General features: G+C 43.8%; 1 protein-coding gene and 1 non-coding gene across 2 annotated transcripts; both read left to right on the top strand.

Moving 5' to 3' along the window:
* The first annotated feature begins 83,728 nt into the window (after positions 1–83,728).
* AKR1D1 (aldo-keto reductase family 1 member D1) lies at positions 83,729–138,099 on the top strand. The gene is made up of 9 exons (XM_077807533.1): positions 83,729–83,821; positions 105,575–105,742; positions 112,200–112,316; positions 117,889–117,966; positions 121,615–121,737; positions 124,102–124,211; positions 125,671–125,836; positions 126,189–126,271; positions 138,017–138,099. The coding sequence occupies exons 1-9, from the start codon at positions 83,729–83,731 to the stop codon at positions 138,057–138,059; spliced, it is 981 nt and encodes a 326-aa protein (XP_077663659.1). The 3' UTR covers positions 138,060–138,099.
* Positions 134,463–134,626, top strand: LOC144259745 (U1 spliceosomal RNA). The gene has a single exon (XR_013344891.1). It is a non-coding gene; the product is annotated as a U1 spliceosomal RNA (small nuclear RNA).
* Positions 138,100–144,179: the final 6,080 nt, after the last annotated feature.

The following is a 144,179-nucleotide window of genomic DNA, read 5'->3' as shown; positions in this document are numbered from 1 at the left end:
AAAATTAAACTGAGATCTTCAGATGAAAGGTGCTTAGAAGTGGTAAATAATACCTTGATTCAGCTGAAAGAAAAGGAGTACTTGCGAATACAGACTAACACGGCTGCTACTCTGAACCCTTGATTCAGACGATTCGTGTCATTGTATTTCAGACCCAGCTATTAACATTAGAAAGGTTGGCGGGTGCAGTTGTCCTCTGAAAAGGGACATGCTGTGTTGTTATCTCCCATTGTTCCTGTGCTTTGCTCTGTGGCTTTCCAAACAAACCTGGTTTCCCTCCCCGCAGATTGTGAAATGCTACTTTATTGATTCACATAAGTTCAGGCGAAATTGTGCTCCCTTTAGCACTGCAGAACTAATTCAAACTGAGGAGGAGGAGGAGGAAGCAGGTTTTTATTCTGGCTCACTCACCATCAGCAAGCTTGCTATCAGAGTATCCATGCAGCAGCATAATTTTCCAGGGCTATTCACTGCCAGCCACCACTGTGGAGCCTGCTTTGTGTTCTACTGTCTTTCTACCTTCCTCTGAGCATCTGTGTGAGAGGAGTGAGAAGCTCAGCTGGAGCTTACCCCTTGCTCCCTGGGCCCAGAGAGTGTTCCTGTGCTTTTTCCCAACCCTGCTTTCTGTCTCCAGCAACAGCTTCTTTCTTTTTTTCTCTCCCTCTTTCCTGATTCTATCTTCCCTTTTCTTGGGAGACAACTGAAATTCATCATTTGCCTACAGCAGAAGTTGGTTTCGGTCCCATCATACATAACAAAGCAGAGAGAGAGAGAGAGAGAGATGTTTAAAACAAACCACCTTCTTTTCCTTTCCATCAAGTATCATGAACATGCCCGGAACCATATACACACATTCCTGGCAGAGCATTGTCACAGCTCCCCCAACTCAATGGCCCATGGCCCATCTGCGCGTACCCCCCACCCCCATGTTACCAGGCTTCTGTGGTTACAAAGTATTACAGTGGAATCATCCCTGCATAAGCCTAAACTCACTGGGAATTTACTGCTCACATTCATTTTCCTGTTCCTGAACATATGGTATCACAGCAAGGGGATGGGTCAGCTCTATTGTGTACCAGAGATCATAAGGCTGCTAGATATTGTACGGGGATTACTGGATTAGTTGGGCACTGTTTCCATCTCCTGGTGCTTTGTGAAAGCTGAGTGAAATTTATAGGGTGAGATGGATCTGTCGTAGCTTTATTTGACTGCACACAGTAGTAGCGCTCTAACAACTAAGTCTACCAGAGGGGCTCTGACAGAGAAGTAGTTACGACAGAATTTACTAAGAAATCTGGATGCCAAACCTTCCCCATGAAACTGCACTGCAAGACTCTGAATTCACAGCAGCTGCACTGGTATTCTGTTTAGGCAGTAGAATTTGGGGCAAAAGTCAGTTAATTTCAGCGAGAAATAGCTTTAGCGCAAAGTCCCATGAAGGTGCTTATATAGCCACCATCAGCATAGGATCTGAACACTTCCCAAGTATTCAAAAATAGAAACAACTGCCTCTCTCTTCCATCCCTCCTTCCCAGTCTGTTGGAGAAGTTTATGCGGTGGGGTTGGGTGGGTGTGTTATATATATCACTGTGTATGTCTAAGAAGATTTTACACATAAGGAATTGGAAGGTATGATCAGAGTTACAATATTGTCAACTTTCAGAGTAACAGCCGTGTTAGTCTGTATTCGCAAAAAGAAAAGGAGTACTTGTGGCACCTTAGAGACTAACCAATTTATTTGAGCATGAGCTTTCGTGAGCTACAGCTCACTTCATCAGATGCATACCGTGGAAACTGCAGCAGACTTTATATATACACAGAGAATATGAAACAATACCTCCTCCCACCCCACTGTCCTGCTGGTAATAGCTTATCTAAAGTAATCTTCAGGTTAGGCCATTTCCAGCACAAATCCAGGTTTTCTCACCCTCCACCCCCCCACACAAATTCACTCTCCTGCTGGTGATAGCCCATCCAAAGTGACAACTCTTTACACAATGTGCATGATAATCAAGTTAGGCCATTTCCTGCACAAATCCAGGTTCTCTCACTCCCTCACCCCCCTCCAAAAACCCACCCCCATACACACACAAACTCACTCTCCTGCTGGTAACAGCTCATCCAAACTGACCACTCTCCAAGTTTAAATCCAAGTTAAACCAGAACATCTGGGGGGGGGGGGTAGGAAAAAACAAGAGGAAATAGGCTACCTTGCATAATGACTTAGCCACTCCCAGTCTCTATTTAAGCCTAAATTAATAGTATCCAATTTGCAAATGAATTCCAATTCAGCAGTTTCTCGCTGGAGTCTGGATTTGAAGTTTTTTTGTTTTAAGATAGCGACCTTCATGTCTGTGATTGCGTGACCAGAGAGATTGAAGTGTTCTCCGACTGGTTTATGAATGTTATAATTCTTGACATCTGATTTGCTATTACCAGCAGGAGAGTGAGTTTGTGTGTGTATGGGGGTGGGTTTTTGGAGGGGGGTGAGGGAGTGAGAGAACCTGGATTTGTGCAGGAAATGGCCTAACTTCATTATCATGCACATTGTGTAAAGAGTTGTCACTTTGGATGGGCTATCACCAGCAGGAGAGTGAATTTGTGTGGGGGGGTGGAGGGTGAGAAAACCTGGATTTGTGCTGGAAATGGCCTAACCTGAAGATTACTTTAGATAAGCTATTACCAGCAGGACAGTGGGGTGGGAGGAGGTATTGTTTCATATTCTCTGTGTATATATAAAGTCTGCTGCAGTTTCCACGGTATGCATCTGATGAAGTGAGCTGTAGCTCACGAAAGCTCATGCTCAAATAAATTGGTTAGTCTCTAAGGTGCCACAAGTACTCCTTTTCTTTTTGCGAATATTGTCAACCTGGGGCATTCAAACATCATGAGGTTTACTTTAAAAAAATTAAAAGATTTATAAACAAAAAAGTAGGCTCTCTTAATTTGCCTTCTGATTTCTGAGCTTTTTGGGTGCATTTGGGTCACATTTTCAAGTTTTTCTCTGAAACCGTGAGCCACCATGCCTCAGTGAGTCACAGCTGGGGATGCCAAATTCAGGGCAGACTGCTGAGAAATGGGGCAGACTTGCCCCAAACTGGTGGATATTCTATCATTAGACTCTACCAAGCCAGTATCAAAGTGAACGTCTGTAGCACCACACTGGTTACCAACAAGCCAAAAACAGGATCTCCTTAGGCATTCCAGCCCTTGGCTCACCACCCACACACTGAATTTTATGATGAATGGTTACTGAAAACCCATTTCGTCATATATAGAGTCCTTTCATTCCCAAGAGATCAGCCACATTGCCAGGTCAATATATAACTCAGATCTTGTGCAATAATCATACTTATGCTAATCCTTTAGTAACTAAACACTAAAGGTTTAATCAGAAAAGAACAGAAGAGTGTTATAAATGATTAATAGATCCTATACATACTAGTGATTGCAAAGTCCTTATACCAGGTTTGAAGCAGTGATGGAAGAAACTGAAAGCTTGCAAAAGTCTCTCTGGAATTACTCAAACAGATTGGAGGGGGGTGGGGGGGCTCATCAGTCCTGGTTCAAAGTTTCCTTGTTAGAAATCCAGTCCAGAGAAAAGAAGCAGCAAATGAAGAAAAAATGGAGGTATCTCAGGTGCCTTTTTATATCCTCTCCCCATGTGCATGGAATTTTACTGGCCCAAACAAAGCCCACAGCCCAGGTTCATGGAAAATTACTGGCCCAAGATGGAGTCCAGGGTCACATGAGCATATCACATGAGCATATCACATGCCCTTATATGCTTTGATGACTCACAGAGGCAGCTATTGCGCATATTTTTTCTGAAGCATCCACAAGAAGGGCTTACTAGGCGGGATGGATAATTTCAATGGCCCAATGTGAGTTGAGAGGCCTTAATGGGCCATCAACACATAGCTGTCTGGCCCTAATGTAAATTCTATCCAGTGGGTGTTACCCAGGAATACAACATATGTGTAAGATACCAGTACACAGCCAATATTCATAACTTCAGATACAAAGATGATACATGTGCCGACGTGCACGGGCTGAAATTGTGGAAAAGCAGCATCACTTGCCCCATAACCTCAGCCGTGCGGAACGCAATGCCATCCACAGCCTCAGAAACAACTCTGACATCATAATCAAAAAGGCTGACAAAGGAGGTGCTGTTGTCATCATGAATAGGTCGGAATATGAACAAGAGGCTGCTCGGCAGCTCTCCAACACGAGTTTCTACAAGCCATTACCCTATGATCCCACTGAGAGTTACCAAAAGCAACTACAGCATTTGCTCAAGAAACTTCCTGAAAAAGCACAAGATCAAATCCGCACAGACACACCCCTGGAACCCCGACCTGGGATATTCTATCTACTAGCCAAGATCCATAAACCTGGAACTCCTGGGCGCCCCATCATTTCAGGCATTGGCACCCTGACAGCAGGATTGTCTGGCTATGTAGACTCCCTCCTCAGGCCCTACGCTACCAGCACTCCCAGCTACCTTCGAGACACCACTGACTTCCTGAGGAAACTTCAATCCATCGGTGATCTTCCTGATAACACCATCCTGGCCACTATGGATGTAGAAGCCCTCTACACCAACATTCCACACAAAGATGGACTACAAGCCGTCAGGAACACTATCCCCGATAATGTCACGGCTAACCTGGTGGCTGAACTTTGTGACTTTGTCCTTACCCATAACTATTTCACATTTGGGGACAATGTATACCTTCAGATCAGCGGCACTGCTATGGGTACCCGCATGGCCCCACAATATGCCAACATTTTTATGGCTGATTTAGAACAACGCTTCCTCAGCTCTCGTCCCCTAAAGCCCCTACTCTACTTGCGCTATATTGATGACATCTTCATCATCTGGACCCATGGAAAAGAAGCCCTTGAGGAATTCCACCATGATTTCAACAATTTCCATCCCACCACCAACCTCAGCCTGGTCCAGTCCACACAAGAGATCCACTTCCTGGACACTACAGTGCTAATAAACAATGGTCACATAAACACCACCCTATACCGGAAACCTACTGACCGCTATTCCTACCTGCATGCCTCCAGCTTTCACCCTGACCACACCACACGATCCATCGTCTACAGCCAAGCTCTACGATACAACCGCATTTGCTCCAACCCCTCAGACAGAGACAAACACCTACAAGATCTCTGTCAAGCTTTCTTACAACTACAATACCCACCTGCGGAAGTAAAGAAACAGATTGATAGAGCCAGAAGAGTTCCCAGAAGTTACCTACTACAGGACAGGCCTAACAAAGAAAATAACAGAACGCCACTAGCCGTCACCTTCAGCCCCCAACTAAAACCCCTCCAACGCATTATTAAGGATCTACAACCTATCCTGAAGGATGACCCAACACTCTCACAAATCTTGGGAGACAGGCCAGTCCTTGCCTACAGACAGCCCCGCAACCTGAAGCAAATACTCACCAACAACCACATACCACACAACAGAACCACTAACCCAGGAACTTATCCTTGCAACAAAGCCCGTTGCCAATTGTGCCCACATATCTATTCAGGGGACACCATCACAGGGCCTAATAACATCAGCCACACTATCAGAGGCTCGTTCACCTGCACATCCACCAATGTGATTTATGCCATCATGTGCCAGCAATGCCCCTCTGCCATGTACATTGGTCAAACTGGACAGTCTCTACGTAAAAGAATAAATGGACACAAATCAGATGTCAAGAATTATAACATTCATAAACCAGTCGGAGAACACTTCAATCTCTCTGGTCACGCAATCACAGACATGAAGGTCGCTATCTTAAAACAAAAAAACTTCAAATCCAGACTCCAGCGAGAAACTGCTGAATTGGAATTCATTTGCAAATTGGATACTATTAATTTAGGCTTAAATAGAGACTGGGAGTGGCTAAGTCATTATGCAAGGTAGCCTATTTCCTCTTGTTTTTTCCTACCCCCCCCCCCCCAGATGTTCTGGTTTAACTTGGATTTAAACTTGGAGAGTGGTCAGTTTGGATGAGCTATTACCAGCAGGAGAGTGAGTCTGTGTGTGTATGGGGGTGGTTTTTGGAGGGGGGTGAGGGAGTGAGAGAACCTGGATTTGTGCAGGAAATGGCCTAACTTCATTATCATGCACATTGTGTAAAGAGTTGTCACTTTGGATGGGCTATCACCAGCAGGAGAGTGAATTTGTGGGGGGGGGGGTGGAGGGTGAGAAAACCTGGATTTGTGCTGGAAATGGCCTAACCTGACGATTACTTTAGATAAGCTATTACCAGCAGGACAGTGGGGTGGGAAGAGGTATTGTTTCATATTCTCTGTGTATATATAAAGTCTGCTGCAGTTTCCACGGTATGCATCTGATGAAGTGAGCTGTGGCTCACGAAAGCTCATGCTCAAATAAATTGGTTAGTCTCTAAGGTGCCACAAGTACTCCTTTTCTTTATGTGTATAAACAGGATAATCACACTTAGCAATTCAGAACTTTTCCATTGAGACCTTCCATGACATACTTAGTACAAGATTTGTTGCAATTGTGTAACAGTGGCAATGTCAATTACATAAATGGTCATATTCAATCATACAGCATCACACCATGTGGGCTAGAACTTACAAGAAAGAAAGAAAGAAAGAAAGAAACTCACAAAACCACTTGACTTTAGGGGCTAGGAGTTAAAAAAAACACCACCACCAACTTATCTCAAGACTCACGATAAAATTGTGAGAATTTGCAACACTGCATTTACAACATTGCTTGAGATCTTTCCAGATAATAATCAGTGTGCTGCCTGTCCTGAATCTGTCTATACAAATGCCATCTTGTAGCTGCCAGATAAAGTTGCAGTGCTGATCTATGAAAAGACTGTATGGGGTATTTTTTCCATCATGGGGGTTTCACTTGTCAAAACAGTCCCTGAAGTTTGACGTTTCAGTTTCATGGAATGAGTTTGATGCTCCTGAGCCTAATAAAATACAAGTTGTGCAGCAACTTCAAGCTGCCTGCTTTAGATTTCACTCTGAAAGCCTTGGGGAAAGAAACCTCACGAGTAAGAGAGTAACACCTGGTCAGACTCCTTTGATAAACTCCAACTTTCTAGCTGGCCAAAGTTTCCTGATTTTGATTTACAGTACAGACTGCACATGACTAGAATCTACCTGTGATATGGTGTGGAATGGTTAAATGTTGTTAGTGCAGGCTCCTCCTGTTATGGGGGCCTCTGAACCTTGATGGGATGTTTTGATTAGGCCTCTATGTACTGTGTATTGGCTTCAAAGGATTACAACTATGTCCAATTGAATTGGATGGGCTAACCTAGTGGTGGGCAACCTGCGGCCCGCACGCTACCCATAAAGGTAATCCACTGACGGACCACGAGACAGTTTATTTACATTGATTGTCCTCAAGCATGGCTGCCCGCAGCTCCCAGTGGCTGCGGTTTGCCGTTCTCGGCCAATGGGAGCTGTGGGAAGTGGCAGCCAGCATGTCCCTGTGGCCCACACCGCTTCCCGCAGCTCCCATTGGTTGGGAACGGTGAACCACAGCCACTAGGAGCTGCGGGCGGCCATCCCTGCAGATGATCAATGTAAACAAACTGTCTCGAGGGCTGCCAACAGATTACCCTGATAGGCCGCATGCAGCCCACAGGACCACAGGTTGCCCAGCACTGGGCTAGACTCTGCAAGGACTACAACCCCGTGATGTTTGGCACCTTTTGGAGGAGGGACATTTTGAACTTTGCTCCAAGATCCTGTATCTGGGTTAAGTGGAAAATCAGGAGGTCCTACAGGGATTGCATTGATAGGCTGGGAGACAGAAGGGCAGGGCTGGCTAAGGGAAGCTGGAGAAGAGAAAGGAAGCTGGGCCTAGAGCTCTGTGGTGCTGCCTTGACAGAATTGAGTGTCTGATGGGACTGGACCTAGAGGCAGTTGCCCTTGTTGGGAGCTGGAGATTTGAAAGGCTCTGCTGTCAAGCTGCCGCTGCTGAGACCACATGATTGGTGCAGGCCAGGCTGTACGTACAGGCCTGCTAGCTCCAAGCTTCAGCACCTTGACTCCTTCTCAGCAGCCAGCCACTGAAAGCTGCAGCCAGAATGTGCTGGTTGCACTTGCACTGGTGGATTCTGAGCTGTGCCCACAGACAATTGTGGAAAGTGTGAGTACCCAGCGATGATCCTCCTTGTTTGGGGTGACCCTATCAAGTCCCCCGGTGGGCTGGCGTGCAAGCCATGGCACTAGGGACAACATCTCATCACAGGCTAGCCAAGGTGAAGACCAGCGAGCTTGTAAGAAAACCTTAGTGCTGGTGGTTTTGTTTGATGACGAGGATTGTTACCAGCTACTGCTGTGTCAGTCTGAACCTGCTCTATATGAAAGTGTCTCGCTCCTATTATCTGGACTGCCTCTGCTAATTCAGAGATACCTAGCGCTGCCCTTGAACTCCCATTCGTCAAGCGTGCCATTGCAAGGAAGTGTCTGGGATTTTAAAACTGCAGGAGAGTGAGCACAACTGGAGGGGTTCAGATGGTATAATGTTAACCAAATTAACGTGTACATTTAAGTTTTGGGTTTTGTTTTGTTTTTAACATAAGCCTCAGTTGTAGTGAGTAGTGGTTACATTTACTTTAATGTTTATAAGTTGTTACCATTAGCTGAACTGTTGTGATGCCACCTATTGACTTGTCACAATCAGTACAGCATTGTGCTACTCTATTTTATTCTGTTGCATCATCATTGCATTTTGCTCTATTACTTCTAAGGCCTGGTCTACACTACAGAGTTAGGTTGACGTAAGGCCGCTTACATCGACCTAACTGTAAGCGTCTACACTAAAACATAGCTCCCATTGATGTAACTTGCCCATTACACCGACTTAATAACTCCACCCCCATGAGAGGCATGACACTTAAGTTGATGTTGTAAGGTTGATGCAGAGTCAGTGTAGACACTGCACTGCTTACATCGACTGTAGCTGCCTTTCAGAAATGGTCCCACAATGCCCCACACTGACAGTTAAATTGATGCAAGCGTGCCTGGTGAGGACGCGTACCACCAACACAAGGAGCGTAGTATGGACGTGTAAAACTAATTCCATTCCTGCAGTGGCTGTACTAGATATAACTTAGGTCCACTTAATTTTGTAGCGTACAAGTGCCCTAAGTAAAGCTGTTCTTGGCTCCCACTTGGATGTTTAATGCTTTTCTTGAGTTGCTTGTTGTTTACATCATAGTCTGCCCATTGTAGCCTCCAGGCATCTTCTGGGTTGAAGGTGGATGACAGAAGAGCTTCTTAAGCCATCCAGAATGTTCAGCAGGACTTAAGGTGAGCGTGAGGTGAGCGAATGAGGTTGTCGTGGAACAGGAGCTTTTGGTTAGTGAGAGCTTTCCTGTACTTGCGCAATGTAGCCCTCTCTTGCCGGATAGTTGGAGGACTGAAGGCCAAGGCTGCAGCACGGACTTCAGGGTGCCAGTTACAAGTGTCGCAGGCATATTTAGCTAGATATTGAGAAGGTTTGTGTGCGAGTTTCTTCCCCAAACAGGTGTGCAGTACTCAGCCATGGAGTAAACTAAAGTCAGCATTGCCATGCATAGCGTTTGAGCATCACAACCCCAGCTAGAACTTGCTAGCTTTTGGATATTGACATGTGTGACACTAAGGAACCCTGTATTCACACCTTACACAGTATTGTGATAATCTTTGTGCAAAATATGCCTTGTGAGGTATCATTTGAAAACTAATAACTCACTGATCATTAATAATTTTGCATCAAGTATGTACATGGTAGGTATTAAGAGTTATGGACATATGCTGGAATGATAACTAAAATGTTTCAAACCAGGTACATTGGTAGAGTTGTTAAACAGGTCTATCCTCGTCAGAGGCACGTGTATTTACCTATAAGTAGTAAACAGACCCATCAAGCCAACATACCACACAGCACAAGGAGCACTCATGTGGCTGATGCTCTCCTATCTCTGTCAAGCCTGTGCAAATCAGAGCCACCTCTGCAGCCCTGAAAAATAGCTCTGGAGCCTTAGATTGTCCGTGTATTAGATTGTCTGTCACCGAGCTAATGTTAAATAATCCACAAGGAGGCAAATAGTATGTGAAGTGCCCCTCTGCTAAGGCGCTCAGGGCACAGTATAATCTAATAAAAAAGCCCCCCTCGGAAAATTCCTGCAAATAAACCCCATCAGGTCTTGATACATAAATATGGAAATAGTTGTGAAAACCCAGAATTATTATCTAACTTCCCAACCCCAAGTATTCAAAAATCGTTAAGTCAAGCCTGTGATGTTTTGGGGACCTCCAGACCAGTAAGGGATTCTATCACCACCTGTCCTGTAACTTTGGATGCCTTAATGCTATGCTGCTATGCAGATCCAGTGCTAGCCCATTGGGGGCACTCTAAGCCAGAATATTTTGGGGGGCCCCCACAAGACTAAAACAGGCAAGTTCTTATAATAAAAAGCAAATAGGGGGGTTCCCTTGAGCTGCTCAGGGCCCTAAGCAAGTGCTTAGTCTGCTTATGCCTAGCTCCAGCTCCGCTGCTATGGCTCAGGGCCTTGACACCAGTAGCCAGCCCACACGCACAAAGGTCTCACCCTGGCTTCCCACAGCCTAGTTACTCTTTGGAAGGGGACACCAACAACCCTGCCAGCCCTGAGTGCCCCCAAATCCATCCACCCCGAGTTCCTAAGTACCAGACGTTGGGATGTTTCCCCTCTGGTTCATTGCTCCTGAGGGTGTGAAACCTGCCCCCTCCGCCCCTTATCAGTTCACCTTGAGAGACACATTCCATACTATTTGCACACCAGAGACCTGCTTGGGGTAAAAATAAATTTAAAAAATTTAATAGAAAACTCACAGATTCAAAGATGAAAGAGTAGGGAAAGGAAACATGTACAACTTACACAGAACATAAACATCAAGATGCAACTTCAGGCTTTACACTTCTATAGGAGATAAATTCCCTTTTCTAATGTAAGTTACCTAGTGCCTCTGAACAGGTTCCCAGCGTACCAGAGGGGATCCAACATTCAGACAGGCCCCTGCCTTGAGTTCTGGATGCCAAGCCTCAGACACAAGCCTGCTTTTATAAGGCTTTTCCTCCCTTTTTTCTCTCCCTTATTCCTGGCCTGATGACTCATGGTTACTCAGGGTGGAGAAAACTCCCACCTTTGTAGTTTTCTGAGCTTGGGGCTTTCTTTTCAGTGTCTTTCCAGTGTCTTTCCATTAACTTTAATAGTCCACCATTGTCTCTTTCTGGCTGGACAATGGGTCATTACTTGGAGCCAGTGTCATGTAAACAGCTGGCTTGGGAGACGCCCCTCCCTGCCTGCTTGCTTCACCCACCCTGTTTGGAGGTGCTGCTGCTGTTGCACCACAGCTGCAATTACAATGTCCTATATACCCACATACATTCGTAACCATAACCTGGATATATATCTCCTAATGACCAGCATGTTCCGGATATTACATGTTTTCACAAAAGACTTTACTTGACACATTTTCATACACAGTAACATTGTATACAAACAGTTGATACAGTTGCTTATTCCTTGGGGGTGCAGGCCCCCTGTTCTCCCTCGCGGTGTTTGGACTCTGCTTGTCAAACGACCCCACAAAATGATGAGCGGTTTTTTTTTTTTTTAAAAACATTTTGGTTTCTTTTTATTTGCTTTCTGGTTTCTGAGCCTTTAGGTTTCACTTGCTTCACATTTGTTAACTATTCTGTGTAACCAAGATGGCTAGAGACTTTCATTTTAAAAAAAGTAAGCTAAGGTTCTCTTGCAATCTCTTGATTCCAGGAGCTGGGGCTTTAAATAATGCACCAAAAATCACAAGAGTTGGAAACACTGCAGTCTTAGGTCTCAGACTGTCTATTCAGTTCTACAGAGTTCCCCAAATCTAGAAAAGTATGTACCCCCTTCACCTGCAACCTTTTAAATCCATTACCTAATCAGAAAGTAGCACCTACTGGAGATTTCAGAGTAACAGCCGTGTTAGTCTGTATTCGCAAAATGAAAAGGAGTACTTGTGGCACCTTAGAGACTAACCAATTTATTTGAGCATAAGCTTTCGTGAGCTACAGCTCACTTCAAGTGAGCTGTAGCTCACAAATGCTTATGCTCAAATGAGCTGTAGCTCACGAAAGCTTATGCTCAAATAAATTGGTTAGTCTCTAAGGTGCCACAAGTACTCCTTTTCTTTCTACTGGAGATTGGGGCCATAGTATGCTAGGCACAGTACAAACACATAAGAGATGGTCCCAGCTCCAAATAGCTCACTATCTACTATTTATACTGTATATAGCACACAAAGCCACACCCCCAGCGTGGGTCCCATTGTGTTAGGCCCTGTACAAACAAATAGCAAATGGCAGTCACTGTCCAAGAGCTGACAATCTAAAAGTCAAGATGTAACAGGTAGATGAGACAAACAAGCAGGCTAAATTGTTGTGTAGAAAAGACAGGGTAACAGATGTAATAAGGTGTGCATGATTCTGAGCCATTTAATAGTAAGCACCACAACATGCCAGCTGCCTAAACCATCCCAAATTTTAGTTTCCTGTATGCATCACAGCAGAGATGGGACTTGAGGTGGGACTTGAGAAGAAGAAAATGGTGGCTTTGCAGATTTTTACTGTGTGCTTTCCCACCTTTTTGGTAGGAAAAAAGGAAGAGAAGTGGGGAACTAAAGAAAGCCTTGGTAATGGTTTTGACTAGAAAATTTAAATGAAAAATTGTAATTTAATTTGGAAAAAGAAAATTTCACAAAAAATCGTGAATGAGAAAACAATGTTTTGCATCATTAAAACAATTCCATGGAAAATAATTCTCCTTTTTTGATCAGCTCTAATGTTTTGTCTTTTCTACTTGTTTTTTGTTTGTGATTCAAATTGTTTGGCTAATGGATTATGGGGTTTGGAGGTTGAGGTAGGAAGGGAGGAGTTAATTAGGAGCAAGGGAGTAGAAAAGGCAAAAAAAGGAGGAGAGGGACCTTGCACAGGAAGGGAAGGAAAGGGAAGGTGAGGAGAGAAAAGAGGAGTGTGAAGCTGGAGAAGAGCATGAAAAGCAAAGAGTGTGAGTAAGGTACATTGGGAGAAAGGGGAGGAACTCAGAGGAATCAGCTAATCAGCAAATTGAAAGCCAGTCTGACATCACCAGGATACAAGAAGTCAGGTAAACTATCTAGTTCCTGGAGCTTTCTGCACCCCTGGAAGTTCTTACTTTGCCCACTTCTGCATCCACGTGGCTGGATGAGGGAGTCATATGGAGTTTGGTGTCTCAGAAACTCCTCCAAATTCAGCAGCTGTGAAAAAAAACTAAAGATGGTGAATAAATCCATAGTTATTGTAACCCGCTCTTCTCTCCAGATCATCTAGGAGCAGGCAAGTGTTCACCTCTTGACTGGGTGCCTGATGTTCTTGAGGATAATGAAGATCCTGGGGAGGCCCCAGCAGTGGTGCTGGAGAGGTGGGAAACTTCTATCCACCCATCTGCAGCAGCTCTCTTCTCATAGGAAGAACAACAGTTGGCAGTGCCTCCACCTAGTTATGCCCTGTTTACCTCTGTTAGGGTACCTTGGTAGCTTCCAGGAACAATTCTGGCCTAAACCTTGCAATAGGCCTAGCTGGTAAGAGCAAATGATAATTCTTCTGCTGCTGCTTTCATATGGAAATAGCAACATTTACAAGTGAATAGAAAGGTTTGAAATCTATTTGAGGACTTCAGGAGATGCAGAATAGACCTTTGCTATGCCTCCTGGGAATGAAAAGATGGGGCACTTATTCACAATGTGTTTGATGGTTTGGAGGTCTCTGCATTCACATGGTGGAAAATCCTTGATTTTCCATTTGTGCATCAGGTACATGCATCTTCCATGCAATACCTTAATATTGTTGATGGTTGTCCACTGTCTTTAGTGGAGAAAGAAACCAGGTGGTTTGACAAAGGGGTCATGAGGGAAAGCATTAAACTACTTTTGGTACTGGCAGCTCAGACCCATGAAAAACTGTGTCAACAGCTTTCCATCTCAGCAATTTTGAAGCTAAGAGGATGCTGAACGCAAACTTCTGTGGTGATGATCCTAACCCTCCGTGAACTAGGAGTCACCATCGATTTCAAGCCTTACCTACCAACAACATCTGAAGCAAGTGAGCTATAAAAGGAAGAGTACATTGTCACATTTGGGGGGGGAGGGGAAGGAATCCAGAGCAGTGAGGGGTTATGTCATCTCCTGCCCTGTAACCTTGAGTGCCTCACAGCTTCCAACCTGGGCCGCTCAGATATAGTCTAACAGCAGGCAGGTCACACCCTGAGTGTCTAGTGTGCTAGATAGCTCCAGTTCAGCAACTCTGACCCCAGCAGCCTGTTTACAGCGCTGCAGCCGCTCTCTGGTTTCCACCAGACTCGGTTCTACTTGCAGGGTGACCCCAACGCATTCCCAGTCTGGAATTTTCCCCAAACACTGTGCTCTGCAATGTCCAGCCCTCTCCGGGCCACTTCAGAGGAATAATAAGGTTCATTGGCTCCTTTAAAGAAACAAAAATACATCACAGCTTATTAACTTAATGGGGCAAATACACCCTTCCCTTTAACCCGAGCACTGAGTTGGTTTGTGGTAAAAATGAAATAAATTTATTAACAAAAGATACATCAGATTTAGTGAGTTCAGGTACAAGAAATGAAGGTAGAAAGAGTCACAAGTAAAACAAACAAAACAAAACACACTTATAAAAGTCTAGAACTTAATCTAGCAAGATACAAGCTTTGTTCAAGATGGTTCCTCTCACCAGTCATTCTTCCCAGCCATGGCTGACTTTCTTTCAGTCAGGACCTTCCACAAAAGCACAAGGTGCTGGCTTCCCTTATCTTCTCAGATGAAAGATCCTTGCCTAAATCAGACAGAGACAAACACCTACAAGATCTCTATCAAGCATTCTTAAAACTACAATACACACCTGCTGAAGTGAAAAAACAGATTGACAGAGCCAGAAGAGTACCCAGAAGTTACCTACTACAGGACAGGCCCAATAAAGAAACTAACAGAACGCCACTAGCCATCACCTTCAGCCTCCAACTAAAACCTGTCCAGCGCATCATCAGAGATTTACAACCTATCCTGAAAAATGATCCCTCACTCTCACAGATCTTGGGAGACAGACCAGTCCTCACTTACAGACAGGCCCCCAACCTGAAGCAAATAATCACCAGCAACCACACACCACAGAACAAAACCACCAACCCAGGAACCTATCCTTGCAACAAAGCCTGATGCCAACTCTGTCCACATATTTATTCAAGTGACACCATCATAGGACCTAATCACATTAGCCACGCCATCAGGGGCTCATTCACCTCCACATCTACCAATGTGATATATGCCATTATGTGCCAGCAATGCCCCTCTGCCATGTACATTGGCCAAACCAGACAGTCTCTACGCAAAAGAATAAATGGACACAAATCTGACATCAGGAATCATAACATTCAAAAACCGGTAGGAGAACACTTCAACCTCTCTGGCCACTCAGTAAAAGATTTAAGGGTGGCAATTTTGCAACAGAAAAGCTTCAAAAACAGACTCCAATGAGAAACTGCTGAGCTTGAATTAATATGCAAACTAGATACCATTAACCTGGGTTTGAATAGAGACTGGGAGTGGCTGGGTCATTACACATATTGAATCTATTTCCTTAATTTAAGTATCCTCACACCTTCTTGTCAACTGTCTAAATGGGCCATCTTGATTATCACTACAAAAGTTTTTTTCTCCTGCTGATAATAGTTCATCTTAACTAATTAGCCTCTCGCAGTTTGTATGAGTGGTTGAGTCATTATACAAAGTAAAACTATTTCCCCTTGTTTATTTCCCCCCACCCCCACCCCACTGTTCCTCTGACGTTCTTGTTAACTCCTGGAAATGTACTGGAAATGGCCCACCTTGATTATCACTTCGAAAGACTTTCTCTCACCCCACCCCACTCTCCTGTTGGTAAAAGCTCATCTTAAGTGATCACTCTCCTTACAATGTGTATGATAAACACCCATTTTTTCATGGTCTGTGTGTATATAAATCTCCTCACTGTATTTTCCACTTTATGCACCCGATGAAGTGAGCTGTAGCTCAGGAAAGCTTATGCTCAAATAAATTGGTCAGTCTCTAAGGTGCCACAAGTCCTCCTTTTCTTTTTGCGAATACAGACTAATACAGCTGCTACTCTGAAAACAGTTTATATGGTAACTTCTAACTTACCTGTATGTATATATATATATCTTACTATATGTTCCATTCTATGCATCCGATGAAGTGAGCTGTAGCTCACGAAAGCTTATGCTCTAATAAACTTGTTAGTCTCTAAGGTGCCACAAATCCTCCTGTTCTTTTTGTGGGTACAGACTAACACCGCTGCTACTCTGAAACTTGCCTAAGCAGGTTTCTCACCTATATTCAATTTCAGAGACTTCAAACCCCCCCACTTAGTGAAGGACACCTCTTTCTCAGCTTGCAGGGGCTCTGTTCTCTTGTGTCTCTCTAGAATGGATGCCAAAGATGGTTTCTGTCCTAGCGTATATCTCCCAAAGTCCAATGAACTTGGGTGACCTCATGCTGTTTTCCCCTTCCTGTGGGCTTCCCATCTCCCTGTATGATTTCTTTGTAAATGGGGCTTCCATTGTTTCTGATTCCACCATGCTTAGTTTTACATAGGAGACAGGTATATAGCAGTGACATTCCCTCCTATCTGGGCAAACTGTACCGCCTAATACCAACGAGTATCCATAATTCTTTATACAGTGTTAATACATACATTTCACAATGATATTAATCAACAGTGTGTGGTTAGCTTTCAGAAAAGACCTCACTTTATTAACTTTTATAATACAGTAATATTGTACACAACCAGTTGATTCAATTGCTTGTCACTTGAGGTTCAGCCCCCTGTCTTTATAGATCAGTAAACCTTTGAAATGGGTTCTTCTGAAAAGTAAAACCCAGACCAAGCTTCTCTCTCCTGCTGAGTGTAGATGCCAAGCTGTCTTCTCTCCCACTTGTTAGTGTGAGATTTGCCTCCAAATTCAGAGTTTTGTGCCATTGGAGTCACCCTCATGCCATCCAACAGCCACTTTCCTTCTCAGCTGGGGGTTATACCCAGAGCCACTTTCTCCTCTCTTTGAGACAGCAGTAGGCTAGAAAAGGAAGAGACTTTCTTGCCTCCAAGCAACTGCTGAGAGAGGGAGGGCAGAGGAGTCATTACAGCAAATGGAGGCAGAGAGCCATGAAATAACCAAAGTACCAGGTGTTACATTGCTTTGTGAAATCTGCCCAGGAAAGGGGCTCAACTTTTCTTGGGGAAAGAGTGGACAATACCACCCCGAAAAGAAAAGGAGGACTTGTGGCACCTTAGAGACTAACCAATTTATTTGAGCATAAGCTTTCGTGAGCTACAGCTCACTTCATCGGATGCATGCTCACGAAAGCTTATGCTCAAATAAATTGGTTAGTCTCTAACGTGCCACAAGCCCTCCTTTTCTTTTTGCGAATACAGACTAACATGGCTGCTGCTCTGAATCTCAAAAAGAGAAGCAGCTTCTAAAAAGCAAGGTCACTGTCCAGCAAGTACCAGGGTATTTTGTTACCCCATTGCAAGTATGCCCCGGCAACGCAAGAGTCCCTGCATCTTTCATGAGTGTCATTGGGGCTGGGTTTTTACATGGCTCTCAGACTCAACTAAGCAGCCACTAGTTGGCACTGTTGCTCCACTGCAAACGCTGATGAAAAGAGCTGTGTGACAAACAGCAGCCTCAATAGCGCTCCAAAGCCTAACCATCAACAAAACAGAAGGAACAGGTTTTAAGAGAGCAGTTTGTCTCATATATATTAACACCACTGTACTCAGACAGTGGTGCTGGCTAACCGTATTGGTCCAGCTGCATTTAATCAAGGACTATCATTGGCCAGGAGCATCGCCTTTAATAGTGTTTGCAGCCTATGTGCCCTTTGTCATGGCCAGTCTAAATTTTATAATTATCACCAGGTCATTGACAGTCGTGGTCCATCAGAGCTCCAGCAATAAGATGTGCATCCTTCTCCATGGTCTGCAATGCAGCCCCGAGAGAATTAAAAGTATCATGGCACAAATATTCAAAATTACAAAGACAAATTGTGCATGCTAATAATTCTAGTACCTCTGCATACTAGTAACTGTGCATGCAAGTAACCAGGCAGATATTTTGCTTGTAGTTTGCATGCACAACTTCAAGTCGTGAACCCAGTAACTGAGTAAACAAACCATAGTATGCTTTTTTATACACAATTCTTAACTTTTTAAAAAGTTTAACTGTGTATACATTCCATCCTTGTTCAAACTGAGGTTCAGAGTAGCAGCCGTGTTAGTCTGTATTCGCAAAAAGAAAAGGAGGGCTTGTGGCACCTTAGAGACTAACCAATTTATTTGAGCATAAGCTTTCGTGAGCATGCATCTGATGAAGTGAGCTGTAGCTCACGAAAGCTTATGCTCAAATAAATTCGTTAGTCTCTAAGGTGCCATAAGTACTCCTTTTCTTTTTGTGGACACAGACTAACATGGCTGCTACTCTGAAACCAGTGATAACTGGTGTGCATGAGAGAGGTTGATGCTGCGCGGCTATAATGGATATGCAGCCCAGCCAGAATTTGTGATATGGAGACACAGACATTTGGCTTTGGAAATATTACAGTGTGGCAAGAGGAAAACGAAACCCCTGTAACTTTGCCACTGTGTAGCTTTTCAAAAGTTGAGGAAGTTTTGAAAAATTAGGGTGGAAAAAGGAAAAGCCCCCCTACCCCCTCAAAATAACCCAACAAAATACCCACACAACAACCCTGGATAATATGCAATGTATTGCACTCACTGGCAAAAAGTGAAAAAGGGGGGCAGGAGGCAGAAGAAATATACAATTTGAAATTGTGAAACTATTAAAAAAATTGTTTGCAAAACATTAGAAAAAAAATTCAAAAATGGTTCCACTTTGAACCCTGTGAAATGCAAACAACCCTGTGAAATGCTCTTCAAAACTTCACATTTTTTGAGCCAGCATCGCTTAGGGGCTTTTACAACAGCTGCATGCAAACCTGCTCCCACCCAGAGACCTCCACTAGTGACTTAGCACTGGCACGGTTGCACGGCTGCCGGCTGTGGCTGTAGGGCAGGTAGTGATTGTTGTAATGCAAATGTTCCTGAGAAGGGCTGAGGGAAGCTTGGATTGAACAGAAACAATGGTGAGAGGTGAGGGGGGTTTTCTGGGTGGTCGTTTGTTTTGTGGAGAGAACTTTATAGAAAAGAAGAACGATTGAGAAACAGCAAAGAGTCATTCATTGAAAGAGATGACTCAGTTGAGGGGGGCTCTGAAGAGAAAACTGGCAAAGCAGAAGTTACCTATTTTATTGAAAAAAACAAGAACAAGAGGGAGCTTTGTCTAAATATTGTGCCACGGAAAATATGGCAACAGATTTAGCAGGAGCAGCAGCAGCAAAATACTTTCCTGCTGTGTTTGCAGCAGCAACAACTAGAGAACACGCCAGGGGGTCATCTACACATTGCACAGGGGTTAATAGCCTGAAAAATAAGCAATTAGTTCCTTTATATTGAGGGAATATGATAAATTCCTTGGAATGGATTGGGGGAGGGGTGTGGGACTGAGTTCTCATTTCTGACTCTTCCCATGAACTCCGAAGTGGGAAGGGGAAACTGTTCCCTTCTGCAGTCTCATAAGAGTTTCTCCACGGATTGTTAGCTAATCCGACAACATTATGCTAGAGTTTTTTCCTGTGCAGATGTATTCACTCAGATCAAACCCACCACTAATACGAAGGCAGTCAATGACTGTAAAATATTTACCAAGGAAAATCCTTGCATATCTTAAAAGGAAACAAAGATACTAAATATTCATGTCCCCCTGTTTTTTATATTTATTTACTGTACTGGTTATAAAAACAACAAGGAGTCCGGTGGCACCTTAAAGACTAACAGATTTATTTGAGCAGAAGCTTTTGTGGGTAAAAACCCCACTTCTTCAGATGCATGGAGTGAAAATTACAGATGCAGACATAAATATACTGACACATGGAGAAGGGAGTTACCTCACAAGTGGAGAACCGGTGTTGACAGGGCCAATTCGATCAGGGTGGATGTAGTCCACTCCCAACAATAGACGAGGAGGTGTCAATTCCAGGAGAGGCAAAGCTGCTTTTGTAATGAGCCAGCCACGCCCAGTCCCTATTCAAGCCCAAATTAGTGGTGTTAAATTTGCAAATGAATTTTAGTTCTGCTGTTTCTCTTTGAAGGATGCATCTGAAGAAGTGGGTTTTTTACTTGCAAAAGCTTATGCTCAAATAAATCTGATAGTCTTTAAGGTGCCATCAGACTCCTTGTTGTTTTTGTGGATACAGACTAACACGGCTACCCCCTGACATTTGTACTGATTATGTTACTCTATCTAGTTACATACAAAGACCCCAATCACAGTGGTATCTAGGCATGGGGATTACAGGCTTAAAGGTCCCACCTATGCACCATGGAGAGATGGCATATTGCTGGAACATCATCAAAACCCAACAGGCCAGTCGGAGCATGGATTTAGACAGTCTAGGACAAAAAAATCTGTGAGTCCAAATTGTACACTGAAGTCTCTTTAATTCACTGTCTAAACTGAGGATGTAAAACACATTTGGTGAAGTACAAATTACTTCAATTATGGTTTATGGACAAGATCTACAAAGTTAGGGGCTACTCACTCCTCTTTAGTCCACAACAGATCTTCCACTGACATCAATGGGAAGTTCAGGGAGTGACTGAGGGTTGAATTTGGCCCTTTGTGGTAACTAAAGTTTTATTTAGTAATGTCACATTCAGATTACTTCAGTGGGAAAAAGTGACAAGGAACTTTTAGGCCCACTGTTATCTCTGTTCTTTGTTTAGTAAGCCATTTTCACATGCAGTCACAGTAACAGCAGAAATTAGGTGCACCTAATTATTTGAAAGTCAAGTTCATAAGGTGCCATCACTAGACTTAAGAGTTAATATATCACTGAAAAGAATGTGGGCAGATCACATCACAACCTGGAATAGCCTTGTCTGCAGACTCTGGAAGGCCACATCAGATTTTGCATTGATTGCTTTTCATTTAAATTTGGAAGGTTTTCTTCACTCCCCTAATGGCTAGAATCCGAAGGCCAGATCCTCAACTGGTGTTAGGGAGTGAGGCTCCATAGATTTCAATGGAGCTATGCCAATTTACACCAATTGGACAGCTGCCCCTTACCTTTTAAAAGACAAAAGCTTGCATTCTGCAGAACCTAAATTTGTCCTGGGGGTTAGATAAATACTATTAGACAGCAAGATCTGGCCCAGGGAGCAGGTGTTGGACCCCACTGGCTTAGATATTTCTTTGCAAAACCTGCTCTTTTCAGGTCTGTGAAATGCTTCTTCAGTTTTATTCAGTTCACTCTTATTGCATTCATTGCAGTTCATCTCTTATTGCATTCAAAGCAGATGACTAATGGATGCTGTGCTAAACATTTGGTGAAGAGGGTACAAGTTGATCCCAATCCACACACATCATTGACTTCACTGGTAGGTCTTCTGTAAAACAATGACCACTGTCTGCTTTAAGTGGAGTTCAGACTGCTTAGGTACTCAAAGGTGTTAGCCTGTTTTTCTGAAAGCCATGCTGTTTTGGAAAACAGTATCCTGCTTCTGAGGTCAGAGCTCAGGTCTTTTCTCAAGGCTCTCAAGAGAAGTGATGGAAACCTAGTCACTTGCATCATTTAAATCTCGAGTGGATAAATTAGTGGAGAAATTTACAGTAGAGAACAATTCTGCTGTAGTAAAATGTCCAGGGGATGGATGAAATGACCTAATACAAGATTTTTTCATGCTCTCTAATTTCTATGATTAAAGTAGTTGACATCAACCTCTTTACTATTTGGCCTTCTAATTAACATTACCATGCTATTCTCTCTACTAGTAGGGAATCTCATGAATAACCTGCTAATTACTTTGAAATAATTGTAAATGTTTTAATGACCACCACTGTAGGACAATCTGATATGCTGCTATTATCAGATACTCCATTCTTCATTCTCATGCACGCTCATGTCTGTTCACGCTAAACTAAGAGGTGGCAGACTCACCAGTGTTCCTTGCTTCTACAGGATGTCAGACTGTTCCAAAGTCCAATCAAATGCTGTGACAACAAGCTCCTCCTACCACCATATCTGGACTAACTCCTTTCTTCCACAGCTAGCTTCCAAACACTATTATGCATTAAGTTCTGGCTTGTTGATAGAACAAGGGACACTAGTATGTTCCCATTAGGTGCCTGAAAACTATAATGGGATCACCTCAGTCTTCTGTCTTCCAGTTTGTCCCCTGCTTAACCTATCCTAAGCCAGAGCCTTCCAAACCATGAATTAACTTTGTTTTTCACCTCTTTGCTCTCTCCACAATCTGAATGTTGTATTTTAAAGCCAGGCAAAGTGTACAAAATATAATAGGTGGGGTACGCTTAGGCATCTGATTTGAAAGGTTTTCCTTTGTTTTTCTTATTTCCATACTTTACAGCAGTGATACTCAGACATCAGAGGTTCAGGACCCAAATTAGCAATCAACATTATCCAAAAGAGCCACAATGCATTGTTTCATTTACTATAGTACTGTATATTCACATTTCAGCAGTATGACAGGGGAAGTATTTAGTTTGTCTATCTATTATTCTCACAGCAAAATGAGTGACCAAGTATTATTTTATCAACAATAATTGGTTAATATACTAAAATCATCCTGATTTAATTATTAGCTAGTCTAAGTTATTAACCAGTCACACAGTGTTTAAATATCATATGCTGCAAAGAGCCGCAGGGAGACGCATTCAAGAGCCATTTGCAGCTTGAGATCCACAGTCTGAGTATTACGGCTTTACAGGAACAAACAATGAGACATACTCCCCATGGTGTCCATTATACTGCGGTAACGGATGCATAATGTACAGGAAACACTTCTCCTGCTTCCCTCAGCTTGGGTTACGTTAAGAGGAGAATGTTCAGGATTGATGAGAGCACTGATAAAACCACTGCTCTGCCAATTCCACCATGCATGTGACTTGCAATGAGTAGAAGCCAGGCTTCCCCTACTGGACTTGGGACTTTGTGCTCCAGTTAGAAGGGGATCCAAAAGGTATCAGATAAGAAGATGGACAAAGCAAAATAATCAAACAAAACCTGAAGGACTTTGAAAATGAACATATGGAGGGGTGATACTTTAATAAGGGTTTATTTGTTTCAGCATTTAGTAATGAGGTTCGCTTAGAAGAAAGAATTACATTCTCTCTTAGAAGGAAGCTAGTCACCAACAGTTAAATGCTGAGGTTTTTAAAACAGTGCAGGAAATTTAGTCACACATTTTTCATTATAATGAATGTGAGATTGTGCCTAAATCTCCTGCGCTAATTTGATATTCAAAGATTGGGGGTGGGGCAGGCAGAACAGATGTGGGCTTTGGAAGGGGCAGGCAGATTTGATGTCACTTTCATTTCTGTAGAAAATGATAGACCTCCCACTTTTTTCCAGCCCACTGGAAGCACTGACCATTACACCATCTAATCTGACGTCTTGATAATCACAGGCCATTAAATTTCACCTCTGTATTGAGCCTAGGTAAAAGTGGTAGAAAAACTAAACCATTGTATTGACAGGTAAACGTAATAGAGGGGTGAACAAGGGTCTGGAAGTAGAGAAGAAAAACTGACTAAGTTATATTCCATGTAAATGTCTATTGCAGAAAGACCAGAGAAGATTCCCTCTTTAAATCTCTCCTTTGCTGTGTTGCCTACAAACCCTGTTAGGCTACTGGTGTGCTAAGACTACTGTCTATCATGCTGACCAATATTATCTCACTGTTTCTGTGTATTCCCACATTGGTCTCTCTCTCTTTTCATCTGTTGTCTTTTGTCCTGTACTTAGATTGTAAGCGGTTTGGGGCAGACATTGTCTTTTTACTGTGTACACACAGCACCTAGCACAATGGGGTTCTGCTGCAGGACAGTGACTCACAGGTGCAACACAATACAAATACTGTCATAAGAGAAGCAGAACAACAGAGAACTTCATCAGACAACGCTCACTAGGAAAAACCTGGCCATCTCTCCAGAAAGATACTGGTGAGCACCTAATATGAACAGAATTTAACTGATCTCTATGGCCAGAGGGCAACGTAACTTTAGCTAAAGTACAAGACTATTAATGGTATAAAATATGAACTTCAACTACATGACAGAGGGAAAGATCTTTAGGAAGATTGGGCTTGTTTACATGCAGAGTTGCACTGGCTTAACTAAAGGAAGTGATTTTAAACCAATATAGTCAAGGCAGAGTTCAGTTTAAACATACTGAACTTAGAGCAGTTTAAAGAAGCTTATTTCAGTTTAGCTTAAGGCAGTCAGGAACCGGTTAAGGTAACCAAAAATAAACTACTCCAACTAACGTAAGTGTCCACACTAAATCGCTTGAAAAAAAAAATCATACCAGAGTTAAACTGGTGCAACTTTCTTACGCACACAAGCCCTTAAATTGAATGTGATCATTAGTACGTAACACACACACTCTCAGTTGCTTCCACGCTCTCTGAAACAAACAGTTATGATGCATGCAATTCAATGTTTGCTTTATCTTTTGCTGACCTAGTTTTTCCATCAGCTATCAGGGTAAACTCCCCGCACTGCTCTACAATTATCCCTGTTCCTTAAGATTTAGATACTTGATAAGAGCTCCCCCCTCCTACCTGGATGGGAGCAAAGATTAGAAGTTTCACTTTTACTCCAGAAAGGTATAGTTCATTGAACTTGCACTTTGGAAACCTCCAATTGCATTTTGATTGTAGCACTAACACGTAGGCCAGGATATGGTGGTTTAAACCAAAGGTCCTTTAGTGTTCAGTGTCAAAGAGTAACTCTGCTTACTATGTGGCCAGGATTCATAAAAGGAATTTGTACCATTCGCCCCCTCCAGCTTGCACCACTTTGAAGCCTGAATCAATGTTCAGTATTTGAGCAGCAGCTCATGAAATTTGAAGAGTTCCTCAGGACAGAAAGAAGTAGGTTTTATAAAGCCCTACCTCCACCTTGGAGGGTTTTATAAAGCCCTACCTACCTCCAGAATGTTCTGTCTTTGTTAAGGAGGGGGGGAGAGGAAATATGAAGGCTTAACCTTAAACACTGACCTGAGTGTTTTCCTGAATAGGGATGGACTTGAAGTTAACCACACACTTAAGTGCTTTGCTGAACTGGGGCCAAAGAGGGGTAGAAGTAAACAGAAAGAAACACAGCTTGCAAAGAGCTTCTTAAAATAAGTGACATTAGCTGGTAAATATAATAAGAGATACTTTCAGTTGATCCAGATTAGTGAGATCTCAATGATGGTTTGAAATTCCATTTTAATACCATAAAATAATTAGCAAACGAGCCTAAATTCTGAGGGAGTGAAATCGCTACCCAGATCTGATTCTGAAAAGAACCCCTACATTTATAAATAACTGGCCAAGGCAAAACCTCAGTCTCAGAACTTCTCCTTCTTGTCCCCCCACCAATCTTGTGGTATTAGACGAATGAATCCAAAGCTAGATTGTGTAGCTTGAGCCCATTTCTAATATTAGTTAATAATAAATATCAAGCAATCTAGGTTTTACAGAGGCCTCAATTTAAATGCACTACAAAAATCTTAATAAAAAACATTTTTAAGCCAATGTAGACCTCTATCATAGTTCAACACACAGGAGCTTTCTGGAGGGAAAACGAGGGCACCGTAATATGCCTCAGGGCTTTTACCACACTTCCTATGGCTTGTCTGAGAGCTCTGTCCTGGGATAACGAAGAGCTGGGCCTGACAGTTGGGACATGTACTATGCTGAAATAACTCATAAGGGAACTACTAGCACGCAAAGCTCTGCTGTTTGACTGCTTCAGCTGAATGATGCTGGCTAATCAATAGTGGTGATCAGCAAATATAGGGAGTCGCAGTGTTTTGATTTATTGAGTTCAGTGACACAGTAGATGCTGTTGTGCGCTTCTCAGAAAGTAGACTCTGCCTCCCAAAGTTCTCTAGCACCAAGGAGGAAGCCATTGTAATCTCTATAGTGCAGGAGAGTTTATCCGCAGGGAAATTTCTAGAAGGTTCTTTAGAGTGTCACTTGCCCTTAGCACACACTGCAATGTCTGTGGAGAAAGCGTGGGGTATGTTTATATTAGAAACACTACAGCGACACAGCTGCAGCGCTGCGGATACACTGCTGTAATGTAGACATGTACTACAGCAAAGGGAAAGGTTCTTCCATCGCTGTAGTAATTCCACCCAGTGCTGGATTAAGATACAAGATAACTAAGCTACAGCTTAGGGCCTCACAATATGAGAGGCCTCTGAAAAAGAAAAAAAAAAACCTGACTATTTAAAATTTTATCAAAATTGGTTGATAAAGAAGATATGGAAAAAAGAAGATTCTCTCTAAATATAGACATTTTTGTTCAAATATGACAAAAATATACACATCTGACTACACAAATACCCTTACCCTACCCTTACCCTTCACTGATTGTTCATTATCGACAGGCATGAGGCCAGACCTGAGGAAAAAAACAATAGTTTCACTTGTAAAATTAGTATTTCTACAAGTAAGTCTGCTATCAGTCTCCTAAGGCAGCATTTTGTTGGCCAGCTGCTACTGGGAAAATTCTGACTGTACCTTCATAACTTAATAAATAAACAAATAAATAATCAATCTTACCACTGATAAAAATCTGGAAAAAAGTGAGGTTGGAGACGGCAGTGACGTGAAGCAATTTTGCCAAGCTCATACTTGTATGTTAGTGTGTTCTGTCTTCTTTTGATCTGTACATGTTTAATTGTATATTTTAGTGAACACGCTGCTTTCTGCTTCATACACTATCCACTCTTCACATGATTGAGTTTGCAGATGATCATCTTATGGACTTGGGTCGAGTGGATCTTGAGAAGGATAAATTTGTGTTGGCTTCCCTCCGTTAGGTTCGGGAACCTTCACAGTAAATATCAGAGAGTGCTGAGGAAAGAATGAACAGAGGGTTTTGAGAGAAGTGAAGGAAGATACACATCTCAAAATATTTTGAGTACTTGGTGACCAAGTTATTTCCGACTATGTGCATATATGATTTATAGGCTATTAAAGCCTATAATATTCATTATATTTGTTTGAATATAGTGAGAAAAACTAGCCTCTCTCAATGCCTGTCCGGAGATTACCAGTCTTTTTTCTGGTAAATTCTCTCTCTTTCACACATATAGCTTGTTGTCACTCTGCATCCAAGGTGTTTACTCAAGATTAATTAATGGTCCCGGGGGAGTGTCGTGGATCAGGCCCACGGTCGGGGCTGCGCGGTAGAGTGGTGGGAGTCAATAACTGGGTGGGGCTTCTACACCTGTTGTTTCTGGCAGGTGCCTCCCCAGCGGTCGGGCGGGGTTGGGGGCTTACCCCCCTTGGCTCTTGCAGGTGGGTAACTCGCTCCGAAGGTTGGCCTGAGTCTCTGGGGGTCTCGGACCTTTTACCTCACACCTCCAACCCTTCAGCAGCCAGGTAGTCTTCCATGAGGCTGGCGGCCTCAGAGAGTGAGGTCAAGTAATGATTTTTCACCCACTCCCTCCCTCTGGAGGGGAGGCTTTGCATGAATTGCTCCAGCACCACCACTTCAGCCACCTGAGCCCCTGTACTCTTCTCTGGCTCCCGCCAATGCCAACAGCTGTGCCGTAGCTTCTGGAACACGGCCCGGGGCGAGCTCCCGGTGGGTATCGCTCCCGGCAGAAACGTTGTCTGTAAGTTCTGTCTGGTCAAGGATCGCCGCTTTGACCTTCTGGTGATTCTAAAGCATCCTGCAGATCTAGATTGCAATCAACAGCCTGCGCGGAGCCAGTCAGATATGGCGCCAGGAGGGTGGCCCAGTGTTCCCCAAGCCACTACGCCGTGTTGGCGACCCTTTCAAAGGTGACCAGAAATGCCTCTGGATCATCACCAGGCCCCATCTTGGTCAGGCGTAGGGGTAGTCCCATCAGGCCCCCTGCGGCTCCCAACCCGCCAGTATGGGCGTCCGGTGCGGGGGTGGGCCTCCATAACGTCGCCACCTGTGGCATCAGGCATTCCTGTTGGGCCTGGTGCAGGGCGGACACCTTCCGCAATAGCTGTTGCTGCTTTTCCTGCTGCTGGGCCAATTGCTGCTGCTGCTGAACCACCATCTGTTGCAAAAGCTGCATTTGATGCTGCTGCTGCTGCTGGGCCACCTGCTGTTGCTGGCTCTCCAGCAGCCATTTTAGGACCTTCTTGGCCTCCATTCACGTTGGTCACTAGGGGATCCTCATGGCCAAAAGAAAAAATGGCCACAGGAAAAAAAAATAGGGGAAAGAAAAGGGGTGACTGTAGCAGGGCTCTCTTTCAATAGGCCTCCCCCCAGGCCCAAATTGTTACCTGCATTCTGCACCATGTTGTCACAGGTCGGGCCCACAGTCGGGGCTGCGCGGCAGAGCGGCCAGAGTCAATAGCTGCCCCCAGGACTCGGGGTTGTGCGGCCCAGCGGCTGGAGTCAGTCACTGTCAGGATGGGCCGCCACCTTGGGGCAGGGGGGGTGGGGGGGGGCAGCGGCCAGGATAGGGGGACCCGGGTCCTCTCTCTCCCCACCGGGTCCCAACCCAGGGCCCTGTTGGTGGTGGGGTTGCCTGCCACCAGCTCGGCGGGGATCTGGCCGAAACAGACTGAGCTAGCTTCCAGTTGTCCAACCAACTCCCGGTAAAGACTCCCTGGGTTATTTCCTACCCGCTTCTCCGCATCTCGTGGCTTCCTAGTTCCCTCAGTTCCTTCGCCCTCAGTCACATCCAGCGCCTGGGGATTGAGGTTTGCTGTCAGCTGGCTGGCCTCCGTGTCGTGAAGTGCCCGCGGCCCTTCAGCAGGGGACAGCAGCACACCTCCTTTCCCTATGGCGATCCACCCAGACTGAGCCAGGCTGCTCCCTCTTATAGTGGTGTTGCACTTTGAGCATACCATGGGGGGCATGGCTTCCTCAGCCCACAGTGAGGGGTTGCATGGCCCGTCACAAGGAGACAAAAGGATAGAGAAGCAAATGCGAAGAGAGATGTCTGCCTAGAAAAAAGACTGGGATTTTCTGTTTGACGGGTTTGGAGTGCATAAGATATTTTATTATAGGTAGTATGCTATGTAAAAATTCTTCTATAGACTTATAAATCACACACCATATGCATAATACATTGTATTTTTACAGTATGGCAAAAGAAATATCCCAGCAATTCATTGTTTTGTAGCAAAAATTAAATTGGAATAAACATTTGTAAATATATTTTATGTATAGTCTGGATAAATTTTGTATTTCCCTAACAAAATTAATCAAACTTTTTTCATTTATTCATATGAACAGAGGGATAATTTTCCTTATTCATGGTGTAAAAAAATTATATATCCTCTTGTTTTCCTGTGAGAACACAGACAAAACAGCACTAACTTTCACAGAAATATCCTGGTAAAATAACACAGGTTTTAGGCATTGTGACAAAGTTCCTCCTCTGCCTTGGTGGGTCCTGTGCTTATTGGCAGATTTGCTCACCTCAGAGACTCATGGCGGCCCTCAGTTTGGCCACTTTTGCTAGTGGCTCAAACCTGCCGTTCACTCAGCTAACCTCATCACTGGCCAGCATAATCCCCGCAGTCTGCTGGTCCACCTAGAGGGTCAGGGGACATTCCAGGGACTTTCCCCTTTGATAGGACCCACAGTCCAGGTCAACACCTCCTGTATCCAATAGGGAGTTGGGGGGATGGGGGGAACCCGGGCCCGCCCTCTACTCTGGGTTCCAGCCCAGGGCCCTGTGGATTACAGCTGTCTACAGTGTTTCATGTAACACCTGTGTGACAGCTACAACTCCCTGGGCTACTTCCCCATGGCCTCCTCCCAACACCTTCTGTATCTTCACCACAGGACCTTCCTCCTGATGCCAGATAGCGTTTGTACTCCTCAGTCCTCCAGCACCACGCCCTCTCAGTCTCAGCTCCTTTGCACCCCTCACTGACTGAAGTGAGGTCCTTTTTAAACCTGGTGCCCTGATTAGCCTGCCTGTCTTAATGGATTCTAGCAGCTTCTTAATTGGCTCCAGGTGTCCTAATTAGCCTGTCTGCCTTAATTGGTTCCAGCAAGTTCCTGATTGTTCTGGACCTGCCCCTGTTACCTTACCCAGGGAAAAGGGACCTGCTTAACCTGGGGCTAATATATCTGTCTTCTATCACTCTCCTGTAGCCATCTGGCCTGACCCTGTCACAGCATATATAATTTTAATAAAATATTTGTTGTTGGTGTATAGATATATAAATCTCAACATTTATAATATAAAATTAAATTGTTGTTGATTTCAATAAAAGCTTTCTGCTACTAATTTTACTACCCATATTAGGTAATTCAGCATAACCTTCTATAAAAACAAAACAAATCAATTTATTAGAAAAATACAACTCGCATACAATTTTCTGATGGCTGGCTTATTAGCTGGGTGTAATTCATATCTATACATGTAATAGCTGAGCTTTAAGCTTGTGGGTTATCTGCATCCTATATCCTCTCTTGCCATCTGATATCCTCTAAGAGTCTCATTGTGTATTTAGACAAGGAATTCCACAGTTTAGATGCCCCAATAGAGAAGAAAAATTTCCTCAGAACTCTTAAAGTAAATAATACAATTTACTAGATTTTTTAAAATATTGTATTGTTTACTTCTACTTTACTTAGGTATGCAATTAGTTCAAAGAATGTGTCTACAATTTATTTCTGTCATGATGTCATCATTACAGAGAGGGCTGCTGAAAATGAAGATTATTATTCCAGTTTTACAACTTCGCCTTTGTATATAGGTGAATATAAAACCTTTGTTTTTATATAGCCAATGTCCTTTCTGTGAAAATGATAAATTCTTTTTTTTTTTATGGTATGGGGCCTCTTACACTTGACATAGTTTAGGGCCTCAGAGTGTCATAACCCGGCCCTGACTCCACCTCTCTGAGAGGCGGAAGCTAGGTTGACAAAATAATTCTTCCATCAACCTAGCGCCATCTATGTTGGGGTTTAGTCCTCTTAACTACCTCTCTCAGAGGTTTCAGAGTAACAGCCGTGTTAGTCTGTATTCGCAAAAAGAAAAGGAGTACTTGTGGCACCTTAGAGACTAACCAATTTATTTGAGTAAAATAAATTTTATTTTAAGCTCATGCTCAAATAAATTGGTTAGTCTCTAAGGTGCCACAAGTACTCCTTTTCTCTCAGAGGTGTGACTTACTAGGAGATCATCACTGGTCCCCAGCACTGCACTCAGAGTGATGGAAAATGTGTCTAGTTCGGTTCACATGAACTTTTGACCTTAGTTCAGATGATGTGCTGACTTCCACCTACCTGTGAGACAGAAGAGATTAACAGACCTGGGTACAGTTTTTCAGGGGAATAGTTTATTTGCTGAAAAATGCAGTTTCTGATCCAATGAAACTGTAAATTTGACATAAATCTGCCAAATAGCTTTAGAGAAGAATTTGGGGGGTAGGGGGCATAGATTCACAAGGGGACTTAGGGTATGTCTGCACTGCAAAGAAAAGCCTGTACCACCAAGTCTCAGAGCCTGGGTAAATTGACTCAGGCTTGCAGAGGCCAGGCTGCAGAGCTAAAATTAGCAGTGTAGACCTTCCCACACAGGCTGGAGCTCAGAGAGGGTCTCAGAGCCCGAGTGGGGAACATCTACGCTGCTATTTTTAGCTTCACAGCCTGGGCCCCGAGACCTGAGTTAACTGACTTGGATTCTTCTTTGCATTATAGACGTGCCCATAGGTGCTATTCACAAAACCACTGGAGGTGGTGGGTGGATGGCTCATTGGGCCAGAGAGAGTTAGAATAACTCTAGAGCCTGGTAGTTAAGGGCACTCATGTGGGAGAGCAGACACTTGAGTTTCAGTTCCTGCTCCAGTTACTATTTACGTATGTTATATACAAAGTGGAACAAGTTCCACAGGAGACACTGAGAAAGACCTACGCCAGATTACTGTATAACCCACGGGTTAGGTACTCACCTGCAATATGGGAGATGCACGTTAAAAACCCTACTCCAAATCAGGGAGAGCGGGGACTTGAACCTTGGTCTCAAACATCCTAGGGAGTGTGCCAAATGCAGGTCTAAAGGCAGAGATACACCCACCTCATCTTCCTCTTCTTTTGGCAATGTTATTTCCAAATTTCCTTTCCTTTGTTTAAAAATGCCTAAAATCAAAACAAAAAATTTCATTTGATCCAACATGAACTTCTTCGGTTTTCTGTTTTGCCAAGAAAAAGAAAACAATTTTTGTTTTGGGTCAATCTGAAATGAAGGGGTTTTTGTATTTTGTTTTCTTCCAATTTTTCACTTCAGCCAGCAAACTGAAAAAAAAAAAATCTATTTGCACAACTCTAGTGATAAATCTGCTCATGACCAATAACTCTCCAGAAGGTTCATAAACCTTTCAGAAAGGTTTCAGAGTAGCAGCCGTGTTAGTCTGTATTCGCAAAAAGAAAAGGAGGACTTGTGACACCTTAGAGACTTACCAATTTATTTGAGCATAAGCTTTTGTGAGCTACAGCTCACTTCATCGGATGCATTCCTCACAAAAACTTATGCTCAAATAAATTTGTTAGTCTCTAAGGTGCCACAGGTACTCCTTTTCTTTCAGAAAGGTATCCTGAATTTTGATTTGTAACAAAGTATCAGAACTCAACTTGTCTGGTTTCAGATTTCATGGGGAGAGTTTTGCTGTAACACTGACATAAAAAGGAACTTTTGAAACAGCTTTTTGGCAAGTGTTTGTTTTCTAATAAAAACTGGAATGAAATTCAACAGGGTTTTTAAAGACCTACTGTACCAGCACTCAGTCACAGGGAAACATTTTAAAAAGTCATGGGAGCTTTCTTTTAACATTAGGTTCAGATAAATGGAACCGACCTTTTTAAAAAAAGTAACTTTAAAAAAAATGAAATCCAGGAAAGCTCACTTATTCAGTTAAGGCAGACACAGTCTATGGGGGAAGACAGTCAACTCTGAGCACTTTTAGGTAAGTTCCAACCTATATTTAAGTGTGTATGATGAGAAGACGTTCTTTCATTCTAAAGAAGTGGCTGATTGAGTGTTAATACGCTAGACCCTGTTCCCCCTGAAGTTAGCAGTTAAATCCTCACTGACTTCAGTGAGAGCAGAAGCAAGCCAGTAAATAGCAATCAAAATCTTCTGTTTTTCCTGTTTTTGTTTTTTTTTTAAATCAGCCTTTTCACACAAACATGGCCACCTTCATGGCGTAACTGCAACCTTCCATCTCCCTAGAAATACTGCAATTTTTGCAGATTCCTCTTCAATTCTTTCCAAAAGCTCTGAAAAAAACAAAACCAAACATTTCAGTTTCACTCATTGCACTCACTGTGGCATGCCAGGAAATGCCCCAGCAGTACGGTGCTCTTTCCTGGCTGCTTTCAGCCCATAACGGTGAACACTCACTGACCATGCTGGCATAGCAGTTTTATTTAGCAGTGTATTGTGTGCTGTGGCTGTGCAGATGGGTGCTGTCCTCAGCTGGCTGGCTTTCCACTATGCCTAGCCTTCAGCTTGTGCTCAATTGCACAGTGCAAGATGCTGAAGCGAACTTGCGAAGTCCGTATCGCACTGCCAGAGCTCCTCTCATTCCAGAAGATATGTGCATACAAGGCTGGTTCAGAACAGCTGCAAAACCTGCAGCCCCAAGGAGTCCCAAGATCAAAGGCCCATGTCCAGGATTGCTTTTACCTGTAGATGGCCACCAAAGCTGAGTGAGTGTTATGGCAAGTCTCCCTCAGTTTTCTTTTCGTTCAGCCAATCACCAACTAGCGCTTTGTCTGGTAATTGCTCACTAAGACTCCAACTTGCTGGATGGATTGTTAAGAGTCTCTCCCCTTTCAGGGCAGTAAAGAGTCTAGTGAGCCTCTTTATACCAAAAGCAGCTGTGCAAGTTAATGGGGTTATAGCTCCCCCTGTTCGAGTTACACAGAGGGACTAGGCAGCAATATTCATTGTCTCCTTTACTTTTCACATTGTGCAAAAGGCTCCATGGCCAGAGGATAAGGAACAATGAAACTATGAAAGAATAAACCTTGCAGGAACACATCAGAAAACAACTTTATAGGATGACCATCTAATATTTTTATCTAACCCAAACATTTTCCTAAAATAAATAATGAAAGAAATCCATGACTTTGGGAAAACATCTGGATTCACAGTAAATTATGCCAAATTTGAAATGTGAGCTATTAATTTGCCAAACTCTGAGAAGTCATTCTTCCAGAAAACTTTTGGATGCAAATCAGCAACAAGTTCTATACGATCTCTGAGAGTTCAAATCTCAAAACAACCTAGAAGAGCTCTGTGATTAAAATGTCAAACTACTGCTTCAGCAAATGAAAAAAGATCTGGAGTATTTGGGGAAGTATGCAGTTTTTTGGTTGTGAAGAGCAGCACCGTCAAAAATGAACCTTTTGCCAAGGATATCTTTCTTGTTTCAAAATAGGTCTGTAATCATCCCAGGTAAAATCCTAGCAGGAATACAGAGGGTGGTGTTAGACTTTATACAGAATAATGAAAGGCCAAGAGTAAGTTCAGGGTGCCTGCTAGATTACTGGTAGCCTCTCATAGGAAAACAAATAGTCCAACTCTAGAGGAATGTTTAAAATATGGGAGATTGTTATGGAAAAATTAATGCAACAGTTACATACCCAGCAAAATAGACAGAGGACAAATAGATACTTCACTATTTGGTTACCATTTATTCAATACTCAAAGTACACTCACTTTCAGAGAAGCCCAGCAGCACCTGTCCAACTTCTCTGAATACACTAAGATTTGATAGATATGCCTGCTTTGTTAAATATGTATAATCAGAGGTTTCACCCAATTTAATAAAGTCCCTAGAAACAGCATGTCATGTCATTACATTGCTTCTTTGTACATTTCACCCTACCTTTGCTTCAGAGGTGCACTGTCTTAACTTTTTGTTCCTCTCCTGCAGTTCTTAGCTGCTATTTATTGCCAAAGTATGGATCCAGAATTTCTCCCCATACTCCCAGTTCTGGCTGCCCCAGCCAGGGTCACATTCTTTGGTCTTTATTTAAAAAAGATATTAAACTTTATAAAAAGATGGAAGTACCCAAAGGGTTACATGCTAAATACCAAAGCCACATCACACTTGCTGCCTCTCTCTGGCACAGGAGTCTGTCAGTGTTGCAACTGAAGGAGAGATTCAAATGGAGTTTTAGTGGCATTGGGTTTTGTTTTTTTTTTAATTTAAAAAATAAAACAAAACCAACCCAATTTATCTTAAACCAACAAACAGGATTTTACAAACCATGATTGCTGGTATAGGTCCTTAAAACGTTACATAATTACACAAAAATATTTACACACACACACACACAAATTCTCTTTTGCCTAATACCCTCGCACTGCTTTCATTAATTTTTATTTACACAACTGTATTCAGATTACATTCCCATCTTGTACAATCAGAGACAGTCAAGTTTCAGTGGAAACCCCTTATATTTCTTTAGTGATTTTGATTAAATCATATTTAAAAACCATTTCTGTGGGAAAAGGGCCCATTTTCCTTCAGAATAACTGTAAAGAAAAACTGGGGATAAAAACAGTGGTGATAGTAGCCACCTGACCCCCTTGTATAATTTGTTTAACTACCAGGGTTCCACCTAATATGACTGTACCGAGTTGAACATATATTTACATAGCTGGATTTTATTATCAAACCAAAAACTTCTTTCTTATGACACCACAACTGTTCCTCTTTAACATCTTCACAACTCTTACTTTTTAACATTTCCACAACTCCCAACTGTTTACTTCCCTTCAAATTCCCTCCAAACTCTAGCATTAATTTCTGCCAAAGCTACTTGTAACTCTTCACTCACTTTAAATCACTTACTTCTGAATTCAATTCTTTAAGGTGGTACATTTTGCCTGTAACCCCTGCGACACAGCTGCCTTACTCTGTGCTTCCTTTACTTTGGGATTATTTAAAAAGACAGTAAAACATTTGTCTCCATGGTCACCCATGGATCTTTTGCTCCAAAAATTTAAATGGAATCCAGCAGACTTCTGTCATGCTTTGTCCAAAAAATCTTTTCACTAAGTATCCAAAGTACCCTCCATTAAACTTCAGAAAACCGAAAGTGTGAGAGAGGTGGGTGGGGTAGAAAGCAACCGATTAACCCTGTGAGGTTAGTTTGAAGTACAGGCTCTCAGTTAAAACAGTTGAGAACCCTTACCCCTAGATTTTTATACCTGCTCTGGGAGAAGAGTGAGGGTTGTTACCTGTTCCTGCAAACCCTGAATTTGTTCCCCCAGTGTCTGTTTCTTTTGTTTGCACCTCAAGTGAGTTGCAGGAGTGCCTTTCTCTGTTGCAGTTAACTGCTTCCAAGCACCTCCATGAGCTAACTGGCTCACTATCTGCTTTTCACTTTGAAATATTTTGTTTCTTCATTCCCATACCACCAAGTCGCAGCTCCCCTCTCTTAAGATGGTCTGTTAACTCTGCTTCTGACTCCAAACCCTGTTTTGCAAAATTATCTTTAGCCACTCCTAACTCTAATTTACAATCCTCCAGTTGCCTTTGCTGGAGTAGCACTGAACTTGAAAGATTACTGGCAGCCTCCCATAATGCTGTCTTTACTTCAAACCTCTTACAAGTGGACTTAACTGCCTCCTTTCCCTGGAAGGCATCCTGTCCCCATGGGCACAGACCTCATTCTGCTACCCATTTACCAAGGAGGGTGGGCTCCTCAGCCAGCCCCATCCCTCTGGGTCCCCAACACCATCCCCATCTCCTTTTTAATCTCATCCCAGATTGATTCCATCTTGCAAGGCCCCACAACTACCATAATGAGAGTCTGCCATACCCCTCCAAACAGTTGCACAGACAGTTGGGGACTTACATGGCTGCTACTTACTGTCCAGCATGATGCATCCAAGTCACAGCACCAAGATGTTAGAGGGCTTTCCCTTCACCCTCTCCCCTGGTTCTTGTCATGCAGACAGAAAGCAGAAGACCAGAAGTCTGAAGAGCAGGCAATTCAATGTTTATTGGGGTTAGTTCCAAGCAAGCATATTCATAGCTGTACACACCAGCAGAGTCTGTTTCCTAGTGTTTTGTTCCCAGCTCTGACACCGCAGACCCTTTACCTCATATCCATCTTCCCAGCTCTGAGCCTTGCCTGTGTCCCCATTCCCATCTCCTCCTACCTGCAGTGCACGCCCCTAGTCACACCCCTTACAACTTACAGTCCTGTTCCATTTTTGAGAGTCATGAGTTGGGGTCTTCGTCCCATCGCTTTTGTACCCCATGGAGGGTAAGGAGTGAGGTTGTGTTCTGGCCAAGGCCAAGTCTTTCTTCGGCTTTTAGTGTTTCTTATGCCTTCCGCCCAGCCCTCCTTGCTCCTCCTAACTGGTTGCTTGACTTTGCCTTGAGATAAGGAGTTGAGGCAGTCTAAGTGTGCGGTCATATATTACATTCCCACCATGCCCAGAAACACTTTAGCTGTATCCCTTATCTTTTCCCATTGTACTAAAATCCCCATCTAGTTGTGGGAAATGCAACAGTCTCTTTGTTCATTGTTCTTCACACATATTAGTATAAGATAGGAGTATCAGAGCATCAAACCCAAAATTCTATCTCAGGCTGGCAAACAAGCCTATATACTAACAAAGAGGCTCTGGGTGGTGAAGATCCCAGTAAAGACACCCCCCACCCCCATCTCCCCTTTCAGCCAAGCCTGGTTCATGTTCAGCAATGATCCGGATACAAAATAGCAGGAACTTCCAATTTAAAAGACAAGTTAAAGTCAAATCTGAACGTTGTTCAGCTGTGCTCATCAAAATAGATCACAGTGCCATCTGCTCCTTGCCATTATAGTAACACAAAGGTAGTAATAGTAGTAGAAGAGTAGTAGTAATGGTTGCTTCAACCTGTTTCTCTTTGAGGCACTGTCTAAAAATCGGAGATGTTTAAAAAGAACGTGCACAGAAAGGAGACATCAGTTTTTCACGCTGGTGGTATGTGGACAAATAACGCTTGAGAACCACTGCACTAGTTCCTATAGTGTGTGTTAAGCAGAAAGTCAGACTAGGATCTCAGAGGTCCCTTCTGGCCTTAGAATCTATTAATCTATTGTACATGATTATTTACATACACACACATTTGTGCCACTTGTTTCTTCTATACAAGTGTTCTTGACACTCTAGCTTCTGTTAAACCAGAGCAGACAGAAACATAAATCCATTACTACATCAGAGTGCATTTTTGCACCTGTGATATTAATTACAATACACAGACTTATTATTAGTGTTTTTTGATTTACCCAAGTATGATTGCTTACTCAGTGCACACCTTCGGTTTCATAAAACTGTATTTTTGTATGTTATTTATGGAACTAATTATTTTCAAAACCACACAAAGCATATTCACTACATCATCCCTCATTTTGGAGAATTACCCAATTCTTTGCTTACCAACTTTTCAACTGCTAGATATATTAGCCCACCATATTATCTAAAGGCTAGAAATGAGATGAAAAATAGGGAATATTGACACACTGATGGTCGTTATTTTACAGATACAGAGAAAATGGCTGCATGTGGCTTTTTGAGAAACCATTCAAAATTGAGAGCATAAATTATGCTAAGGAATTTTTAAAATCACTTATTGCTTTCAGTGTATTCATCCATCTGTTTTTCATTATATTTGCTATTGATGTTTCTATGAGAAAATAGTAGTGGGAAAGAAAGAAGAATTATGCGGTCAGTGAAAAGTAGAGCATACCAGAATGACACAATGAGGGAAGCAAAGCTATTAATACAGAATGAATTTAGAAGATCCTAGCCCTCTATTCAAGGATTAAAGTAGTGCAGGGTGGATCCAGCTTTAAACATTTTCTACTACAATGTAGAGCTCCACAGTTGTTGGCATTAGTTTCCTTGGGAGTTCCATGCCATCATAAGGGGAATCTCTCTCGGTCTCCAATGATATTTCAGTAATGTTACTACAGTATTATGCAATAAGATGCACTTGTATATAAAAAAAACTAGTTCACATTTTTGTAATTCAACTGAGGAAAAAAGTCACTGATCTTAATTCAATTATTTATGTGCATGGATCATAAGCTATATAAAGTATGTGGATTATTACATGTACCTCTAATGCATTTAAAACATACATATATATTGAAAATATTGAATAGTACTAGACCCAAGACTGACCCCTGCAGGACCCACTAGATATGCTCTCCCAGTTCGACAGCAAACCATTGATAACTACTCTGAGTACAGTCTTTCAGACATCTGTTCACTCACCATATAATAATTTCACGTACACCACATTTTCCTAGTTTTCGTATTAGAATGTCATGTGGGACTGTGTCAAAAGCCTTACTAAAAATTACATACTGACTCCCTCCTATCCTCTAGGCCAGCAACCCTGTCAAAGAAGGAAATTAGGTTGGGTTGGCATGATTTGTTCTTGGCAAATCCATTTCTTGTAACCCTGTTATCCCCCAGATGCTTACAAATTGATTAATAATTTGTTCCAATATCTTTCCGGGTATCAAAGTTAGGCTGACTATAAATCCCCAGGTTCTCTTTTTCATTAAGCATTAAACTCCTCCATTTTCTTGGTGTCATTAGTCATTAGCCCTCTATTTAACCCTGGGGATTCCCCTGGGAAGTTGTCTGGGCAACCACACAAACTTTGGCTTGCTGTGAGTCCAGACTTCACCTTGTCTCCTTATCCTGGTCTCTGATCCCAGCCTGATTCCGACCCTGACTCTTGCCTCCTGATTCCAGCCTCGTACTACCTCTGACCTCCGGTCTCTGACCATGGCCTGACTGACTCTTGCTTACTGAACCTGGCTCTTGGGATTCCTCCAACTCCTACTCAGTGACATGCAGACCCCAGCCCATCTGTAACTGCTAGGTCAGACTGCCTATGCCCAGTCCCTTATACCAGCTATGCATGGGGCCCAGGCTTTAAAAAGCACGCAGGATCTGAGTGGCTGGTGAGACGTATGCAGCTGGGAGACAAGGGTGTTAGCCAGTAGAGAAAGGCAGGGAGGTAGGGTTGGGTTATTGTTTCCCCTTTCCTTAACTTGCAGGTACCCGACAAAGAAGAGACCACAGTGGGAGGAAAACAACAACAACAAGCTCCACTTCCTCTGCCTGCACCATGGGACTCCCACCAAACAGGCATCCTGACCCTGGAGGCTTCCACCCAGGCCCTGGTCTTGACTTGCTGGGAATATGGACTGCATGTTCCCACTGACGAAAGCCAGGCAGGGGGAACCACGTGGAGTGAGAAGCGTCTGTTGTTGGAGTTCCTCAGGAAACAGGTAAGAGAGCTGCAGGAGGAGAGGGCTCATCTGCATAACATCCAGCAGCACAAGACTTCGATAGGATGCACATGGAAACATCTGGGTTGAAGGACGCTAGCCGACTACAGATGAATACACTGGCATTAGAAGACAAAGGAAAACCAGCTGCTCTATGGGCAGAAGACTAGTTGCTGGCCACCTTGGCCAGTAGAGAGTGGTCCACCAGTCACCCAGGTCCCCCATCCATCTCTGTCAAGGACCAGTAGGCTGTACTGGCAACAGGAGGTGAAGAGCAAACCCCAGTTGCAGAGAAGGAGGGGTCATCTGTTCCTAAGACTTGGAGCCTCATGATCACTGCACGCAAGAGGAGGAGGCATAGGGTGCTGGTGCTTGGGGACTCCCTTTTGAAGGGCAATCGAGGCATCCATCTGCCAATTTGATGTGATGTCCCAGGAGATGTGCTGCCTGCCTTGAGCCTGCATCCAAGAGGTTACAGAAAGGTTGTTGAGGTTCATCAGTCTGCCTGACCACTACTCCATGGGGCTTATCCACATGGGCACTAATGATACTGCCATATAGGATGTCGAGCAGATCAGTAGTGACTACAGGGCTCTGGGAGTGAGGGAGAAGGAGTCAGGGGCTCAGGTGATGTTCTAGTCTGTCCTCCAGGTTGAAGGTAAGGGTCCAGGCAGGGACATGCACATCCTGGAGATTAATGCATGGCTGTGCAGATGGTATTGATGGAAGGGCTTCAGCTACCTCAACCATGGGATGCTGGTCCAGGAAGGATGTGTTTTGAAAAGACCTGGGGTCCACCTGACTAAGAAGGGGAAGAGCATCTTCTCATTGATTTACCAACCTAGTGAGGAGGGCTTTAAACTAGGTTCAAAGGGGACAGGTGACAAAGAGCCCACAGCTAAGCATAAAGAGAGACAACCTTAACAGAAGGCTAGATTTTGGGACGTAGGGGTAAGAGAAGGCAGCATGGAAAATTACAATAGGTTCAAAAGAGCAACAAGAGGGAAATCAGCGGGGGAGTCTGCTCAGCATCTTAGATGTCTATACACAAATGCAAGGAGTATGAGGAATAAACAGGAAGAAATTGAACTTAACTGTCATCACAGAGACTTGGTGGGACAAATCTCATGACTGGAATATTGGTATAGAGGAGCATAGCCTGTTTAGAAGGGCAGGCAGGAAAAAAAGGGAAGAAGGGGGTCACATTATACATCAACAATATATACACTTGTTCTGAGATCCAGAAGAAGGTGAAAGGCAGACCAGTTCAGAATCTCTGGGTAAAGATAAAAGGAGAAAAAATAAGGGTGACATTTAGTAGGGAACTACTGTAGACCACCAAATCAGAAAGACGCGCTGGATGAGGCATTTCTAGAACAAACAACAGAAATATCCAAAACACAAGATGTGGTTGTAATGGGAGACTTTAATTACCCAGGCAGACATCTGTTGGAAAAGTTATATGACAACACAACACCAAGTTTCCAATAAGTTCTTGGAATGCATTGGGGATAACTTTTTGTTCCAGAAAGGGAATGAAGCAACAAGGGAAACAGCCATTTTAGACTTGATTCTGACCAACAGCAAGAATTTGGTTGTGAATTTGAAGGTGGAAGGCAATTTGGGTAAAAGTGATCATAAAATGTTAGATTTCATTATTTTAAGGAAAGGAAGGAAAGAGAGCAGCAGAATAAGGACAATGGATTTTTTTAAAAAGAAGCAGACTTTGACAAACTCAAAACTGGCAGGTAAGGTCTGTTGGAAAAAAATCTAAGGGATAAAGGAGTTCAGGAGAGCTGGCTGTATCTCAAAGAGACAATATTAAAGGCACAACTGGCAAACTATCCTGATGCAAAGGAAAGATAGGAAGAACAGTAAGAGGCCAATATAGCTTTATCAGAAAGCCTTTAATGACCTGAAAATCAAAAAGGAATCCTATAAAAAGTGGAGATGGACAAATTGCTAAGGAGGAGTACAAAAGGATATAGCACATGTACATGGGGACAAAATCAGAAAGATGAAGGCACAAAAAAGGTACATCTAACATGGGACATAAAGAGCAATAAAAACACGTTCTTTAAACGCATTAGGAACAAGGGAAAGATGAAGGAAAGTGTAGGTCCTTTACTTAGCATAGAAGGCAAGCTAATAACCTATGATATCAAGAAAGCTGAGGTGTTTTAATGCCTAGTTTGCTTCAGTCTTCAATAAAAGGGATCATGGTGACTAGATACTCAATACAATTAATATTAACAACAAGGGGGAAGGAACGCAAACCAAAATAGGGAAAGAACAGGTTAAAGATAAGTTAGATGTATTCAAGTTGGCATGGCCTGATGAAATTCATTCTAGGGTACTTAATGAACTAGCTGAAGCAATCTCAGAATCATTATCTTTGAGAACTCCTGGAGGATGGGTGAGGTCCCAGAAGACTGGAGAAGGGAAAACATAGTAACTATGTTTAAAAAGGGGGGAAAAAGAGGACTCATGGAATTATAGACCAGACTAGTCAGCCTAACTTTGATACCTGGAAAGATACTGGAAGAAATTATTAAATCAATTTGTAAGCACCTAGAGGATAATACAGACGCTCCCTGACTTGCGCAATCGTTCTGTTCCGGAAAGCCTTGCGTAACTCGAATTTTGTGCAAGTCGGAAACATATACCCAAACGTTACGCAAAAAACACAAACGAAAAAACAAAAAAACATCCCCTCCTATTTCTAGCTTATGGAACTTTTTTTGTAAGTCTGAATTTCCATAAGTCAGGTCTTGCATAACCCAGGGAGCATCTGTAGGGTTATAAGGAGTAGCTAGCGTGGATTTGTCAAGAACAAACCATGCCAAACCAACCTAATTTCCTTCTTTGACAGGATTACTGGTGTAGTGGATGGGAGGAAGCAGTAGGTGTATCTTGATTTTAGTAAGGCTTTTTGACACAGTACTACATGACATTCTAATATGCAAACTAGGGAAATGTGGTCTAGATGAAATTACTATAAGATGAATGCACAACTCGTTGAAAGACTATATTCAAAGAGTAGTTAATGGTTTGCTGTCAGACTGGGAGGATGTATCTAGTGAGGTCTAACATTGGTCAGTACTGGGTCCAGTACTATTCAGTGTGTTTACTAATGACTTGAATAATGGAGTGGGGAGTACGCTTACAAAATGTATGGATGACACCAAACTGGGAGGGGTTGTAAGCACTTTTGGAGGACAGGATTAGAACTCAAAACAACCTTGAGAAATTGGAGAATTGGTCTGAAATCAACAAAATGAAATTAAAGATAGTTAAGTGCAAAGTACTACACATAAGAAGGAAAAATCAAATATACAACTCCAAAATGGGAATAGCTGGCTAGGTGCTGGTACCTCTGAAAAAGATGTGGGGATTTTAGTGGTCACAAGTTGAATATGAGTCAATAATGTGACACAGTTGGTAAAAGGCTAATATCATTCTGGGGTGTATTAACAGGAATGTCGTATGTAAGACATAGGAGATAACTGTCCTGATCTACTTAGCACTAGTGAGGCTGGCCTCAGCTAGAGTATTGTTTCCAAATCTGGGTGCCACTTTTTAGTAAAGATGTGGACAAACTGGAGAGTCCATAGGATAGCAACAAAAGTGCTAAAAGTTTAGAAAACCTGACCTAAGAAGAAAAGTTAAAAAACTGGATGTTTAATCTTAAGAAAAGACAACTGAGGGGGAACCTGATAACAGTCTTCAAAATGTTAAGGGCTGTTATAAAGAGGATAGTGATCAATTGTTCTCCATGTCCACTGAAGGTAGGACAAGAAATAATGGGCTTAATCTGCAGCAAGGAAGACGTAGGTTAGATGTAAGAAAAAACTCTTACTGTAAGGGTAGTTAAACTCTGGAATAGGCTTCCAAGGGAGCTTGTGGAATCCCCATCATTGGAAGTTTTTAAGAACAAGTTAGACAAACACCTGTTAGGGATCATCTAAGTTTACTTGGTCTTGTCAGCACAGGGGGCTGGACTTGGTGAGTTTGAGGTCCCTTCAAGGCCTACATTTCTGTGATCCATGAACAAAGGTCCATTTAACTGCTGGAGGACAAGAGGACCATGTCACAATAGGCATAGCCACCAGTTGCCCTACCCAGGCCATCTGGGTTGGGATTGGTCCCACTTCAAGATGTTGTTATAGACTGCGATGGGGTGTCCACCCCACACAGGACTGGAAGGAGTTAAGGATTTTAGGTAGGCCTATTGACTCCAAAGGCTGCACCTGAAGGGAGAGCCAGGGAACTAACAGCAAGCTGGTTCAGCTGGGCAGGAATAGGTGGGGCCTATAAAACCCGGTAACTGGCAACAGAGAAGGGCTGCTGCTGGGAAAGAGCAGTCACTCCCTGGGAAGAGGGAGGAGTGTTTAGAGGCTGCAGAGACTTGTAGGCTGCAGTCACTCCCTAGGAAGAGGATTGGAGCTGGTACACCCAGAGAAATCAGGGAAAGCAGAAGTGTAGGAAGCAGTCCAGGGAAGGAGCAGTGAGGGCTAGGAGAGGAAAGCCCAGACTGCTGGGTGTAGAGTCCCTGGACTGGAATCTAAAGTAGTGGGCTGACCTGGGTTCCCCTATCAGCCACCGAGGGCATGGCATAGACTGGCAAGGCTGTGAACAGGTAGACTGCCTAGGTCACTGTGGGAGAGAGAGAGAATTGAAGGACTGTATCCCCGAAGTGGGGAAATGCTGAGTAACCTAGCTGGAGGACTGAGTCACGAAGAGGACGCTGCAGTTCCAGGGATGAGAGGAGCTTCAGACCTGAGAGAGAGACAGTGCATCGGCGTGCAACCACAGAAAGGGACGTCGACCTTGAGAGCTAATCCCCACAGTGACAGGGAAGAGGCAGCAGACAAGTGGTGCATGGAGAACCCCGTGACACAGACTTTATTGATGCGGTGACAGAGGGGCTGAGGTAAAAGAACAGATGTTCGGGATCTCTTTCCTTTTGAAGACAAGGACCTGTTCCTGCTCTAGACAAAGAGAGAAGACATCCCAGGGACTATGAATTTACAGACAGGGCCTTCAGCCTACATGGTACAGCAGCCCTTTTCCAACACTTAATGCATAAGATCCTATGACCACATATCAATTATGTGGCTGCCTACTTAGAGAATGAAGTCATCTTCAGCCAGGACTGGGAGACACAGAGAAAGTCACAGTTGTTTTACATTCCTTAAAGGCTGCCAGACTGACAGTGAACCCAGTCAAATATGCTATCATCAAGAAAGAGACCCAATACCTAGGGTACTTCCTGGGAGATGGGGCAATCAGACCCATAATTGATAAAGTGCAGGCCTTGAGAGACTGTCCACACCCATGACCAAAAAACAGGTATGGGCTTTTTTAGGCCTAGCAAACTATTCTAGAAAATTGGTACTGATGTTTTCCACACTAGTGGCACGCCTTACAGAACTAAGGGCTCCAGCCCCTGAAAGGTACATCAGACTGCCAAATGCCCAAGTAGCTTTACAAAAAATTAAAGAGATTCTATGTAGTTAACTGGTTTTATGAACTCCAGACTTTGAGAGGCTCTTCATACTCCAGACATCATCACAGGGGTGATGCTGTCCCAAGAACATGACAAGGAGGAACATCAGGTGTGATACTTGAACTGCAAGTTACTTCCTCATGAACAAGCCTATGCGATATTCCAAAAGGAGTGTCTCACAATGAAGTAGGCCACTCAGACACTGTGCTACTATCAGCTAGGCAACTGCTGTGGATTAGTGACCAAACATGCTCTGCTGAAATGGCTGAACCATACGAAGGACACATATTGAAAGAGAGGAGGTCTGTCATGGGGTCTATACGCCCCATGTTGATTTGGCAGCCAAAGGGTTAAGGAAGCAAGGGTTAAGTTTGGCAGCCCAACTGCAGCTGAGAGGATAAAAGGGCTGCAAGGCAGGTGAGGGGGCAGCTGCTAGAGAAGCAGAGGTATTGTAGAGAGATGATCCCTCCAGCACACTGGTGAGACGCTACCAGAAAAATCAATACTCCAAAAAAGAGAGAAGCAGGACAAGAAGCTGGGGAAGTCTACAGAGAAGGAGCAGTAGCAAGTAGCTCAAGGAACTGATAAGGATGAGCTCTGGCTGTTCCAAACAAGAATCCTGAGCTGGAACCCAATGGATTGGGCAGGCCTAGGTTCCTCCTACCTACTCCATCCAAAGACTTTTGGAGAAGGAAGTCCTAAACCCAGGCCACAGAACTTCCAACTCCCCATTTTCCTGAAGTGGACAGTGACTATTAAGGATCTGGCCAGAGGGCTGGGTCACAACAAGGATTTAAATGCAGAGTTGGAACCAGATTGGTGTAGCTCCCCATGTCGCTGTGTGGGACCACGAATAGACAAATACCATTCTGTTTTTTAATCAGAATGTCATGTGGTATCAAGTCAAATAACTTACAGGTGTCTAAGCATATTACATCAACACTATTACCTTTATCAACGTAACTTGTAATCTCATAAAAAAAACATATCAAGTTAGTTTTTGACAGGATTTATTTTCCATAAACCCATGTTGACTGGCATTAGTTATGTTGCCCTGCTTTCATTCTTTATTCATTGAGTCCCATATCAGCTGCTCCATTATCTTGCCTAGGATCAATGTCAGACTGACAGGCCTATTGTTACCCAGGTCATCCTGTTCACCCTTTTTAAATACTAGCACAACATTAGCTTTCTTCCAGTCTTCTGGAACTTCCACAGTGTTCCAAGATTTACTGAAAGGCAACATTAATGGTTCAGCGAGCTCCATAGCCACCTGTTTTAAAACTCTTAGTAGCTACTCTTTAACATCCTCCTGAGATAACACACTTTCCATTCCACAGGTATCACCAAATGATGAGACTTCATCTGTTCCCCATTCCCCCAACTACAGAACAGAGATTCATTAAAAAGTTCTGCCTTTTCTACACAGTTACTGATAATTCTACCACTTTCATCTGGTAATGGACTGTCACAGGGTAGCTGGTCTCTGTGTTTCGACTGAGCCCAGCTCCCCTGAACTGGAGCTGCTTGAGCCTAATCCAGGCCTGGGCTACACCTGGGCCTATAAAGCATGAACTGCCCCACCCCACCCCCTCACTTAATTTTGCCTCCGTTTGCTCATCTAAAATGGGGATACTACTACTTGATTGACAGAGGCATTGTGCAGGTTAATTCATTAACATGTGTGGAGTGTGCTAATAGTCTTGGATGGAAGGCATTTTTAAAGCCCCAAATAGAATACTACATCACAGCATAAGATAACATGACAGCTCTTCACTAGACAGACAAGGTGGGAACGACATGGCTACAGCTACACTGCATACAACAGTTCTTCACTAGGACAGTGGCACAGCAGAAGCAGCTACACCAGCTGGAAGATAGGTTTATTCAGGAGGAAGACAGAATATGGGCACTTCAGTTCAAAACACAGCTATTTCATAAAACATGTTGATGTTTCCCAATTTTTAAATATAAATACCCCACCCCTCCCCCCAGGTCAGCGGCATTAGGGGAAAAGAAAAATGGTGGGGAGAGGAAGAAGAAAGAGATGTTTGGATTTGTGAGTGTTTCAGTGAAAAATCAGAAACACCATGTTCAATCCAAAAAAAAAAAAGTCTCCAGTGAAAACTTTTGACCAGCTTTGGATACCAGGGTGAGGAGCGTGGTGTGAGAACCTAAATGGAATAATAGATCCTGCCCCCACCTACAGCCTATGGTCATAAAGCTTGGCAGTTTGAGTAGACCTTTAAAGGCCTCTCCTTTGATGCCCCTGATGCTGAATACACTTCCCTGTGCTAAGGATTCCTTCCCTGGTCACTGAACCAGAGGTAGCACCCACCAAAGAAAGGAAGAGGCCATTAGGCGATGCAGTTCACATGGAGGTGCTACACCAAAAGTTGTGCTGCCTGGCACATTAAAGCATGTGTGGGCACACTTTAATAATCCACTGATAAGACGATTAAGTCTGCCTATGGGTTCTTTGAAGACTGCTCTTTTGCATTGCCAGTTTCTCCTTCTGAGAGCATTTCCTGTGTGTACGTCAGTGGTAGGGGGCACCAGTGAAACCTGCCTTTGAAATCTTTGAAGTAGCCACAGGAAATGCTTTCAGTAAGAGAAGCCAGCAGGTTTTTAAAGTTTTTCCTTGGGGCTTACCTGCAAGGCTGTCTTTACAAGTCAGCAGATTTCCTCCACTGAAGTTGTCATTAACCCAAATCATAGGTACTTCAAAGGCAAGACTCTGTGGTGGTGGCTGAAGCTGAAAGCAAAAGAGCTGGATCAGTAGAAATTGGAGGCTTTAGGAGCTTCATGATCTCAGAACCAACAGTGCTTTTAGAATTATAATCTGCATTAATAGTACTAAGCAAAAGAGGGAGAACATTGCAAGTGTTAAGTATCAGGGGGTAGCCATGTTAGTTTGTATCCACAAAAACAACAAGGAGTCTGGGGCACCTTAAAGACTAACAGATTTATTTGGGCATAAACTTTTGTGGGTAAAAAAACCACTTCTTCAGATGCACAAAGAAGTTCTCTCTCTAGTATTTTTGCTGGGCAGCTTGTGCCAGGCATTCTGTTGTTGAATAACAAGTTCTGATCTGTACACCTGCTGTGCTAATAACAGGACAGGTGGGAACTTGGGTTTACCCATTGAGTTAGGTTTTTGGTATGTTTAGTTTCTTACTGGAGATAAGGAAGAGAAACAAGCCGGTCATCTGCCCCCTCAACATGCTAGGAAAAAAACTGAGGTAGGGAAAAATTGAAAACATCTATTTATTCAGTGCAGGGGTTTGGGGAATAATATATTAGAAATTAACTCAGAAGGCTACAAAGCACAAGATACAACCAAGAGAATTATGTGATGGGATAGATATAGGGTGAACATAGGGTCATGACCCTTGAAAAAGGGGTAGTGTAGTAAGCCAAGCTGGATCAAAGCTTCACACTGCCATGGGAATTATCTTGCCGCCTTAACTGAGGCAAGTCCAGGTCAGGTGATGCATCTTACTCTCTCCCAGGAATTCATGTGTGTAATAGGAGACTGATACACAGGAGTGCTGCTAGGAGTAGACCAGTCTATCTGATCGGGCACAGGGTGACAGAAGTAATTACCTTAGTCACATGACACAGACAGTGTCCACAGTCAACAATCCAGAAGTTACTCATTAAAAAAATAATCAGACAATGGCAAGGAAGCATAATCAACTCAAGTTACTACCAGTTACTGTATCTAAACTGCAGTGGCTCTGAGCACCTAGCCACTTGTTCTCAAACAGTTCCATCTGCTGGGGCTTGTTTAGCCATTGAGGTGAATCTGAAACCTGGAGTTATACATGATATTCCTGCTGCTTTTCCATTGACAGTGTCTGGTGGGAAGTGTGTTACTGATGTCAGCGCAGGGGCACTAACTGCTGCATTCTGGAGGTCCCCAAGAAAGACAGTGGTTAGTTGCCTTTGTTCTACATGTAGGAAACTTATGACCTTGTGACAGCCACTTTGTTTAGAATCTTATAATTTGTCTGTGACAGAGGCCCCATTGGTGATTCATTATTGTGTTTCAGCAACTCCTATCAGGCCTGACAAACTCACTATACCTAACACATAGCTGTCATAGTATTTATATATAACAAATGTCATGTGCGGTATCAAATGAAAGCTGGTGACATGCTGGTCACTAATACCATTGTGAAATGCGTGTAATTAATGTTATCTGAGGTCTTATGGATATTTATTGATATTATGCTTTAAAGTCTGAAACCAAACACAGGGAGAAACAGGATTTCTTCCAGAGAGGAGGGGAGGTAGTTATCTCCCCCACCTCTAATGTAAATTTGGCATTGTGTGTCAAATACAATGGGAGTTACCTTTTCAAGTAAAGTAAGCAGGAAAAACAAATTAACCAGGGGGACGTGAAAGCAGCATGGCACCGGCACACTGGAGAAGTTAGCTGTATGTCTGCTTCCCTCTGAAAGGTCAATTACAGAGTTTCCTCTCTATGTCTGAGTCACAGCCCGCTTGTCTGGGCAGACAGATGCTGAATCAGCTCCTCTGTCCTGGGCATTCCCTCCCAGGTGATCAGCATGGGGACATTCATGTGTTAACAACATTACTTCCCCATTTTCCTTCTCTGGAGCCTCCTTTAGGACACATCTCTCTATGCTTTCTAGCATGGGGTCTGTGTGACCTTGCTCAACTGCAAAACTCTGGCAGTTAGCAGTTGAACAGCCTTTCCAGTGAATTCATTTGCAAATTGGATACTATTAATTTAGGCTTAAATAGAGACTGGGAGTGGCTAAGTCATTATGCAAGGTAGCCTATTTCCCCTTGTTTTTTTCTACCCCCCACCCCACGTTCTGGTTAAACTTGGATTTATGCTGGAAATGGCCCACCTTGATTATCATGCACATTGTAAGGAGAGTGGTCAGTTTGGATGAGCTATTGCCAGCAGGAGAGTGAGTTTGTGTGTTGAGGGGGGGGTGGTAAGAAAACCTGGATTTGTGCTGGAAATGGCACAACTTGATGATCACTTTAGATAAGCTATTACCAGCAGGAGAGTGGGGTGGGAGGAGGTATTGTTTCATGGTCTCTGTGTATATAATGTCTTCTGCAGTTTCCACAGTATGCATCCGATGAAGTGAGCTGTAGCTCACGAAAGCTCATGCTCAAATAAATTGGTTAGTCTCTAAGGTGCCACAAGTACTCCTTTTCTTTTTTCCAGTGACAGGCACTTACCCCCATTGGCTCTGTGGTGCTGGAGCCAGTCTCAAACTCCCGTCCCGACACACACACACACCCTACTGGAAGCGTGCTGCTTCTCCTTGCTGCAGAGGAGTCAGAGGGACCTTCATTCACTTCCTCAGCAGATACTAGGGTTTTATGATCTTTCTCTGGGATTTTAACACTATTATCCCTTTTGCTGCGAATTACTACACAGACGGCTTTAGTACAATGGAAAAAAATCATTTCCAACAAGCATGACAGCAGGGAGACCTATTACCCCCTCCACCAAGTGCTTCCAGGCCCTGCCACATTGCATGAATTTTAGCAAAAGGCACAGGAACCCTGGATCCACCTACTACAAGCTCTGCTGTGTCATCAGGTAACATGTCAGCTTGTTGAATTACACTCTGTTTAAGCAAAGAAATGTGTGCCCCTGAACATAAGAACAGCCATACTAGGTCAGACCAAAGGTCCATCAAGCCCAATATCCTGTCCTCGGACAGTGGCCAATGGCAGGTGCCTCAAAGGGAATGAACAGACAGGTTATCATCAAGTGATCAATGCCCTGTCACCCAATCCTAGCTTCTGACAGAGACTAGGGACACCATTCCTGCCCATCCTGGCTAATAGCCATTAATAGACCTATCTAGCTCCCTTTTGAACCCAGTTATAGTATTGGCCTTCACAACACCCTCTGGCAAGGAGTTCCAGAGGTTGACAGTCCGTTGCATGAAAAAATACTTTCTTGTGTTTGTTTTAAACCTGCTACCTATTAATTTCATTTGGTGGCCCCTTGTTTTTGTATTATGAGAAGGAGTAAACAACACTTCCTTCTTTACTTTCTCTATACCACCCATGATTTTATAGACCTCTATCATATCCCCCCTTAGGTGCCTCTATTTCAAGCTGAAAAGTCCCAGTCTTATTAATCTCTCCTCATATGGAAGCCATTCTATACCCCTAATAATTTTTGTTGCCCTTTTCTGAACCTTTTCCAATTCCAATATATCTTTTTTGAGATGGGGTGACCACATCTGCATGCAGTATTCAAGGTGTGGGCGTACCATGATTTATATAGAGGCAATATGATATTTTCTGTCTTATTATCTATCCCTTTCTTGAGGATTTCCAACATAGTTTGCTTTTTTGACTGCCGCTGCATATTGAGTGGATGATTTCAGAGAACCACCACAATGACTCCAAGATCTCTTTCTTTAGTGGTAACAGCTAATTTAGACCCCATCATTGTATATGTATACTTAGGATTATGTTTTCCAATGTGCATCACTTTGCATTTATCAACATTCAATTTCATCTGCCATTTTGTTGCCCTGTTACCCAGTTTTGTGAGATCCTTTTGTAGCTCTTCACAATCTGCCTGGGACTTAACTATCTTGAGTAGTTTTGTATTAACTGCAAATTTTGCCACCTCACTGTTTTCCCCTTTTTCCAGATCGTTTATGAATATGTTAAATAGGACTGGGCTGAATACAGATCCCTGGGGGACACCACTATTTACCTCTCTCCATTCTGAAAACTGACCATTTATTCCTACCCTTTGTTTCCTATCTTTTAGCCAGTTACCAATCCATGAGAGAACCTTCCCTCTTATTCCATGACTGCTTATTTTGCTTAAGAGCCTTTGGTGAGGGACCTTGTCAAAGGCTTTCTGAAAATCTAAATACACTATATCCACTAGATCTCCTTTGTCTGCATGCTTGTTGACCCCCCTCAAAGAATTCTAGTAGATTGGTGAGGCATGATGTCCCTTTACAAAAACCATGTTGACTATTTCCCAACAAATTATGTTCATCTATGTGTCTAACAATTTTGTTCTTTACCATAGTTTCAACCAATTTGCCTGGTACTGAAGTGAGGCTTGCTGGCCTGTAGTTGCCAGGGTCACCTCTGGAGCCCTTTTTAAAAATTGACATCACATTAGCTATCCTCCAGTCATTTGATACAGAAGCTGATTTAAATGATAGGTTACAGATGACAGTTAGTAGTCCTGCAATTTCACATTTGAGTTCCTTCAGAACTCTTGGGTGAATACTATCAGGTCCTGGAGACTTATTACTGTTTAGTTTACCAATTTGTTCCAAAACCTCCTCTAATGACACCTCAATTTGGGACAGTTCCTCAGATCTGTCACCCAAAAAGAATGGCTCAGTTTTGGGAATCTCCCTCACATCCTCAACAGTGAAGACCGATGCAAAGAATTATTTTAGTTTCTCCACAATGGCCTTATCGTCCTGTGAGTGCTCCTTTAGCATCTCGATCTTCCAGTAGCCCCACTTGTTGTTTAGCAGGCTTTCTGCTTCTGATGTATTTTAAAAAAAATTAGCTATTACTTTTGAAGCCTTTGGCTAGCTGTTCTTCAAATTCTTTTTTAGTCTTTCTAATTATATTTTTACACTTCATTTGCCAGAGTTTATGCTCTTTTTTATTTTCCTCGTTAGGATTTATCTTCCACTTTTTAGGGGATACCGTTTTGCCTCTCACTGCTTCTTTTACTTTGTTGTTTAACCACGGTGGCTCTTTTTTGGTTCTCTTACTATGTTTTTTAAATTGGGGTATACATTTAAGTTGAGCCTCTATTATGGTGTCTTTAAAAAGTTTCTACACAGCTTGCATTCCCTGTCATTCATTTTAACTGTCTCAACATGTCCCTTATCTGGCTCTTGAGAGCCATCCCCTACAAAACCAATATTGTTAATTTCAGGTGTAGAACCAATCTCTACAAAACTCGCCAGGTAAGATAGTCCTGCACCAGAGGTGTCTGGATTAATAGCTGAATTTACATGAGCAGGTTGGGGCTTGGTTTCCTTTAATTTAGGGCAGTGATTTCTCAGATGTTCAGTGGAGTTACACTTTAACACCTTTTAGTCTCCTCATCCCCTTCAGGAGAGAAACTACCAGGAGAAGAGGACTTTGGAAAGGTGAGTGCCTAGCCTCCCAGCCTCTTACCTTCTTCCCAGGAGAAAAACGGGGACCCTGCTTTCCATCAGGTTTAAATGCCTCTTTCTGTGATTTATTCTTGATACATAACTGGGTCTGCTCAGAGGCATCTGCTAGAGCAGCCGTTTCTTCCACAGATGCCACAGTTTTATCCCAGAGACGCAGTTTTACATCATCTTTACATATACTCAAGAAATGTTTCTGACCAATGAGATCATCACTTGGTCAACATTTTCAATACCTTTCCCCTTAACCCACTTCCTTATCAGGGCATTCATCCTCAGAGCTGTCCCTAGGGGACGGCGAATTGGGGCAACCGCTCCAGGCCCCACGCTTTGTGGGGGTCTCACAGGCTGGCGCAATTGGCCGGTGCCACATGGGCGGTAGGTGAATGGCTGGCTGGGGGAGGCTACTCCCAGCCCCGCCCCTTCCACCCAAGGGAGAGCGCGCGGGGGGTGTGGGGGAGAGAGCATGTGGCAGCACTGCTGCAGCCTCCCTAGCCCTGGGAAGGCGGGCAGCATCCCCCCCCAGGGAGGGGAGGGAGGAGTGTGGGCAGGGCCATGCCTGGCTGTTTGGAGAGTCACTGCCTCCCCTACCCGCGCCCCCACCAGTCGGTCCTGGAAGTGACATCACTTTCACCCCAGACCCCACACCTACCATTACTCAGACCCACATTTCTCTTTAGATTTCTAAATTTTACCCTGTACACATCAGGAGTAACTTGGAGCATTTTCAAAACAGTGTCTTTAAATTTAGTATATTCTAAAGCAGCCTGAATTGGCATTCCATTAAATATATTTTGAACGTTACCAGTCAGTTTTGGAACCAGGGTGGGGACCTTCTTGTTATCAGGAATTTCATGGACTTCACATAGCCTCTCAAAAGTGGTGAAATAATCCAGGATACAGTCTGACTCTTGGTATGTGGGACACAGTTGTTTCCCAGTTAGAAACTTTTGGAGTTATGGGAATTGTTGGGGTTGGAGGCTCTGCTTTTTTATCAGATCCAGTTGGCATTTACGTTTTCTCTCCTTCTCTTATCCTCTTTGGTTTTCAGCTCCATGGCCCTCCTGAGTGAGGCTTCTTCACTGGCAGCCTGCCCACCCCTTCTCCTTCATCTCCAACTCTTTCATTTTTATTCTAATTTATGCTTCTTCCATCTGGTGTTGGTGATTTTTCCTCTTTCTTCTGCTTCTAACTGGAAGATGTCTAACTTTGTAACTGTTGCTCTAACTCATATCTATGCTTTTTCTGCTCCTTTCCCCCTTTCTCAAAATAAAGAAACAGAAAGTAACTTTTTTTGACTGTTTTCAGCCACCACACTTAAAATCACTAAACCAGTGTATGAAGTGCAAGTCTTACTCAAGACAACAAACTGTGCCTTTCACCCTGCTCACTGCACCATTGTAACATCCTCTAGGGTATAGTCTGGACTCTGGGACTCTTGTGCCCCCTTTAACTCTCCAGCCCAGGCTCTCTCCTTCACTGCTACACTAGTGAACAGCAAACCTCTCCAGACTCTGTTCACTCAGCCATCAGCATGCAGAGGCACAGCCAGAAAAGTACATGAACGCTCTCCCCAGACACTCATGAACTATATACAGGGAGACACCAGCAATTCCCCATCGCCCCGCCCCAGCCTTGCACCCCAGAAGTGTGCATTTTACACTGCTCAAGACCTTCTTGAGCAATGTAAGGTCATTAATTAATTTGCCACTCCAGCAAAGGATAGTGGACATACACCCGCCTTTGTAACCTGAGTATGCTCCTCAAACTTCAATCAAAACCACATTGGCTTAGATAAAACATTAGAATAAGTTTATTAATTACAGAAACATAGGTTAAGTGATTTATAAGTGGTATAGGCACAAACCTTCAGAATTGGTTACACAAAGAAATAAAAGATAAAAATCAGTCTAATTCCTGAACTTTATCAAGCTAAGTCAAATTTGAAGTGATAAGGTTTCTCTTACCCAAAAACTTACAGCAGTCTGTGCTAATGGAAACCTTTTCCAGTTCAGGCCACTCCTCCCAGTTCAAATGTTTCTGTGTCTTCCAAGAGACCTTGTTGCCTTCAGTGTAGTTGGGGGAGGAGAGGTCAGGTGGTAATGTCACTGTCCCTTATTTTATACTCTCTTCCAGGTGCTGAAAAAATTCTTGCTGTGTCAGGCGGGTTAGGCAGCACCAGGGGGTATGGGCTTGAGCAAATGTCTTTCATGTGAATTGTAAATCTCTCATTTTCAAGTCCCCTGCTGGCAAATGGTCGGTGATGGTTGCTTAACACCTGACTGGGTGTTGGTCCCCCACCCCCTTTGTTGCCACTGAAGAGCCAGTCTGTGGGCATTTCCCAGACTCACAACGTTTCAATAACAAACATAGCAAAATCTCATAACTTCATATACAATGATACTGTCCTGTTAAAATGTGTGTAATCTGTTGACCATTATGACTTTTCCAATGATACCTCACAAGGCATACTTTGTGCAAAACATATCATATAACAGTGGTGAATATGGGAATTTTAGGGTGCTATTTTGAGGTACAGTGAATCATAAAGTAAACAATGGCAGAGGTTCTGAGGAGGTGGCTAACAGATTGGAGCAACAGGGAGCTGACACCCAGGTTAGCACCAGCAAATCTCTCTCTCTTTCTCACTGAGCGAGGCAGGGTGTGGAGGTGTAACAAGGTGACTCACAGTCATGCATACCCTGAGAAAGCTTCATAGTCTTCCACTGGAAATGGAGTTAACAACTCGTTCCAGTAGCTACTGTTAAAATTTTGACTTTAGCTGGGGTTCTGAGGAAGCGTGCATGCCTATTTCAGAGCTTCGGCAGCCTGGGCAATACTGGTGCAATAGCAGAAGATCTGGAGTAGAAGCTGAAGGCATTGGTGGCAAAAGGGAGTGCTAACAGCAGGTGGAAGACTTGGAGAAGACAGCTGTCTTCTGGTTTGACTACTAGCAAGCTCTGCTAACTCTGAACTGGATTGTGCGGGCAGGGCCCAAGAGCGACATGGTGAAGCAGGAGGTGCAGAAAGAAGTCACCTTCATTTCATTTCAGACACTTGGTAGGGCAATAAAAGGGCTACTGCCTTTCAAAAGAGCCTTTATGTTTATGGGCATTAGGAGCAACACCTCCCCTCTTCCTGTAATTAAAAGCCCTTCAAAGGCTATTTGTGCCCCTTTCCAAGCCTGATCAGTGGTGATCTCTATAGCCTACCTGAAGAAATTAGAGCACAGCAGACCAACAGTTGAAAGATGATCACATTTAGAGAGTAGCATGGCCAAATGGATATTGCACTACAGTGGGAATCCCACTGACCTACTGCATGATGTTGAGCAAGTGTTGTAGAGCAGAACACAGATGGTCAGGTCTAGTGGTCACAGCAGGAGCCAGGACCTTGAGCTCAGAAATTAAGACAGACTTGGGAGTCAAGCCTAGGGGAGAGTCAGAAACAGGCATCAAGCCAAGAGTTGGAGCCAGAAGCCAGGAATGGGGCATAGAAGCAGGGATCTGGAACAAAGCAGGAGGGCAGGAATAAGGCAGCGTTCACAAGTCAGGTGAGAAGGTGGAGTCCAATGCAGCAGCCAACCAAGAATTCACCTTGTTGCTCAGACAACTTTGTGTGCCTTGTTCTGGCTCAGACTCACTATTTATGCCAATCAGAGCGGCCAGACATCTCCTCCAATTGGGAGCTTTGTGGGCAGTGCCTGTGCTGAGCTAGGGTTCACCAGCCACACTCCCTAATGGTACCAGTGAGCTGTCAGCTGGTGGATGCAGCCTGACGATTGCCTAGGGACCCAGGCTCAAGACCCATGATCCCTCACACCAAGGGCAAGTCACTTTGTTTCTCTCCCCCCCATTCTTTATTGTTCTTATTTAGACTATAAGCTCTGCAGGGTTGGGACTGTCAGACTGTATGAAAACCTAGTATAATGCAATGCCTCTGTTACTGGAATACAAAGAAGCCAGCAAGGAGGTGAAAATGAAGCCATGTGGTAAGCACCTCCCATTTGGACAAGGCTCTCCTACTCATGCTGCAGCAGAACTAAGCTGTGACTCTGCCGGATCTGCAGTAACCCCTCTTCAGGCAGCATTGCCAAGCCTGCAGTCCCTGGGGGACCCTGGCTCCTATCATACCAGGCACAGTGATACATTTACTGCTCAGGATTTCGTACTGTGTGGCAGGAGGTGGTAACTGCTTTGCAAGGAAGCAGGATGGCCATTTCTACATGCAGGGTTTCTGTGACATTCCTCCAGTGTGGCTTTAGTGCATCTCCCTTTCACTGCTAGCAACAGTGGGAGTGCAGCACGCACCATCAGCCAGTGTTTTTCAATCCTACCTAAACCTGCTCAGAACAGGCTAGTCCATACTAGCTCTTCAGTGCTACGAACAGCAGAGAAAGAACTTCAGTGACACCTCAGTGTCTCCTTTTCCTCATAACCCTGGGTGGGGCACATTTCTGTTATGCAGGAGAAGGGGGGAGCAAACAAACTTTAATTCACAATTTCCCCAATTTACACCCCACCCCCCAAAGGCACTAGTTGTGGACACATTTCCTATTTTCCCCTTCTTTTTTGCCTGGGTACACAACAGAAACACTGCTCCATTGCTGAAAAAGTTGGGTCAGATAAGATGGGCTAGGAAGTGATCAAGGGTATGACTACACTGCAGACTATGCCCAGTCCCCGGGGACCTGGCTTGAGGACTTGGTGTTTCCAATGCTTGAGCGTCCACACTGCTATGTAAGCCTGGGCTTAATTGCTGAACCCAGGTGTCTCAGCTGTGCTAATGCATCCATATTGCACACATTGACTCAGGTCTGCAGCTTGACCTCCATCTCCATTGCAAAAAAATGACAGGGCTGGGACCAGAGTCTCAGCAGGCTTCGGGCTCTGACCCACCCTCCAGCAGGGTCCCAGGACCTGGGTCCTGAGTATCTGCTGACCGAGTGTCTGAACAGAAGGGGGGCCTGAGACTGAAACCCAAGTCAGATCTTGGGCTTACTGTGCAGTGTAATTGTGACACTCCTCAGGGCACCCAGGGTAGCGAGGCTCCTTCTTGCCACCTACCTCCAGCATGAGGAAGTCTTGCCTGTGTCAGCTGGGTGTTGGCTCCCTGACACAACCAGTTAATCAGCCATGTAAGCACTCTCCTCTGGATTATACCAGCCCTGCTGGTTGCAATAGATGTATCCCAGCCCCCAAGTCCCTTTAAAGTGTCCCCCTATAATATCCAGCCCTGGTCAATGGATACCTAGAGAAATCCTAGATTCACCATTCCCAGAGAAGGAGCGTACCCCACTTCACCAGTTTTACTTCAGCACACTGTTGCTGTATTGCATACACCACTTGAGTTCAACTGTAGTAAAACAAAAGGAAGCTTATTTAAGAAAGAACAGAGATTCAAATAGAAACAAGGGTGAGTGATGGAAACAAATGGTTACATACAAAACAAAATCATAGCACATGAACGAGGGCCTACACTTAAGTTTGCTTTAGTAGATAGGAAAGGTGATTCTCACCCCAACTTTTAGTCTTTTGCAATGTTTGCTAGCCCTGAGGAGTCAGCACCCACTCTTTCATAAAAAGAACAAGGAGTCTGGTGGCACCTAAAAGACTAACAGATTTATTTGGGCATAAACTTTTGTGGTAAAACACCACTTCTTCAGATGCATGGAGTGAAAGTTACAGATGTAGACAAAAATATACTGACACATGAAAGGAAGGGAGTTACCTCACTAGTGGAGAACCAGTGTTGACAGGGCCAATTCAATCAGGGTGGATGTAGTCCACTCCCACCAATAGATGAGGAGGTGTCAAATCCAGGAGAGGCAAAGCTGCTTCTGTAATGAGCCATAGAATCATAGAATATCAGAGTTGGAAGGGACCTCTGGAGGTCATCTACTCCAACCCTCTGCCCAGAGCAGGACCAATCCCCAACTAAATCATCCCAGCCAGGGCTTTGTCAAGCCTGACCTTAAAAACTTCAAAGGAAGGGGATTCCACCACCTCCCTAGGTAACGCATTCAAGTGTTTCACCACCCTCCTAGTGAAAAAGTTTTCCTAATATCCAACCTAAATCTCCCCCACTGCAACTTGAGACCATTACTCCTTGTCCTGTCATCTGCTATCACTGAGAATAGTCTAGATCCATCCTCTTTGGATCCACCTTTCAGGTAGTTAAAAGCAGCTATCAAATCCCCCCTCATTCTTCTCTTCCGTAGACTAAACAATCCCAATTCCCTCAGCCTCTCCTCATAAGTCATGTGTTCCAGACCCCTAATCATTTTTGACAGGTTTCAGAGTAAAAGCTGTGTTAGTCTGTATTCGCAAAAAGAAAAGGAGTACTTGTGACACCTTAGAGACTAACCAATTTATTTGAGCATAAGCTTTCATGAGCTACAGCTCACTTCATCGGATGCATACTGTGGAAATCATTTTTGTTGCCCTTCGCTGGACTCTCTCCAATTTTTCCGCATCCTTCTTGTAGTGTGGGGCCCAAAACTGGACACAGTACTCCAGATGAGGCCTCATCAATGTCGAATAGAGGGGAACAATCACATCCCCCAATCTGCTGGCAATGCCCCTACTTATAAACCCCAAAATGCCATTGGCCTTCTTGGCAACAAGGGCACACTGTTGACTCATATCCAGCTTCTCGTCCACTGTCACCTCTCGGTCCTTCTCTGCAGAACTGCTGCCTAGCCATTCGGTCCCTAATCTGTAGCGGTGCATTGGATTCTTCCGTCCTAAGTGCAGGACTCTGCACTTGTCCTTGTTGAACCTCATCAGATTTCTTTTGGCCCAATCCTCCAATTTGTCTAGGTCCCTCCGTATCCTATCCCTACCCTCCAGCGTATCTACCTCTCCTCCCAGTTTAGTGTCATCCACAAACTTGCTGAGGGTGCAAACCACACCATCCTCCAGATCATTAATGAAGATACTGAACAAAACCAGCCCCAGGACGGACCCTTGGGGCACTCCGCTAGATATCGGCTGCCAACTAGACATGGAGCCATTGATCACTCTTAGTTGAGCCTGACAATCTAGCCAACTTTCTACCCACCTTGTAGTGCATCCATCCAGCCTATACTTCTTTAACTTGCTGACAAGAATACTCTGGGAAACCGTGTCAAAAGCTTTGCTAAAGTCAAGGAATAACACGTCCACTGCTTTCCCTTCATCACAGAACCAGTTATCTCATCATAGAAGGCAATTAGATTAGTCAGGCATGACTTTCCCTTGGTGAATCCACGCTGACTGTTCCCGATCACTTTCCTCTCCTCTAAGTGCTTCAGAATTGATTCCTTGAGGACTTGCTCCATGATATTTCCGGGGACTGAGGTGAGGCTGACTGGCCTGTAGTTCCCAGGATCCTCCTTCTTCCCTTTTTTAAAGATTGGCACTACATTAGCCTTTTTCCAGTCTTCCGGGACTTCCCCGGATCGCCATGAGTTTTCAAAGATAATGGTTAATGGCTCTGCAATCACATCCGCCAATTCCTTTAGCACTCTCGGATGCAACGCATCCGGCCCCATGGACTTGTGCACGTCCAGCTTTTCTAAATAGTCCCGAACCACTTCTTTCTTCACAGAGGGCTGGCTACCTCCTCCCCATGCTGTGCTGCCCAGTGCAGTAGTCTGGGAGCTGACCTTGTTCGTGAAGACAGCGGCAAAAAAAGCATTGAGTACATTAGCATTTTCCACATCCTCTGTCACTAGGTTGCCTCCCTCATTCAGTAAGGGGCCCATACTTTCCTTGACTTTCTTCTTGTTGCTAACATACCTGAAGAAACCCTTCTTGTTACTCTTAACATCTCTCGCTAGCTGCAACTCCAGGTGTGATTTGGCCTTCCTGATTTCACTCCTACATGCCCGAGCAATATTTTTATACTCTTCCCTGGTCATTTGTTCAATCTTCCACTTCTTGTGAGCCTCTTTTTTGTGTTTAAGATTAGAAAGGATTTCACTGTTAAACCAAACTGGTCACCTGCCATATTTACTATTCTTTCTACACTTCGGGATGGTTTGTCCCTGTAACCACAATAAGGATTCTTTAAAATACAGCCAGCTCTCCTGGACTCCTTTCCCCCTCATGTTATTCTCCCAGGGGATCCTGCCCATCAGTTCCCTGAGGGAGTCAAAGACTGCTTTTCTGAAGTCCAGGGTCTGTATTCTGCTGCTTTCCTTTCTTCCTTGTGTCATGATCGACCATCTCATGGTCATTGCCTCCCAGGTTCCCATCCACTTTTGCTTCCCCTACTAATTCTTCCCGGTTTGTGAGCAGCAGGTCAAGAAGAGCTCTGCCCCTAGTTGGTTCCTCCAGCACTTGCACCAGGAAATTGTCCCCTACACGTTCCAAAAACTTCCTGGATTGTCTGTGCACTGCTGTATTGCTCTCCCAGCAGATATCAGGATGATTGAAGTCGCCCATGAGAACCAGGGCGTGCGATCTAGTAGCTTCAGCGAGTTGCCGGAAGAAAGTCTCATCCACCTCATCCCCCTGGTCCGGTGGTCTATAGCAGACTCCCACCATGACATCACCCTTGTTGCTCACCCTTCTAAACTTAACCCAGAGACTCAGGTTTTTCTGCAGTTTCATACTTGAGCTCTGAGCAGTCATACTGCTGCCTTACATACAGTGCAACTCCCCCACCTTTTCTGGCCTCCCTGTCCTTCCTGAACAGTTTATACCCATCCATGACAGTACTCCAGTCATGCGAGTTATCCCACCAAGTCTTTGTTATTCCAATCACATCATAATTCCTTGACTTTGCCAGGACCTCCAGTTCTCCCTGCTTGTTTCCCAGGCTTTGTGCATTTGTATATAGGCACTTGAGGTAACCCGCTGATCGCCCCTCATTCTCAGTATGAGGCAGGAGCCCTCCCCTCTCACACTCTCCTGCTTGTGCTTCCTCCCAGTGTCCGGCTTCCTCACTTACCTCAGGGCTTTGGTCTCCTTCCCGTGGTGAACCTAGTTTAAAGCCCTCCTCACTAGGTTAGCCAGCCTGCTCGCGATGATGCTCTTCCCTCTCTTCGTTAGGTGGAGCCCATCTCTGCCTAGCACTCCTCCTTCTTGGAACACCATCCCATGGTCAAAGAATCCAAAGTCTTCTCTCTGACACGACCTGCGTAGCCATTCATTGACTTCCACGATTCGACGATCCCTACCCCGGCCTTTTTCTTCCACGGGGAGGATGGACGAGAACACCACTTGCGCCTCATACTCCTTTATCCTCCGTCCCAGAGCCACCTAGTCTGCAGTGATCCGCTCAAGGTCATTCTTGGCAGTATCATTGGTGCCCACGTGGAAAAGCAGGAAGGGGTAGCGATCCGAGGGCTTGATGAGTCTCGGCAGTCTCTCCGTCACATCGCGAATCTTAGCCCCTGGCAAGCAGCAGACTTCTCTGTTTTCCCGGTCAGGGCGGCAGATAGATGACTCAGTCCCCTTGAGGAGAGAGTCCGCGACCACTACCACCCGCCTCCTTCTCTTGGGAGTGGTGGTCGTGGAACCCCCAACCTTAGGACAGTGCATCTCATGCCTTACAACTGGCGGAGTCTCCTTCTGCTCCCTTCCCCCAGACGTATCATCTGGGCCACTCCCCGCAATGGTATCTGTGGGGAGAACATGAAAACGGTTACTTCCCTGTATCTGCGTTGCTGGTACATGGACGTTCCCCCTTCTTCTTCTGGAGGTCACATGTTGCCAGATTTCTTCACTGGCCTCCTGTCCCCGCTGTACAGCCTGCTCTGAATCTTCAGAACCTTGTGCCCGTAGAAGCATATCCTGACGTCTGTCCAGGAAATCTTCAGATTCTCATATGCAAAGCAGGGTCGATACCTATTACTCCAGACCTTCAACCTTCTCTTCCAATATGGAAACCAATTTGCATTTTGTACACACAAAGTTGCTTCTGTCCTGTGGAAGAAAGACAAACATGGCACATCCAGTGCAGGTCACAACAGCTGAACACCCCCCATCCATATTACCTTCCTACTACGAGCTTCCTCAGGAGATGCAGTAATTACTCAGAGAAGCCGTCAGGGTGTAAGCCTCAGTGGGCTCACCCCAGGCGAACTCCCAGGCAAACTCCTGCTGTTTGCTGCTCAGCTGGTTCCCCGCTGCTCAGCTGGTTCACAGAGCACCGGCTTTTTTAAACAGTCAGGCTCACCTGAAACAAAACACTGCCAACTCCTGCCCTTTTCAGCCAACCAATCAAGCACTTGCTCAAACTTTCCAGCTGCCCTCACTACAAATACTCCAATCCTCTCAACAAACACACACTCAGATACCCAGATACTCGCCAGCCACTCCCAGTCCCTATTCAAGCCCAAATTAATGGTGTTAAATATGCCCAAATGAATTTTAGTTCTGCTGTTTCTCTTTGAAGTCTGTTTCTGAAGTTTTTTTGTTCAAGTATAGCTACTTTTAAATCTGTTGTAGAATGTCCAGGAAGATTGAAGTGTTCTCCTACTGGCTTTTGTATGTTACCATTCCTGATGTCCGATTTGTGTCCATTTATTCTTTTATGTAGGGACTGTCCAGTTTGGCCAATGTACATGGCAGAGGGGCATTGCTGGCACATGATGGCATATATAACATTAGTAGACATGCAGCTGAATAAGCCTCTGATGGTGTGGCTGATGTGGTTGGGTCCTTTGATGGTGTCACTAGAATAGATATGGGGACAGAGTAGGCAATGAGGTTTGCTATAGGGATTGGTTCCTGGGTTAGTGTTTCTGTGGTGTGGTGTGCAGTTGCTGGTGAGTATTTGCTTCAGGTTGGGGGGCTGTCTGTAAGCGAGGACTGGCCTGCTTCTTTCATGAAGCCCTCTTGCTGTTTGAAGGTACCGCCTCACTGAATGGAACCTGAAAGTCTCTCCCCAGTCTCCACCCTGTACTATACTGATGGAGTCTTTTGTCTTTATTCATATAGAGGACAAGCCCCTCACTGTCATATGGTTCCTTTTCACTCCCAGATGGTTTTGATGTTTAGAGTTTGTCCTTGATGGTTTTCCATTGATATTTTTGGGTTGTTACAAGATAGACAATTGAGCAACACCATATTTAATCCACTAGCCAGAAAGGGGTGACAACTCCCATTTGAATGGGCCATCACCCAGACACAGGATTCCTTGTACCTCGTTTTCACTCCAGGACCATACAAGCATGGTTTTCAATATAGTTACATTATTCCTTAAAGATTACTCATCATCACTGTGAGAAGTGTGTATCAGTAAGTTACATGCTTTCAGTAGAGACAGCACATATTACCCTATGGATAAATACCAGGAAAGCAGTGTTAGGTGTTGTGAGTTTGTCAGGTCTGAGTCAGGATTTGCTCATAATGAATACGGAGCCCTTTGCCAATTGGCACAAATAGGGCTCTGACTGTAATGCAGTGTGCAGAGTAGCGCAGTGTAGACAGTGTTGACTCAAGTCTTGCAGTCAGACGGCCAAATTAAAAGGCTTTGCAGGAGACCCCAGAGTTACATGAACCACCACTGATACACTCCTTGCTTCCGGCTACTGCTAACCATTGCCAAGATTTAGGAGTCTTATGATTGGTCCCTAATCTTACTTTTGTTTAAAAGGAGATTTGAGCAGAACGGTGTGAAGTTTGGCAGTTTTGTTTCATGGGGTTCAGAGCACATAGGTAGGTTGATTCTTCCACATTGGTTCACCTGGTTGTGTCTCAGTCACGCAAGACTAATTTTGCATGACTTATAAATAGAACCATAAGTCAGTCCAGGCTCACTTGAAACCGGGCCTATGTGCACTGTGGCTGGGTTTGGGAACCTTAACAGACCCTTCAACAGGCCTGGTCTGTGATTTTGATTTTGATTAGATACAAAACCAGAAGTCAGGCATGGTATGTAGGCAAGTAATTTACATGGGTCTAGAGCTAAATGTCTGGTCTATGCTTAGAAGTTTTGGCAACATAGTGTCAGTTAGGAATGTGAAGGGGGGAAAAAGTCACAATCTTAACTGACAGTTATGCGAGCAAAGCCCGAGTGTAAACACAGTTATAACCAGCAAATAAGTCCTTTTGACAGTATAGCCTTAAAAAAAACCCCACACACCACACAGGAAACTGGTTTAAGCCATACCACCTGCAAGAGGACTCTTGCTGGTATAATATCTTCACTATACTAGCAAACTGTTGGCAGCATAGACCAGGCCACAGCCTGGGCTTATTCTCCCCTTTTCTCAGGAGCCATTTGATACTGAGACTCTGGATAGTCAATAAGGATAATGCAGAACGTGGAGGAAGAGTACAATGGATCAGGGAAGGTAGCTCTTTCTCCTCTTGACCTGTTACCATTTGCATTCATATGACTGTAGCTGGAGGCTCCAGTCAGAACCAAGAGGGCTCCACTGTGCTAGCTATTGTACAGATATGGTGCCTGATTCCACCCTCACACCAGTTTTACTCCAAAGTAACTCTACTGAGGTCAGTGGCAGCGCCCCCAGTTTATACTGGTGTAAGTAAAAGCAGAATAGTCTGTCAAGGCTAAATCCCCACTCTGGCGCTTTGAGAACAGAAGGTGGGGACCCACAAGGATTCTAAAAATTAATATGGGCCACTCCAGGCTTGTATTAAACTCCCAAGCTTACAGCTTTTCTCTGACCTTGGCTTAGTAAACGCTGCTACCATCCCAGTGCAAAACCCCCCGCAATGCTTGGATCCAGGAAGGAACACTTGGGAATTCCTCCCTATGGGGTACCCTCAAACCCTTTTACCCCCCTCCAGGGAAGAGCTGAGAAAAAAACAACAAAGGAAATTAGCTGTAGCCACCAGCTAATCAAACAGTATATGCACAAACCTCTTGGACACCAAAAATCTAATCCTATTCTTTGAAAAGGTAAATTTTATTAAAAACAAAAAGGAAGAAAATACATCTGGAACTTATGCTTATGCATAGATTTTAAAAGAGTAATTCCAAAAATTAGACACCCAAACTAGCTGGGGAGGGGGGGGGGAGGAGGAGGGGAGGGTCAGCTTAAAGGTTACAAGCAAACAAAAGCATCAGGAGTTAGCACAGAGGAGATCCACAAGCCAAAATAAGAAATAAACCTGATAGCGTCTAACTAAACGTTCACTATCCAAATTATTTTTTCTGGGTATGGAAGATACTTTTTCATACCTGGTTCAAACCTTACACAGCATTCCTGCTTATACCATTGCTGCTCCATGTCCCTCCAGCCCAGAGAACAACAGACAAAGGGAAAGTTTCTTTCCCAATTTTTAAAAGTTTTAGCCTTCCCATTGGCTCTTTTGGTCAGGTGCCCACTTTTTTTTATTTTCTCTTTACCTGGGGGACTTTTAACCCTTTACAGGTAAAGCAAGAAGAGAACAGCTACCAAGAGGGATTTTACAGCTAACTGGCTGGCTGGCTAGTCATTAAAGGGAGCTACCCCCCACTTATCACACAGTTCCTCAGGGGCCTTCAGACAGTGGTACAAACAGTAAGGGTGAGGATAAGGGAACGGAGCAATGCAAACAAGATTAAATTTGTTAAGATTAAAGAGGTCACTTGAATGAAGAGTCAGAACCTTTACAGGAATGTGTTTAGGTAGCTGTAACATCCCTCCAGTGAAAGCTGAGTGACAATCTCTGGTCTCAGTTTGCGGATGCTTCGGTGCTGCTGAGGACCCAGTGAAATTTCACTATGGAGTGATTTCTAACAAGAGTGTGGTCAGTTTCCTTCATGGTACATCTACTGTTTGAAATCCAGGTCCAGTCATGGTTGTTCAGGCACCTAAATCAGAAGCCCATAACAGACAAGCCCTCAGCAGCACAAAATGAGCATTGAGTAAGCATGCAGAGATGGGGTTCCATGTGGTTAAAGTCTGTGCAAGAGGTTGTCTAACAAGACCACACCTTCAGTTCAGTGTGGACCACCAGTGTGTGGAGGAAGGTTGCTCCTTCCACAGTAACTTGATCGCTTTGTGGCAATGAGCCTCTGATTCTGGCAATCATGATGGTATGAGTGAATTCTTTGAAAAGACCTTAGACTAGTTGTCACTTAGCTCTCACTGCATTTTCCAATTCCTTGCAAGACAGACATCCACCAACAGTACAATGTGCAGCATTTATCCAGGGATCCTGTGGACAGCCTAAAGTAAAACAACCTGAATCCTGCCTACAGTGCCATTATGTGCCTGGCTGGCAGCCATAAACAGCCTTCTAACATCCCCATCATGAAACCAGACAGTTCTCCCTACTCACTGAGGGACAGAAAACAAGTTATGAAAGTGTGCTGAACCATGCACCCTCTGACATGGCTGCAGACCCAGGGACAAACACTGATCCTCCATTGCTCAGGAAAGTATGAAAGGCCACCCAAAATTTAACGAACAGACATGCTGCTAGACCTGATGATATTCCACCCAAGCTGCTCAAAGATGCCTTGGAACCAGTGAGCATCAGCCTGCATCATCTTAAAAGTGTGGGTGTCAAACAGAATGGAAAGACTGCATCATAGTGTCCCTGAATGAGGGCAAAGGATCTCTCTCTGTGTGTGGCAACTACAGGCCAATCTCATTGTTGTCAGTTCCTGGAAAGGTCTTCACCCACGTTCTGCTTGGTAGGATGCAGCCACTTCTTAAAAGACATCATAGAATCATAGAATATCAGGGTTGGAAGGGACTTCAGGAGGTCATCTAGTCCAGCCCCCTGCTCAAAGCAGGACCAATCCCCAACTAAATCATCCCAGCCAGGGCTTTGTCAAGCCTGACCTTAAAAACTTCTAAGGAAGGAGATTCCACCACCTCCCTAGGTAACACATTCCAGTGTTTCACCACCCTCCTAGTGAAAAAGTTTTTCCTAATATCCAACCTAAACCTCCCTCACTGCAACTTGAGACCATTACTCCTTGTTCTGTCATCTGCCACCACTGAGAACAGTCTAGAGCCATCCTCTTTGGAACCCCCTTTCTGGTAGCTGAAAGCAGCTATCAAATCCCCCCTCATTCTTCTCTTCTGCACAATCCCAGTTCCCTCAGCCTCTCCTCATAAGTCATGTGTTCCAGTCCCCTAATCATTTTTGTTGCCCTCTTTTGGACGTTTTCCAACTTTTCCACATCCTTCTTGTAGTGTGGGGCCCAAAACTGGACACAGTACTCCAGATGAGGCCTCATCAATGTCGAATAGAGTGGAACGATCACGTCCCTCGATCTGCTGGCAGTGCCCCTACATATACACCCCAAAATGCCATTGGCCTTCTTGGCAACAAGGGCACACTGTTGACTCACATCCAGCTTCTCATCCACCGTAACCCCTAGGTCCTTTTCTGCAGAACTGCTGCCTAGCCATTCGGTCCCTAGTCTGTAGCGGTGCATGGGATTCTTCCGTCCTAAGTGCAGTACTCTGCACTTGTACTTGTTGAACCTCATCAGATTTCTTTTGGCCCAATCTTCTAATTTGTCTAGGTCCCTCTGTATCCTATCCCTACGCTCCAGCGTATTTACCTCTCCTCCCAGTTTAGTGTCATCTGCAAAATTGCTGAGGGTGCAATCCACACCATACTCCAGATCATTTATGAAGATACTGAACAAAACCAGCCCCAGGACGGACCCTTGGGGCACTCCACTTGATACTGGCTGCCAACTAGACATGGAGCCATTGATCACTACCCGTTGAGCCCGACAATCTAGCCAACTTTCTATCCGCCTTATAGTTCATTCATCCAGCCCGTACTTCTTTAACTTGCTGGCAAGAATACTGTGGGAGACCCGTTCAAAAGCTTTGCTAAAGTCAAAGAACAACACGTCCACTGCTTACTCCATCCACAGAGCCAGTTATCTCGTCATACAAGGCAATTAGATTAGTCAGGCATGACTTTCCCTTGGTGAATCCATGCTGACTGTTCCTGATCCCTTTCCTCTCCTCTAAGTGCTTCAGAATTGATTTCTTGAGGACCTGCTCCATGATTTTTCTAGGGACTGAGGTGAGGCTGACTGGCCTGTAGTTCCCAGGATCCTCCTCCTTCCCTTTTTTAAAGATGGGCACTACATTAGCCTTTTTCCAGTTGTCCGGGACTTCCTCCGATCGCCATGAGTTTTCAAAGATAATGGCCAATGGCTCTGCAATCACATCCGCCAACTCCTTTAGCACTCTCGGATGCAACGCGTCCGGCCCCATGGACTTGTGCACGTCCAGCTTTTCTAAATAGTCCCAAACCACTTCTTTCTTCACAGAGGACTGGTCACCTCCTCCCCATCCTGTGCTGCCTAGTGCAGTAGTCTGGGAGCTGACCTTGTTCGTGAAGACAGAGGCAAAAAAAGCATTAAGTACATTAGCTTTTTCCACATCCTCTGTCACTAGGTTGTCTCCCTCATTCAGTAAGGGGCCCACACTTTCCTTGACTTTCTTCTTGTTGCTAACATACCTGAAGAAACCCTTCTTGTTACTCTTAACATCTCTCGCTGGCTGCAACTCCAGATGTGATTTGGCCTTCCTGATTTCACTCTGAGCAATATTTTTATACTCTTCCCTGGTCATTTGTCCAATCTTCCACTTCTTGTAAGCTTCTTTTTTGTGTTTAAGATCAGCAAGGATTTCACTGTTAAGCCAAGCTGGTCGCCTGCCATATTTACTATTCTTTCTACACATTGGGATGGTTTGTCCCTGTAACCACAATAAGGATTCTTTAAAATACAGCCAGCTCTCCTGGACTCCTTTCCCCCTCATGTTATTCTCCCAGGGGATCCTGCCCATCAGTTCCCTGAGGGAGTCAAAGTCTGCTTTTCTGAAGTCCAGGGTCTGTGTTCTGCTGCTCTCCTTTCTTCCCTGTGTCAGGATCCTGAACTCGACCATCTCATGGTCACTGCCTCCCAGGTTCCCATCCACTTTTGCTTCCCCTACTAATTCTTCCCGGTTTGTGAGCAGCAGGTCAAGAAGAGCTCTGCCCCTAGTTGGTTCCTCCAGCACTTGCACCAGGAAATTGTCCCCTACACATTCCAAAAACTTCCTGGATTGGCTGTGCACTGCTGTATTGCTCTCCCAGCAGATATCAGGGTGATTGAAGTCTCCCTTGAGAAGCAGGGCCTGCAATCTAGTAACTTCCGTGAGTTGCCGCAAGAAAGTCTCGTCCACCTCATCCCCCTGGTCCGGTGGTCTATAGCAGACTCCCACCATGACATCACCCTTGTTGCTCACACTTCTAAACTCAATCCAGAGACTCTCAGGTTTTTCTGTAGTTTCATACTTGAGCTCTGAGCAGTCACACTGCTCCCTTACATACAATGCAACTCCCCCGCCTTTTCTGCCTGTCCTTCCTGAATAGTTTATATCCATCCATGATAGTACTCCAGTCATGTGAGTTACCCCACCAAGTCTCTGTTATTCCAATCACATCATAATTCCTTGACTGTGCCAGGACTTCCAGTTCTCCCTGCTTATTACCCAGGCTTCTTGCATTTGTGTATAGGCACTTGAGATAACTTGCTGATCATCCCTCTTTCTCAGTATGAGGCAGAAGCCCTCCCCTCTCGCGTGCTCCTGCTTCCTCCTGGTATCCCACTTCCCCACTTAGCTCAGGGCTTTGGTCTCCTTCCCCCGGTGAACCTAGTTTAAAGCCCTTCTCACTAGGTTAGCCAGCCTGCTCGCGAAGATGCTCTTCCCTCTCTTCGTTAGGTGGAGCCCGTCTCTGCCTAGCACTCCTGCTTCTTGGAACACCATCCAGTGGTCAAAGAATCCAAAGCCTTCTCTCCGACACATCGCCATTCGTTTACTTCTAGGATTCAACGGTCTCTACCCAGGCCTTTTCCTTCCATGAGGAGGATGGACGAGAACACCACTTGCACCTCAAACTCCTTTATCCTTCTTCCCATCATCCACAGCAATCAGGTTTCACTGTTGGGCAGTTGATAACGGATGCTGTATTTACCCTCCAGCCTCTGACTGAGCTGTACTGAGAATTTAACTGCCCACTTCACATGGCATATATCAACATCAAACCAGCCTTTGATTTGGTCAACAGGTCAGCACTTTGGCTCGCACTGAAAGAAGCTGGAGTTCCAGATGTTTTGCTAAATCTGGTATGCAATCTTCACACTGATTCCAGTGAGAGAATGCATATTGGTTCATGAAAAGAACAGGAGGACTTGTGGCACCTTAGAGACTAACAAATTTATTAGAACATAAGGTTTCATGGGCTACAGCCCACTTCATTGGATGTGTCGGAGAAAAACACAGTTCCCACTCTCAGGTTGGGTGCAGCAAATCAGATACACTTTATTACCTCAAGCAATTGCACAGAGGGAGAGAGTGCACTAGGACACAGGGTTTCCCTGACCTAGGCAGGTCTTTCCCAGATAAACAATTAGAGCAAGTATTTAGATCTTTATTACAGACAATAATAAGCAACAACTGCACATTGTTTATATATATTCCTTCATGATATCTTATTTTTCTTACCATTTTTCTTATAGTCTGCATTCTATTCTTATCTAATACAAGGTCACAACAGCCTCTTTCACAGTTGTTTTCCACTTGCTTCGCAGTATCCCCTCTTGTACAAATCTCACGTTATTAAAGCTAGAGTTAGCCTGACTCCTGCTCATTTCAGAGGCCTGCATAAATTCCCTTTATCTACTTCCACAGATGCATAGAATGGAACATATAGTAAGAAGATTATGTATGTATGTATAATTAAGATGAGCTATTATCATCAGGAGAAAAAAACTTTTGTAGTGATAATCAAGATGGCCCATTTAGACAGTTAAGGTGTGAGGATACTTAACACAGGGAAATAGATTCAATATGTGTAATGACCCAGTCACTCCAAGTCTCTATTCAAACCCAAGTTAATCGTATCTAGTTTGCATATTAATTCAAGCTCGTTGGAGTCTGTTTTTGAAGCTTTTCTGTTGCAGAATTGCCACCCTTAAGTCTTTTACTGAGTGGCCAGAGAGGTTGAAGTGTTCTCCTACCGGTTTTTGAATGTTATGATTCCTGATGTCAAGATTTGTGTCCATTTATTCTTTTGCATAGAGACTGTCTGGTTTGGCCAATGTACATGGCAGAGGGGCATTGCTGGCACATGATGACATATATCACATTGGTAGATGTGCAGGTGAACGAGCCCCTGATGGCGTGGCTAATGTGATTAGGTCCTATGATGGTGTCACTTGAATACATATATTCAAACTTGGGTTTCAATAGAGACTGGGAGTGACTGGGTCATTACACATATTGAATTTATTTCCCTATGTTAAGTATCCTCACACCTTCTTGTCAACTGTCTAAATGGGCGATCTTGATTATCACAACAAAAGTTTTTTTCTCCTGCTGATAATAGCTCATCTTAATTAATTAGCTTCTTACCGTTTGTATGGCAACTTCCACTTTCTCTGTATGTATATATCTTCTTACTATATGTTCCATTCTATGCATCCGATGAAGTGGGCTGTAGCCCACAAAAGCTTATGCTCAAATAAATTTGTTAGTGTCTAAGGTGCCACAAGTCCTCCTGTTCTTTTTGCGGATACAGACTAACACAGCTGCTACTCTGAAACCTATTGGTTCATAGTTTTTGCTACATTTCTATACAACCTTAGGCCTGCAGGAGGGATGCATTCTCACCCTGGCACTATTCTGTTGAGCTATCAACTGGATATTAGGACTTGCTGCTCCACACATCAGAAACAAGGTTGGTCAAGAAGCATTCACTGACCAAGACTATACAGATGATGGTCTTGCTTTAGAATTTCAGTCCTGCCCTCCAAAGTGTCCAAGATGCTGCCCATGCTATGAGGTTAAACATCTCATTGCAAAAGACTGGGGTCCAGAACCTCAGAGCTAGGCCACCAAAACCTCTGGTGCAGGTAGGGTTGAGTACTGGGGAGAGGGTTGAGAAGTTCATCTAGCTACGCTGCCAGCAGAGTTCAAACGACCACAGGAAACTGGATATTCTTTGATGAATAGGTCTTGCTGTCTCCTGCATGCAGTCCATATCTAGCTTATGGGTGCAATTATGTCTTTGTCCTGAGACAAAGTTCAGGATCTATCAAACCTGTATTGCTATATGGATCAGAAACCTGGACCCACTTTCAGGCAGACTTGGACTGGCTAGAGGCATTCCATAAGCCCTGGCCCTGCCAAATGCTGAGCATAAAGAGGTTTGACTGTGTGAACTGTCATAATGTTGCAGAGATCTGGCCTTCCTTCAGTCACTCATATTCAAAAGCAACATTGCATGCTCTTCAGCCACGTCACCAGGATGAACAAAAACACTTCTGCACACCATGTTCTCAAACTCTTCACTGATGCACAAAGAGGTGTGCAGCCAGACCGTACCTGGCACCACTTGTAGGGCTGCCCCAGACATTCATGGATTCTCAGGATTGAGCCAGATCTAGGAATTTTACTGCATGCTGCCAGGTGCGACGCCATCAACCATGGTCACTCTGGCTGTCACAGCTGTTCTCTGGGTGTTTGATGATGACGCCCTCCAGAGGTTCGAAGGCCCTGTCTACGCTGAGGGATTTCAGCTATCAGCAACAAGCCACCAGTATAATGGCATCAGTACAAAGCCCCTCATAGGCAGGTGACACTGCTGTAAATCACAACTCCAGCAGCTTTGCCTGTCTATACGAGGGGTTTGTTCTGGTGCAGCTACACTGACAGCTGTAATTAGGACACATCTCCAGTACAGCAATGGGATATTTTTAAATAAAATAATGATTGCAGTAAAACAAAGAGCATGTTATTTAGCGGTTTCTCTCCACACAATATTCATTGCTTTCAGCACATAAATAACTGGTCTATCACTATACAGTTTTCACATAACAGTGGGAAGTTTGCAAAAAACGCCTCTTAGTAAGCCTATTGATATCACACTTCCTATGCAACACTAGGCTGTTATCCCGCAGGGCATGTGGCCTCCTCATTGTGTAACAAACAATATGAACAAAGGGAGAAGAGTACATACGCCCACACATGAGTAAATCCTTAGCCATTAACTAAAGTATTAACATGTACAACATAATAAATTGTTTGTCTCATCGAGTCTCCTTGTGAGCTAGACTACTATATGTAATGGTGATAACTAGATTCTGGGTGGTAAGAATTACAGTAGAGAAACCTCAAGTAAAATAGGAAATATAAATCGTCCCAAAGGGGGAAAAAAGCCATGCAGAATTCAGTTTGTTTCTACACTGGAGATGGGGTGTAAGAAAATCCTCCTTCAATTAAAGATTTGCTGCATTCACAGTGCAGAGATTGCTTCACAAAGATAGATGGTGGGTTAGAGGATTTTTTTTAACATACTTATTGTATTTTGTGATTATGTACAATTGATTTTTTTGTATTTATATGCTAGAATAAGCATATATATAAGAATAAGCTAGTGAGTCTCCCCACAGCAACCCAGGCTCCCATGGCAGCTCTTACCATGGCCAGGCTCCAGCTTCTGGCTTCCTGGGAGAAAGAGGAGGAGCAGGGGGCAGAGCCCCAGTTCCAGCACTGATACCCGGCCCCCCCCTTCCACCCAGGTTCCAGCACTCCTGCAGGGGGCCCCCCAAATTGGCCAGGGCCCCAGACACAGACCCCAAGTGTTAATCTTCCACTGGGTATACATGATGAGAAGAGAAATGCCAGTCATAAGTATACCACCAAAAGCTCAGTGCTAAGGAGCTATAACAGTATATGATAGATACATGCCAACATAGACGGACTGGTCTATACAATTTGATGATAAAGGTCCAGTTGAGGATATGCAAACATATAAGGCCAAATTTCAACATGCAATCCAGCACCTAGCTATATAAACAGTACTAAAATACAGCTTACAGAAAATGGATGCACAGCACTGCTAAAGCAGTATAGCTGAGACCTCTAGTCAACATAGAAGTACAAGAGTTTAAAGATCAATTAAGAAGAAAGACTTACAAAAACCCCAAGGTTTTAAAGACTGCAAATCAAATACCTCCAAATTAAGTTTAACATCAAACACATACAAGACATAAACGAGGACTAATTTTATACCTCCCCTACCCCCAAACAATACCTTACTAATTTCTCAAAATGATTATCAGAACAATGAATCACTCAAGGCCTTTACCTACACCCCTTTACATCACCTGTACTCAGCAGCATACATCTTCCCTCTTTCTAACATCTTCTCTTTTTCTCCTGATGCTTGAATAAGGCTGTATTTAAAAGCCCCCTCCTCTTCTCCCAGTATGCTCAGCAATAGGATATAAAATGAGAAAAAGGAACCTGTGGAGTGACTTGTTTCTTCAGGTGCTCTTTTGGATAGTAATCTTATTTTACGTTGATAAGGTGTTTCTTTAAAGTAGTTATATTTCTTTAGTACTAAGAATAATTCAGCTTTTTAGGAAAGGGATATTTGATGCATTTTTCTCTTAAAGCTCAGATCTCAGGGCTTTGTTAAAAGATATATTAAACTAAAATAAGCTTGTTAATGAGTGGATTTCTTCTTTCTAAAACCCTCGTATTATTGCTTACAATCGTGTGTTTGTCTAGTCAGAGTATACATAAAATCCTCTCTCTCTCCCCAGAGCTCCATAGGCTGTATGGATTGCTCTCCAGGCTGGTCCTTCTGTGCATATTTTAAAAGCGTAGTTGAATGCCTATTTTGGAATTCTGAACCTATGGTATGATGCTACCTCACCTTAAATAATGTTAAGGTTAGTCTGAAACCTCACTGTTCTCTTCCTAGAAAATAAACTGAAACCACATAAGTACTGAATAGCTGTTGGCTAATAACTCTAGTAGCTGATCAAGAGCTTAGTACATAGATGCTCTTCTCATTTTTAATGGAAGCTGCTAGATTGTGTGCTCCTTGGAACACATGGACAACTTATTTAGATCCCCAATTAGCAACTGAGTTCCCTTGAAAACCTAGCCTCACATAGCTACTACTAACCTGAGCTGTAGGTGAGAGACTCCAGATCGCATTGCTAAACTTATCCAGAGTCCCTTTTTCCTAAATACTATTTTATAGGCTATTTATGCCAGCTTAAAATACACTAGTAATTCTAGCTTCCAAGGAGTAAATGTACCATCAGGATTGTTGTTTGTCTTTAAACTGTTTTAATAGTTCAGCTTTAGAGTTAAAAAAAATGTAACTTTCAATCTGTTTGCCGGTCAAAGGTGGAGGTTGGGCTCACTCTGTGAAGATATAGGAAAAGTAGAGCAGAGAGGCAGCATACAATGCTGTGTGTGATACAAACATGTTCTAGTCCACGTATAAGAAACCCTTCTATGTGCTTTTGGTCAAGACTATGGGAAAAAGCTGGATGAAATAATTGAGAATCGGACTCCCTTTAACTTCTTTGACAACTTTATTCCAAGCTAGGTATGGCATAGAAACTGCTCTTATGTTGGCAGATCTACTCCTGGGGGTGGATATAAATCAGGTGTAAATACTGATATCAGGTCTCCCAGCTACCTTTTCATACTGTTGATGTTGACCTTGAGATGGTTTTGTGTTTGCAGTCCTTAACAGGAGTTGCTAGGACTGAGTTTTGGTTGGCTACTTCTTTTATGAGTCATCCCAAAGGGCAGGGTTACTCTACTTTCCCCCAGTAGTCCCCTTTTGTGGGGTGTGACAAGGAATTAGTCTATCACTCTCTTAAACAAGTGTGTGTAATTGAGAGAGCTGAATGAGCTTGGGTAAGGGTGGTCCCCATATTGTTGACAGCTGATTTTTAGGATCATTCATCTTGATATTACAGCTAATCTAAGGAGTGTGGTTGGGCACCCTTAGGACATGGGTGAGGACTTGCTGCCTGATTGGTTTGGTTTTTTATTTTTAGTAGTAGACAGATGAAGGTAAGGTGTCTGGGGAGCAACTGGAGGATTTGGCTGAGGTTATCAGGCTCCTCTCCCCTGGGTGACATTGGGTACATACATCCTATGTACCCACAGCTTCAATGGAGCTGGTGGGAGGTTAGAGTCTCAGCTGCTTTTAGGTGAGCCAGTAGTAGCAGTGACCAAAACTTCTTTCTATCGACACTTGGCCAGCAGGCTGTGCTCTCCTCTTTTGCATGAAGACTTAATCAGCTCTACATTGGACTTCTGCAGTGCATTCTACCTAGGGCTACACCACAAATCCATTTAGAAGGTCAGAAGTCAGTGGCCCACTTGTCAGGATGAGTATTTCACCACAAGGACACAAGTTCTGGTTTGAGATCTGCCCTGGCTGCCTACTTGCTTCTGGGTAGAATTCAAGATGTGTTCTAACCTACAAAGGCCTGAATGGCTGCCTCTGCAGGTAGTATCTCCTCCTACTACTACAGAGAAGCTCAGCAGAGATGGCCAATCTGGATCCTCCTTGATACAAAAGGTGGATGCTAGCAGGATATTCTCCATGAGCATTCTCTGTCCCTCCCCCAAGTCCAAATTAGCATGGCTCTAGTGATTCTCAAGAATTCTACAAAGGTAACTCTGATTTATCTCCATATATTTTTAAGGCCAGAAGGGACCACTGTGATAGTCTAGTCTGACCTTCTGCATAACACAGGCCATAGGACTTCTCTGTATGTAATCCTGCTTCAAATCCTATGGCCACGTTTTGAATGAGTGCCTATCTTACAAAAACATCCAATCTTGATTTAAGAATTGCCAGGGATGGAGAATCCACCACCACACTTGACATATTATTCTGATGGTTAATTACCCTCCCTGTTAAAGTATGCCTTATTTCTAGCTTGAATTTGCCTACAGTTTATCTTCGAGCCATTTGATCTTGTTATACCTTTGTCTGCTAGACTGAAAAGCCCTCTTATGAAATCTGTGTTCCTCGTGTAGGTACTTAGGACTGACATGATCACAATAGATTCAGCTCTTTGAGTCTCTTACTATAAGGCATGTTTTCCAATCTTTTAATAATTCTTTGAGGCTCTTCTATGAACCCTCTCCAACTTATCAACATCCTTGTTCAAGTGTGGTTACCAGAACTGGTCACTGTATTCTAGCAACAGTTGCACTAGTGCCAAATAAAGAGGCAATATAACCTCTTTACTTCTATTTAGGACTCCTCTGTTCATAGGCACAGACTGCCCCTCTGCCTGGTGGGTGCATGACGCCGTGGCCCCGCCCCTTCCTGCCCCGCCCCCTTCCTGCAAGTCCCCACCCCACCTCTTCTCTGCCTCCTCCCCTAAGCGTGGCCCGTCCCCACTCCTCCCCCTTCCTCCTGGAAAGTCCTAAGTGCCGCCAAACAGTTGTTAGGGGGTGGGTGGTGTGAAATGCTGAGAGGGAGGGGGAGGAGTGGGGATGGGGCATCCAGGGTGGGCAAAGGATGGGGGAGCTTGGCTGCTGGTGGGTGCGGAGCACCTGCTAAATTTTCCCTGTGGGTGCTCCAGCCCCGGAGCACCCATGGAGTCGGTACCTATGCCGCTGTTCATACATCCAAGGATCACATTAGCCCTTTTGGTCACAGCATTGCCCTGGGAGCTCATGTTTTGCTGACTCTCCCCCATGATGCCCAAGTCTCTTTCAGAGTCACTGCTTTCCAGAGAAGTCCCCACATCCTGTAAATGTGACCTATAGTCTTTGTTCCTATGTGTATGACCTTCTACTTGGCCATATTGAAATACATATTGTTGCCTGGGCCCACTTTACCAAGTGATCCAGATTGCTCTGTATCAGTAACCTGGCCTTTTCATTATTTACCACTCCCCGAGTTACCTGCAAACTTCAGTAATTTCGTGTTTTCCAAGTCATTTAAAAAAAGAAAAAAAGACAAATCATGTCCTTGGCCCTACATGTGAGACCCCACTGGAAACGTAGGTGCTGGTTGACTCTCCCTCTTATAAATACATTATGTAACCCGTTTTTAATCCACATAATGTTGGAGTTTTTGTGTCGTTCCTTAAGGTGCTGTACAGTACCAAGTCCAATGTCTCTCACAACTCTAAGTATACACAAACTATCTTTATTGACCAACTTGTAATCTCATCAAATGATGATTAGTTTGACAAGAGCGGTTTCCCATAAACCCATGTTGATTGGCACTGATTATATTCCCTGCCTTTAATCCTTTGCATCTCACATCAGCTATAGCATTATTTTGCTGTGACACAGAAGCCCGTTGGTGCCAAATGGCAGCGGGATCACTGTTCATTACAAGCAACTCCTGTTTCAGACCTGACAGCCTACTGAGGTGAACTTGTGAAGTTCGGGGTCCTGCTCCACAAGCTCCATGATGCATGCATACATAGCTAGTCGAGAGTGGCTCCAAACCTGCAGCCACAACGCATATAGCTACACTATGTAGTCTGGAAAGATGTAAATTAGGCCTGTAAGGACCTGAGAGAAATGTGCACAAAAAGAAGTTTGCATGTGGTACTTCAAATATCAATCCTTTAAGAAGGTGGTAGGTACATAGACCAATAATGATGAGGAATGCCTGAGCTAGGACACTGATACAAATGGTCTTGAAAGCTTATGGATCAGAGTTGTCTGTGATTTGGAAACAGACAATACCATATTTGACAGTGCCATTCTTCTCTCCCCCCCCCCCCACCAGGTGCACTCCTAAATAGGTTCAGCCAGTGACACTCATACATGCCTCTTCAAATTGCACACCTGCTACAAAGCAAGGAAGTGGGGTATTAGGATGTATAACAGTGAAATAACCTACACCACAAAGTTGGGGGTTGAGAAACAATTCTGCTGAGTCTCCATTTCAATTGGATATAAGGCAAGACCCATAAAATGTTTCTACATGTGTAGATTTAAAAGCGGAGCGAAAACATCAAGACCTTAATTGTAGGATAGAAAATAACTAGATGAAGCACAAATGGAGCTGGGAAATCTATTTACACTGTGGGATAAGGGCATAACCTAGGTGTGAGATTAGAAAAGGAGAGACTTAAATTGGATTTCAGAAAGGGACTGTCCCCTCGGGGACATCATTGGTATGTGGGATAGCTTACTGTAACAGAGCAGGAACTATTTATGTGAGGGATTTTAAAATTCAGAATAAATAAATGAAGTAAATCATAATGGGATAAAGTTAGAGAAGTTAGGACTTCTGCCCACAGTGAATGGACCATTCATCAATTCCCTGTGCTCTAAACTTTCTCCATTGCTATCAAAATGCATTAGTATAGTAGCATTTTTCCTTATTTCATGCCTCTAAAGCTATTTGGGGGTGGAGGGCTGCAGTCATTTGTGATTGCAATATACTAACTCAAGCACCTAGAGTGCCTAACATTAAGCTTTCAAATCTGTGTTTAGCCACATAAATAATTTGGCTTGTTTCTCTTCTCCTCTCCCCCTTTCCTAAAATATCCAGCAGCTCTTACTGAAGTCAGTGGAAGAGGTTGGATGCTGTTTCCCCCTTCTGAAAAACTGGGGCCCTTTAGACAGCTAACTATGGATTTAAAGGCCTAATTAAAAAATAAAATAATCTGTGCTACAATGTCTGGTGAGGAGGGTGTAACACACTTCTGTGCTGAGAAGACAGACTGAACCTTATTTCCATCCTGGCCCCAGTGCCCTTGTCCTTTTGTATTTAATGTATAGATGGGTGGATTGCAACTGAATGAGTCCCTAACACTTTTTTGCTTGATGCTGGGACAGACCTGTGAAAAGGTGCTTAAATGAGACTAACCAGGAGAAAGATTTTTATGCCTGGATGGGGGAGGACAAAAGGGCCGTATGAAGATTAGGTACAGAAAAAGGCACATGCTGAATACATTTGAAATGGAAACTAAATTGGCCAAGGGATCTCCTGAGTGTTTTGATGCACATGTAATTCCAATTGACTTCAACAGTGGGCACATGCAACAGCTGAAGAAGTGAACCCTAAATGTCAGTTTCTGAACAGCATTAATAGGAAAGGAAATTCAATGTGCCTGTTTACAAATACAAGTTTAGCGCAGACAGAAGTGATGGGAATAACTGGGGCTTCATGCTAGTAACTGGGGTATTAATAATCAAAGGGATAATCTCTACTACTAATATAAAAAGCAATGAACAACTGGTGCCATTGACTGAAATGCTAAATTGAATGTTGCTCTTGTGAGTCTTTCACATGGGTTTGGAGTTGTCCTTTCATTACTGGAAGAAGAATCATAGAATCATCGAATCTCAGGGTTGGAAGGGACCTCAGGAGGTCATCTAGTCCAACCCCCTGCTCAAAGCAGGACCAATCCCCAACTAAATCATCCAATTTGTAAATAATGTAAAGACTGAAAAGCACCCTTTCCCCCAAAAAAAGACAACCTCTGACTTTGGGCACGGGAATGAATTAGCCAAGTCTGATCTAGAGGCAAACAATGACAACCAGGGAATGGGTACTGGATTTCCTCTCCTGAAAGTAAAGGAATGGACTGATGTAAACAAGGGGTTTAAAACAAGTCTTCCATTAATAAAATAATGGGCCATCGTCCTGAAAGTGAAAGGACTAGCATAATCGGAACCCGCATGCTTAGAGGGGCAATAGGAACAGTGAACGAATCAATGCGAGGGAGAGCAGACGCGACTGAAGGCGAATCCAGGATAGTGTAGCTCAGGGGCACGCGTGCCAAAGGCGGCACACGAGTTGATTTTCAGTGGCACTCACACGGTGCGGGGCCTGGCCACCGGTCCGGGATGGGGGGGGGGGGGGGCTCTGCAGTTTAATTTGATTTTAAATGAAACTTCTTAAACATTTTAAAAACCTTATTTACTTTACATACAACAATAGTTTAGTTCTATATTACAGACTTATAGAAAGAGACCTTCTAAAAACATTAAAATGTATTACTGGCACGCGAACCCTTAAACTAGAGTGAATAACTGAAGACTTGGCACACCACTTCTGACAGGTTGCCGACCCCAGGTGTAGCTACTGCATTCAATGGTTTGGCACACAGGAGCCGCTGGGGAGGTGAAGATTGAGCTAAAGGCTGATGGGTATCTCCTGGTTTGACAGGAACCATGTCTTGTTCCAAAAACCCGTATTTCCTCCTGCGATGAGCCCTGAAGTGATTGGAGGAGTCAGCAAACAGACCAACCTTGTCTGGCAGTGGAAGCCCGCTGCAAGCATAAGCCACACGCAGACCCCCCCCCCCTCCCCAAAAACCACAACCCCCTTTCAGCCTCCTCTCTCTCCTCCTGCGCTCCTAGCACACCCTTGCTTTTAGCAGGTACTTAAAGCCACCCGGAAAAGAAAACTCGCGTGCTTTTGATGAAGCTGGTTGAACGGGGACCATCTCTCCTGCGCTGAGTCGCTCCCCCGTGCCTAACGAGAGCGGGCAGTTAATATTTCACCCTGCTGCAAATTTGCTTTCAGGAGAATGGAAGGGCAACCCTGGCCTGGCCTGTCAGTCATGTCCCATGACGAAGTTGGAAACGCTACCCCAGGCTGTTCTTAGCGGATCGCACGCGTGCTGCTGGCCCAGGGCAGGCTGAGCAGCCGAAGTTTTCGTTCTCTCTCTCGCGCCCTCTAGTGCCATAGCCCGGGGCGCGCGCCACTCACAAAGTGGGCTCTTGCTGCTTTCATTCAGTCTGTTAGAAAGTTGCAGTCAAGTGTTTTATCATCTGCATCATGAATCTAACGGCTGCAAACCACCGCATACCTCTGAGCGATGGGAACAGCATCCCAGTGATTGGACTTGGCACCTACGCTGACCCCAAAAAAGTAAGTATCTATCCTCTACTTTTCCTTTTTATCAACACACTTATTGCTCGGAGCAGGCTGCCAGACTTTGTTCTGAGCACAAAGATCCAGGAGGACTGTTAAAAGTTGATACTTTCCTTTCAGAGGCATTGCTGGCTTAGGCACTTGCCTTACAATGCCTTTCTGCTGGCATCCTGGAGGGTTCTTTAAATTTAAGATTGTTAGCAGTTCAGGCAAAGTGTGGCCAATCTACGAACCTCTTCTGTGGTCCTCTCATTCAATTTACTGTGAAGAATTTAAAACCTCCAGTTAACAATGGTGCTTTCACATCCTGAAAGCGGGAAGGACTACAAATATTATAGCAAAGTTTGGATTCTTTCTTGCTAACTTCCAAATATTCCCAGCTCAGTATTTTACAGCAAGCAACCAGGGATTGAAATGCTAACTAAAGCCGTGGATAATTCCTACCCCAAGTAATCGTTTCTCTTTAGGACTACTGAATAATCCCTAGCATTGATACAGCATTTTATATGCTCAGTGCTTTACAAAGATTAATTTATTATCTGGGTTGATAGCTAACTACACACCAAGATACAGGCATATTTAATTGAAACTTCATAGGGCAGGCTGGTTGAGCTGGCATTTGTCTTACAGTAGTTCAGTGCTGTATTGTTATAAGATATAGAGTGCACAGACACTTTGAGATAGGTGTCAGAGTAGCAGCCGTGTTAGTCTGTATTCACAAAAAGAAAAGGAGTACTTGTGGCACCTTAGAGACTAACCAATTTATTTGAGCATAAGCTTCCGTGAGCTACAGCTCACTTCATCAGATGCATTCAGTGGAAACAGCGTTCCGCCCACCTATATATGTTTTGTTGACAAATTCTGCCCCATACAACTCTGACTTCATTAAGGTTGCACAGGCTGCTAATCAGGAAAGTTTTAAATTATTGCTAGTCATCTTGGCAGCTGCAGACTGGCTTTAGCTTAGTCCTGAGTTCCCAGAAACCCTGATTCCAGCTGAATCTGTTGAGAGAGAGATATGCTGGAGAGCAAAGTGTGCTTGCTGCACAGTGACTGGGAGACCATCTGCCTTCCCTAAACTCAGTAGCAGTTTCTGAGGCTGCAAGCTGGTCAGCAGACCTGCTGTGCTGAGTAAAAAGAAAAACTCAATTTTCTTGTAAAACACCTTTCAGCTGGCTTGGACACTTTCAAAGGAATATTTCTGAAACAAAGACTCAGGATTCCTACATCCTGATTCCTGTAGCTCCCAAAAGCTGAATGCCAAAAGGTTCCAAAATATTCTGTGATCCTTGATGTGATGTCCTGGCAGTGAAATAATGAACAAATTGACTGCCTCCCTCTCAAATTACTTGACTTCTATATGCTCTGTGTCATTGTCTTGTGTGAAGTGAGATAAAAATTGTGGGCAGAACCCTGTGCCCTGTAGTACGGTATTGCAGTTAAAATGAACAACTAAGTGTGAGCGAAAACACCGCTGTTATGAAGGTGATTACTTGGCCAACAACGATTTTGTACTTTAGCATATACAGTACCAATAAATTAATACACAAAGGTAAGTATGATCAAAGAGAAAATCCTTTTTGAATAAACATAGCATTGTTGCAGGCAGTACAAGAGTGATCATCACTGAAGGCTTCAGATAGTCTAACAATTAAGGCAGGTTGTCTGAGTTAAGACACTTATTACTGTTGCAGAAGAAGGGACACAGCAGTGAGACAGGTTCTCACACCCAGACATTAACTCTAGAAATGCAGAGAGTGATGCCTAAAGTCCTCCAGCAGCTTTAGAATTCTATCAGATGAGTATTCAGAAGGTAGTTGATGGGTGGCTAATAGAAAGTTAAGGCTGGATTATTTCTGGCAAGTGAAATACGTTGTAGCAAAGCAGAATGTTGCATAACCTGGGGGATGGGAGGAGGAGTCAATCTGGCAAATATAACACCTTACTTCAGACATTTCACACTCTGCTTAGCACCAGTTACTCTAGGCACCTAAAGTTTAGGACTAGGACATCAGCCTTAGAACATCTTCCAGGTGCCTCACCCTCTGTAAACTGGATGGGAGTCAGATGTTTGTGGCAGGGAGAGGTTGGACTGCTGAGCGGGGTTGGCACATGAGAAGGGTCAGGGAGAGGTGGAGAAACTCAAGGGAGTTCTCAAGGGAGAAGTAGAGAAACGAAGCAGTGGGGAAAGGGGTGGTAGAAATGGGAGGCTTGGGGCCATGGCCCCATCATTTTTTTTACATCATATTACTGGCCATAAGGATGAGCAATGGGGGAGAGAGCATAGAGGAACAAGCAGGAGAAGGGGCAGCATGGGGGCGGAGGCCACGGTTTAGTCACTGATGCCCCCCCCCCACACACACACACACTTGTAGGGAGCTTCCGCTGCTCCTGGGAGGATGTTAATGAACGTGCTAGGGAGAATTGCAGGAGTGTTTGCATTGGTGGCTGGGGCTAGGGCTACACTACAGAGCTTACTACAGCAGTAAGATGCAGATGCTCTAGGCTGATGAGAGAGCTCTCTCCCACTGCCCTTGCTCACAGGGGCTGGAGTAACTATGTCAATGGGTAGGGTAGAGGGCAGAACACCTGACTGGGTAGTGATTAAAGGGTCAGCAGTTCGGAGATGGGCAGCTCACTTGCTGGGAGAGTTGCAGGGAGAGTCTGGCATTTGTCAGCTGGCAGGTGATATCCTGACTAACTTGCACTGCACTACAGACAAGTTGCTTTGCTTGAACGTTCTAGCCATCCTGCATGGTGATGTTACACTGAAGTAATTCTGTAGTGTAGACAAGGGCATAGAAACTGCCCCTCTGCCATGGACATTGGCCAAACTGGATAGTCTCTATGCAAAAGAATAAATGGACACAAATCTGACATCAGGAATCATAACATTCAAAAACCAGTAGGAGAACACTTCAACCTCTCTGGCCACTCAGTAAAAGACTTAAGGGTGGCAATTCTGCAACAGAAAAGCTTCAAAAACAGACTCCAACAAGCCTGAATTAATATGCAAACTAGATACGATTAACTTGGGTTTGAATAGAGACTGGGAGTGGCTGGGTCATTACACATATTGAATCTATTTCCCCATGTTAAGTATCCTCACACCTTCTTGTCAACTGTCTAAATGGGCCATCTTGATTATCACTACAAAATTTTTTTTCTCCTGCTGATAATGGCTCATCTTAATTAATTAGCCTCTTACCGTTTGTATGGCAACTTCCACCTTCTCTGTATGTATATACCTTCTTACTATATGTTCCATTCTATGCATCCAATGAAGTGAACTGTAGCTCACGAAAGCTTATGCTCTATTAAATTTGTTAGTCTCTAAAGTGCCACAAGTCCTCCTGTTCTTTTTGTGGATACAGACTAACACGGCTGCTACTCTGAAACCTTCCTTTTCACTGGGAGTATAGTCCCAGTTTCTATGCCCTTGTCTACACTACAGAATTACTTCAGTGTCACATCACCATGCAGGGGTGTGCTGTAGTTCAGTGGTTTTCAAACTGTGGGTTGCAACCCAGTACTGAGACGCAGAATGTAAGGCACTGGGTCGCAGTGGCTCTGGTCAGTACCGCTGACCAGGCCATTAAAAGCCCTGTCAGCGGTGCTGCCCGGATAAGGCAGGCTAGTCCTTACCTGTTCTGACACCGCGCTGCACCCCGGAAGCGGCCAGCAGCAGGTCCAGCTCCTAGGTGGGGGGACCACGGGGCTCTGCACGCTGCCCCCATACCGAGCACTGGCTCCACACTCCCATTGGCTGGGGGTGGCGATGCCTGTGGGCAAGAGCTGTGCGGAGCTGCTTACATACATCCACCTAGGAGCCGGACCTGCTGCTGGCCACTTCTGGGGTGCAGCACGGTCCATGGTGCCAGGACAGGCAGGAAGCCTGTCTCTGCACCCCTGCTGTGCTGCTGACCAGGACCACCCAAGGTAAGCCCGTGCCCCAATCCCTTGCCCCAATCCCTGAGCCCCCCCCACAACCCAGAGCCCCCTCCTGCATCCCAAATCCCTCATCCCCAGCCCAAAACTTGCACCCCCAGCCCAGAGCCCTGACCCCCTCCTGCATCCCAACCCCCTGCCCCAGCTCAAAGCCCCCTCCCACACCCTGAACCCCTCATTCCCACACCACAGCCCTCACCCCTGCACCCCAACGCTCTTCCCCAGCCCTGAGCCTCTCCCACAACCCAAACCTCTCATCCCCAGCTCTGTTGGGCCACAGGAATCAACAATTTTCTTCAACTGGGTCGCCAGAAAAAAATGTTTTGAAAACCACTGCAGTTATACCAACCTAAGCACTAGTGTAGACAGCACTTAGTTGGGAGGAGAGCTTCTCCCACTGACATAGCTACTGCCTCTTGCAGAGGTGGAGTAACTAAAGGCTGGGGCTACACTACACAGCTCTTAGTGACCTGGCTGTGTCGCTACAGCTGTGTCACTAAAAGTTGCGCAGTGTAGCCGCTGTTTGTCGGCTCTCCTGCTGACAAAAAAATGTCCACCCCCCTCCCCCAATGAGCAGCATTTGCATTGTCAGCTGGAGAGCACTGTTCACACTGGTGCTTGTTGTCACCAAAACTTTTTTGTCTTTCAAGGTTTTTTAACACCTCTGAAAGACAAATGTTTGTCGTTCAATTGCCAGTGTAGACATAGCCTAAGAATAGGATCAAAAGGTTTTCTTGTTAACGCTTTATTATTTCAGTTGGTCCTTCTAGTCACTTTAGAGATGTGACTGAGTGCAAGGGCCAATGTTTACAGGTGACTTTGGCCATGTTAGTCTTAATTCATCTCTGACTCAACCTTGATAATTACTGGCCTGAGGTAAAGAACAAGGTAGCTGTTGGGCCTATTAAAAAGGCTGGTGTATTGGAGATTCCTAGAGAACTTGAGGTCTCCTTGGAAACAATGAAGGTTGTGCTCTCGAAGTCAAGAGGCCCTTTTGTAGGGACGAGAAGAGAAACTTTGGAGGGGGTCACGAGTCAGCTTCAGTCCTTTTCCCTTCAAAATAGGTCAACTGTCTTTTTGCCACAATATCTAATATCTAGCATATTGAAAACCTCAGATGAGCTATCCCACTTCCAGATGCTTCTGCAAGCTGCCAAAGTGCAACAGTCACAAGACTTCCAGTAAGGCCTCTTCCGGTCCTAACTGGAATCTACCTTGTTGTTCCGCAAAATGAAATCCCTTTATAAAAGAATACCTCCAACCTCAAAGGTCACACTGAATGGATTTAAGTGCAGAGTGAGTAATGATCATTTACATGAATAATTCTAATTGCTACATGAATTAACTCCCATCATAATTGTGCTCGTTGTTTTTAGCATAAATATTCAGCCAATGGAGGTCACCTTATCTTTCCACTACAGATTAGGATCAAACTTGAGGGAAGAAGTGGAGATATTTGCTGGGTTTGGAAGCTGCCTCAGTCCTATCTTCCTACTGGAACCTCTAAAGCACCTAGTGCATAGGACATAATGACTGCAGATGACTAGAAAAGCCATTGGCTCATCTTCTAAACAGATGTTGCTACCTCAGGTTGCAGGATTTTTTTTTCTTCTTTGGCTCCTTGAGGAGTGCTTTGGTGAAGAGACAAGAATTTCACTGGGCTATTAAGGCAGCACGTGTGGGACTTTTTTGTTTGTTTCAGAGCTTGACTTTGGGGATGGCAGATGGCTCCTCTGCCAGATCAGGCTGGCTGCCTAATTTCAAAAAGTGGGGGGTCAAATGTTACATCCACCCCATACACAAGCAACAGGAAGGAGGTGTAGACCATGTTCCTGGATCCACTAAAAATCTCAAAGTTCTTGCTTGGCTGCTAGGGAATACCTAATCTGGCCCCAGTCCACATTTCATTTGAGCCGGGCTACCTCTGTTTCTCTTTACTTCCTACATATGCAGTCAGGACCCTTGTCTGAAAAGCTACATGGCTCAATATTTAAAGAGTTGATGAAAAGTCATGGGAATGAACGTGACATACAGTGTAAGCAAAAACCTGCGTTCCCTTCTCCTTTTTGCTCTTGGGACTTGCTCTATAAACAGTATCCTGCGGCTTGGGAGTCTGTTGCTTATTCCTCAAATAAGTCCTAGAATTTTTGTTGAGATCTAGTTGCCAAGAATGGATAAAGATGGGATATATTTGGTATTGGTCCCCAGCTGCTCTAAAGAAGTACAGAAGCAGGCACAATTTTTTAGCAGGCAGCAGAACCAATGCTGACTTCTGGTGGGAAGAGCTGGGCTGCCTAACTTAGGAATGAGATCAGACTTGAAAAAAGACATTTGGGAGAGGAATCAACATGGGAATTTGGGAAACTTCAGTAGCTCTGGGCCTTAGTTTTGTCTTAATTTGCTCCAGCTATTTGCTGCAAAGATGGCAACCAAATCAGACTTCAGGTAAGGGATCTTTAAGCAATAAAAATCCTGCCTTCATGAATTTCTTTTGCAATAACAAAAGGGATGAGGAGTCAGTGGAAAGGATAGCACAGGCAGATGTATCTCTAACAAATACTCTTCAGGTTTTATCACTAGCATCATTGGGTCTTTTTATATTTTTAAAAAACAAACTTGACATTGTGGCAATCCTCAGTGAGGTTTTTTAAAATTCAGACTAGAACTTTGCTTGCTTTTCACCACTGGCAAAACTTATATTTATGGCTACTTCTCCCTTAGTTCTCCACTTGCCTGGCACTAGCATTGTTTGCCCTTTTGTACACCTCTGCTGCTGTTCAACTCTGGAGCTTGTAGGCTGTTCCAGATGGTACCTGCATCTCTGCCTCCTACTCTCCTTCCTCTTGGTGCTCAGTTAAGTCCTCTCTCTCTTGCCTATAGCCTCCTCTTGATTTCTTGCCTAGTGCTCTTTACATTTTATGAAATCTATTGCAATACAATGTACTTTTTCACAAGTCAAAATTCCCACTTTTTACAGGGGGAAGAAATTAAATCACTTAAGTCTTATCGTGAAAACAGAAAAATTGATGAACTTTGAACTGGGGCAAGCATGAGAATTCACAATATTTGTCATGGGACAGAATTTTTCCTCCTTGCCACCCAAAGCAGAGTTTGACAAACTGATATTTATCAAATTGGAGAATATGCAGACTCTTCACATACAAACCCTTTTCCCCGCTCAAAAATAGCCTGGTATCTCCCTACAGCTTTGGTTCTGGCAAAGATCATACCACACTGTAAGATGAATGGATTTTTATGTTAGGGGAACATGACTCTCTCTGCTATGTGGGAAGTTGACTTTTTACTAAAATCTCCACATTGAGGACCTCATTTTCATGAATTTTACAGTTCTTTATAGAAACCAAATTAAGACCGTACGATTAATTCTTCTTTAGCTCCAACTGCTTCAGAGGCCATGCATGCACTTAGTGTTTAATGAACTGCAACCAATTAAAGATGGCACTTAGTGATATGGCCACCATGCAGAATCTCCAATTAAACAGGAGCATCCTTGTATGCGGTGTTATAGCAGTGTCAGCCCCAGGATATTGGAGAGGCTAGGTGAGTGAGGCAATAGCTTTCATTGGCTCAGCTTCTGTTGGTGAAAGGCCATTCTGGTTTACACGTGTGTAACTGAAGGCCATTGAAAGATAGGAGTCAGGATATGAAGTACTTCTAGGAATTAACCCCCCGCTGCCCCTGGAAATCTCTGTTCCCATAAAATGATGCCCGTTGTTGTATCACTCAAAATCTGAACTTGTTTTTTAGCCTGGCCCCAGAAAAGGGATATGAATAGCATGGATTCTCTACAGGCCTAATTGTATTTCAAGCCTCAAAGTCTGTTCTAAACACTGTAGGCTTTGAGGAAACGGTTCCTCAAATCCAGCACTCTTTTAATACCTTCGCTGTGTTAGGACACACCTCTTCAGAACACTTAACACAGCGGCATAGTCCTATGTTGCAAAGTGTAAAACTCAATTTAGTGAAAATATGAATAGCTTGATTGTCAGCTGGTGCCAACGGAGCTATGCCAAGCTAGACCAGCTGAGAAGCTGTCCATAATAGCCAAGCTGGCACTGTTCACTTGGCTTCAGAATACTTTGACACATGCAGATCTGCTAATATGCAACAGTAGTCCAGTGTGACACTCCCAGAGCACAAGACAATGCTGGGGAGACCGCAAGTTTTAGGCCTTGAGACTGCACCCCTTTCTGATGCTGATTGTTGGTTAATTCCCACTGGCACTGACAAATAGCAACTTCTGTATGTTAAATGTAGCTGGGTGAATGGCTGACAACGTCAGTCAACTTGATTAAACTGTATCGATTCAAGGGCCTATTAATGAAGAGTAGCAGAAATATTTGAAAAAATAGTAATACCTCAGAAACCAGAGGGGATTTCGTACTCTTCAGCCAGAACCGCTTGAGGAGTGACCAAATAAATAGGAGAGCTGCTCATGCTGGTGTCACAGCTGTTTACTGTAATGATTAGCCTGAGTGTTAACTGTTCTACTCCTACCTGTGCTACTGTGAGTCATGCATCATCCAAAAGCCGTTAGCTAAGTGGCATGGCTTGACTCTGCCCCAGGTTGCACAAGTGCAACCCAAGGTCAGAACTTGTCCTGCAGAATCATTAATACTGGTGCTGAGGCTTTGAGACTCATGATTTGCAAACCCTTGACAATACATACTTTGGGTTCTTTTTAGTTGCCCTCTAAATTTTTGAGCCTGTAGGGCTCAGTGTCATGTTCTTCTCCCAGCCAGGCCGCCTAGAAACTCTTTCTAAACAAAAACTCAGATTCTTGCAATCACATGACTACAGGAGCTGTCATGAACTGAATGTCATGAACTTGTGCATTGGCAACACTGCAGAAGTGAGAAGGAAAACTGAGCTCAGCACTCCAAGCTCAGGTTGACCTAGTTCAACTGGAAGCCTAAAAACCATGTTAGGGCTCTAACTGGTCCCTTGATTACTTGTGAATAAAGCAGACTTGATCTGGAAGTTAGGGAGGGGTCTGTCTCTAGTTTCTTGAGGCTAGAACCACACTTCAAGTGACCACCATAATGTGTCCCATGGCTTAGTTTCTCTTTAAAATGGCATAAGCCTCCTGCAAAAACAGGTAGCAGCTCTGCTCATAGGAGACCATGCTTAACTTTGGCCTCAGTCTTTCACTTGTTCATGAGGCCAGGCCCACTAAAACTCCAGACGATACTACAAGAAACTTGGCTGTTTTTCAGGCTTCAGTGAACCAAGCTTTTGCCGGTTCAACCTCTCAGCTAGCTTGGTGTTGAGGCTCTGATACTACTGCAAACTCCACCTGTACCCTCACAACAATCCCAGAAATCTTACCTATAATTTGATTTGGGGATAAAGAGTGAACAGACTTGCAAGCCACTACCCTTATCCCCTGTCACCAGGGATGCTGGTGCCCCTGCTTTTCCTGAGATCGGAAGACACTGGGGAGGGGCCACATAGAAAGATTTCATTTTTAAAGGAATTCTTGGAGTCTTCTGATAGGGTGGCTGCCCTTCCAATTAATATGTAGCATAGTGTAGCTGTGACGGTCCCAGGATAGTAGACACACAAGGTGGGTGAGGTAATATTTTATTGGATCAACTTCTGTTGGTGAGAGAGACAAGCTTAAGTTAGTCCAATAAAAGATATTACCTTACCCACCTTGTCTCTCTTCCAATTAATAGACAGCTTCTGGGGCTGTCAGGCTGCCTTGTCCTCATGCTGTCCAGGAAATTGTCTACCTTATTTCAGCTGCCAGCTGAATGATCCATGGGGATGTGACACGTAGAAAATTTAAGCAAGCCATCAAACCAGAAGCATGAGGCACTTTGTGCCCTGTAGGGCTTTCAACCACTGGCTGTTGAACAATTCCATTTCATGTCTGACACCCAAAAAGGTGGAATGGTGTCTACAAAGACCATTCCTGATAGGTAGTAACAGCAAACATTAAGGCAGTTGGTAATTTGCAGGCCACCTGCTATCACCTTTTCTAGGAGGCTTCAAAGGTAAAGGGCTTCCCCAAAACTTGGCTTCATACATAATTCACAGGTTTTATCAGAGGTTTTCATGGATCTAAGTGCTTGTATGGCTCATATCACCAAGAAATGTGACTTCCTTATGAGAATTAATGAATGTCTTCACATCATCCCCACTTTACATAGATTGGGGATGTGAGGAGAACTGAGCCCTAGAAGGGCTACATGACTTGTACACAGAGGAGCTTGGAATTGAACTAACATCTCCTGAGTTGCAGTCAGTTCTTTGACCACAGGACTATCCTTGCATATACTAGAAACCCCTTAATATTTGCTTGAGTCTCAAAGGCTGCAACCCTGTGAACAAAACTTCTGAGTACAGTTTGAGAAACTCTTACTAAATCAAAGCCAATGGATTTCTCTGCTAACAACCTTTAAATGTGCCTAAGAAAAGTAAGAGCTCAAAAGTGGCTTGGTTGCTTCATAGGCAGGGCCTAAGGCATGTTTATGAAACAACCCAGCCTTGCAGAAAAGCAAAGCTATGAGAACAGAAGCCCATTGGCTCATAGAGGATATATTCACAATGCTTCGAAGAGTGTGTTCTATGGAAAGTTGCAGTGACTACAAATTGCAGATTCTGCAATCTTTTATTTGCTCTGGTAAAATAACTGGGGCAGACTATGCCAGCTACAATAGTACAATAGTCCTTAGCACAGCTTTGGCTAAATCCTAGAACAACAACCTAACAGGAATTTTAGAAATGCTAAATCTAATCATGCATGCTAAGTTGCTATTGCAAGGGCGGGGGGGAATCAAACCTCGCACTTCAGAATATAAATTGATGACCTGTTGCATTAGAGAAGAAATTCACCCCCTTTCCTCCTAGTCATCTCATGGCACAAGAGGTAAGATGCATTATGGATTTTCCCCTATTTTCTTCAGAAGCATCTGGTACCAACCTCTGCCAGAAGCAGGATACCAGACTAGATGGAATAGCACTCTGGTCCAGTGTGTAACAATTCCCCAGATGGCTTCCCCATCAGAGTGAATAGTGTATGGTACATGGGTTGCCAGCAGTCCTCTTCAGCCATCATTTCTGAGCTCTGTCAGCTTTTTGCAGGGATAATTTCCCTGGATTTTGCTTCCTTGTTGATGTTTCCCGGGGAATAGCTGCCAGATTTTTCTGTATAGAAGCTGGTTATGTTCTGGTGATTGGTATTTTCCAAGAAAGAGGCACAGTCCAGTTTCTCATCTGCAAAAGTAAGCAATTCTAAGAATGTTCCCTTGTGCTGTTTGCATCCTTAGTCCACAAAGTGGATCTGGCTTTTCCTGTAACATCTCAATTACTCAAACCAGGTGCTTTTCTACAGTAAGGTCCCAATTTTGGACACTTATTCTCTTGCTGCTTTATTCAGAAAATAGGTAAAAGGAATTAGGCTCTGGAATTTAAGGAGGCTTCCAGAAACTTTAATATGAAAATCTGTTTGCAGCTTCTGGGCATTTGCAAGGTACATCCCAACATTCAAAGTGTCCCTATCTCTTCCTGTATCTAGTGAACTAAGATTCCTAAACAGTGGCTTGAAATCTGAAATTATGATTGGAACTGGTAGATTTAATCCACAGCTTACCTCTTCAGCATGCTATAGTTAAAATCCAGTGCTTCTGGAAGAAGGCTCAGTTCTTCCCAGCACCCCATGGCAATCCTTCTTCTAGTTTGAGGTGGGCTGGATACCACTGGCCAGATCGATTTGGTCAAGACCATTGCACACTGTTCCTTCCCTTCAAGTGTTGTCTCTGCAGCTCCCAGTCTCTGCCAGTCTGGGAACAGACAGCAACTAGGCTCACACACCTAGATAATTTTATTGACGTAAGAGACATGGCAGGATGTACTAATTCTTATTGGTTTTCTGCCATTAGTCCATATTTATTAACCTAGTAATCACAAAGTAATATAACCCTGCAAAGGCATAGCACAAAAGCACTGCCTTTAATATCTTAACTTTTTCCCCTGTGCGTGTGCTCCAGCAAAAAAGCAATCAGGCCAGTCAGCAAAAATTATTTCACTAGCTTAGTGGTTAGAGTAATAGAACCTTCCCCACTGCCCTCCATCAGCTGGAAAGCTGAAGAGGTAGATTGCAGAATTACCTCCTCATCACCAGCTAGGAAGCTCTTCAGTGGGAGGAAACAGAACAGGATGAGAATTCTCTCCATTCCTGCAGCCATAGGGGGCTGCAGTGGCACCATAGATTGTAGACCACCAGTAGCTGGAGGCTGTTATGAAAGATGGAGACATTTGGTGTCAAGGGACAGGGCTCTGCTAAGAATCCAGAACTTTCTCTGAGCCGGGGCGGCTCCACCAATTTTGCTGCCCCAAGCAGTCGCCGCCGGATTGCCACCGCCACAACAGCAACAGAGCTGCCGCCAAATTGCCGCCGTGCTTGGAAAAGCAGCGGAGCTGCCGCCCAAAAGCTGCTGTGGCAGGAAGAGCGGCCAAGCTGCCGCCGAATTGCCGCTGCAGGACACGGACTGCAGCCCCATTCTGAATGCCATCTGCTTGGAAAGCGGGTGCCTGGAGCCTGCCGTGCCCTGAGCACTGCCCCTGAGTAGTACCCTCCCTCAGATCTCCATCTTCAGTTTGTCTCCAGTTAGTAGGATTAGCCCTCTGGATACTGAGTGGCTAAAATGTCCAAGCTGGCGCTGAGAAGGGGAGAGAGATGGGATACATTAGAAGTACTCTGTGAGGACTTCAGTGAGAGAACACAATAGAGAGAAGGAAGGGATGCTAACGTGACAGGGAAAAGAGACTGTCTTACAGAAAAGAAAGCGGAATAAAAGCAGGAAGCAAAAGTGGTAACAAGTGAGAACTGTAGAAAGAAGGGCTATTTGAATATGTTGGATGAGTACCAGTGCTGTTTGCCTTTTATGCACTCAATATTATTCAAAGAGCTTCTCAAATGTTCAGTAAATACTTAAGCTAGAAAAATGCCAGTGAATTTCATATGTGCAACAAATATATCCTTCTGTTGGGTTCTTAAGTTTGCTTACTACTAGGCTTTAAGACTGAACATTCTCTGGGCCAGGGAAGAGCTGTTTTAGACAAGTCACTGGGACTGGAGGATACACATCCAAGAGTTCTGAAGGAACTCCAGAATGAAGTGGCTGAGGTGCTAATAATGTGCAAACTCATTAAAATCTGTCCTGTTGGAGGAATGGAAAGCAGCAAATATTGTACAGCTGTAAGTTCTTGGGTGAACCAGGTAATTAGGTGAGAAAATCCCTCAACAAACCCAGTAATCATGGGGTAAGAGGTAGAGTATTGATCAACTGACTAAACCCAGAGTGGACGTAGCAAGTTATTTGCTTTTTGCCATGTCATAAAGACTTGTATTACATTAAATATGGGGCTTACTACTGATGTGGAAAATGGGACACATGGAGGATAGAAAGGCCAAAACTAAACTAGGTTAATGGGTAGCATGATTACTTGGCAATTCATCTGTTACCTACACAGGTAGGCACAGCTTGAACTACTCATAATGAGTTCTAAATTAGCTTCTGCTAGGGAAGGAGATACTTTCTTTGAGTTGTCTAACCCTTGTACAGTAGGGGTCAAAAAGCAAACCTCTGTTTCAGGAGGCAAAGAATGAGATTATACAGCTTCCATTATCTGCCACTGTCAGCTATGGTTTGCCCTCAGCTGGAAACCTGAATTCTGATTACTGTATCTCCCCAACGTAGTAGTTCAGAGACTAAGGCTATGACTACACTAGCGATCTTACAGCGGCACAGCTGTAAGCTTTGTGCAGCCTCTCTAAACTGACAGGACAGCACTTTCCCATTGGCTTAATTACTCCAGCCCCCCGTGAGAGGCAATAGCTATGTCGGTGGGAGAAGTTCTCCTGCCAACATCTGTGCTTAAGTCAACATAAATGGTGCTGCTCATGGAGGAAGGGGGGTGGCTAATTTACACTCCTGAGTGACATAATTTATGTTGATTTAGGCTATTGCTACACTACAGCTTAACTGTTCTTCTTGGAATATTACTTCCATGAGGGGAGATATTGAAAAGATTTAGGAATGCTTTCTTTAGAGACGAGACATGGTAGATGTGTCTAAAACAAGACATGGTATTGAGTGGAGCTGTTTGAAAACTTTTTTCGTCAAGGGAAAATCTCAACTATTTTCTGATCCAGGTTGTTTTGTTTCAAGCAAAAAGTGGATTTTTCTTCAGTTCTAGAAAAAAACCTTCACCTGACAGTTCCCTGTGTGGGGAAAATCTGAAGTTTGACAAAACCATGCTTTCTGAGGGTAACTTTCCTTGTGATCCTTTGCGCACCTCTAGTATAGAGCAGACTTTATCAGTTATGCTTATAAAAAGTCAGCATAATCTCTCAAACAGGGACAGGCATCACCAAACAAAACTGAAAGGCAACATAATTAAAAATTATAAATACTACTTAACACAAGTGTCCTGGGGAACTCCTGGCCACAATGTACCAAAGCCAAAAAGCTTAATATTGCAGGATCCAAAAAAGGATTAGTCACATGGATAAGCTATACGCCTCCACAGTTGTACTAGAATAAAAAACATAGCGGGGTTACTAATTCAATTCTCTGGGGCTAAGACAACCTGTCTGGAAGCAGGTTTGGCAGCAGAGCCAGTCTATGGGCAACCTAACAAGCACAGCTGGCCTGTGGTATGCTGCTTGATTAGTGGGAAGTCAGTGGACCAGCTCTTAAGCCCAGCAACAGCAGCAGTTCAGTGACTGTTCAAAGCATTTGCCCATCACTGGATAGCTCCTGCTCCCAACTTGTTCCAGCCCAGCTCCTGTCTTAGACCCTGACAATGCACATTTCAAGATCTAGCAGTCCTGCACGTGCCTATCACAACATGTGGTTTACCTCATCCAATGCATAAATGCCTCAACAACAACTATGTGGGTGAAACCAGAGAGACAATCACTGTGCTCTTGAACTTGCACTGGAAAATGATAAAAGACAAAAACACCTTATCCCCTGTGGGTGAATACTTTTCATAAAGCAATTATGCTATATGTGTCCTCTCAGTCCTCATAGGAAACCTGCACAACATTTTCAAAAGATGAGCCTGGGAGCTTAAATTCATAACTTTGCTAGCCATTAATCGTGGTTTTAATAAGGACACTGGATTTATAGATTACAACAATCTGTAACCCACTACCCCTCCCCTTTTTGTCCTATCACTACAGGAGTGTTAACAGGCCACTTCACCTTGAATGTTGCCTTTGAATCTGTTCCATCTTGTATTTAGCTGTGACACTGGGAGTACCTTTCCCAAGCGTGGAGAAGAGCTGTGTGTGGGGCTCAAATGCTTGTCTCTCTCTCCAACAGGAATTGGTCCAATAAAAAACTACTTCATCCACCTTGTCACTCTAGGAAACTCTTCATGTTAGGACTTCTTGCACCTTCATCTGAAGCATCTAGCTCTGGCAGCTGTTCTAGCTAGGACACCAGGCTGGCTAGAACATTCATTTGATCTGGTGTGAGGCTTCCTGTGTTTCCAGATCTTTAAAATAAGCCTCTTGCAGTTGGCCTTACCCCAGACTGAATTTGAAAAAGCCCTCCTGACCTCAACTTGGAAGTCCTCTGAAGACTGAGATTAGTCCTTGAAAGAAAACTCCAGTACATTTGTATCAAGATTTACAGATCTATCATTCAAGCTCACCAACGTCAACATGGGATGGCCGGGAAAGGTAGATGACGCTCGCATCTTCAGGAACTCTGTTCTGTTTCAAAAGCTGAAGGAAGGGACTTTATTCCCAGACCAGAAAATAACCGTTGGGGATGTTGAAATGCCTATAGTTATCCTTGGGGACCCATGCCATGGCTCATGAAGCTGTACACAGGCAGCCTGGACAGTAGTCAGGAGCTGTTCAACTACAGGCTGAGCAAGTGCAGAATGGTAGTAGAATGTGAATTTGGAAGTTTAAAAGCGCGCTGGCGCAGTTTACTGACTTGGTGAGACCTCAGCGAAACCAATATTCCCACTGTTATTACCGCTTGCTGTGCACTCCACAATATCTGTGAGAGTAAGGGGGAGACGTTTATGGTGGGGTGGGAGGTTGAGGCAAATCGCCTGGCCACTGGGTACGCGCAGCCCGACACCAGGGCGATTAGAAGAGCACAGAAGGGCGCGGTGCGCATCAGAGAAGCTTTGAAGACCAGTTTCATGACTGGCCAGGCTACGGTGTGACAGTTCTGTTTGTTTCTCCTTGATGAAACCCCCCGCCCCTTGGTTCACTCTACTTCCCTGTAAGCTAAGGACCCTCCCCTCCTCCCTTCGATCACCACTTGCAGAGGCAATAAAGTCATTGTTGCTTCACATTCATGCATTCTTTATTAATTCATCACACAAATAGGGGGATAACTGCCAACGTAGCCTGGGAGGGGTGATGGAGAAGAGAAACACCGGGAGGGGTGGTGGAGGAGAGAAGAACAAGGACACACAGCATTTTAAAAGTTTCAAACTTTAAAACTTACTGAATGCCAGCCTTTTGTTGCTTGGACAATCCTCTGGGGTGGAGTGGCTGGGTGGCCAGAGGCCACCCCACCGCATTCTTGGGCATCTGGGTGAGGAGGCTATGGAACTTGGGGAGGAGGGCGGTTGGTTATACAGGGGCTGCAGCGGCAGTCTGTGCTCCTGCTGCCTTTCCTGCAGCTCAACCATACACTGGAGCGCATTAGTTTGATCCTCCAGCAGCCTCAGCATTGAATCCTGCTTCCTCTCATCATGCTGCCGCCACCTTTCAGCTTCAGCCCCCTCTTCAGCCCCCCACTTACTCTCTTCAGCCCACAACCTCTCCTCCCAGACATTTTGTACTTTCCTGCACTCTGACATTGTCTGCCTCCACACATTTGTCTGTGCTCTGTCAGTGTGGGAGGACAGCATGAGCTCAGAGAACATTTCTTCACGAGTGCATTTTTTTCGCCTTCTAATCTTCACTAGCCTCTGGGAAGGAGAAGATCCTGTGATCCTTGAAACACATGCAGCTGGTGGAGAAAAAAAAAAGGGACAGTGGTATTTAAAAAGATATATTTTATAGAACAATGGGTACACTCTTTCACGGTAAACCTTGCTGTTAACATTACATACACAGCACATGTGCTTTCGTTCCAAGGTTGCATTTTGCCTCCCCCCATCACGTGGATAGCCCCTCACCCCTCCCCGTGGCTAACAGCAGGGAACATTTCTGTTCAGCCACAGGCAAACAGCCCAGCAGGAACGGACACCTCTGAATGTCCCCTTAAGAAAAGCACCCTATTTCAACCAGGTGACGATGAATGATATCACTCTCCTGAGGATAACACAGAGAGATAAAGAATGGATGTTTTTTGAATGCCAGCGAACATACACTGCAATGCTTTGTTCTACAATGATTCCCAAGTACGTGCTACTGGCACTGTGGTAAAGTGTCCTACCATGTTGGACGGAATAAGGCTACCCTCCCCAGAAACCTTTTGCAAAGGCTTTGGGAGTACATCCAGGAGAGCCACAAATGCCAGGGCAAATTAATCATTAAACATGTTTGCTTTTAAACCATGTATAGTATTTTAAAAGGTACACTCATCAGAGGTCCCTTCTCCGCCTGGCGGGTCTGGGAGGCAGCCTTGGGTGGGTTCGGGGGGCACTGGCTCCAGGTCCAGGGTGAGAAACAGTTCCTGGCTATCGGGAAAACCGGTTTCTCTGCTTGCTTGCTGTGAGCTATCTACAACTTCATCATCATCTTCCTCATCCCCAAAACCTGCTTCTGTGTTGCCTCCATCTCCATTGAAGGAGTCAAACAACGTGGCTGGGGTAGTGGTGGCTGAACCCCCTAAAATGGCATGCAGCTCATCATAGAAGCAGCATGTTTGGGGCTCTGACCCGGAGCAGCCGTTTGCCTCTCTGGTTTTCTGGTAGGCTTGCCTCAGCTCCTTAAGTTTCACGTGGCACTGCTTCGGGTCCCTGTTATGACCTCTGTCCTTCATGCCCTGGGAGATTTTGACAAATGTTTTGGCATTTCGAAAACTGGAACGAAGTTCTGATAGCACGGATTCCTCTCCCCATACAGCGATCAGATCCTGTACCTCCTGTTCGGTCCATGCTGGAGCTCTTTTGCGATTCTGGGACTCCATCATGGTCACCTCTGCTGATGAGCTCTGGCCAGCGTGGCAAGCTGCAGGTGACCATGCAAACAGGAAATTGAAATTCAAAAGTTTGCAGGCCTTTTCCTGTCTACCTGGCCAGTGCATCTGAGTTGAGAGTGCTGTCCAGAGCGGTCACAATAGAGCACTTGGGATAGCTCCCAGAGGCCAATACCGTCTAATTGCGTCCACAGTACCCCAAATTCGACCCAGCAAGGCCGATTTAAGCGCTAATCCCCTTGTCGGGGGTGGAGTAAGGAAATCGATTTTAAGAGCCCTTTAAGTCGAAAAAAAGGGCTTCATCGTGTGGACGGGTGCAGGGTTAAATCGATTTAACGCTGCTAAATTCGACCTCAACTCCTAGTGTAGACCATGGCTAAGGCTGCGAACTTACCAAAGCAGACTGCTCTTTGCTGTGATTTCAGGAAACTTCCTCACATCCCTTCTCCCTTTTTTAGCCTCTAATTCCACAGTGATTGACACTGTTTCCTGGCCTCACCTGCCCCTGGATACTGGGTCTCCAGGCCTGCTGATCAAAATGGAGATGGTCACCCAAGCAAAGATGCATCACTGACTCCATCCAAAAATTCCATAGCTGTTCCCAGTGCTTCCTGAAACCTACAGTGCCAGGATGGATTCAATCTGAAGTAGTACTAATGCTTTCACATAGGAATACACTGAATTTCCTGAAACTTAATCATCGCTCCAATTCACTAGCGCACCAGGAGTGGCATACTGAAGTTGGCCCCTGAATGCATCAAAGTGCTGAAACTTGCCCCAGGCACTGGCGCCAACCTGGTGTGTACTTGATGGTGGCCTTCACCTCTATCAGGCCAAACAGTGCAAAGATGCCTGTTATTTTAGCAATATTTGTCTAACAGTGATGGGGAGCATGATAAAACAAACTCTAAAAGAGACATGGAAAGTTAAAAAACACTTCCCTGGAAAACATACCAAGATGATAGGACTGAGAGGCTTGAGCTACAAATGGAAACTAACTCTTAAATAGATAAGATGCCTTCAAAGGATGAGAATTACAGGTATGTGGCCTTCACCTTATGGTTTCCTTAAATCCTGTCCCTGCAGGTTTAGGTACCACACAAAATACAGTATGTGTTTGAGTTTGTCTATGCTCCATGTTTGATGCACCCAAAACTTTTTAGCTATCATGAACAGATTAAAAATGTGGCAGGACAGTGACTCGGTCTCTTCAGCTTTGGTGTCTTAGCTGATAGGATCTTTGTTACTCTGGCATGGCCTATGCTGCCAACTTGGAAAGGGCCTTGGCAGGGCCTGAAAGTCCCTTCAGAAAGGTCACTTGCTGAAAGAAGGAAAGCATTTGAACAAGTGTTTGTCTCCTCGGTGTACCTATTAAATGAATGAAATAGCACTCCGTTTTCCCCAACATGGGATGGGTGGCTGGCCAAACACACAAATTTGGCCTCTTAAGTTTCCCTCAGACTTTTTTTTAAAATTTGAGTCCGCATTTTAAAAAAGCTTATAGTTTTAATACACCTTCTGAATCACAAAGTTACCTTTTTCTTGTACCTTCCTAGATATACATGTGAGCCCTGGCATGTTGAGAGCTCTGGATAAGGATATAAATATTACATTGTACAGACATAGTATCAGTACCTTCCAAAAGGTGAAGTTAAACTATGCCACTACAAGGACCTGTGAGTAGGGTTCCCCAGCAGTGTCCTCTATTTGGGAACTTGAAATATGGTATCTATACCTGCTGTGAGTCCTCCAATAAGCAAAGACACTGGCAAGAGCGAGCCATAGCATCAAGCTACTTGCAGTGACCATCTTAGATGTGAAAAGAAAAGGAGTACTTGTGGCACCTTAGAGACTAACCAATTTATTTGAGCATGAACTTTCGTGAGCTACAGCTCACTTCATCGGATGCATACCGTGGAAACTGCAGAAGACATTATATACACACAGAGACCATGAAACAATACCTCCTCCCACCCCACTGTCCTGCTGGTAATAGCTTTTCTAAAGTGATCATCAAGTTGGGCCATTTCCAGGACAAATCCAGGTTTTCTCACCCTCCGCCCCCCCCCCCCCCCCAAACTCACTCTCCTGCTGGTAATAGCCCATCCAAAGTGACCACTCTCTTCACAATGTGTATGATAATCAAGGTGGGCCATTTCCTGCACAAATCCAGGTTCTCTCACTCCCTCACCCCCCTCCAAAAACCACACACACAAACTCACTCTCCTGCTGGTAATAGCTCATCCAAAGTGACCACTCTCCCTACAATGTGCATGATAATCAAGGTGGGCCATTTCCAGCACAAATCCAGGTTTTCTCACCCCCCCACCCCCATACACACACAAACTCACTCTCCTGCTGGTAATAGCTTATCTAAAGTGATCATCAAGTTGGGCCATTTCCAGCACAAATCCAGGTTTTCTCACCCTCCGCCCCCCACCCCCCCACAAACTCACTCTCCTGCTGGTAATAATCTTAGATGTGGTGATTGTGGTTCTACTTCTGCTTTCCACACTGTACTCTCCCACTAAGTGAACTTCTTGTTTGGTTTGGCTGATGTGCATCTTGAACTCGAAGCTGGTACATGGCAAAGAGCTGAGCTGCTCTGAAACAAACCCAAATTTATTGTTTTTTTTAGGGTGAGTCAGCATGGCTGCTAAAAGGCAACATGAGACCCAAAGTACAGCAAAGGCTTAGCACGTTCTTCATTTGGAGATATCAATCCCATACAGTCTCTCGCTCAGTTTTAATTTCTAGACTGCAGCAGTCAGGACCTTCTTATTAAAAAATATTAAAAAAAAAATCAAATGTTCTTAGGCAGACTACGAAGCCACTGCCTACCTGCAATATGCTAATCCAACAGGGCCCAATCCTACTCTCACCCCCATGTAAAATGTAGCAACTCCAATGGTGCTGAGCTGGTGAAAGTGAGGAGGGTCAAGGCAGTGTCCGAATTCCTCTTCCCCATGCCTCAATAAATTGCTAATAAGGTTATTAGCCGCACAGGCAATTTCTGATCTGTTTCAACAGAGCTGTGCTTCAACCAAAAACTTTCCCATGAGGTCTTGTCAAATGACTTCTTATGGGAAAGTGTTGATTTGACAGGAAACTTCACAATGAGGTCATCTTGATCTAAAATGTTTTAGTTTTGCTTTTTACTTACTTTCTTTTTCTCCTTTTTTGCCACGGAGTGCATTAAAATAAACCATGTCCCAAGGCTTTTCCACTTTTTACTCCTCTTCCATTTTCTGCTCTAACTCTTCAAAACGTGTCCAAATTTGGAAAAGTAGTAGCAAAAGGAAAAACTAAATTCTGTCTGTCGCTTTTCAACCCTTGAAAAGTTAGGGTGGGAGAGGGTGCACATGGAGAACTTTTTAGCATAATTCTATTACGTTCAGTGGTAGAAAGGGAAAAGGGGGACTTAAAGTCTCCATAAATCTAAATTAATTTCTATTAGGACAGCACAGCAGTTCAGTCCTCGCTCTTTCCCAGGAGCCTAGTATGTGAACAGAGTTGTGTGCGTTGTAGACTAGGAGGTGAAATGTTGACTTGTGCTTCCCACTCATTCAGAATTAGCACCGTCCCATTGCTGCTCAGATGGGCACGAACAAAGTTGTAACCATGTCGCCCTGTCTCTTGTCTCCATTAGACTCCCAAAGGTACCTGTGAAGAATCAGTGAAGATTGCCATTGATGCTGGTTACCGCCATATTGATGGGGCCTTTGTGTACTACAACGAGCATGAAGTGGGACAGGCCATCTGGGAGAAGATTGCAGAAGGAAAAGTAAAACGAGAAGAAATCTTCTATTGTGGCAAAGTGAGAAGTTACATCAGGCTACTTACTCTTAGTCCTGTGATTTATGTTTGTGGGTGTTCGGGTGGGCTGGACGTGTAGTACATTTCCTTAATTTCAAGTTAAATCATCCAAACTTTTCAGTGCTTTTTCAAACCCAACCTCCTGAGGTTTTGCCCATCGTTAGGCTCTTGGAACTTATACCGTGACTCTTTCTTTGCATTGTACATGCACATTTTCCACTGCAGGCCTTTTCAAACACCACTGCTTGAATGAATTGTTTTAAAGAGACTTAATGAATTTACAGGGAAGGGAGGGAGTGGGAAAGGACATGAGAGGAAAATCTGGCAACTACATGGGGGGCTTCCAAAAAGAAAAACGTTCCCTATAATTTTAGGTTAAACTTTGACAGTCATCTCATACAGCTGGATTTCCAAGAAACCCTTCATATGAAAGCCAGCTTTTGTTGTGGGATTTATATCTGAAATTCAGTGATCAGTGCAGAAAACTGTCTTGTGGTGATGTAGTCTTGCGCTTGATTTCAAGCAGGGAAAGGCTCCTGAGAATGAGTCATGAGCTAGTCAAAGTTTAAAATCTTAAATCTGACACTTTTTAAAGATCTTCCAAAGAAGTAAAATGGAGAACTTTACTTCAAAGTATTGGTAAAGGGATTCAACTTTAACTTTAGGTCATTGGTACAAAAGTGGTACCAGTTCAGTTATGCGTGTAATAAGCTAGCAGGCTCGGGTCAGTTTTTTACAGGCAGATGCTTCATGTTATAAAATCCTCCACCACACTTAACACAGTGCTCCCCACATTTTTCTTTCTCTGTACAGTGAATATTAAATGTGCACCACAAAACACTGATTAAATAAATATTTCAGATACATAAAGAGTATGCATTCAGTGTTTTGTACTGAACAATTGTAGCTGTTTACTTTCATAACACCTTCCATTCTAGGAGCTAAGTATTCCGCAAACTAGGATTCTGAGCCATAGCTTCAGATGGTTTTAGGGCTTAAGTGAGTTCTCAGAGGTTAGAGAGCAAGTCGGTGGCAAAGCTGTGAACAGACTTCCAGTCCTGTGCTTCAACTAGTCTATGCTAACTGCTTTCTGTCACAGATACAGCTGGGTGGGAAACTGTTTTCCTGTTACAAGGGGGGGAACAAGTTCTTCCCCAAACTGGGGCAAAGTCAGTCACAAGTTTTTCACTAATCAAAAATCTAAACTCTGGATCAGGTTGGTCAAAGCAGCTTGTATTGAGCACACTCAAAATTTTTCAAGTGATTTCAAACTTCTCGTTTCAAAAATGTAAGAACAGGACCTGACAATTTTGAAATGACTCAATTTTTTAAAATGGGAATTCAGCAAAACTGACCCTTTCTTGCAGGAAGTTTTTGGTTTCAACAAATTGGCATTTCTTGCTGGAAAAACACTTTGCTTCTAGATTTGGGTAGGAAATTTTCAAAGTGTTCTAACACCATCACCTGATCTAACCCCTAGACAGCCTATTAAACGCACTTTGTCAAACCATTGGCAAAACGTCTTGTATTTGTCCTTGAGTCAAAGTTCAGTTGGACAGAGTTTCTCTTTAGGGAGAGTGGAACATGTGGTTCCCAGAAATGAGGTTGTGATCCTGATCCTATTTAGACTGTAGCTTTTGTTGAGAGAGAGAGAGAGGCATTCTGGTTCCAACCTTGGCTGCAATAACATGCAATAACATGCAATATGTGGGAATTCCTCAACTGCAGCTATCTTTCTGTTCTGTTCTCTGGTCACTACTTAACAAAATATACATTTAACCCCAAAGGTTCAGATTAAATCTTTATTTCATCTGTGATTTCCCCTCCCCCCGCCATCGCCCCCAAACTCAGATCCTCTTTTTTCCTAAAGCACAAACTGAGCTAACGGCAAATTTGTAGCCTATAATGGCTGACCAACCCTAATTCTTTGCATTATTAAAGATGCAGTGGTTAAGTTCACTAGGCCACTTATTACTACCACATGAGAAAGAGCTATGCTTGTTTCTTACTTGACCCAAACCAGCAAGTACTAGAAATTTCACAGGAGAACCTGGCTTTATTGTGCAATTTCTCAACTGCAGGAGTTCAGGTAAGTCTTTAAATGTTTTGATGATACTAATCTCACACCAGCCCATCAGCAGTGGTTAACAAGACTAGGCTCAGTTGTTCTGGAATAATGACTTTACAAAGTCATACGCTATCTGCCAGCTGAAATCCACATTTGTGCTTGGCTCCTGCTGTTAACATGTTGATCACAGACAAAGCATCCAAAGATTTCAGAGGCTTTCCATCAATTGCCAACAGTCTTTGGCTTATGTACTAAGGCTTTCATGGTTGTCTTTCACTCCAGATATTTTTCTTTTATTAAGCCTAAAAGTAACATTTCCAGGGAATGTGGTGTTCTAGAATGCCACAGCTGCTTTGCAGCTTTCTGATCGTTGATCCACAGATGTAGATAATCACTTTTACAAATTGTGAAAACCAGTTAGGAAACTCACCTAATATTTTTTGGCACCAGTGAAGCTAAGGTAACAGGGTTCACAACCATTGCTACAGCACCTTTCTTTGAAGCCTCTGCAGCTTTTTAAAACTGCTGTATTCATGGCACTTACTCACTGATAGGTCTTTATTCAGGGCTCTCTAAGGCATGTGGGTCTGTTGCAAGATAAAACACATCACCATTACCCCATGGGTAACTGTGTGTCTGCTGAAAATGACTTTGTCCCGAGCTCACCCCCATAGCAACTGCAGGTTTTCCATTAAACATCCTGCAACCTAAAAATGGCCAGCTGCATATTAAAAAGAAAGTTCCAAAATCGAGGCTCTCTACCAAAAAAATGCCCTGCTGCCTATATTCAAAAATTCCCCATCTCGTTTAGGATTGAGAAACACCTTAGAATCTTGCCCATATGCTCAGGGTTTAGCTGATCGCCATATTTGGGGTCGGGAAGGAATTTTCCTCCAGGGCAGATTGGAAGAGGCCCTGGAGGTTTTTCGCCTTCCTCTGTAGCATGGGGCACGGGTCACTTGCTGGAGGATTCTCTGCTCCTTGAGGTCTTTAAACTACAATTTGAGGACTTCAATAGCACAGATATAGGTGTGAGGTTTTTTTGTAGGAGTGGTGGGTGAAATTCTGTGGCCTGCGTTGTGCAGGAGGTCAGACTAGATGATCATAATGGTCCCTTCTGACCTAAATATCTATGAATCTATGAATCTATGAAACCTTGAATTTCCTCCAAAAGCAGATTTAAGGCTTTGTGCTGCACAAAGCCTAGATACTCTGCTCAGCTCAAGCTGCCCCTGTTAACACAGGTGGTTACACTGGCAGGTGGTAGTTAAATTTTGGTGTGGTCTTCACGAATAGCCCTAAATAGAGCAAATTTCAGTTAACCCAGATGGGAGAAGACAGACCTGGAACACTGCTTCAGCAAGGTCTGCCTTCAGGCTAACCAGATGATGGGTATCTTGGGTCATCACTGACACATGGGAATCCAAGAACAGTGATGGTTTTAAAATCATTGACATCTGGGAATAATCCCTCAATGGAGGAAGCAAGCATAATTAGGGACTATATAAATCATGTGGGTGGTTTTAGAAAATTCATGACCATGTAAATGACAAAGTATTGAATTTCACAATTTGCACAGAATGAACTTAACCAGCAAACTTTAGTCAATTTCATTTGTGCCTGTGACTTAAAAAAGAAAAAAAAAAAGACCCATCCATTCTGTTTCCCCGCTAGGTCTTTTTCATACACGCGTGCACAGCACTCAATTCCTCTGCATGTGCACTGCACAGTAAGCTAAGGTAATATTTAAAAGATCCTCGTATGGGGGCATTTTCACGATTTCTGTGCCCCCTATGAAATTGTTATTTACACAATGCCCTAGTTCAGTTTTCACTCTAACCACATCTGCTTCATGCCTATGGAGCATCAATGCAGCATTTATCTTTCAGTGAGGTTCTGAGCTTAAACAAAAACTTCCCTAGATCATGCAGAGACTCAGTGGCTCTGGCCACATCAGAAAACCAAAGATTCCGCTCAAACCTACCTAGTCCTTTCTTCATAATATCATTTGATCACATGACATAGCCTCAACATGACAAAACTGACCACAGAAATTGGAAAACTTAAGAAAAATCAGTATATACTAGGGCTGTCAAGCGATTAAAAAATTAATTGCATGATTAATCGCACTATTAAACAATAACAGAATACCATTTATTTAAATTTTTTGGATGTTTTCTACATTTTCAAATATATTGATTTCAATTACAACACAGAATACAAAGTGTACAGTGCTCACTTTTTGTTTTTTTACTTGTAATCAAAAATAAATATAAAGAAATAGTATTTTTCAATTCACCTAATACAAGTACTGTAGTGCAATCTTTGTAATGAAAGTTGAACTTACAAATGTAGAATTACGTACAAAAAAAACCTGTTTTATTTTTGAACAATGTAAAATTTTAGAGCCTGCAAGTCCACTCAGTCTATTTTTGTTCAGCCAATTGCTCAAACAAGTTTGTTTACATTTGCAGGAGTCAATGCTGTGCTTCTTGTTTACAATGTCACCTGAAAGTGAGAACAGGCATTCGCATGGCACTGTTGTAGCTGGCATCGCAAGATATTTACATGCCAGATGCGGTAAAGATTCATATGTCCCTTCATGCTTCAACCACCATTCCAGGGTACATGCATCCATGCTGATGGTGGGTTCTGCTCGATAACAATCCAAAGCAGTGCAGACCGACGCATGTTCATTTTCATCATCTGAGTCAGATGCCACCAGCAGAAGGTTGATTTTCTTTTTTGGTGGTTCGGGTTCTGTAGTTTCCACTTCGGAATGTTGCTCTTCTAAGACTTCTGAAAGCATGCTCCACACCTCATCCCGCTCAGATTTTGGAGGGCACTTCAGATTCGTAAACCTTGGGTCGAGTGCTGTAGCTATCTTTAGAAATCTTACATTAGAACCTTCTTTGCGTTTTGTCAAATCTGCTGTGAAAGTGTTCTTAAAATGAACATGTGCTGGGTTATCATCCGAGACTGCTATAATATCAAATATATGGCAGAATGCGGGTAAAACAGAAGAGGAGACATACAATTCTTCCCCCAAGAAGTTCAGTCACAAATTTAATTAACGCATTATTCTTTTAACGAGCGTCATCAGCATGGAAGCATGTCCTCTGAATGGTGGCCGATGCATGAAGGAGAATATCAATGTTTAGCACATCTGGCATGTAAATACCTTGCAATGCCAGCTACAAAAGTGTCATGTGAATATCTGTTCTCACTTTCTGGTGACGTTGTAAATAAGATGAGGGCAGCATTATCTCCTGTAAATGTAAACACACTTTTTTGTCTTAGCGGTTGTCTGAACAAGAAGTAGGACTGAGTGGACTTGTAGGCTCTGAAGTTTTACATTTTGTTTTTGAGTGCAGCTATAAAAAAATCTACCTTTGTAAGTTGCAGTTTCACAACAAAGAGATTGCACTACAGTACTTGTATGAGGTGAACTGAAAAATATTTTGTTTATCATTTTTGCAGTGCAAATATTTGTAATAATAATATACACTTTGATTTCAATTACAACACAGAATACAATATATATGAAAATGTAGAAAAACATCCAAAATATTTAATAAATTTCAATTGGTATTCTGTTGTTTAACGTGAGATTAAAACTGTGATTAATCACAATTAATTTTTTTAAATCATGATTCATTTTTTTGAGTAATCACATGAGATAACTGCAATTAATCAACAGCCCTAGTATAAACCAAACTTGATAAATTTGGGGAGTTCATTTTTGTTTCCAAAGTCACTTGCTCAACCCTGAACAGATACTCAGTGACCTCTACTTGAAGCCACAAATCTCTGCAATTTTGTCCATGTGCAGACTTCAGAGCATGAATACAAGTGCACAGCTCAAAAAAAATTTTTTTTGTTTGTTTGTAGATCCTCTTGCTAGAGAGGGAAGGGGGAGCCCTCCAGTGGGAATAAGCAAACTTCAGAAGGTTCAGAATCTAGTTGTGGCTTAGATAAGTATTTGAACTATCCTAACCATGAGACACCTCTCTGAAACCTTCCCTTCCCGTTTAGCTAATCCTTTCCAATCACAGGACCCTTGCCAACATCCAGCTAAATTCAGGAAGTAGAAAGTTGTTGTCTACATTTAAGTATGTGGCTGTGTTTAAAATCTAGGTCAGGACAGGTTTAAGTTATGGGTAAAGGTTCTGGTCAGTTCTCTATGCTGATCCATCCTAGGGGGGAAAACGGAGCTTCTCCTTTTGTGTACATAAGTAATCCAATAATGCACTGACTTACATCCTGTGCTAACCCGATGTAGTCTGTAGTACTATCTAAAGGGGAGAAAGGTGGGGAAATCAAGTAACTGAATTTCTATTTATCTCACTAGAACCAAGAGTGTTTTATGTTTTTTGTTCCCCTCCCCTAGTTATGGAATACATGTCACCCACCGGAGCTGGTGCGTCCAACTTTGGAGAAGACACTCAAGATTCTGCGGCTGGATTATGTTGATCTTTATATTATTGAGCTGCCAATGGCATTCAAGGTAAAAAGAAAAGTAGCCCTAATGCTTATCACAATATCTGCCTGTGTGAACCAAGTCCTCTGACTCAAGTAATTCTTCAAACTTACAGACCACTCTTTGTTTAAAAAAGTGGTTCTTTGGTGGCAATGTAATGCTTGACATTCTTTGCATGTGCATATTGCTCTTCATTGAAGAAGACAAAGCACAATAACATCAACTTTGTTAAATGGAGTATCCAGGCCAAATAGAGAGAGCATAAATTGTAAAGTGGAATAAAATGGGCCTTCAGCACTGGTGCTAGGAGAGCTCCTTTAGCTGGGGTCAGAGGGGGGATATTACTCCTGAGGGCACTCTGCACCAAAAAATTACAAATTCTATGCCAAAAAAATTAAAATTCTGTGCATCATATTTTAAATTTCTGCAAAATTCTGGAAATTTTATTTGTCAAATAAATGTGGAGGCTCCAGCATGGCATTGGGGAGTCCAGATCACTGGCTGCACAGAGGTGGGAAATCCCTGTGCAGCTCTTCTCCCCGCTCTCCCGCCCCCCCCCCCCCCCCCCAGGACACGGACTCAGCGATGAGGCTGCACCCAACCCTGACACAGTGCAAGGACCGCGCCTGCCCCAGAAACACCCCAGGCCCTGCCCCTCCATGCCAGGTGCACCAGGTATGGGCAGGCAGGCTCAGCAAGGCAGGAACAAAGTGTGGAGGGACTTAGTGTGGAGGGATCCAGGTGCGGGTTGAGAGAGTTCTGTGTGGGGCAATCTGGGTGTGAGTGACTCAGTCAGGGATCTGGGTGCAGAAGGGATCTGGATGCACAGGGATTTGTTGGGGTTTTTTGGGTGCAATGGTAATGGAACTCTGCAGAGGGTCCAGGTGAAGGTGGTTGGGCCTCAGCTGGGGGGATGGGTGTCTAGGTGTGAGGGGGATAGGGCTCAGTTGGGGGTCCAGATGCTGGAGAAGTGGGACTCAGTGGGGTGGGGATCCAGGTGCAACTGGCTGGGGCTTGGTGGGGTGGGTATCCAGATGCGGGTAGCTCGGGGTTGTCCAAGTGCAGGGGGAATGGGGCTCATCAGTGGGGTTCTGAGTGCGGGGTGGGGTGGGGTGAGGGTCTGGGTATGAGGGGTCTGAATGCATGGGGGTTGGGCGGATGGGGGAGCAGCTCCCTTTACAGGGATCCCTCCCCCCGCAGCTGAGGAGCAATGGGTGCAGTAAGGGGGAAAGTTTGCAGAGCTTCCTGTAGCTGGGGGACAAATCTAGGGGTGGGTCTGACCCGGCCCTAGATGCTGTGCAGGGGAAGAGGAAGTCCTGTCTTCTCCAGTCCAGCACAGCACAGCCATGCCTAGACTACCACCTGAGCCCGGTGCAGACTAGGAGCCACCAGCCAGGTCTTCCCCAGTCCTGCCTTCTGCCCCACAGTGATTTACGTCTTTGCCGGCTGCCCTGGGCACCCGAAACATACTGCTGGGGAGAGTCACATGACCATTCTAGTGGCTTCCCTTTGCTTCCCCATCAGGAAGTCATTTTTCTGCAGGGAAGCAAAGAAATCTGCAGGGGACAGAATTCCCTCAGGAGTAGGATATAGAAGTCTGTAGTAGCCTATGAAGCCATCTATGAGCCTAGTGCACTATCCCCATTTTCCAGATAGAGCATGGGCTGGGTCATAGAGTCCAATTCCCTGCTATTAAAGGCAACCACATTGTTTAACCCCTTTTGTAAGTTCCATCTTAAAACCACTTAAGTTTCTTGTCCCCTGTTGGAAGGTTGTTCTAGAATCAAACTCCTCTGATAGTTGGAAACCTTTTTAATTTCCAATCTAAATTCATTTATGGCCAGATGGGAAGATTAACAGGAGTTAAGTGACTTACAAGGCAACACTGAATTAGTGGTAAAATTAGGGAATAAAACTGTTCTGACTCCCAGCTTTGTTCCAACCACTAGAGAGTCTCCATAGTATTTAAAGGTATTGTGCAAACCATTTCACAAAATCTTGCATATCTGCTTGTTTGTGGCAGTCAGCTAGACAGACAGCTTTAGGAGGACAGACCTAGCATCTAAACTTGGGTTCTCTGAGGCAGAAATTTAAACAATCATGACTTCTTGTTCCCTCATTCTGGGGATCACTGGTGTTTGGAGAACTGGTATAATTTCTTGCAGTGTTGCCAACTCTTGCAATTTTATGACCACTCTCATAAGATTTGGTGCTTTTTTCTTGAAGCCCCAGCTCTTAAACCATCTCAGGGGCTGGGAGGATTATAAAAGGAGATCACTAGCCCTCATGGTTTCAGAGAGAAAGTTGAAAACACAATGCAAGTGCTCCTCAGAGGCTTAAACCGGAAGGCAAATATAAAAAACCCAAACAGAACTAAGGCATTCATAATTTGAGGGGGGATGGGGAGGCTGGATCACTTTTAAATGCTCTGAGTGGACAATACTGCTTCCACCAAGAAAGGAATCTACCTGAGTCTTTTGTTTCCTGACAACTCTCAAAGCTCATGCCTTCCTGTGACTGGTGCATTCAAATGCCAGTACCTCTAGAGATCAGAAACCAACACATGGAACTCACTCAGAGGCCCTACATTCCCTTCGCTCCTATAGAAGTGGCATCCTGTTCCTTACACAAGAGTAATTGGCCTCAGATGTTAAGGATTATGTAAAGCAAGCTCTAGTATGGAACCCTTTTAGGTGCACTTTAGAAAATAGTTCCCACCATCTGGAATTTCCGGTTTCCTTTTACTCCTGTTGCTTTCTTCCCATAGTTCATTCTCCCATATGGTGAAGGTCAGTGTCCCACAAAATAAAGATATTGACAGCTGCCTTTTAATAAATCTACTTCTGATTCCCTAAATCCTGCACCAAGATGCTCTCAGTTGCAGTCCTGAAGCTCCACTCATGCGTCCCTTTGGGGAGGGGAAAAATCCCTTTCTTTCTAATACAATATGCAGTGAAGTATGGAGCAATGTCTGGACCAAAATCTGGGAAGCATCTCTTGGAACTGGAACAGTTGTTTCTGCAAAAACTACACACAAGGCAGGATTTGTTGGGACAGCTTTCCAGCTCTCCCCATCTGCAACAGCTGTTGTTGGGCTAGGTGCTGTTTAATCTCCCTAAAGCATCTTCAAATTTAAGATTAAATTTGTGTGTTAATAGTACTCTATCAATTGGCACACAGATTTGTGTATTTTGTATAGTAACAGTTGTGCCAGCACACATTTGCCACAGAAAGTGGCATCACATTACAAAAAACTCATATTTTGCCCCAGACAGAGGCTTGCTAGTTGAAGGAGACTTCCTTTCTTGCAGCCAAAAAATCTTACCTGCAAAATGAGCCTTTCATGAATATGTGAAAATATTGATGCTTGAGGCAAAATCCACAAACATGCCTCTTGTAAAACTGTAAACTCATCTCTTTACTGATTTTACTGATGCAAACTTTTTTCATATAGCTCTTTGGGAGGACTTTGTTCTGAGAGTAAAACAAAAAATTCACTCTGGAAGAGTTCTGAATATATCCAGAAAGGCTTGATATGTGGATTCTTCTAGTGTCTCCCATCACCATTATATCTGAATGCATCCCAAGAGAAAATAGATAGGTACATTGGCTGATTTTGATTAACTTCCTGCCTTCTTCCCCAGATGCAGTAGTGGCTAGGAGTTGTTAAATAGCCATTTCTCTCTACCTTTGTTTTTTATTGCCAAGTCAAAGTGGGTTTGACCCTTAGCTCTGAAGGCAGTGAGATCTCGAGACCTTATTTCTTCTGGAAATGAGTGGGCGGGTCTATTTAAGATGGACAAATTGTAGGTGGAAAAAAGCATTTCTTGTACTCATGGGAAGAAGTCTCTGAAGGTCTAGTAACCACAATTGCTTCATTTTCCAAACTGTCTGCCTCTTCCCATCAGCATTGCCTCCATCTTGTCTGGTTCATATTCAGCCAGATCTTTCATCTAGATGCTTTCTCTGGAATGCAGGTAGCTGTGAGATGGTCCTATTTGCATCAATGATCAAGGGAATGTAGAGAGGAGTACCATCTGCCTACTATGGGTTTTTCAGACACTGGCATCTTAACTTCCTACAGCAGCTCCATGTAGATGTTGTTATAAAGGATGTTATAAACCTTGTGTAAATGCACAGGAGGGCACTCTGGATCTTGCTGTTTCTTTGAGCCTTTCTTTTTCTTTGCTGTCTAGAATATTAATACTAGGAGCAAAGGAATTTGGAGATGATCCCAAGTTAAACATTCCCTTTCTATCTAATGAGAGATGGCCCTAAAACCAAACTCCTGGATCCAGATCCAACCCATAAACTCTGAGTTGGCTGGAAGGTCACACCTGCTTTGCAACAACCCTTACCTTTGTAATGATCCCTATAGAAGACGCCAAATTTTGGAGTAGGATGTTGCAGAATCCTGAAAAGTTTTGGCTAGGATCCCATGTTCATAAAGAACTCCAAACCCCTCTCTACTCTTCTCTCGCTCTCACCCAATTTAAGATGGAAAAGACCTAAATGCCATCTTACTTTTTCCTGACAGTGCAAGGTTCTTCTAATAAGACATAGTAAGAATTAATAATAGTAATAGGCCTGTCTCTTGGGTCTTGCTTTAACGAATGGTCTCATTTTTGAGGCAAAAAAACCTACACTTAACGCTCCAATCTCTGAAATGTGAGGATGCTTTGTTGTACTAAGGTTCATTTTCACCCTAAAATGTCTTGCAGTTGCATGTGTTGAATGTGGTGGTGCCAGTCACTGAGCACATTAGTCACAGCTGTGTATTCCTGAGGAATTACCCTGTCGACACGTTACCCCGCACTTTTTGAACTATGGCCGTCTGAAGTCAGATCAGCTACCAGACACCACAAAAGGCATTTAAGGAAACAAAGTGAAACTAATATCCGATGAATGATTGACATTTTAAAATATACTGCCTGTAGTAGCAACAAGTTGATCAGCAAATGAGAGAAAGTGGTGCACTTATGTACCAGGCCTACGGATGCTTGCAAGCATCCTTAAAGTGCTCTCTGGGGTATCAAGGGAGATAGGAGAACTTGGGGCATGATCCTGAAAGATTCTTGGCACATCCTGCCAGGTGTCCAATGCACACAACTCTCATTAGCATCACTGGGAGTTGGTCCTGCAAGATTGTCTTGCAATATCAGATGTTTAACTTGCATTGCTCTTCAGTGTCCCTGAATGGTAAATAGCACAAGCAAGCAGCATTGGAGGGGAATTGGGCTTTTGCAATAGTCTAGCCATGTGGAAATGTTTGGCTGCCACAATGGAATATCTGGGAAATAGGCGATTAGACTCTGGAAGCCATCCCCTCTTGCAACCTCCAGGATCATGGCACAACTCAAATGGAACTTTTTAGTGCATAGCCATATGAGGGGAATATTTCAGGAAGTGCACTTAATGATTATAGCATTAAAGTGCTGGTAGATGAAGGGAGGATGTGGCAAGCGCAATATGAATAACCTTTTGAACTTGGTGTGTTTAGAAAGCCTCTGGATTTTTGTCCACTGATAAATGTAGAGAGTATGTGTAAAACCTCCGTTCTGAGTAGTGGAAGCTGAAAACTATGACTTTGTTCTTTCAGCCTGGAGATGCAATCTACCCGAGAGATGAAAATGGAAAATATATCTACCATGAGACAAACTTATGTGCTACTTGGGAGGTACGCAGTTGTAACATTCCTATGCATTTAAACGCCATCACATCTGGGAAAGTGGCTCCTCTGCACTCTGGCTGAGGAACCTTGACAAGGCAATGTAGGTAAACTTGCATTTCCACTGACCATGCTACTGACTCCCTGGATAAAGGGACTTCTGTGTGCAGGGGTGTCTCATTCCACCAGCATTAAGCAGAGTCTGAGGGTACAGCTATGCAGCAAATGAAGGTGTGGCTAGCGCAGACAGGCACGCCTGTGATAGCTTTAATCTAGCTCATGCAGATAACAAAAGTGAAGATGTCAGCTTGGGCTAGCAGCCCAGTATGAGCCTGCTGAGGACTATGGGTGGCTGTCTTGGGCTGCTAGCCAATGCCAACATGTCTTTACTACCAGCAAAAAGAAAGCTAGCACATATGCCAACACATGCTAAAATCACACTTTGCATCCGATGAAGTGAGCTGTAGCCCACGAAAGCTCATGCTCAAATAAATTGGTTAGTCTCTAAGGTGCCACAAGTACTCCTTTTCTTTTTGCAAATACAGACTAACATGGCTGCTACTCTGAAACTGACTTTATTTACATGTAGATGTATCCAAAAATGTTTTTAGAAATGCCTTTTCACACTCCCTGATCAAGACATTGCACTTGTCTTGGATTAGTTGGGGCTTCTGGAACTGTTCGACTGGTTTGTTGTGGGCTCTCAGAGACCACCACGTTCATTGCAGTTGTAGCCTTTCAAGTCTTACTATTTTCAAAGAGATGGAGGAGATAGTGGTCCTTGAAAACATATGACTAGCTCCTTCTTGGTAACAGAAGATGTAGTTTCAAGGTAGGATAGAAAATTATGTTGCCTCACAAAAAATAACTCTCCCTCTGTTCTGGGGTATAAGTTACCATAAGGGTATTCAACATTTCTTTTAATTACAAGGACTTTAGAACAGTGGCTCTCAACCTTTCCAGACTACTGTACACCTTTCAGTAGTTTCACCTCACTTAAACTACTTGCTTACAAAATCAGACAAAAATACAGAACTGTCACAGCACACTATTATGGAAAAATTGCTTACTTTCTCATTTTTACCATATAATAAATCAATTGGAATATAAATATTGTACTTACATTTCAGTGTATAGTATATAGAGCAGTATTAAGTCATTGTATGTATGAAATTTTAGTTTGTACTGACTTGGCTACTGCTTTTTATGTAACTACACTGTAAAACTAGGCAAATATGTAGATGAGTTGCTGTACCCCCTGGAAGACCTCTGCGTACCCTCCGGGGTATGCATACCCCTGGTTGAGAACCACTGCTTTAGAGGGTAGTAGAACTGCATAGAGGTGCTGAATCCTGAATTGTCAATGGGCTGTGCCTTTCAAGGTTCCCACCTTTTAAATATCTCAAACCTGCCCTTACTTAGAAGTAGAAACTTCAGTTCAAGTAAAGGGGACAGGGCAATATACAACCCATCCTTAGTCACATCTAGACACCACACTTTTTTTCTTACACCACAGGTAAAAGGGAGTCTGGATCTCAGTCTAGTCCTCACTTTTGCACATCCTGTAACATGATTTTGGAAATTAATTGATCTTTAAATATTCATGGTAAATAGGCCCAATGGCCTGTGATGGGATGTTAGATGGGGTGGGATCTGAGTTACTACACAGAATTCTTCTTGGGTATCTGGCTGGTGAATCTTGCCCATATGCTCAGGGTTTAGCTGATCGCCATATTTGGGGTCGGGAAGGAATTTTCCTCCAGGGCAGATTGGAAGAGGCCCTGGAGGTTTTTCACCTTCCTCTGTAGCATGGGGCACGGGTCACTTGCTGGAGGATTCTCTGCTCCTTGAAGTCTTTAAACCACGATTTGAGGACTTCAATAGCTCAGACATAGATGAGAGGTTTTTCGCAGGAGTGGGTGAGTGAGATTCTGTGACCTGCGTTGTGCAGGAGGTCAGAGTAGATGATCATAATGGTCCCTTCTGACCTTAGTATCTATGAATCTATGAATAAGCCATGTGGCTTTTAACAATTTACTCAGCACAAGCAGCCATCTCTCCTCAAGAGACGGGAATAGCCCAGGGTGCTACATGTCCAGATTGAATCTACACTGGCAAAAGTTGCATAGTGATGCCCTGCACTGGCTTAGCACGAGCTGCTGTTGGTCAAGATTTGGACACAGTGGCAAAATTCTGAGGTGGGCTCCCAGGGCTGGAATAAGAGAGGGGGTGCTTCCATGGAACACAGTTGTGTGGGTAACTTCCAGAATAGCTGCTCACGATATGCTTGGCCTGAGCCCGTGCTGTTAGTTCCTCAGATTCACAAGTCAAATTCACTTAAACATGAAAGAAAAACATCTGTCAAACTTTCTCTGTTCAGTCCCTGCAGCTTGTTACCCTCAATCTGTTTCTTATTGTAAGGCTCTAGTGTAACATGACAGCCTCAGTAACAATAGGCAGGAAAAACCCAGCTGCTGCCGCTGAGAAGGGGTCATCGCTGCCTGTAAATATTAGGATCAGTCTATATACAGCCAGCTAAACTCCTCCCTGGAGTAATTTAATTGTTTCAGTGTGGCTTCAGCAGCCAGGATTGTGGCTATTCTTGTTGCCTCACTGTTGAATGATGAAAATCATATGACAAGAAGAGGCCAGCCAGAGGCCATAAAATAAATGGAGCCTTTTGCTTCCCTAATTCCCCTATTCGTTTAAATCAGAAAAGGATAATAAAACTGACAAGCAGGACATTCAGTACCCAGATGTTGGAGACAAGAGTAGAGTCTACTGTAACTCTGCTTCATTGCACCACTGAATAGCCACTGCATTCATCAGAGGGGTTTTGGGAGAGAGGAGTATCTCTAAGTAAAGATACTCTTCTCCTGTTCATGAAGCATGGCATCAACTAAAAGCAGAGTATCAGAGGATGCTTAATGAAGGAATTATTATATGTTTACCTTGTTTGTATAAGCTTCCTTAACTGCATAGCTATATTGGTTTGAAATGCAAATCCTGTATTCCTCTCAGCCCCATCTTCTCCTCCCACTTCATTTTGCAATGAAGTCTTAATGCTGATTTTTGTGATGCACAATTTCATGGCAACACTTTGGCATAAAATTATGACTTAACTGTAGACTCTGGCAGGAGGAGAGCCTGGACTAACACTTGCACAGCTGAAATAATAGCTGGGGTAATTCAGAAAGTGACAGGGAAGGGAAGCTATCTCTTGTTCAGATGTTGTCTCCCTTTCCCCACCCCTAAAGCTGGAGCAGTGTGGCAGTCCCTCTAAAATTTGAAATAAAACTCTGGAAATGAACATGTGAAATGTATAAGTGCTGTGTATCAAATGTTTCTTCTGATTTGCTCTGCTTCATGGGAAAATTCTACCCTAGTATGAAGTAACATTGAAATCTGAGGTGCCTTGGTTTGGTCTTCTGAAAATCTATGGCTGCATGAGAATTGAGTTTAGAATAGGAACAAAGCATCAACAGGAGTGCTAGTCCCTCCAAAGTAAAGGCCTTTCCTGTAAGGCATGCACACTTAACTCTCTAGACAGAGTCCCGAGTAAAGTATATTTCACCTAGCTAATAATGCTTACTTTCCTGCGCTGGAAGGTTTCTATTGAGGCTTTCTTTCTAATGCTCCCCGTTGCTATCTTTGCAGGCTTTGGAAGCATGTAAAGATGCCGGCTTGGCAAAATCTATTGGAGTGTCCAACTTCAACCGCAGGCAGCTGGAAATGATTCTGAACAAGCCAGGGCTCAAGCACAAACCTGTCAGCAATCAGGTATGATCCCAAGCAGAGCCCTAACTCTACCTGAAACTGGCACTGTGGTACGGTGCTCAGAGGGACTACAAATACTTCTGCACAGATGACCTACTGCAGGTAGTAAGCTATCCACCATACCGCCAAACATTGAAAGCCAAACTTTCCTCCTTAAGAGTGAGCATGACTGATTTTTCACTCTACACTCAATATAAATATCCAAATTTGCTGGGAACATCCATTTCCTTCCAGATCCCTCTCCAGTGCTTGAAAACCTGAGTTTGTCCCATGGTGTATGAGTTTTAAGGGCTGTATGAATCCTCGTCACTGCAGACATGATCAAAAGGATTCAGCCATGTACCTCAAGTGATCCAAGAAAGTTCCCAACAGGCTAACCAGCCATCAGTTACCTCATTTAAAACAATTAGAGCCCAGCCCTATAGCATATGGGATATTGTGCTTTATGTGTCTGCTATAAGGAACGATCTCTAAGAAACTACAACAAGCCAAAGAAGTTCTAAGGCACTCTTTTCTATGTCCTTTCCACAGGTAATTCTGTGGAGGTACTAGACCAAAGAACTAACTTAGCAATAAGACCATGTCATGCCATCAGCTTAAGCTAAACTTGCCACTAAAGTCAATGGTCAAGTCTAAGTAAAACCATGACAACGGGGTCCACAACCATTTATTTCTAAGTAGCTGGTCTGGATACAAGTCATTAGCATCTGGTGGTGGTTAGGGTGGCTTCTGATTTGGAGTTGGAGAGATGGTGTTAGAGATGTCCAGTGACTGATATCGTGATTAGTGCTAATAGATATCCTTGTTAGAGGCCAAAGATTGTATGGGAAAAAGAGGAAACTATCCTTTCACCCTCTGAAGTTGGCCTTGGAGGGACACTGACAAGGTAGTATTGGGGAAGTCTGCCACTGTCCTTGTACCTGTTCTTTGGCTACGCAGGAGTTTCCTTGCCTCTGTGGCTGTCATTCTAATACTTTTTCCCACCACCAGCATTAAAGATCAAGTTATCAAACAAGCACTAAACACCATAACTGCTTCTGGCTGGATTGTCTGACTCCATTCCCACCCCCCACCCCCCAAGAGTACATCAATACTACCCTCTGTCTGGGCCTAATGAAGATGCAAGGAAGAAGGTTCTGATTTAAAAAAAAAAGCAATTCTTAGGGGTTTATATCAACTTCAGGAACTTATTATAAGAGCAAGCTGCTTGTATACCTCAGGAATGGATCTCCGAGAAATTTGAACATATAGCCAGAAAAACTCACTGTGGGTGATGGTACAGAATAGCTGCAGCCTGGAAAGGCAGAGGTTTGCAGCAGTCCATACAAAAAAATGTGGGTTTTATTTATTTATTTCCCTCAATTTTCTGCTGATGGCATAAGCTGTCACCAACTTTCTGGAGGCAAACTAAGATGGAAGCAGCCATCATTCTGGCTACAAAGAGAAGAGAAAAATACAATCATCAGGTAGCCAAGATGCTCCTGCCTCCTGGCATAGATCTCTATTCAGATGGCTATACATAAGTGTTGGACAGAACATAAAGGCTGGTGAGTCAGGTTAACAGTTACCCTCATGCTCCCAATCTCTCTTCCATATCTTGTTTGCCATCTATCCACTGGGGAGAAGGCAAATTTCCCCCCATGTAATTACAATCATGAATTGCAAAGGTGTTAAACGGTCTGAATTGTTTCCCAAAAAGGAGGTCCACATTCCTCTTAGACTACTGTATATCTTGATTTTTTCCCCCCCCCCTCTTGCCTGGACATGGCTCAAGGTCTGTCATCATTGGAGCTGGGTGAAGCTTTTCAGCTGATACATCTTTAGCTGAAAAATGCAGATTTGGGGTCAACCAGAATATTAGAATTCATGTTGAATTTGCAGAATTGTTTAGATCAAACCTAAAATTCTAAAACTCTAAACTTCTCATTTGGACACATTTGAAATTAAACATTTTTTCCCCCAAATCAAAACTACTTTTCATTTTAAAAACTCGAAAAGCTTAGAAAAATGAAGTGTTTTGTTTCAGGTCAACTTCTCAGTGAATCAAAAGTTTCAAAGTTTCTTTTGGGTTGATCCGGAACACACTCTTTTTGATATGGCCAGCAAAGTGAAAAATCAATTATTTCCACAGCTCCTGTCACAGTCTTTCCCCTGGGAAGGTCAGGATGGCCTGCCACCACCAGGATGGCCTGGATTTGAATGATTAATCTAGGGGGTAAAAGGTTCCATTTTCTTAAAACATTTTCCCCTACAATCTCTAATTCATCTGAGATTATAATTGGTCAAACATGCAGAAAGAGATGTCAAGACATTATTCAGTATCTGTCACTATTTAATTTAATTGCTCCTTCTGTTTCATTCATGTAGGTTGAATGCCACCCATATTTCACCCAGCCCAAGCTCTTAGAATTTTGTAGACAACATGACATTGTCATTGTTGGGTACAGTCCACTAGGAACCGCAAGGGATGAAACGTGGTAAGTCTTCATACTAGCCTCACTTGTGGGGTGAACATTGCTACTAGAGAGTTGCAAGTCTCCCCACAGAGATCCAGCAAAAAGTAATATTATGGCTTCTCCCAAACGCTTGCTATCCTCCAGTGGGGCAAGTATGAGCATTTGAAGCTGGGCTTCTCCTCTTTTTGGAAACATGCTTCAGAGAAGCCAAAGTTCTTAATTTGGAATTTGGGTAAATCTACCTCACCATCCCTTTTACTAAGATGTAGCTTCTCAGCTCTAACTTGGGAATACAAAATGTGATTTCCAGTATTCCTAAGGCCAGCAGGCTATACAGGGTACGTCTACACTGCAGCTGAGAGCAATCCTCACAGCCTGGGTAGATGGACTGAAGTTAGCGCACTAAAATTAGCAGTGTGGACATTCCAGCTCTGACGTAAGACCACCCAAGCCCCTGGGTCTGAGCTCAAGTGGCTTGCCCGATTCTCCACTGGAGCTGCACTGTTTTTTAGTGTGCTGGCATATGTCTCTTGACTTGTGCTGGGAGGCTTGCTCCCAGCTGCAGTGTAGACATAGGCAGCACTGACTAACCCTCTGAAGTGATCTCCTTGCCTTGCTCTGTCAATAGGGAATGTCAGTGAGTCAGCCCCATACAGTTGGCCAGAAGAGAGGCAACTATAATATAGAGCTATGAAATGAGTAGCTGCATGGTGGGCAAACACTAGATCGTTTAGGGCACCAAACAGAACAGAGGACCTACCCAGTGGAAAACAAGTAGAACTCTTCCTAGAAGTCATGAGGAACATCTCTCCTCTCTTCTCCACACAACTGATCCCATGATAACTTGATCTGGGCTGTTTAATACCTGACTCAGAAGCAGATCAGGATTATCAGGAAACAAAGGTACAGTATCAGGCTTCCCAAAGGCTAGAAGATGCCTGTATGCTTTGAACCTGATCGGAGGTTAGAGGTGGACAACTTATTAGATCACCCAGTCCATCTCTCTGCTCATGTAGGACTGATCCCCTTGGTACACTTTCCTAGAGTCCTGTTCTGTTTACTTGTAAAAGTTCCAACGGGTGTTGCTTCCTGTGAGAGACTAACTGCCTTCCAAATCTTATTGCATGATTTACTGTTCAGCTCATGTACTACTGTAATATATTTGACAATCAAACTTTTCCAAACACTTTCCATATTGAATAGGATGAGTGCTGGCTCATGATCTGTAAACTGCAGGTCGAGAGTGGGCAGATGAACTTACGCATGTTACTTCCACAAATCTTATTGTTTGACAGAGGCAGTGGGAAAACAGTATAAACATGGTGATAACTGATGCATTTAGAATTAATCTTCATTTCATAACAGATTGTCTGAATCAGTTTTTGCTTCAGATTTCTGCTCTCTGCCTCTTTTCTTTAAATATTCCAGAATCAAAATAAAACACCCTTCTTTTTCCTTTTTTTTTCCCCCCCAATTCAAGGGTAAATGTGTCTTCCCCTCCTTTACTGAAGGACCCTGTGCTGAATGCCATTGGGGAAAAATACAACAAGACGGCAGCACAGGTTGTTCTGCGCTTCAACATCCAACGAGGGGTGGTGGTCATTCCCAAAAGCTTCCATCCACAGCGGATCAAAGAAAACTTCAAGGTAAGTTATAGATTTGTCTCTGCTCCACTGATATTGCTGACCCCTGCTTAGAACATCTTCCCCTTCTCTCCTGAGGCAGAGAGGAGGCTTAACCATCCCGGAAACCTTTTCTATGTTGACTCTTACTCACCATCATTTCTATCACTTAGTGATGGTGCAATAGAGGGGAAGCTAGTATGGACAGGACACTGGACTCTTCATCAGTGTCATCTAGACCTATTCTGAGCAGGCTAAAACTCCAGCAGCCGGTCTACACTAGTGCTCCCATGTGTAGTAGTGCAACAGTGAGAGATCAAGTAAACACTGAATCTCCCTTGCTGCAGATTACTCCTAATCTCCTCTTTTTCCCTAGATTTTTGACTTCTCACTCACTGGCAAGGAAATGAAGGACATTGAAGCCCTGAATAAAAACACCCGTTACGTGGAGATGCTGATGTAAGTCCAAGCTGAATCCCAGCCCTAGAGCAAGTGAATGGAGGCTCCTGAACAGTGCTGGGTTCTTAATGTAAACCCTGCCATGTCAACACTTCCATATACAATCACATCTACCTTATTTCAAGAGGTTCTCTTACGGTGATAAAAGGGCATCTGAATTTCAAACATCAAAGCGTAAGGGTGTTCAGGTCTAGTGGTTCAGCACATAAGATGACTTGTAAAACTTCAAAATTTGCAACATTTGCATATGGTTCAGAGTCTGAACAGCCTCCTAGGTCAAGGGGTAGGTAGGTGGTATTTGGCTCAGTTCCATCTCTGTTTCAAAACTCTCTCCCCTCTTTCCTCAAGTGGTGGTGACTGTCCCAGACAGCTAAGGAGCATGCTGTGGAGCTCACTCAGTAAAAGGAATCACTCAACAATTGTCACTGACTCCTAGGAGTGGAGTACTGTCTCTTGCCTCTGCTGCACTGCCATTGTTTTCCTCATATCAGGGGTGTCACAGTTCAAGGCAACTGCACCTGTATTTCCCCTTAGTGGTGCAGTAAGGGCATCCATTCTTAGGCTTCTGGCTCCCCACATGTTGCCTCTCTTGAGTGGCGTCAGGGTTCCCTCCCCACTCTGAACTCTAGGGTACAGATGTGGGGACCCCACATGAAAGACCCCCTAAGCTTATTTCTACCAGCTTAGTTAAAAACGTCCCCAAGGCACAAATTCTTTCTTGTCCTTCGAACGGTATTGCTGCCACCACCAAGTGAGTTAGACAAAGATTTAGGAAAAGGACCACTTGGAGTTCCTGTTTCCCCAAAATATCCCCCGCAAGCCTCTTCACCCCCTTTCCTGAGGAGGCTTGAAAGTAAACAAGGTGAGCACAGACCAGACCCTTTGGGTTTTTAGGACACTAAAAGCCCCAATTGGATTCTTAAAAACAGAACCTTTATTATAAAGAAAAAAAAGTAAAAGAAACACCTCTGTAAAATCAGGATGGAAAATAATTTTACAGGGTAATAAGATTTAAAACACAGAGGATTCCCCTCTAGGCAAAACTTTAAAGTTACAAAAAAACAGGAATAAACCTTCCTCTTAGTATAGGGAAAATTCACAAGCTAAAACAAAAGATACTCTAACACATTTCCTTGCTATTACTTACTATTTCTGTCATTTTAGATGTATCATTCAGTAGGAGCTGGATTACTTGGTTGGTCTCTCTCTCTTTGTCGCCAGAGAGAACAACAAAAGCCCAAAACAAAACTCTTCCCCCACAGATTTGAAAGTATCTTCTCCCCTTATTGGTCCTTTTGGTCAGGTGCCAACCAGGTTATCTGAGTTTCTTAACTCTTTGCAGGTAAAGGAGGGATTTTATACTATACTTGGCTATATGCTTACGACACGCCCCCACAAATCATAGACCGTGCTGGACAGCCTGCTCCACGCTGGCTGTGATTTCTTCCTGGAGCTCTAGGAGAAAACAGAATTAATAAGACACATGCACCTCTAGATATACTATTGTTTATATAAAAATTAACAATATTTTCCACATTTCAAGTATGATTTTAACCAGTTGATTCTGGGAAATTTTCACGGGAGAGTGCATCAGCCACTTTGTTAGAAGCTCCTGAAATCTGTTCTATTTCAAAATAAAAATCTTGGAGAGCTAAACTCCCACAAAGAAGTTTTTTGTTATCGTCCTTGATGGTGTGAAGCCACTTCAGCGCAGCATGGTCGGTATGCAGGTGGAAACGCCGTCCCCAAATGTATGGGCGTAGCTTTTCCAGCACGTACACAATGGTGTAACATTCCTTTTCGCTGATTGACCAGTGGCGTTCCCTCTCAGACAGTTTTTTTGCTGAGAAACATGACAGGATGGAATTCTTGATCCGGTCCTTCCTGCATTAAAACTGCTCCCACACCATGCTCAGATGCATCTGTGGTTACTAGGAAAGGTTTGTCAAAGTCTGGGGCCCTTAGCACAGGGTCAGACATGAGTGTCGCTTTAAGCTGGTTAAAGGCCTTCTGACACTCTTCGGTCCACTGAACAGCATTTGGCTGTTTCTTTTTGGTTAGGTCTGTCAGTGGGGCGGCGATTTGGCTGTATTGCGGTACAAATCACCTGTAATATCCGGCCAAGCCTAAGAATGATTGGACCTGTTTCTTTGACTTTGGGACAGGCCACTTTCGGATAGCATCCACTTTGGCCTGTAGGGGGTTGATAGTTCCTTGACCCACCTGGTGTCCAAGGTAAGTCACTCTGTTTAGGCCTATTTGACACTTCTTAGCCTTAATAGTTAGTCCTGCCTCCCTTATGCGCTTGAAGACTTTTTGCAGATGCTCCATGTGTTCTGCCCATGAATCAGAAAAGATGGCCACATCATCAAGGTAGACGACTGCAGATTCTCCCAATCCTGCTAGGAGACTATCTACAAGTTTTTGGAAAGTGCTGGGTGCATTTCGCAGCCTGAAAGGGAGCACATTAAATTCATACAGCCCTACATGGGTGATAAAGGCTGACCTTTCCTTGGCGGATTCATCCAGCAGTACTTGCCAGTACCCCTTGGTTAAGTCTAAGGTAGAGATGAACTGGGCATGTCCCAGTTTCTCCAATAGCTCATCTGTGCATGGCATTGGATAGTTGTCTGGGCGAGTTACAGCATTTAGTTTATGGTAGTCCACGCTAAAGCGTATCTCCCCATCTGGTTTGGGAACTAGAACCACTGGAGATGCCCATGCACTGTTAGAGGGGCGGATTACACCCATCTGTAGCATGTCCTGGATATCCTGTTCTTTAGCAGTTTTGGCTTGAGGAGACAACCGGTAAGGTTGGGCTCTAATTGGGCGAGCATTACCTGTGTCAATGGAGTGGTATGACCGTTCGGTCCATCCTGGGGTGGCTGAGAACATCAACGTGAAGCTAGTGCACAGCTCCTTGATTTGCTGTCGCTGCAGATGTCCAAGGGTCATGGAGAGGTTCACCTCTTCCATGCCACTGTCACTTTTTCCTTCATAGTAGACACCTTCAGGCCACTCAGCGTCATCTCCTCCCTGGGCTGTAAACTGACAAAACTTTAATTCTCTGGAATAAAAAGGCTTTAGAGAATTAACATGGTACACTTTAGGCTTTAGGTTTGAGATGGGGGATGCTATGAGATAGTTAACAGCTCCCAGGAGCTCTTGGACCGCAAATGGCCCTTCCCACCATGCTTCCATCTTATGGGCCTGGAGTGCCATCAAGACCATGACCCAGTCCCCGACTTTGAAGGAATGCTCTCTGGCATGTTTATCATACCAGGCCTTTTGCTCTTCCTGAGCATCTGTTAGGTTTTCTCTAGCAAGGGCTAAAGAGTCTCGGAGGGTGTTTTGTAGGTTGTTTACAAAGTCCAGAATGTTAGTTCCTGGAGAAGGCGTAAACCCCTCCCATTGTTGTTTCATCAACTGTAACGACCCCTTAACCTTGCGGCCATACACAAGTTCAAATGGTGAAAACCCTAAACTGGGACGTGGTACAGCTCTGTAGGCAAAGAGCAACTGCTGCAGCGCTAGGTCCCAATCATTGGAGTGCTCATTTACGAATTTACATACTATCCATTCCCCAAAGTTCCATTAAACTTCTCCAGCAGGCCATTTGTTTGATGGTGGTAAGGGGTGGCAACCAAGTGGTTCACCCCATGAGCTTCCTAAAGGCTTTTCATGGTTCCTGCCAGAAAATTAGTTCCCGAATCCATAAGGTTGTCAGAGGGCCAACCTACCCTTGCAAAAATGTCTGTCTGTTAATGTCTGGCACACACTTTTAGCCCTGGTGTTGCTTAGAGCTACTGCTTCTGGCCATCAGGTGGCAAAATCCATGAAAGTCAGTAGGTACTGCTTTCCTCTGGGTGTCTTTTTTGGAAAACGACCCAGAATATCCACAGCTACTTGCTGAAATGGAAACTCAATGATGGGGAGCGGCTGGAGACGGACTTTGACCTGGTCTTGGGGTTTTCCCCACTCTTTGGCACACCTCACAAGACTGGACATAGGTAGAAATGTTCTTGCCCATTCTCTCCCAGTGGAATGATTTCCCCAAACGGTCTTTGGTCCTGTCCACCCTAGCATGGCCACTAGGATGATTGTGGGCTAAGCTCAAGAGCTTTACCCAGTACTTAGTTGGAACTACCAACTGTCTTTGAGGATGCCAGTCTTCCTGGTGCCTACCCAAAAGAGTTTCCTTCTATAAAAGTCCTCTTTCTACCACAAACTGGAATCTATTAGAAGAGCTCAGAGGTGGTGGGTTGTTCCATGCTGCCATCCAAGCTCCCTGGAGGCTTTCATCTGCTTCCTGCTCAGCCTGGAACTGTTCCCTTGATGCTGGAGACATCAGTTCTGCACTGGATTGTGGACTTGGGCTTGGTCCCTCTGGAAGCGATGTAGGTAATAGGGCTGTTTCTGCTGACTGTGAACTGCTCTCCGCTGGTGCACTATGTTGGGTTTCAGGCTCCGGTTGAGCCTCTTGCGCAGGTTTAGCTGCTGCTACCAGTGCGGGCTTGGTGGTGTCCTCTGGTGTTAGAGTTGCTGACTGGGTTGTAAATGCTGGATTCAGTGCTGCCAATGGTTCTGGTGCTGGTTGCTCTGCCAGTTTCGGTTCTGGGACTGGATCCACTACTGTTGTCGCAGACGTTGAGGTGGGCTCTGGTTCCACCACCTCCGTCTGGGTCTCTGGTAACACAGACTGGGCCCTTGTAGAAGGCTCAGGAACAGAGCTAGGTATGAAGGCTTGCTTAGCCTGGCTGTGGCTGACAATTCCCACCCTCTTGGCTAGCTTCACATGGTTGGCCAAGTCTTCCCCGAGCAGCATGGGAATGGGATAACCATTATAGACTGCAAAAGTCCACATTCTTGACCAGCCCTTGTATTGGACAGGCAACTTGGCTGTAGGCAAGTCAAAAGAGGTTGCCTTGAAAGGTTGAATCATCACTTGGGCCTCTGGGTTGATGAATTTGGGGTCCACTAGGGATTGGTGGATAGCTGACACTTGTGCTCCAGTGTCCCTCCACGCGATAACCTTCTTCCCGCCCACACTCACAGTTTCCCTTTGCTCTGAGGGTATCTGGGAGTCATCTGGGCCTGGGGACCTTTGGTGTGACCCCGGTGCAATGAACTGCAATCTGTTGGGGTTCTTGGGGCAGTTGGTCTTTACATGCCCCAGCTCGTTACATTTAAAATGTCACCCAGCTGACTGGTCACTGGGGCGAGGTGGGTTGCTGGAGAATGCTGTGGTGGGACGATAAGGTGTCTGGGGTTTTCCTTGGGCTGTAGTTGGAGCCTTGGGCTGCACCCGGGGGTGTGGGGTGGTCTCGGGGTGCCCCTTCTGGTATCCCCCCAAACTGCGACCAGGGTTGTTCCTCTCTGCTACCTCCACCCGGTTTGTTCCGATTTGCTCCGCCTCTCTGGTGGTCTGGGACTGCTTGTATTGATCAGCATAAGAAGCAAGACATTCTGCTGAATCCATTTTCTTATCCCATAAACACTGTTTTACATCATCATTGCTCATTAATCAGGAACTGCTCCTGGACAACCAAATCACACATTCCTTTCAAAGCTAGTTACACCCCTTCCTTTGACCCATTTATCTAACAGATCCTTCATCTGGTTTACATAAACCATGTTACTTAGTCCAGCCCTTCTCTTAAGGGCTCTAAATTTCACTCTGTAAATTTCAGGTGTAATTTAAAATTGCTTCAAAACCAAATCCTTAAATTTGCCATAGTCAGAAGCATCCTCAATAGGCATCTTGTTGAATATGTCCAGAGCTCTTCCAGTCAATTTTGCGACCAATGTGGTCATCTTGTGATCTTCAGGAATCGCATGGAGGGTGCACAGTCTTTCAAAGGTGATGAAATATTCAACAATATCACTGGATTTATCATACTGTGGACATAGTCGTTCCCATTTGTGGATTTTTGGGGAGGTGGAGCCACTTGCTGAAGGGTTTTGTCCTTTTAACTTTATCACCTCCAGTTTATGCTTCCTCTTTCTTTCTCTCTCCTCCCTAGCAGTTTTTTCTCTGGCCACTTGTGCATCAATCTCCATGTTTTAATTCCAGTTGTCTTTCATGTTCCTTCTTTCTTTCTTCAGCTTCCAATCTGGCTAAATCTAGTTTCTTTTGGACATCACTTTCTGTCATCTTAGCCTCCCTGCGCTTAGCTTAGCCTAACCCGAGAGCGAGCGAGCGAGCTAGCTAGCTAGCTAGAAAGAAAGAAAGAACCCAGCTTGTGAATTCCCTTGCTCTACCTAACTACTCTGCCCTGAGGCAGACAAGAAAGAGAAAAAACAAAAAACCTCCAGCTGCTCTCAGCTAAAAAACAACAACCCAGCTTGTGAATACCCTTGCTGTAGCTTGACTACTCTGCCCTGAGGCAGAGAAGAGAGAGAGAGAGAGAGAGAGAGAGAGAGAACCTCCAGCTGCTCTCAGCTAAAAAAAGGTGTCCTTTTAATTAAAAAAAAAAAAAAAACCCAACCCCTCCCTGCTTTCCAAGCAGCCAAAAGAAGAAAAAAGTCCTTTTAATATCCTGAAGTTTGTTCTTCTGGTTCAAAATGATCCCACCGCTCTGCCACCACCACGCTTTCCTAGAGTCCTGTTCTGTTTACTCGTAAAAGTTCCAATGGGTGTTGCTTCCTGTGAGAGACTAACTGCCTTCCAAATCTTATTGCATGATTTACTGTTCAGCTCATGTCCTACTGTAATATATTTAGCAATCAAACTTTTCCAAACACTTTCCATATTGAATAGGATGAGTGCTGGCTCATGATCTGTAAACTGAAGGTCGAGAGTGGGCAGATGAACTTACGCATGTTACTTCCACAAATCTTATTGTTTGACAGGTGGAAACACGTGTTTTTGTCTCTCCCTTTTGACTGGGATATTTCTATGCTGAATAGTCCCCTGCCTTCCTTGTGATTATCTTCAGCAAATAGCAGGCTGCCTAAGCAAGCTGTTTTGCCTTCTCTTCAGAGATGGTACACAGTGTAATTGCCACAGTTCAGCTACCACACAGCTATTTCTAAGCAAGCACACTTAATTCTTAAGCTAGTCAGCATGCACATAATTTCTTTACCTTCTCAGCGGTCACCTCAACTTTACCATGAGCTCTGGTTGGTGATTTAGTCATTCAAACCCTACCCAGGGGTTTTTCCTGTGGTCACAAGTTCATCACAGTTTCAGCTCAGAACAAGCACCCTCGTGATATGGAATAATTCATTTACCCAGTTTGGGCCTTTGAGGAGACTGCGATTACCTAATCAGCCAGACAGTGGTTTTCTGCCCAAGCCAAAGCTTCAAAAGGGGTGTGAATCACTGTCATTCCCTTCACCCAAAGTATTTCCTAGACAATCTGCTTAATATATGTTCTCCCAAGAAGTCCTGCTGAAATTCCTAATACTTCTCAGAGATTGCATTAATCACATCTCCTAGAGAAGTTGCATACAAGTCCGCAATAACACATAAATAATGCACTTTTAATACAATGGACCCCAGAGGCATTAATTTAATTCAATAAGATGTGCCAAAGTTCCTGCTCTACCTTGGTGGGTCTTGCACTTATTGGTGGATTTGCTTGCCTTGGAGCTTCACGGCAGCCCTCAGCTTGGCCGTTTTTCTGAATTCACAGTCCAGGTCGACTCCTCCTATGTCTGACCAGGAGTTGGGAGGATTTGGGGGGAACCCGGACCAGCCCTCTACTCCGGGTTTCAGCCCAGGGCCCTGTGGAATGCAGCTGTCTAGAGTGCCTCCTGGAACAGCTGTGCGGCAGCTACAACTCCCTGGGCTACTTCCCCATTCCTCCCAATACCTTCTTTATTCTCACTATAGTGTGGTGTCTGATAATGCTTGTACATAGTGTGGTGTCCTCCTGGTGTCTGATAATGCTTGTACACCTCAGTCTTCCAACAGTCCACATTCTCACTCTCAGCTCCTAGTGCCTCTTGCTCCCAGCTCCTCACACGCACACCACAAACTGAAGTGAGCTCCTTTTTAAAACCCAGGTGCCCTGATTAGCCTGCCTTAATTGATTTTAGCAGCTCCTTGATTGGCTGCAGGTGTTCTAATCAGCCTGTCTTAATTGTCTCCAGAAGGTTCCTGATTGTTCTGGAAACTTCCCTGTTACCTTACCCAGGGAAAAGGGACCTACTTAGCCTGGGGCTTATATATCTGCCTTCTATTACTATACTTACCTGGCAGGGGAGATACCATGATCACAAAGGTGGTTTTCCCAGGGCAAGGCTCATCCATTGCACTGCGGGTGTGCTGACCCATGCGATTTCCCCAAATGCGGGAAACTCGACTGCATAATTTGTGGTAGTGGGGGACTGCGTTCATGCTCTCCCCTGGGGAAAAAAAAATTATTACTCTCCTATAGCCATCTGGCCCGACCCTGTCACAAAGATTTATCTTAATTCCATAAGGTTTGTCCAGGATAGTGTTATCTGTTACAGGTGAATGCTGAGGCTGAATCTCAAATTCCTATCGTGTGCACAGTACTAACACTTGACATTTGTATAGTGCCTTTGATCCTGAAGCATCCTAAAGCACTTCTCTTAGGGCTCCAAGTTTGGCTGAAAATAAGACTATCCATTTTCTAGTACAAGAGCATGTCCAGCCTATGGCTATACTGTATGCTGATCCCTTTTCAGAACACTCACTATGTTACCTAAAGCAACAAAGGCATTAATTTTGGTGTATCCCTCTCCTCCTTCTTAGATTAGCTCTCGTGTCTCCTGATGGCTGTGCTGGGACAAAAGGTCTAAAAATTCTAGGATTGCAGCAACTCTAGAGTATTAACAGCTTTTTTCCTGCCTTTGTCTATGGTTAGCAAAGTCCAACAGGAACAAATGGACCAGTTTACTTAGCTACCTAAAAGGTGATGGACTATAGACGATAGGAAAGGTGAATTAGGTTGAAGATGCACTAAAATCTCAGCAAGGTGGTTGTAATCTATAATTATGTTTGTTTATTCATTCAGTGAATCTGGGGATAGCCAACTGATCAACTTGCAATATGTTTTTAATGATTGTCTTTTTCTATTTAAAAATTATCTAAAATTATTATGTTCTTGATACTAGAGACTGTTTGGATTTCTTAGCTAAAATTCCTAACCTGCAGATATTTCGAATTTATAATTCAGACTCTGCTTGTGAAAAGTGAATCTTGGCTGGAATTCATAAATATCTTCATGTAGGGAAGTTCGATGCCCATGGGAAGGGGGAGAATGTTGAGAAGAGGGAGGATATTCAATTAAGTTTAAAGGTAGTAAATTTAAAACTAATAAAGGAAATACTCTTTCACATAACACATCATTAGACTGTGGAATTCATTGCCACAGGAAGTCAAAGGCCAAAAACTTAGCAAGACTCAAAAAGGGAGTGGACACTTTATACGGATAACTAGAATATAGAGAGTTGTCATAATTATCAGCTTTTGGGAGGAGATGTTAAGCCTTATGCTTCACTGTTTAAGCCAATCTCAAATTGTTAGAACACAATTTTGCCTAATTTGTGTGGAGCAGATGACACTGGATCTTCTTAAGAAGGTGTTAGAACACTGTATTAAGCATCTGGACCAGCCCCTGTCAGATAGGACATTGTCTGGTCTGATCCAGGTTGTCAGTTCCTGTGTGAAAAGATCAAACAGTAAAATGAAAATATACTTAATGTATTTGTGGGGAAATATTCCACTATTGCAGATATGAATGAACAAACGTTTTTGACTTTCCTGTGGTTTTTCCAGCTTTAAACTAGAATGGAGTTGTGTACAAGTACATTTCATTTTGATAGCATTATCTTATTAGTTACCAAAGCTTACCCATGTTAACTACAGTGGAATTTTACATCAACATGTTTGACAAACAATGCAGTATCTGAAATCTAAACTGTCTTCAGAAAAAACTGATCTTGCTGAATTTTGTATGTTTTCCAGTGGGAAACCTAAATGTTTCAGGTCAGCTGATCTGTCAGCCTGATGTGCCATAGTGCCTCATGGGAGTTAAAGTTCAGGTGTCTTATCCCCCCACATTCTCCCCTGTGAGCCAGGCTCCTTGGCTGAACTACATCTCCTATGATGCACTGTCCCTGCTTACATTGAACCAGTAGCAGAGCAGCATGACCACAGTATATCATGAGATGTGGGGAGCCCAACCCAGAAAAAAATGGAAACATGAGGCACTATGGCTACTCAGGGGGACCAGATTAATGCAACCCAAGCTGAAACAAAACATCTTGATTTCGTTCAACAAACTAGTTTTTTCAATCTGGGAATGTCAAGGTTTCATTTTGGTTGAAAAAGTCCAAACAAAATGTCTTAACATTACTGAATTGAAATGTTTGGAACTTTCCACTCTGCAAATTTCATCCTTAAGTCGGAAGGAAAAAAGTCAATATCCCTTCCCATGGGACAAATTCCAGTTTTTATCCAGCTTTACTGATTATACGCTAATGGTGCAGATAAATAACACAGCTGCCATGATGCCCTCAGCAGTGTTTCACACGGCCGTTTGTTTTTACTGACAGGAAGTGCTGGCCTACATCTTCATTATAACCTACTTTATTTCAGAAACCACCTATAATATCTGCTTAGTTAGCCAGAAGACTGGAAGTGTAGTGTAGCCTCCAGGTTTTCTGGGACTAAAGAGGGAAATGTGGAAGACATTTGCACTTGCCTACATTTGGCTCTGGGACCATGTCTGCATTTTATGGCATTCCTAGATCTTTACTTTTCCTAGACATACACAACTTATATGAAGTATGAAGTCTTGCAATTGAGTAGGTAGTCTGATGGACATAAAACAATTGCACTAACATACATGAACTTTCCCTTCACCTTAATTAGGTCATTCAAAGGCTCCTTGTGACCACTGAAACATGAATGCTATAAAATAACTAAATAGGGTATCCACACCCATGCTGAGTTACTGCAATTTCATTAAAGGGGACAGCTAAGGTTAGCTTGGATGCAAAAGACTCATGGAAAAAAGGCCAAGCCAGAGCAGACCCATCCATGCCAGCTCAAACAACCTGAGCTAAAGAAATGCATCTTTTTTTCAGAGCTGCTGTTTTCTGACTTTCCTCTAAGTTTAGCCAGTACTGGGACTCCAGCTGAGGAGCATTCTAGCCACATGGCATCCATCAAACAAACAGTGGCATTTCTTTTCCCCTGCAGAAGTAGGAAAACCTGCAGATTTACCCGTTTTCTGAAACCTGCGTAGAATGTTTTGCATGAAGAGGGTTTAACATAGGTCTGAAGTCTCTAGCAACAAGGCAGGGAAAGTTTGCCCTAATTTGCCCAACACTAATGTGCCTCATATCTCACCTAGAGGGAACCACCAATTTATTTTTTCCCCCCCATGCCTGGTAAGTCTCTGGCTTCCTGAGTCTGCCCACAAAGCTGTGTCAGTCCCAGTGCTGACTTGCGTGGTGTGAATACCAGTCCACCCGGAACTTAACTAACACACACATCCTGCCCCAGAGCTCTTCAGATAGGTCAATGAACAGCTTTCGATCGCTTTCGCTCTGTAAGCGTCAAAGCTTAGCTGAAGGACTCTACTATCTTCTTTTCTTAAGCCTATTTGGGTTACCCCAGTAGCATTTTATTACAGTAGCAGGCAGAGACCTCAACCCGGTCTGGAGCCTGTTGTGCTAGGCACTGTATAACTAGTGCTAGCGTCTGGTGTTGCCGTATGTAATAGCTTTTGTAGTGAAGACTCTTTATCTGCATTCTCTTCACAGGTGGCGTGACCATCCGGAGTATCCCTTCAATGATGAATATTGAAAATAAACCATAGTGGCATATATTCAACTCAATATTGTGGGGCTGTGTCCAAAAACACCGAGTTCTAAAAGGGCTTTCATTGTAATGGAGACTTTCCAGAACATCAGAATTAAAACATGAATGAAGTTACATTTCATTTGTCTCTTCAAACTTTCCTTGTCACCCTTGCCAACAGCTGAAGGATAGTTCTGTTTAAGTTACTGATAGGCCCAAACCATGTGAGCTGAACACTTTAATTTTTTATTTGGGGCAGGGTGGGAGGGGAGAAGAGCACGCAGGATCCAAAATGAATCCTATTTCTGAGTCTTAATGTGCAGTCTATATAAAACAAAGATCAGAACATTCCTGACTTGTAGAGTTTTTAAAACTGGATCAAAACTGTGCAGTGCGGGCACATTGCTACCTCAGATTGAATGCTGCATGTCTGCTCACCATCATGTTTGATCTTGCAGTGAAGCCGTAGCATTGAATTTGTGATATCAAAATAATTTCCACAGCAAAGCAGCACAAACACAGCATTCTCAAGATCCAGTGAAAAGGCTGGTTGGGAGGAGGAGATTACTTGGGCATTTAAAAAAAAATTGTCTAATGGAGGTTTTACTTTTGCATATGGTCTCTTCTGCTTGAGTGTAATGTGGAAACCACCACTTAAAGAGCTCTGTGTGTGTGTGTGTGTCTCTCTCCCCCTCTCTCTTTCTTTCTTTTTCATCAAGCTGAGCACATGATTCTTTAGTCTTCTTGCAAATCCCAAAAATGATGATTCCCCCCACAAGAAACTATTCATTTCAAAGCCCGTAAAAAACTCTTATTTGTAGTGTGCTTACAGTGAATACACCAAATTCCTGACCCAGTCTTTCCTGATCTAGTAAATGTGAATTTAGAAGGGGTATTTTGTTAAATATCATTGTCTTTATATTGTGCTTGGTGTGAGGCAGTACAAGATTTGTAATGTCAACGGTAGCAAACAGATGAACGAAAGGAATCTGGCTGGACATGACACACTTGTACAAACTTCCTTGTATTTCCTCCAGAAGCAGAAAACATCTCAATCTGTGGAGGTTTGACTGGATAAACAGGGCCTGCAGTAAGGGAAGGCCCCAGCCCCTTCTGGCTGGAGTTTTCAGGTTAAGTATGAGAATGTTTTAACTCTCTATCTCATACCCAAATACACTGAGAAGGAAAAGTTGTCTTGGGGTACCCAGAAAATTGAAGTCCATTGCTGAAGGGGAAATAAAGGGAAGGGAGATGGGTTGTTGTTTTTTTTGGGCTTGTATTTTTCTCAGATAAGAAAATGCTCAGACAGGAGATAAATAATTCTTGGAAAGGACATAATGGTCTTGTGTTGGCTTCCATGTACACCACAGTGCTGCTAATGCAGAATATCCCTCTATTGATTAGACTAGAACTATTCTGAAGTCTAGTCTGTGTAGGTAGAGAAATGTTTCAGTGGAAACAGAATCTGTTTGTTCAAGCCCTTTCCTAGTTCTTGTAATGTTGTCTTTAAAAGGAGATACAATGGTGATCTTTCAAAAATAACAGTGTAAGAAAGACACTTTAAAACAGACATGATGGTGCTAGAGTAATTTTGGGTAGATGGGAGTGGTGAGAAGTGTTGTAAACAAATACATTCATTGTGGGAGAAGAGGCTTTATGCTGAATTATCAGCCACAACTGAACCTCCCTAATGCTACTATGTCCATAGGGGAGTGTCACAAGTGGTACACCAACTCACTGTAGATACTAAAGACCAAGGGCAATACAGATCTCCTTCAATTGTCCATTTAGGTCAACAGATGCAAGCTAGGAAATGAATGTTCTCCATGGTCAGTCTAAAGTTCCTCCTCCTCCTATTCTTAAGGAAATAAAGAACCAACTCCTTGGCTGCCAGAATGGTACTATGCTGATTCATAGCAGCTGAGGATGTGGATAAAGTTTTTTAAATCTTAAACTCCAGGTTCAGAGTAATATGCCTATTGCTATACAAAACAACCAGGGAGTCAGAGGGGTAAAACACAATTACCTCTGCTCTGGTTAATACACTCAAGCCTTGAATGGACATACGTCCTGTGTTGAATTGCTTAACACGAGCACAGTGCACTACTTTCATACTGTAACCTGACCAGGCTCAGGTTGCACACCCAGCACTCAGGCCAGGTCTGGCAGCATTGTTTTGTATATTAGAAGTTGCCTTGATTTCTCAAATCTTGTCCTTTAAACCATTCTCTGCAAAACCTAGAGAGGAGATCTGCAATAAAATGCTTGATCTAACCTATGCATAACTCTTGGCTAAACCTGGATTCCAAACACCCCTCTGCATCTAGAGGGTGCCTGAAGTTCTAAGAAATCAGCATCCCTTCATTTTCCCTTGTAAAGGGGATACGTAGAAGCCTCTCCCCTCAGCAAGCCATAATGATGTACATATACTCATGCCATCTTTCAGTAGGGAGGTAAAGAAATGGATAGGACTGATTGAAAGCTTCTCCACTCTATACTCTGCCCTTCATAGACTTCTCCAGGCTGAAATGGGTGATGAAAAAGATTCTACTACTTCCCAGGTGGAGATTCTTCCATGCTGATTTTCACTAATTATGAAACTATTCCTGACATCTAGCCTAGATAACCCCTTTGCTCCGTTTCAGACCATTGCTTCCCATTGTTCTACATGTTGCCCTAAGACTATGAGGTCTAGAGAAGGGGAAACAAACAGCCCTGCAGATGAGATCCTCAGTCATGCATTCCAGCTGCTGCTGCACAAAGTAAAAAACAACAGAACATGGACTTGACTTGCCTGTAACCCATTTCAAAGTGCCGTTTAATTCCCTGCCTGGTGTGAAATATGTTCCTCCTGAGCACTTCATGCAGCTCTGCTCCAAGTGGAAGGGCCAGCCCTGGCCCAGGGGGCCTAAGTGCCTGCTGTTCTAATAATAATTACAGGTGAAAAGAATAGACCTAAAAAACAGTAAAACTTGTTCACTTTCACTGCACCCAGGAAACTGACCAGTGCCAAAAATTCTTCCAGACTCAAACACAAAATGAGACCCAGACCAAAGATGTCTACATTATACTTTCATGTGTTCGAAAGGGCTTTTATTGCCAATAGCGCACAAAGGACTGCCAGTCCAACAGTATAAATCTCTCTCTCTCAGCTACATGAACAGCATAATAAGCTCTTCACATTCAAAGTGAGCCAAGGTGGCTGAGGGGATTTGTAAGGTAATGTGAAGTTTTGCACAGCAAAGTTCAGCAAAATCTAGTGGTGACCAAGATCTGCTTGTCCCTACAAAAATCTTAGGTCTGAACATTTCAACAATGGCATTAGCTGAATAGGACTTAAGAGGTGTCAGATGCCACGCCAAAGAGTCGTTAACTAACACGATGCTGAACATTAACAAGTGTGTTCAACCAAGGTAAAACTCTTATGTAGATCAGACCCAAGAGCTACTATGCAGTGGCCTGCATGAAAAAGGCCATTTTAGTGGACAAGTGTCTATGTCAGAGAAACAATTCCCACTACCGGCTTTGTTTTCTACAGGGTTGGTATACCCGAGTATCAGCATAGGACACAACACCTTGCTGCTGCTGTAAACAGAATTTCGGGCTGCAGGGTTGTGAAGCTGAGCCCTTTCATGAGTGGTGAAAACAAGCAAGCAAATTAGAAAGGTCCTAGAAACAAAAATCGTATCAATCCAGGAACAAGATCCATGAGTAGCAGAATGATACGTATGGGCTCTGATGTCCAGCTTCATCTCCTGCCAGACATCCACCAGATCCTCATTTTCTAAGTGATGCAACAACTTTGCACTTGCTTCTTCCAAATACCCTATGAGTATATTCGATAGGTCCAAAGTAAGATTAAGCATCTCATTAAAATCCCCCCCTCCAGAATAATATCCCCTGCCCTAAAACATTTTAAAACCCCCAAAAACAGATCAAAAAGAGGTTGCCCTTGATTGGGAGTATATACACTGGGTAAGGTCAGAGGAGCGGCAGAAGCGTGCTAAAAGTAGTGGGGCCAGCGGCACCGGAACTGTGCCCCTCCCCATGCCACACTGCCCTCTAGGCGTCCCCCCACACCACCCTTCTCTCTTAACCCCTGCCCTCACAGCACCCCTTCTCCACAAGCACCCACCCTGTGGCACCGCCTCTTCGCCCCAAGACCGCACCCCTGCTCACTCCTCTCTGTCCCCTCCCCGCCCATTGCTCACCCTTATGGCCCAGTAAACAGTGGGAGGGCCATGGCCCCCTGGACCCTCCCTCCCCCATTCTGGCGCCTCTGCTAAGGTGAGACGTTTACTTTTCATGAAAGCTTATGCTCAAATAAATTGGTTAGTCTCTAAGGTGCCACAAGGACTCCTTTTCTTTTTGCGAATACAGACTAACACGGCTGTTACTCTGAAACCCTTAATTAATATATATCTGCCTTCTAATTATGAATTTGCTGAGACAATACAAGGGATGTGTTTAGCAAACAATATTGCCACTTCTCTTCTATTAGAGTCCTTCAGGAGTGACATGTGGTAACCAAGAAGTGTTCAGGTATTAATCATAATTTTTCTTCAAGTGTGTTTCTTGTAAATAGATTGTACTACAACAATCCTTTTTCAGTGAGCAGAATACCCCTTCCCTTTTCATTGGATCATCCATCCCCTTAACATTAACAGTCATGGCATTCATAGACTCTCCCATGAGTATTAAGTCTGCTCTCGCCCAGTATATAACCCTTTGTTAAAAGCAGAAAGCCCCCCCTCCCCGCCCCAGCCAGATGCGAGCTCTCCATTACATTTGTGCCTCTTTGAATAAGACATCTGGGAGTTATAACTTAGTCTGCTCATGCCCCTGCATATATTAGATTAAAAGACTGGAGCTCATTGGGAAAACAAAGGGCCTGGCAGTTGAATGGAGCTTTGTTGTACTATCCCCTTAGAATTCAAGACCAGAAAGAAATTTTGCAGAAGTATATAGAAGAAAACAATACAGAAGGGATCAATAGAAGTGTTCTCTGGTATGCTGGAGTTGCAGTAATAAGGGGGATCCCTGTGAAGCATCATTCCACAAAAAGATGAGAGCTCTTTAAGAAGGGTTGGTTGAAGTACCTTCTGCTTTGGAAGGGAGACATAAATCTACCAAATCTATGAGTACAGAAGTAAATAATTGAGAGGAGAGAGAAGCTTAACCTGTTACAAACAGGTAAGGCCGAGCAAACAGATATAGTAAACAAAAATATTATGAAAAGGGCAATGAAGCTGATAGGCTTTTAGCCAGAAAGTTTAAAAAGAAATAGGATATATCAGCCATCCTTCATTAGAAATAAAAAGGGAGATTTAGTAATTGTCACCAAACAGATCTCTGAAACATTTGCTAACTTTTTCCATACTGTATATGCTTCAGAACATCCAAATCCTGACCATATAAATAACTATTTAAGAAGTGTGAAACTACCTCAGCTCTCAGAGGATGATGTGGCAGCTCTCGAGGGGCAAATTTCTGCAGAGAAAGTTGGAAGATGTAATCAAGAAGTTAAAATCCAGTCCAGCTCCATGTTTTCTAGAGTGTATTATAAAGTTCTAAAGCGAGTGTTGGTCCCTACTTTAACAGAATTGTTTAATGGTATATTGCCAGGGAACAAGTTTCCAGATTCATGGAAAGGGGCAAAAAAATGTTGTCATCTGCATCATTTAAGACCTATTTCTTGACCAGTGTGGCTGCTAAAATTTATGCCAGGGTGCTAGCAAACAGATTGAGTGTTATCTTTCCCAAATATGTTCACCCTGACCAGTATGGGTTCATTGCTGGTAGGCATCTATTTGATAATATGAGAAGACCTCTGAATTTGATTCATAATCCTTATTTCTAGCTATTCTTTCTGTGCACTACTGTGTTTGGATGCTCAGAAAACCTTCAGTCAGCTGGAGTGGGAGTACTTCAGACAGATTTTGGTAAGGTTTGCTTTTGGAAATCAGATTTAGAGGGGCATAATGACCTAATATACTCATCCTCAAGCATCTGCTTTGGTCTTCAATCCCTGCCTCCTAATATGTCGAGGGGTATGAGACAGGGTTGCCCATTATCCCCCTGTTGTTTGCTTTGGCAAAGCAGCCATTTGCAATAAATAAGAGCAGT

The sequence above is a fragment of the Eretmochelys imbricata genome, chromosome 1 (assembly GCF_965152235.1).
Source record: "Eretmochelys imbricata isolate rEreImb1 chromosome 1, rEreImb1.hap1, whole genome shotgun sequence".
In the NCBI taxonomy this organism is placed as follows: Eukaryota; Metazoa; Chordata; order Testudines; family Cheloniidae; genus Eretmochelys; species Eretmochelys imbricata.
The sequence above is the reverse complement of the archived record's forward strand: the minus strand, read 5'-3'. Positions and strand labels throughout refer to the sequence as shown.

Bases quoted from the DNA above. Each gene is read 5' to 3' on its own strand.
- AKR1D1 (XM_077807533.1), top strand. From the start codon at position 83,729: ATGAATCTAACGGCTGCAAACCACCGCATACCTCTGAGCGATGGGAAC. The intron at 117,967-121,614 runs GTACGCAGTTGT...CTATCTTTGCAG, and splicing joins ACTTATGTGCTACTTGGGAG to GCTTTGGAAGCATGTAAAGA. The intron at 126,272-138,016 runs GTAAGTCCAAGC...TTCTCTTCACAG, and splicing joins CGTTACGTGGAGATGCTGAT to GTGGCGTGACCATCCGGAGT.